Consider the following 120931-nt stretch of genomic DNA (forward strand, 5'->3'; position numbering starts at 1 on the left):
TGAACAAGTTTAAGTTCTTCGGAACTATGTCATCATAGCGATGACATTCTTGGCGAAATTTCCGTGAGTTCCCACATTGTTCCAAAATGTACTTACTTCTTCCTGACTATAAAGAACCGGGTAACGTTTTACTTCGAGCAAAGATTTTGCTTGACAAGCTCGTCGGCGATTTGGCGTTTGGAAGTGATGCATTCCTCACATCTCATAACAGAGCAGCTCACAAAAGTCTTTCGGTGGCCGAATGTTCCAGTTCCACTTTCAACATCCGCTTCGTTAAAAAGTGTTCCATCACTCATGTAATAAACCAGCATTTTGTGAGCCCAGGGACCATTTGCCAATTCAATTGATGCTCGCAACAACATTTTGCGTACAAACCTAACCAACGAATGTAAGCGTTCCTGCTGAAGATGTGGCACTCGTTATGTTGACGTTTTTGGAATGTTTTCACGGTTTATTACAGAACTACCGGCACAAAAACCGTAACTATTTTAATCTTCATTTTATTTGTTAACAAATGGCAACTATGAACAATTCGGATCTTAATTGACGTATAATGCCTGTTTTCATGAAATGATTTCATGATTCAGGGATCCTGCGTCATGATTTCATGACTCAATTTGCCACTTTTCAGCACCAAAATTGAAATCATAAATGACAGGCATCTAAATACATGAAAAGTGCTCATGTTTTCATGAACTGTGTTCATGATATCAGATCCTGCTTCATGATTTCATGACCGGAATTGCCACTTTTCGCATCAAAAATAGGCATCATAAATGACAGATGACTAAATTCATGAATAGTGCTTATGTTTCCATGAATTTTATTCATGGTTCCAGCATACATGCTTCATGATTTGAGGATTTAAATTGACATTTTTCTTCGCTAAAAATTGAAAACGTAACGTACAGTCGGCATTACGGTAAAATGCTTCATGATTTCATGACTTTTGGTCATGGTGTATTTTCATAACATGAAAACAGACCTTCCTCCCGAAATCATGACTCTTTCTCCTGTTTTAGAGTGCCGCATTTTTACCCGTGCAATGAGTTCTAGTGACATTGGCCACCTCCTGGCATATTCTCTCAGGGAAGTGGTCACTCTCAAAATGATTCTGAAACCTCTCCTGCAACACACCAGATTTTACGGTTTTACTGAACAGGCTGAATTATATTTCAATTGATTGCAATTTAACATATTGATAGTTAATAATAACATATTGATTAGTTCTGATGACATTAGCCTTCCTTAGTCTGAATTTTTTGGAGAAAGCTTAAAAAACATAAGATAGCTCTTCTCGATTTACACGGAGAAATTTTGTATACCCTTATTTTGAATTAACTTTACTCAAAATTAAGTGTATTGATTATAGTTTCAACCCAAAACCTTTCGATATTCTCTTTCTTCAATGTTTCAATGTTGTCAAAAATAACGATAGCTGTTCTACCAAATATGGCAAATTTGACTAACTGCAATTTTTCTTAAACTTGGGTTGAAAGAACTCAATTTTACGTTAAATCAACTTAATATTAATTGAGACCTTGAAAATTTAGCCAAAATAGGGTAGTTGGGCTCAACTACGGAATTGCGTTGAAACAACCCAAAATTGAGTTCAATACCGTTTCCGTCTAGAGCCTACATCCATAAATCAACAGATACGCATAGTTGTTTAGTATTTTAGAAGTAAGCTTAGTTAACCCTCTAATACCCAAATTTTTATTTTCGATTTAAGTATTATTTTTCGTTATCTAAAATCGTTCTAAACACGTTTTGGGCATTTATTTATTTTTATTCACAAATTTTTAAATTTTGGTTTTTGATTTTTATAATTTTTATTTTTGAACATCCCTAGCTTTTTTCATTTTTTCTTGAAGCCTTTTCTAGTTGTTGATTTTTGGCAATAATAAAAATTTAAATTGTTACAATATTTTTAAAAATATTAAATTTTTATTTTTTTTTTCGGAGCGTATTTTATTTTCCGTGTAACTAACGGAAAAACAGGTTTGAAATTATTTGAATACCACCAGGCTCTTTGTTTGTGATAGGTTAATCGTAGAAAAATATAAAAGGTACGATTTTTTATATTACATGTTAAATGAAGCCCAGGCATTTGTAGGTTATATAATAATGCAATTTTTCAAACAATTTCTAAAAATACAAAAAAGTTTCAAAAGTCATAAAAAACTTTTCTTATATGCGTGTTATGAGTCAAGGTATAAGCCAAAAATAAAATCATTTTGATTTCCGAGCTACGGAAAAATACACAAAATTTCAAAGTGTACCCCGTCTAAAGGCGGGGTTGGGTATTAAAGGGTTAATTGGTTCTACTCTCTTTTTATAACGAGTTTTGCAGTCAGTTATTTTTATGTTTTATGGAAAAAGTGTTCAATATCAGCAGAAAGAGATACGGTTGCCCAACTAAGTGGAATCGTGGTAACATTATGCTAAAAGATTGCGGTAGCTTAGCTGTAGTATGATTGGTAATGCGTCCGTGTACTGAACAGAAACTGTAGGTTCAAGTCCCGCCGGCTACAGAATCTTTTAGCTTAATGTTACCACAATTTTGACTGCTTTATTTGGTAAACATGTCTCTCCTTTCTCCTAAGAAGTAATAATTGTCAATTAAGTATAGACAAATTCTCTTCACTTGAAAAGGAGTCAATATTTCCAAAATTTGGAATTTCTCGATTTTTTGTTGTAACTGATGCAAACAGTTAAAATACTTTACTTTCTCAAAGACAATAGGGTTCTAAAGAGTATAAGAAGGATACTGTCACGTTGGAGGTTAAAACATGATATTTATGCTACCTATGATCAGTGTTGACCAGACTCATTTCCCCGAAATTCGAATTGTGAAGCCATGAACTGTTATAACTGTGCGTTGTATTCCTGAGATGGAGGGGGAGGTGGTTGGGCTTGAGTGTTGCACATGGGATCCGACAGTTTCGATCTCGGTGGGCCGCAATTCAAGTTTCGGTGAAATGATTCGCACTCACTCACTCACTCATTTCATTTCACCGAAACTTGAATTGTGGCTCTTTAGGATCAAAATTGATCGATTTTGTGTGCAGTACTCAAGCTTAACCATCTGCTTTTCTATCTTAGGAGGATAGAGCATGGTTGTAATAGTTCGTGGCTTCGTAGTTCGGAATATTTTATTTTCGGGGAAATGAGTCTGAGCAACACTGCCTATGATCACAGATAACAAATATTCAAGGCATAACAAACATCTTCTGGACACCTGTCTAAAGATTCAAACTGATTTACGTTCAATTCACTAGCGCCTCCAAGCAACGTGTTGCGACAAGCAAGGGTTAAAAATGGATATCTAGAAAAGTTGATTGTTTGCCACTGTCATCATCATGGCTATCAAGCGATACTAGCGCCGCACAGTGGCCCAGATTCAAAACCTTATAGCAAAAGCTACGCGTTGGGAAAATGGCATGTGAACTTTTCAAATTCGTTTTCCATGCGAATATTTAAAAAATTCCTGTGAATTACAACATGTTAAAATCTTAATGATTTCACAACTTGCTTTTCACTACGATATATTTCCGAGAAAAATATGAGGATAGTGAAAACTAGTTTAATGTTTGTGTTACACGGTGCGAAGACGTATGATAGTGAGACTGATATTTTCATTATGGGACAATTTGATTTGCTGTTTTTTTTCCTACTTTTTTCCGAACAAATCATAATACTTCATAAGTGCAGCTGAAAGACGGGAACGGGATTTTTTTTTTATTTCACTTACGCCATTTTAAAATGTTACGCTTGGAAAAGTGGGTGAAAAAACTACAAAAACGCTTATATCTTTTCATATGAAAATTTTAGAGGTATGACGTCTTGAGAGAAAATGTGTGTTTTGCTCATATCTAAAACTCTTCAGAACATAGTAGGCCTGAAAAATTGATATTTTCGTTAGTATTTAGGAAAACACGATTTTTAACTATACATTTTTTAAAGTGACCTATAAACATTGGCGAAAATCTGAAAACAGAAATAAACGAAAAAAAAAATTGATCACAAATATGTTTCACCTTTTAAAATCTAATTACTAAGCCAAAATGAAGAGTAAAATTTGACATGTCGTCAGCAAACTTGTTCGTTTGAAATTTTTCTAAAAGATTACTCAAACAAAAAAGGATGTTTCAAAATTTAAACCTTTCCATCTTTTTCTAGAAAGATACAGAACTCAATTACAAACATTTCGAAATTATCTTCAAACCTGTTTTGCGACATCAGGTATCAGAAGGCCGGCTCCAAAGGCACGTTCCCCACCAGTTGGGAGATTTGTGCCATCGCCATATTTGAGCCTATTTCATCATCTACCCGATGGGAGAGGAAAGGGAAGGGAAAGATGGGAGGAAATAGGAGTGGGGTCCCTTGAAGAGGGAAGATCGCATAAGCGAAATGAAAGCATGTAGCTCCATATCACAATGGGTTCGAACAGCGCCCTAAAAAGGGCACTGCAAAACGCATGAGCGTAAAGAGAGCCTATAGCTCATTACCACAGCGGGTTAAGAATAACAGGATGTCCTGAAAATTCAGGCTTCTGAATTCAGTTTCACTTAATAAGTGTTTACCAAGTAATTTGAATCGCATTTGCGCAAAAACTGGACAGTTACATATCAGGTGATACGAAGTTCCATAATCGGAGTCACAACTATCACACACAAATGAGTCAGCACGCTGAATATTTGCCATGTGATAGTTGAGTCGGCAGTGCCCTGTCAACGCTCTGACCAAGAGACTGCAATTCTGCTTTGACAGATTTGTTAAATACTTCGCCACCTTTGGAGATGGCTCAGTAATATACAATTTTGTTTGACGACACGACTCCAAACTATTCCAATATTGCTTGTGCTGAGTTGCCGCCCAAGAGTTTATCTGAAGCTTCACCCAGCACTTCGAAATTGGAATAGCCGGCTCAGGGCCAATGAAGTCATGCGATGCTCCATCGCGAGCTAGCTCATCAGCCAATTCATTTCCAGCGATGGAAGAATGGCCAGGTACCCATACAAGGTTTACAGAGTTGACTGAATTCAGTTCCTCAATTTGAGTTCGACATGCGATAACAAGCTTCGACCTTGAGTTGGCCGAAGCGAGAGCTTTTATAGCAGCCTGACTATCTGAACAGAAGTATATGACTTTACCCATTACGCGCTGTTGAAGTGCTGATTGCACTCCACACATAAGAGCAAATATTTCCGCCTGAAAAACGGTGCAGTTTCTACCAAGTGAGTAAAACTGATTCAGCCTTAGCTCACGAGAATATACTCCTGCACCAGCTCTACCTTCAAGAAGGGAGCCATCAGTGTAACATACTATATTGTTTGATATACTTCTTTCCAAATAGCCAGACGTCCACTCTTCCCGTGAAGGGAATTGTGTGGTAAATGTCCTGTAAGGAAAGTTACAAGCAATTGTGAGATCACTTGGAGCAAGGACAATTTTGTCCCAATTCAGCAAAAGTGGAAACAACGAAGTGTGTGTAGATCTACGATTCACTGGATTTTTCTCCAGTAGATCCAGTACCCATAAACGATAAGAGCAAGAAAGTGCTTCTTGTTTAAGATATATGTGTAGTGGCGCAACGTCGAAAAGGGCCTCGAGCGCTGCTGTGGGAGTTGTAGAGAACGCACCAGACATCGCCATCAAGCACATCCTTTGGAGATGGCCCAATTTTGATTGGATTGTTCTCACTTCGCCCTTTTGCCACCACACAAGACATCTTTATGCCAATATTGGTCGAACAACTGTTGTGTAAATCCATTTGATATATTTAGGTTTGAGGCCCCAAGTTTTACCAAAGGTTCGCCGGCATTGACCGAAGGCCATGCAAGCTTTTTTGACTCTGAAATCAATGTGAGGTGTCCATGAAAGTTTGGAATCTAGAATGACTCCGACATACTTTACTTGATCAGTCACATTAATCTCAGTGCCAAAAAGACGTAAAGGTCGAATTCCATCGCGGTTTCGTCTTTCCGTGAAAAGAACAATAGATGTTTTATTCGGGTTAACCGAAAGGCCATATTGGCGACACCAACTCTCGACTACCTGAAGAGCACTTTGCATCAGGTCGAATAGGGTGCTTATGCACATACCAACTATCAGAGCTAGATAGTCGTCGGCAAATCCATAAGTTGGAAAACCGCAATCATTGAGTTGCCTCAATAGCGTATCTGCTACGAGATTCCACAAAAGTGGTGACAAGACTCTCCCTTGGGGGCATCCGCAAACACTCAATTTTCGAATCGCTGCTTGACGCAATGTCGAGAAGAGATGTCGGTTTTTGGGCATTTGATGAATTCAAAGGCTTATCAAAGGCACCCTCAATTTCCAAGAAAACACCCAAGCACGATTGCTTCTGAGCGAATGCTTTCTCGATATCGTATACAACTTTGTGTAAAAGAGTCACAGTGGACTTTCCAGATTGGTAAGCATGTTGATTCACATGAAGAGGCATGTTTGCCAAATAAACATCACGGATGTGATGATCGATAATGCGTTCCAGACATTTCAGAAGAAAAGAGGTCAGACTGATTGGTCTAAAACTCTTCGCTTCCTCATACGACGCACGGCCTCCTTTTGGGATAAACTTTACAGTAATATCACGCCAGGATTTGGGAATGTACCCGGTAGCAAAACTGCTTACAAGTAGCTTTTTCAAAACATGTTTGATAGACTCAAATCCCTTTTGGAGCAGAACAGGATAAATCCCATCCGCTCCTGGAGATTTGAAAGGAGCAAAACTATTAAGTGCCCATTGAATCGATTCAGTAGTTACGATACTGCGAGCCGAGGCCAGAGACTCGTAACTACACACAGCAAAAAAATTTTAAATTTACATGTCACGTAAACTTTCATGATTGTCATGTGAATCGAATTATCATTTGACATTAAACGATACATAATGTAAACTGCCTCATTGCATTCAGGAATGCTTGCAAACTTGAGTGAAACTGAAACATTTCATGATCTTGCATCCAACATTCGCCAATGTTGCATGATTTCTTGCATCTTGAAAGTGAAATTGAGAACAAGATCGCTCAGTTTACATGATTCCACGTTGAATATTCTGCCAAAAATAATGCACATGGATGGATCGACGGCTTGTCATTCCATGTGCATTATTTATGATTGAATTTTCAGCGGGAAAATCATGTAAATCGAGCCGTTTTGCAAGCAACATTCTTTGAGAGAAGGCGTTTCGCGTTCAATATTAGGCAATTTGGTAACAATGTTGTATATAATAGATGTGTTTATAGGTTTTATCATTGAATAATACATGAGAGATGGCTTTACATGATTGAAACTAAAATAACGTTACGTGTAAATCTAAGATTTTTTTGGTGTGCATGAAAAGACATTTGGTTCATCCGTAGATGCTATGTCCACACATCCGGGGAAGTGTGTATTGAATAAACATTCTAAAACTTCTTCATCGGAAGAAGTAAAGTCACCATTAGGTAAGCGAATTTCGTTCACTTGGAAATCCTTACATTTTGCAAGGATTTTGTTCAACCGACTGACTTCACTCAAACTGGAAACATTTGTACAAAGGTTTTTCCAGCCGGATCGTTCAGCAGAACGGAGAGCCTTCTTGTAAGCCTTGCGAGCCGACTTGAACGACTCTGATCCAGCTGAACGGCGTCTGTTCCAACTCCTTCTACATTGTTTCCTGAGTCTAGTCAGATCGGAATTCCACCATGGGGTCCCTCTTGTAGTCTTTACAGACCGCAGAGGACATGCTTCTTCAAAAGCTTCCATAATGTAGGATGTTGTAGTACCAACGGCATCATCCAGATCACTTGGATTTTCAATGGACGGAGAATATCCATGAAATTTGGTCGCAACCAATTTAATATAGAGTTCCCAGTTTGTTGATCGGGGATTTCTAAAACGCAAAGTCTGCGCAACTACATTTGAATGTTCAAAGAAGATGTAGCGATGATCAGATAATGATTCCTCATCTGATACATGCCAATTCGTCAACTCGTGACTGATTCTGTTCGAGCAGAGCGTTATGTCTAACACTTCTTCTCTATTAGAAACCATGAAGGTTGGGCGATTGCCTATGTTAAGTAATCCAAGGTCTGTACTACTTAAGTATTCCATCAGACTGGAGCCTCTCAAATTGATATCTGAGCTGCCCCAGATGATGTGATGAGCATTGGCATCACTGCCCACAATCAGCGGAAGGCCTTTTGTTACGCAGTGTACGACAACTCGTTTGAAGTCATCCGTTGGGGATGGTTCATCATGTGGTAAATATACCGAACAATAGACGTATTTCCTGTTGAGGTCACCAACAGAAACATCGATTGTGACAGCACATACATCTCTGGTAGTTAACTCAGAAATGAGTGTAGCAACGATTGCTTTATTAACGAGCACGCATGCGCAGGGCATGGAGCGTGAGTTTGCCATTTTAAGTTTGCTGAAAGTAGCAAAAACTGGGTCCACAAGGTTACCTAGATAAAAGTTCCCTCTACGAAAGTAGGCTCGAACTAGCGCCACTTGGGCTGCACCATTTTGCATGAGTCTGCAAAGATTGATCCTTGCTGTTCTTTTATGCTGAAGATTGATCTGAGCTAACCTAACCGTAGCCACTACCCAAACTAGGCAGGATTAAGCTTTTTGCAATCTCAGCACGAAAAAGACCAGCAACGAAAAAACCAGATCGGTATCTATTTAAAGTCGCCAAAGGCGAAAGAGCACAGAATACACTGTGTAAAACGCATAATGCGAATCCATATAGGTGATAATTTAAATTATATGTCAACATATTCATAATCCCACCCTTTTTAAGCCTCAGGATAAAGACTGAAGAAGGGCAGCCGATTATCACAAAGAAGAAACACAAGGTCACCTGCACCATTGCTCCGGGTAGCACAGGAAGGACTCAATACCGTGGAGGGCGCCCTAGTACCCCACAGGCTCCGTTAGCGGTTAGGTTTTATTTAGACCCCCTAACCATTCATTCCTAGGCACGGTACGCATCACACCATAAATTAGGGGTCACCTGTGAGGTGTACTTTTACCACCGGAACAGGCAGTCCGTAGTGTTAATTCTTAGCCAGTTGAAACAACCGCTACCGACACTACGCGGCTATCTAGGCTGCTCGGGAAAAGGAGGTTAATATTGATGATTAACTCCTGACGTGCCCAAGCAGCCCCGTCACATCAAAATGTGGTCTTCGGCAAAGTTGTAGCTGGGAAGTTTTCACATGAGATGAGTGTGTTCACTTTTTCATAAAATGTTATGACGAAGAGATAGAGGGCTGAACACAAAAGATTGGCGTTTTCCATAGTAATCTCCATATAAACTTCAAATGGCGTGTGCACAGTCAAATTTCTTCCGAATCACTTCAAACTTTGGGAAGAAGCTATTTACCATAATATAAATCGATTAAGAATAGGGGAGCTAAAATTTCAAAATTTGCATCAGTCTACTGTACATTCAAGAAATTGACCATTTGTAGACCGATTCTGAAACCTGATTTGTTACGCACCTAACTCCATAACTTTGTAAAACAATTTCATTGTGAGACATATAACTGTCCCCTGGCTGCATTAGACAACACGTAGGCGATTCGGAAAATCTGTCTAATGCCAGCAGGATTCATTGATATGTCTTCCAAATATTTGATTTCTCGAATAAAGTAGGGTTCTATCTATTATAAATGTTAAGTTATGGTGACACGGGAGACCGTGTTATTTTCCCTATCTTTTGTCTCACTCTAACAATTATCATCAAAACTTTGCAGAAGCAAATCTCTAGTTCTAGTGAACCGAATAAACTGAAAACTTATCGGGTTGTGCACTACATATATATAATTATAGTGATACATTTTTCGCATCGATATATTGAGTGGTTCTTGAGATTTGCTTCTTCAAATGGAGAGGGTGATTAAAACACCGTCCCGTGCGGCCTTAATAGAGAACATGTTTTGCAAAACTAAGCCTACACCTTTCTATTCATATTCAAGTCTAAAAATTGTTCTTGATGTGGAATCTTAATCTTTATCCACCATTCGGAAGTTGAGTGTTTTCAGGCACGATTACGCTTTTTGAAAAGCTATACTTCACTGGGGTATTAAGTAGCACTATAATGCATAAATTCATAATTTTGCCTCTAGAATCAATCTTAAATAATATGATACTAAATTTAAAACTTTCTGTAAATTAAAAAAAAATATATGTTTCTAGAACAATAGAAAAATCGTTCATCCATTGCAAAGTTTATAAGACTTCCAGAACATATACAATGGCCCCTGGATGACCTAAATATGTTCATTTGTATTCATAAGCACATTTAGTTTCAGAGGGGAAGTACGCATTAGCTTGAAAAACAACTTTTTAGCGGTCTGTCTGTTGTACATTTTCGATACCCTCATGTGAATATAGTTTTGATAGGGGCGTAATATCAATATCCATATAATGGTTCTTATCATAAAGTTTTAAGAGTTTACATGTGACTTGTGCATAAGTTAAGGCTGCCCCAAACTAACGCGTTTTTTTTCAGCGAGAGCGCATTGATTTGAGGGAGCCTTTATATCAACTGCACAAAAACCATACTTTTTTGGGCATCAACTGATTTATGCGTTATAAACCAATGTTAAGATTTTAGATGGAGTTAGCTTTAATTTTTTAAACTTAACTTTTAAACTTTTTTATGAATGCCAATTTTAAGCGCCATTATTGCATTTTACGTTTTTTCTTGAAATGTACATCTCCCTGCATTCGTAGCTTTCACAGATGTTCTGTTGATAAAATTCACAATTTTGAAATTTTTGAAGCCAATTTGTAGTTGTTATGAAAATGAAAATAGTCATCATGAATAAGTAGCATAGTGTCTAACTAATGCAATACATCTTTTTCCGTACATATATTCCTCAACTTCACATTATAAATAACAATAGAAAATCAAACCTATCCAAGTTATGTGCATGTCCAAGTTATATACGATACGCTATGTCACACCTCTATCCGCCTCGCATAGGTAAAGAGGAAAGGTCAAGGGTAGCATCGAAAAGTTTGTAATTTGGTTTCTGAGAACGAGTCATTTGATGAAAAGGCTTTCGATGGGTTAAACGGCTAATCTTGATCATCCATTCGTTTCTCCACAGTTCTTCCTAAAAGTACGAGTCGGACTGTACTTAGCCCTAGGAATAGTGTTCGGCGTAGTTCATTACAACATAGGAAACGACGCCAGTAAAGTGATCGCCAATGTCAGTTGCTACTTCCAAATCTTTGCGATCGTTTACTTTTGCAACGCCATGGCTGTGATAAATTGTAAGAAATGCTGAAATCCTTAACAAATCGTGATTCAAACAGTATACGTTTTTCGCAGATACTGAAGAAGCAAACGTCACCATCAAGGAAATCGCCAACAATTGGTATTCTCGTGAGGCGTACTTCCTGGCCAAACTGCTGAATGATCTCCCGCTCCAAATCATCTGCCCTATTCTTATGCTTCCCTCACTGTACTACCTCTCCGATCAGCCCCTGGAACCGAATCGTTTCGCCATGGTTTGGTTGATGGTTTTCTTCGGTGGAATCATCGGCCAGTACATTGGAGTGTTCGCAGGAGTTTGTTTCAATCAGAAAACGCAAAATTTCGTCGTTGCGAATGCCTGCATTGTTCCATTGCTATTTTCCGGATTTTTCGTCAATTCCAAAGATTTGGTGCCGTATCTGAAGCCGATGAGCGATGTGTCATTTTTCCAGTATCTTTTTCATGGGGCGATGCAGGCCGTGTACGGATACGGCCGGGAGAATCTCAAGTGCCAGCAGATTTATTGCCACTACAAGAAACCGGCCAGTATTTTGGAGCAGTTCGACATCGATCCGTACGGGTTTGGGAGAAATGCTGCGATTCTTGGCGGTATTATAAGTATTTTATTGGTAACTATTTATGTCGCTTTCGTTGTTAGGTTAAGGCGTTTTAAGTGAAATAAGTAATGCTATTATAATATTTCTGACTAGTTTATTTACTTCCCGAATTTCACCTAACTGCTGAAAGGATACCAGTACAACCACATATTTATTTTTCATTGTGTATTTATTGTTCACTAAAACGAATATTTTCTTATATACAAACTCCCAGTGTTTTCTTGTGGAAGAGCAGAGCTTCCATAAAGCAAGTAAACACGTCAGCATTTCAGAGTTTGAAATAAATTTAAAATTTTCAGCATGGATTAGACAGATGTACTACCAAACTTTCATTTGAGACTAATTTTGTTCATATCGGTCTATTCTTGCGAACACACCAACAATTTATGTCGAAAAAGAGCCAAAAAGGTTGAGCAGGCCTGATCTAGAGCAAGTTGATGAAGTGTTCCAGTATAAGCTGATGGAGTACCGCCGTGCGGGGTGTGGCTAGTAATAACTTATTCTTGGAATTTGTTGTATTGTTTTCATTATTCTGGTATAGCTTGGTGTAAAAATGAGTGGTTCAATTTCAACCCTCATGACGGTAGTTTTAGTACAGTTGCGAAGTTCTAGACACCGTGTTTAGCTCATACGAACAAACGTTTTCTTTTGGTGAGTTGAACAAATTATGATGGAATTCAACTAGTAATTCATCAAACAATCCGAACATAAATATCTTATAGAAAATCTTCAAGAAGTCTTCAAGAGATTTCGCCAGAAATTTATTGTTATTTCTAAAGGGATTTTTCTTGGTTTTTCTTTTTCTTGGCTCCTGGAATGTTCAAGGTTTAGAAAAAAAAAATGTGTTGGAATCTTTGAATCTTATAGAATATCTAGAGAATATTTCAAATAAACTGTAAGAAAAGCTGATGAATTACCTATTAATATTTTTAGGGGTCTTGAAAGCTGTCCTTGAAGATATCTTTAGTGAAGATTGAAGAAAATTATTCAAATTATTATATAAGTTGCTAGCTCTCAAGAATTATGAAAAAAAACAAATAAAGAAACCCTGAATGAACTGTAATGGGTGTATTTCAATGTATTTATTAACGAACTTCCAGACTTTGTGTACATAAAATTATGAATCAGATTAAATAATTAATTGATTAATAATTTAATTGATTAATTAATCTAATGGCACATTTTGAAAAGAGTTTGGCGAATTTCAGAAGATATTATTGAAAAGATCCTGCATAAATTCAGAAGTTATAACTTGAAGAACGCTGCAAGAATTTCTCCTAGAAACTTCATTCGTTTGATTTTGGATCGGTAATCCTATTACTGGTTTCGTAACCTTATCAAAGAAACAAAGTTGTCATTTTGTGAAGGATTGCTAAATAATGACCATGACGTCGTTTGCAACCCCTCAGTCGTTCAAGTTCACCGGATTTATGAGCATTGTGAACCTTTCGGTGGACCCAATTTGTTTTATATTTATATATTTTTTGATGGTTTGGAATCATCACCCGGTACACATCTAAAAATATGTTGTAAATTTCAGTTTATTTTCATGCACATATTTGAAGCATCAAAATAAACTGAAATGTCAACGACAAATCGCTTATTTTTCAATCCAAAGCGCTTTAAATTAACACGATCATGTAACATTCAAGCATCTTTAGATGAAAATTCAACGTGATACTGTAACAATAGATGAATTTGGTTTACTTTTACTATATTTTTCTGTTTACACTACATTGAAATTTAAATATTTTTATCTGTGTAAACATCCACTTTTATGCTAAGATACATGGCAAACTCTTAATACCCAAGCTATTACTAACAGATCTGATAAATGTATAATTTTATTTTGTGCAAATTATCTAAGGAGTTTTTGTAGAATCTGACAGTTTTTTTTTTAAATAGCAAACTTTCTTGGAGTGAGACCAAGGACATTGTAGTGATGCAACAAGCGGATGCTTCATGAATGTTTTTAGGTGTATTGGCCGCACCAGACTATCCAACCAAAAGCGCTGTCTACTAGTAGAGGTAATGGTTCTGACAAGGAATTCTGGCAGCAGATTCGAAAAACGAGAATAAATGTTCGTTGCCAATGTTCATGTCGATGCCAGAGTTCTTATTCAAGTTTGGATCGGCGTAGAAGAGGTCTTTAAGGAGATTGCAGTCGTCGGTGGACACCTCGTGGGCAGGGAGCCTAGGAATGACGCTTTTTAGGACCAACAATTCAACATCGAGAGCAAAATCTTCCTTTCGTGAGCGGATCTGGGTTCGGACAGAGTTTCTTGCCTGCTGTAGCTTTTCACCAACACCGTGAATCAAAACATTTGGTCTGTTGCGTTGCAAACGCAGAATCTGGGCCATGTTCTCGGAAATTATGTTTGGCTAGGATGCACAATCCAAAAGAGCTCTTGACCGTAACAGTCGACGACTTTGAGAACCACAGTCAACATAAAAAAGTTTTTTCCACAACCTTGCATCGGGATGCTAAGCTCTTTTCTGGCTCGGACAGTGTAGACGATGATAGCAATGGAACTGGATCAGAGGTGGCCACGTTGATCTGTACGGTGGACTTGGAGGCATTTGAAGGAGACGGGACAAAATTGGCACGGGTGAAGTTCTCTGTATAGGCAGAGTGAATCAACGAATGGTGACGTTTTTAACAAAAATTGCAATAAGGGTAGGTGTACCAGTTATGGACATAATAGTTCCCTACTTCGCCATACGTAAATACTTTCATGTCTTCAAATTTTGCAAATTTGTGTATGCTTCAAATTTAAGATAGATCTTGATGTTGCAACATTCAAAAAGATTTACAATGTGAAAGTTATCAACATTTCACATTATGGTCAAATAGGAAACCACTATGGCCATAACTGGTACACTTTCCCTATACTTCGAATTACAATTTCGAGCCAGATTATCATTACGGAAACAGTTGAGAAAAAGGCGCTTGGAGTTGAGCAGATGAGATCTGCTCTCGGCGATCAGCAACTTCTCGAATTTGTAGCACCTTATCAGAGGAAAACGTTGGACACAAGCGTAGCATTTCGTCTACGTACCTTTAACGGCGTGAGAGGAAACTTTCATAGGGAATGTTTTTTTTGGGGAACGAGGCATGTGGTTACACTGGGGTTGATTGGTGGCATTGATTTTCGGAAATCGATTCGAGGACCCGCATATAATGCTGGAGGAATTCGACGAGGCTTTTGTACGTTACAGCATTCAAAGTAGACGCGTAGTCCTCCCAGGCCTTAAGGATGTCATCGTGCAATCGTGTATACAAGGTATGTTCTAGGATGGTACTCCATGACTCGAAAGACTCCCCCAACTGACCTAGAATATTGACATGTCGCTCGAAATTATGAACTATATGGTATGCAAGGCGGGCGCAGACTCTCTCTTCATCTTCGGACAGTCCAATAATGCTTGTAGATGACGTAACGAACGATGAGAGCATCCCATGCCAATTGGTAATTAGCAGCGCGGATCTCAATCGACTCAATTAATTGAGCAGCTTCGCCCTTCATAGCAGCTCTTAAGGCGAATATGAATCGAAGCCAAACCTCGAATTTTCAAGAGCACAAATCTAGAGAACCGAACACCAGTTTGTACTAAAAATTTAATCGATTGGTCACCACCAGCTAGTAACCAAACGATTAAGTTTTCAGCTTAAACGGATGTTTGGTTCTTTAGATTTGTGCTCTTGAAAATTTGAAGTTTGACTTCGATGCATCTTCACCTTAAATAATGTAATTTTTGGATGTCCGCCACATCCGGGTTCAAGTGTATTTGTGACAGAGTTCTTTATGTACGTTTAAACGTGTCGTGAAAAGCTAACCAGTATTTATAGTTGCCAGAGAATTCAAGAAATGAGATAGTAGGCAGTTTCAAACCCTTTAGAGTGGAAGAATCCCCAGTGGTAGCGGTTTGAGGGAGATTTTCGTGCATAGGAATAGAAGCAGGAAGTTTAGATCGAAGAAAGGCTTTTATTCTCATCTCGTTTATTTGGCAGGTTCGGGCGCCATAGGGCATAGCAGAGCCGAAATCATTTCCTTTGTTTTTTTTTTAACATTTTAGAATTTGGCATTGCCTACCTTAAAACTATGTTAGTTTGGAGAACCGAAGTACTCGCGGTTGATTCCAGATTAGGGACTACATTGATACAATATGAAAGGACAGGAAAAAACAAGAAAGGCTTTTTTTAAGAACAGAGCTTCTAAGCTATAGGATAAATTTCTCACCATGCATTCGCTACTTTCCTCCATTGCCTCCACTTCGGCCCGCACGTGCTCCAACCCCTGCCAGATCACATCTACGTTTTCAGTCGCAGTTCGACCTCGAGCTTGTACCGTTCCTCCTGTTATTGCGTCATAAACTGCTCCGCACGTCCCAGCGAGGCTAGCAGCGCGGGGCGACGGGATGTCAAGATCTGCTTACGACGTTCGTCGTCCATGATTTCGGCAGCTCGGGTCTCTATCGAATGAAAGACCAGGGAGCACTGGCGCAAAAGAAAAAAATAATCTCTTGGAGAGGTTCTCACCTGACCATGGCTGTCAATAAATGCCTTGTATAATTTCAAAAAACAAGAACAAGCGAAGAACGAGCAGATGGGCCGTACTTAGGTACTGCGGCGTTGTCACGGCTGGTCCACAGGTGCAGCAAATGGACGCGTCGGAAATATCTCGTACGGATTTTGCCCCGTAGTGAGTCGTAAGCTTCACTGCTGCATACGCTAATGTGAATTACCACGGCGTGCTTAGGAATAGCAGAAATCCAGCCTATGGACATGCCCTATATCAACTACTGCAGCGATTTGCAGTAGACAGGATGTCCCGGGCCCGATCTATATGACAAGCCAATCGAGCCCTCTGTCACCATAGAAGATGGTGTCTCCATCCATGTCGATATCCTGCAGAAATCGGAAGCGTAATGCACGGGTCTCGTTTGTAGCACGGCGTACGGAATTAACTCGAGAATGGCAGGCTTTCACTTTCACCGATAGGGTAGATCGGCATCAATCGGCATGCACATGTAAAGCAAAAAAGATCTAAAAAGCACCAGTAAACACGGGAAAAAGAGGTTGGACACGCAATTACCTTTTGCCTCAATAGGCCTTGTATTTTTGGGAAAAGCAGGAACACTCCAACGCCAGGTCGGATAGTACCACAATGGTGGTTGGCGTCGCTTCGGGTCACAACAGGTCCCCTTTGTTCCTATTCAGAGTAAGCTTTAATGGCAGAATACTCAATAGTCGGATGGCTAGTATGGCGTCGAGATTGTTCCACAATACAGGTAGAACAATCGGTATTGTCCAGTCCTTGGCGTCAAAGATGGCAAGTGAGCTTCGTTGTCCCGTGGATGGAAGGCGAATACGGTCGGAGATGTATTCGCTGGAAGGAATTGCCACAATCTTGGCACGTCACTGTGGAGTACAGGGCCTGCGTTATGAGATTCACGATAAAATGCTTCTTCCCGTGCATGTCTGCAAAGCAAAAAAGAAATGTTTCAGTGTTGTATAGTGTGAGCGCCCAGCCCTATGCACGATGAGCTTTCCATTTGACGTGTGGAATAGCGTAAGCTTTAGCTTTCGTTTGGAACGGGTCGAATCACGGTGTACTATATTAAGAAGGTGATATATTCCCAAAACTGACAGCTACTTGACGACGTCATCCCTATCCACCTCGAACAAATTTACGAAAAAAATGATCTAGTGGTCCAGAAGGTATATGGTACGATAGGAGTGACGTCACATGTTTACAATCAAACTTGATATTTACATCAGTAAAGAGCCTGCCTTGTTAATTTTTATGCCGTGTGGTCGAATATGATGCGACCACACACAGCCGCCTTTGGTTGTATTGATGAAAACGAGAATGATGTGCGCGTTCAATGGCGACGTTGCGAATGAAAAGAGCGAGAGAAGATGATTTCAGAAATGGGTGTGAAAGAGACGCGTTGACCATTGATGATCGATGAACAGAGGTATGGGTTAAAGCTTGCAAAAACCTAGCGCGGATGGGGCGGATGGAGCTTGATCGTTTTGTAGAGTTTCAGTTTGTTAGCGGATTTTTCGACGAGTGCATACCGTAATTAGTTTTTGAGGAAGTTGATCGGCAAGCGTCAGTTACCACAGTCACCAGTTTTATGTTGGGGCAACGGATGTGGCTTCAAAGGGACCCTACTTCAATGGCAACGACTAACCATACAGCGACAATTGGTCATCACGGCACCAGACAGTCTGCGTAGTTCCTTTTTCGGGTTGTAACCGGTAAACAGGAACGGAGAACACCTTCACTTTAAATTCCTTTACTACTTTTAACCGTGGGCTGCACTACAATTCGGGATGAACTATATTCCAACTTGTTCGGTTGACTTGCTGATAACGACTGACTTTATTTCTACTTTTGACGATTCACTACCTACTAGAGTGTATAGCTGATTTCTATCATTGAATTGGTGAATGGCGTAATTTCGATTTGACATTAGCATTTCATTGAAAGCATTTTCAGTCCCCAACTGACTGACTTGAGCTTGCCTTTCAATTGAAACTCTACTGTTTCGTTCCAATCCGACGAACCTTTCCTTTCATCGCAGCAAGCGTAGTCTCTCATCTCTTTCGTGCTGCTTGTGCGTCGCGCGTCATAGATCGGAGCCGCACCGCAGCGAGCTGGTCTTTCAATAGGTAGTCCCTAACTTTAGGAGCAGATTAAATCAAATGAACGACGTGGTGGCCCGCATAGTTTCTCTATCTTAATTAATTATTCAACAAGTTACATAATTACATTGCAAGAAATAGGTAAAATGCAATTTGAAACATATTGATACATTTCAATAAAATTAAATGAAACGGAATTCTTACTCTTTCATTTCACCTTTCTTGTTCGTTGCTTTCAATTCGGATAACGAAACGAATGAGTGTGGAACGAAGAACGAAGCGACGCAGTTGTTCGTCACCATCGAGACGACACAACCAAGCCTTCGTGTTTCACAAAATGCTTTCGAAAATGCACAGTCCTGGGCATTAGTCGATGTAATGGGAATCTGGATTCTACATAAACGAATTATACCCGGTCCTGAACATCAGCTAATATATGCATATCAGGTCCATTTGAAGGTACTCTATAATAATTCCTAAATGTATTTCCTAGGATTCATAATAAAACTGCAAACAACATTCCTGGCGCAAACCCTTAAACAATATTTGGAGAAGTTGCTGGTAAAATTCCTGTTAGAGTGTTTAAAGGATTTTTCATGGAAGAAGCTTATGGAGATACATATTTTAAGGAAAAGCCAATGAGAATACTGAGAAAACTCTGGAAGGTTTCTTAAAGTTCACTCTGAAAAATAATCTGCTAAAGGAGGAATATTTGGAAAAAACATTGAGTATTTTTTTTGGAATCTTTTTATAATTTTTTTTATTACAATATTGCTGGAATGTATGAAGGTATCCACTCAGCAAAAGTTCCATAAAACCCATAAAAAGTCTAGCGGGAATATATGGAGAAATAATCCAAAGACTTCCTAGAAAGAACTTGTAGAGAAATCATCTGTGGAATCATTAAATCTCTGGACTGTAGAGAATAAGATGAATGAATGATCAGGTTATTTAGAAAGTTTGATACTGTTACATAAAAATATGTTTTGATAGAGCGATCTAAAATTTGGCAAGTAGGCATTGAATTTTGAGGTGAAAAGAAAAATAAAATCAGTTTTGTGACAGAATTTGTAGGAGAAAGATGGAAAGATGAATACATTTGGGAGCAAGAAAACGAAAACTATTTCAATATCGACTTCAATTTCGAGTGAGAAACGTACCGAAAGTGTTCTGGGTCACGACATGGCGCAGGAGCTCCCACGAAAAAGGAAAGAAATATTTGAAAATTTGGATCACTCGAGTTCGGAAAGCTGGTCACCCTCTATGGCAACAGCCATGTAGCAAAATTATTGGAATGGACCGTCATGAAAATTTTCTGGAGTTTTGCAAGGAAATAACTTACTGCAGGTATTTTGGAAGCACTGCGGATTGCCTGGAACACAAAGAGTTTCATAAAATAAATTTCAGTGGTAAGCTATGTATTTTTAAATTCGGAGTTAGCAAAAAAAACATTTTAATTGGATTTGTGTAGACGTGAAAACAAAATTTTGGTTGACCGATTGTTATTATGTGATTCAAATAAACGGACTCAAATCGTACCCAAAAAGAATATATGGCCTCAGAATGGACTAAATGTTTGAAAACATTGAATATCAAACCTCCGAGTGGGTTGATGAGTCCCTGAGGACAAGTAAACGGTCTCAGAACGGTTTCAAAGCGAATAAATGACTTTAAGAATTTGATGTTATGGAACCTCGATACCGAGTTATTTATTCGTTTAGGATTCATAACAAGACCATTGAGTTGATCATAGTTAGAACTCAAGATTGGATTCAGTATAAAACCTTGCGGTTTTGGACTCAATATCGGATCAACCTCTGAGTGGGTTGATTGGCCTCATGTTGGACTCTATAAAGGATTCAATTGTACACCTCTGCGTGGGTGTCTCGTTTAGAATTCAAAAACGGATTAATAAGAAAACCTCTGAGTGGGTTTGGACTCAATATTGGACTCAATTTTAAATTAACCTCTGAGTGGGTTGATTGGCCTCATCAAGCATTCAATGATAGATTATATTTGTATGATAAATTTTATGTAATTATAGTTTTTTCGGGTCTACTACTTTATTGAAGTTTGAAGCAAAGAATGTTGAGCATATGAAACACACACAAATTGAATTCGTACAATATTACATCCACATTGCGACAAGCTAGCAACTAGAGAACAGCAATTCTACATGAATCTTCAATTTTCATATGATGAACAGCTGCTCGACATCGACGGATTCCATCACACGGGCAACGGCCAGTCTGGGACTTCAATGGCAGAACTTCTATATTCAAATAATAAGACTTGGTTTCAGTTCTTTTCTCTCCAAGATGTTTTTTACTAAACTGGACCCACTGTAAATTTATGATGAAAAGTTAGATTATTGTTGTAATATTTCATTGTATGTTATTACATACTTCAACACCAGCATCCTAAATTGAACAATGAGTGGTTGGTGAAATATTTTACAGGAATCACTAAACAAATATTGTGCATTTGCAGCTTTGAGCAGCTGTAGCCACAGTATTCTGAGTACACACTTGTGATTCAGCTCTGAATGGTTTAATCTATCATACCTACTAGTGAATGTGCATAGCAATTTTGCATATGCAGCTATTAGAGGCGGAGGCTATGGCGCTCTGGGAGGTGCATGGCAAGATTTGATAATATGAGAAGTATGATTTTTTTCTGAAAAAAAACTGTCTAGAATTATATGCATTAAGGCATTACAAACCCAACGACTAGATTATAACAGAGTTTTTAAAAGTTTTTTTTTACTCAGCAAGCGCATTTTTTTCTGACAAAATATGTTATAATTTTGGCTGTTAGTAGTTGAATACAAAAAATTTAACACAATTTCTTCTACACAAAATTGAAACAAAATATGTTATAATTTGAACAAAAATGTAATTCATTCTGGTCAAATGTAACAAAAGCAAAACATATTTTGTTTTTTTTTTCATAACTGATTTTTAACAAAATCGCTCTCATTTTTTTTGATAACAAATTGTGTTATAATTATGTTTAAAATTGTTATTAAAACTGATTGTTGTCGTTTTCTCTATGAACTTAAAGTGCTCCTAATAAAAATGAAATAAAAATTTGTTATTTGTAATTGATGTTGATAAAATTGGGATCCACTGATTGGGAAGATAAGAGTGGTGTAAATCGTTGTATACTATATTGTTCTTGGTGTTTGATTAGATATATCGAGTCTGAATAAATTGATCGGTTATGGCATAAATCAGATCTGGCAATGAAATTTATAAGAAAGCGAAAGTACAAAGATTTTTTGATTATAGTCTTTGATTGTTGTGCTCAGATTTCAAGCCTAAAAATTCAATACAAAAGAGCATTATTTATTACAGAAGTTTCATGGTGATGGTTATACTTTGTACAACATTAGTGAGGAAACCTTGCTTATCGTACTAAACAGTAGAAAACTGTGCGGTAGATGAACAGTTGATGTAGTCAAAGTTTCAAAGTCTGCAGAATATAATTATAAGATATAGAATATATCATATCTATATAGAATATATAATATATCATAGCGTGTTTGAAACATAACAAATGAATCAATATTAGAGTAAAGTGAAGCAGTTTGGCCGCCTTAAGGAAAATCGATAAAAGTGCTGAAAATATTATAGCTTGTTCAGGATTTTTGCATTTTTTTTTAACAATTTTTGGATTCATACAATACATTTACATGGTTTTCATTGTCTCATAAAGTTATTCAAAATTTGTAATATTTCGAGTCGATTGTTTTACCGATGAGCACACTATTTTTGGTTGCTAAGGCTAAGTAGTAAAGTAATGTAACACAGTTCGGAGTTCATATTGATCCAAAAAAAGTATCACTATATGCGCTAATATGCAGAAAGTATGCTGATACTTTTTCAAGTGCGTCAGTGCTATACCAACTTATTTTCATTAATTCGAAATTGAGACATGATTTAGCAATAATCATCAACGACACGTATACATTTCAATGACGGCCTATCACGCCTTAAACTATGGCATATAATAGAAAAATTCAATTATCTTTTTCATTACACTTGAATGTTATAAGTAGTTATAAACACTCCGTGCAAATAGATTGAATTAAAAAAAAACATTTGAATAGCCATACAACATCATTCTAAAATGATGAAATGAAGCCATTTAGGCAATATAAGTTTTTTCGAACATTTTTTTTATTCGAGTCTAGAACAGTGATTTTTGAAATTTTTAACATTCCTTCATTTCCTTGTCAGTTTTGGAATTGCATGTTATTTCGGATGAATTTTCAAGAATTTGTGCAATTTTCAAGTAGCCCGACTATTACTAATTGTTAAAATAAGATTTTGGTGTTCTGATGGACCCTTCAAAGCTGGAAAACTTAATAAACAAGATTATCACTCAAATCAGAAAATTTAGATATAGATTTAAAGTTGAAATTCTTTTATTTTTATATTCTATCATGATACTTTGAGTTCGAAAAACTCAACGGGAATAGCTTTACATTGGTGACGAAAGTGGATGGTGTAAATAAGGAATCTCAGTGAAAAATTTAATAAATACTTAGATACATAGAATGAATAGAGTAAAAAAAAATTCATTAGAAAATTTGGATCACTCGAGTTTGATTGTTGATACAGCTTGTAAAAAAATATTAATCTAGAAAGTAGAAGATTTTAACACTCAATTCTGTTACCGAAATCGGGAAAGGTTATATTAGCTTGGAAGCAGATTTTTTTTTACTAAATTTAATGTTTAGCTCATAAATTAAATATAATAAGCAATTATATTTGAATATTGTCGCTTTGTTATGAGCAGAAAATGTGAATTCATATTCATAATGAGCATTCCAAGCTCTGGGTTTTTAAGTGCAATACCATATTCTTTAGCACGAGTATTGTCAAAAGTTTTAATAAAACATCATCCGCTTTGGAGCTCAGTGCAGAGAATAGAGCATAGTGTTTTGTTACACTACTTTTGATGTTTCGTAAATTTTGTTTTAACAGTATTTAAGTAAATAAAAAAAAAAAAAATTTATTATGTTGAAGACATTTTATTGATGATTATTTAGAGATTTATTCAAACAAAAATTATGTCTTTACTTCAGGATTCTAAATAAACTGTAACCCTTCCAACGAAGATTTACAACTCTTCTAGTCAGAAATTGCATGGGAACAAACGAAGAAAGAGAAATGAAGAAGAAAAAGAAAATAAAATGAAAAATAAAATTCCCACGTAATTTGAAAAGTTTGGCAAGTAGAAAATAACAAAAAACACACGAACGATTTGTTTGATATATTATTTGTTCCACGTTAAGTATAAAAGACACATTTGAAATGGAAGCCTACACACCAAAATTTTATTGCTGTAAACCAGCAAATTCCTGCTGATTTTTTTTTTGTGCTGTAAATTCAGCAATCGATCAAGCAATATGAAATTTGCTGGATCATTCAGCAAAGCAAATTCGCATAAAAATGACAGCTGATTTACTGACCATCCAGTACATTTCCACTTGCTGAATAATCAGTAATTGGTTATTTGTTCCTCTAGTGGGATGTTTTGTTGCTTTTCAGCAATTTTAGCTCACCTGGTTGATGAAAAGTTTAGGTAAAAGTCTTGAATTATAAAAATGCTACTCCGTTTCATGACATAAATATTATTTTTCTTAATAAAAAGTCAAGCAATGTTTTTCTGTACTTGGTGGGGAAAGGAAAAGGCTAAGCACTATTTCCCGTTCCGGATTTGTTACCATTCTAGAAATAAACACTTGAATTATTTTTAAATATTAGGTATTCCACTTAATCCAGTACTTACTCAGATATTCCGAGGGATAAAAAAGTATGACTAGCTGGGTTATATTTCCCATTAAGCTCCAAGCAAATAGTAACAGTGGGAGAAAAATTTTCTCAATTCAAGTTTCTCGGTTGACAGATACAACTTTTGCTGGAGTTCAGTAATTATGTTTACTGGTTTACAGCAGAATTTCAAATCGATTGCTGGTTATCTGTCATTTGTCATACAAGTTACTAAAAATCAGTACATCTGATTGTGTTGACAACTATCCAGCAAGTCAGATTGTTGAATTTCAACAAACAATTTCAGAAGTGCTGTACATCAGTGAAATGATTTATTGCTGAATTGGTTTCAGCAAACGAAATTGATGGAAGACAAATTGAAAATTTGGTGTGTACCAAAATTAAACCAATTGAAAACATCCTTGAAGCATAAACGCTTCTGTTGATGTAGATCCTCAAGTCGATTAGGGGATGCTGCTATAAAAACTTGGAGAACCAATTGTTTGCATTGTTAGAGACATAAAATAAAAAAAGCAAGAGTATTTTATAATGATCTTTGTTAACTCTAAAGGGTAGGAGAGAGAGGCAAGGCAAGTTCAAAGCAATTTTGATGGAAAATAAAACCTATTCTAATAAAGCTTATTTTTTTAAATGCATAATATTTGTTGGATTTAACGACTATTAAAGGATTGTGTCATGCAGCCTGGTGCTTTGAAACAAACAAAGGATGATTTTTCGCATAAGCCAAAGAGAGTGTGCTAGAATTAAAAATACCGAGACAAGCTGAAAGCTATACAAGATAATGAATGAATATGAAGATCTGCAAAATAACTGAAAAAATAGGAAACTTAAAACAGATTATGGCAAACCGAAATGGAAAGTTCAAGAATTTATGGAATATTCAAAAATGAAATCTATGCTGGCATAAACTTATTAACGTTTATTCAATATGAAAAATAATTTTACTTCAGTTCTGAATCCATATTTATAATATTTTTTATTATAACAGGAAAGAAGACTTTGAAGTATGAAAACTTATTCAAAACAATCACTTAGACATAAACGGATTCTCAAGATCATTATTGCATTCCAAACAGGTTCCGGACGCGGATGAGAAGAGACATTGCGATGCGACTTGGAAAACTTTAATAACAATATCAAGATCAAGATTAAGCTAGATATATAAGGCATACTGTTAATATTCAACACTTTAGAGTAGACGAGGAAGGCAATGTAGTGAATAAGATGAATGAATGATCAGGTTATTTAGAAAGTTTGATACTGTTACATAAAAATATGTTTTGATAGAGCGATCTAAAATTTGGCAAGTAGGCATTGAATTTTGAGGTGAAAAGAAAAATAAAATCAGTTTTGTGACAGAATTTGTAGGAGAAAGATGGAAAGATGAATACATTTGGGAGCAAGAAAACGAAAACTATTTCAATATCGACTTCAATTTCGAGTGAGAAACGTACCGAAAGTGTTCTGGGTCACGACATGGACATCTAAAGCAATGTGTCGAAATATCCTTGAAAAACCGCATAGGAGAAATAATGGAGGAATTCTTAAAGCTACTCTTGAATGAATCTCCTTAAAAAATCCGGTAGGATTCCTCAAAATGTAACATTAAGATAAAATGGGAGAGACATATCTAGTTTTAAGAAATTAAAAAAAAAGAATATCATGTAATTTATGAACCCTCCTAGCTCAATGTGGTCATCTTTGGGTAATTTTACATATGGTAAGAAGGATTCCATACTTGACATTTCTGATTCATTACGGTAGGGAGTATTTTCGAATCTACTGAGCTCACAATTGGTGTTGCATTGAGGTGCTACTTATTGCATTCAAACAATTTGTTCGCGTGAAGGCTTTATAATTCAAAGTAAATCATGAAGGTGCACATTAGGGCGATTCAAATCATAACATTGTTTTAAAATCCAATGTCCCATATGCTCCTCATAATGATTACCATAAAAATAGTGTTCTGGTGGCCCAATGTAGGTTTGTATGGAAATTACTATGGAGAAATTTTGAGAAACGTTCCAAACACGCTAGTACTGTAAATTAAGCAAAAACTTATCATCTCATATTGAAAACTCATTCTTCAAACCCTAATGAAGGATGTTGCTGAAGAAACAAATCCTTTTTGAGCTAATTTTGTTTGGGATTTTTGTACATGTTTGCAGGGCTATAATCCCATATTATGCTAAATAATAGCAAACAAACTCAAAAATATATCTTCTGCTATCCGTTGGATTGAATTTCTCTCTTGAGCAAATTTCTTTATAATGGTTTGAAGAATGATTTTTTCACTATGGGATAATAAGTTTGTACTTACATTACAGTACTAGCGTGTTTGGAATATATCTCAAAATTTCTCCATAGTAATTTCCATATAAACCTACATTGTCTTTGGGCCACCTTTTAATCACCACCTAGAAAGCTGAAAATTTCACAGAACACTACTTTTATGGTAAGGATGGTAAGGAACATATGGGAGATTGGATTCTCAAACATTTTTAAGTTTTGAACAGCCCTAGTGCACATACAAGTAGCTCTTTACTTCAACTTAAACGATATTTTGCATTTCTAATGCATTTTTTAAGGTATACAGATCTTCGAAGAGTTCTAAGTAAAGTTCTTAAAGAGTTCTTTACTTCATCAAGAATTTATATAATATATTATACTATATAGTAAAAATATTCAACAAAATTTGTTTGGTAGTTTGAAGGAATGCCTGAAGGAATAACCAAAGTAAATCTATGAAATATATCTATGACTATTTACAAAGAAATCACTAGAGCAATCAGATTAAAATTCTGGAACAAATCTCAAATATCTAGACGAGTCACAAGAGGTAGGTATGGTTATCACGGTGCTCTCTTGACCGTTATTATCAGCAAAAAAAAAATCCCCATCAAATCTGTGCTCACCAGTCGTTTTCTGTCTGGGCAAAATTAAAACATTTGAATTAAAGTTGGTTTATATAGTTATATGTAACTTCTGGGAGGTGTTTTGAATGAGAAGATCAAAATAAATGGGGTAACGCCCTTTTGGAAGTGTAACCATTAAGAACACTAATTTTAAATAGAATAATTAGACATTCTTATACCGTTGAGCATGTTCAAATGTTTTCAAAGACACATTGCACTAACAAGCCGCAAAAGTCTTACACAATCCATTGATTTTTCATAAGCTTTAAGGCATTACGGAGCTAATTTCAGCATATAACCAAATTAGTGCTTGTAGCACAATATTCTGGCTAGTTTTATGAACCCATGTACTCACTATTCAGATTATTTTACATGCAACTGATTGATATCTGTTGTACCGTAATCCGGGGTATCATTGATCAGCGAGGTAACATTGATCGGAATGACTCATCTCGTAAAAAGTTCGTATCATCAATTATTGATAAAACATTTCCAAATCATGAATGCTGCTTCTTTTTCTTATATTCATGAGCTAATGAAAGTGAACATTTTTGTGAAAATTGCGTTCACCTTACGCGTAAATTTGTTAACTTTTCGAAACAATGATTTCAATGGGTAAGGATGACACTACCGAAGATTCTTGTCTCACATATGTTTTGCAAACGATATGAGCAAGGAAAATGCGGTTCTTACTAAAAATGGCATCGCTGAAAACGATTCCGTTGTGAAATTTTTCTTAAGTATGCTCAATTAGGCAACATTAACGAATTATTGTCAAGAACATAGAATTCCCTTAGGAAATTGCCTACCTTTAGGCGTATTCCGTGGTTCGAAGTGTTTTTAATTTTAAAATAACTCAAAAAGTAAATGATTTGTAAGCGTTTGGCCTTCATATTCGGCTTCGGGGGCTATGATTTAAGTAAGTAACGACATTTTCAATATTACCGAACGTTGTTTACATAGGTGATCAATGTTACCCCATATCAGCTAAATCAAAAAATCGCTTACAACATTTTTTTAAACACCCTTAAATCTTTCAAAAAACAAAATACAATATATAGTCACGAGCTATGGGTGGCAATACTTGTTTAAAAAATATAAAATTTACAACATTTGCATTTTCAAACGAAATATTCACCAAATATTCAAAAAAAAAAGATCAATGTTACCCCGGATTACGGTATATCAAAGCGGAGAGATCATCAAGGGATACTTTACGAGTTGAGTATTTGGTTATAAGTAGAAGTGTACCCGAATAAAAAAATGCGTGAATCCTGGCAAAACTGTGCAGCAGTCCTACGAGTAGTTCCTCAAAGAATTCACTGTGAAATCCTTCAAAATCCTTGAAATTCTTGAAGTTAAATTTTACAATCAATTCATGAAGAAGTCGCTGGAGGCAATAAAAACATATCAGAGAAATCCTTGAAGAAATTTCTTGGAAAACAAAAAATCCGAGTAATCAATGTTAACATACGCAATATTTAGAGGAATACAAGAAGCCCCCCTTCCTTAAACATAACGGCAATAAGCTTCAAAATGAAAAACAGTAGACAGTGTAGGTGTAAATTTAATTATGTTGTAAAAATAAATCTTTTCTATTTTAGTTTACTCTTGATAAAGACCAAATACAGAGTGCTGAAACGTTGGGCAAAACAAAACTTTTCGTTTTGATTTCCCTAGACTGAGAAAGCCATAAAATCACAGTTAAAATCCTTCCAGTCGAGTATCCTAGATCAACAAAAAATCCAGTACCTATACAAATTCTTGGAGAAATTCCACTTAAGTGTAACCTATGCAAGAATGAACAAAAACCTAATCTAGTTCTTTTAGCAAAAATCTTTGGAAAAATAAATCCTGGACAATGTTTTGATATAATTCACATTAATAAAGGAATTCCTGAAGAACCTTCAAGAGGTGTTTTCTCTGTTTTTCTGATTGTCGATAATTCTCTGGATGGATAATTCCCCAAATATTCGTTGATAGGTATTGGCGCGCTGCCCATACTTCAATCGACGTCGGCGTAACGTTAAATAAATCGAAGGCGGTGTTCTGGCGCGGCGGCGCATTGGTCTACTACGAATGAACCATGCATTTTCTGCATTTTCTTGCGCACATAACTTTCTTTCCCATACTAACAAGCCTACGCACAGTGGCGGCCCTTCATACAAAGGTCGGACAAAACCTCAAATACGTCCCAAATCGCTGTGATGGATAATGATAATGGTAATCTATCAACTATCTTGGATACCTTATATCATCCCGTTGGAACTAACTGTCGAGTTGAAAATTCGACTTTCTAGTGAAGTTTGTCAAAATTAAGTTATTTCATACAATCGAATAAAAAAGCTTTTATTGCAAAAAATTGATTAAAATGCAGAAACTTGTGTGTCAACCAAAACTAGAGATACATATTTCAGTTCCTTGTAGTAATTTCAGTAAAGTTTTCAACGAGTTATGATACATTATACAGATTTGAATGATGAAATAGATAAATTATAATGAAAAATGAAAATGGAATTTTCATCTCTAGCGGCATAGAGGGGCAAGAAAAACTATTGCACGTTAGAAAGTGTGGATGATATTTTGCTGCTTCATAGTGAGTGTCTCATTTTATCGAAACACTTCACATAAAACGGACGAAGTTTTTAAAATTTATCAAAATTTTGAAGATAGATTGCAAACAACATTTTTTGCTACAAATAACAACTTAATATGTTGAAATTTATGTTATTATAGCCAAGTCTAAGGCTTGAGACTATGCTTTCAAATGATGCCTATCGAGCTTAAATCGGTTATGTTTTCGTTGAGATACAGCTCTTTGAAGTTTATTAGGTGAACCATAGTTGATGAATTTTCAGCAGTCCAATTTTGCTGACTTTCACGCATTTACGATGCTGCCAAAAATCGAAAACAAAACAGATCAATCTCAAATTTTGAGAAATCATCACCTAATGATATAGAAGTCTTAAGAAAATATTAACAAGCGATTTTGAGAACATGAATTTTTGAGGTTTTGTCCGGCCATGCGCCACTGTGCTACGGCTAGACGCACACGTTGACGCTAAGCTGCCCATTGCATCTATTTCGCTCAATAGGCCTTTTCATATGACAGATCCGTCTATGCATTTGTTTACATTGGTGGAGGACCGGTGCTAACACGGGCCTGTCATTTTCATAGAAGAACTGTCAAAGAGCTTCCGGATCAGCTGATTTGAAACGTCATGTGAAAAGGCCTATGAACGCATCTGTGCTGTTAACTTTCTCTCCGACCCTTACTTCAATCTCTGCCTAGCTCAAAGCAAACTGGAAAGAAGAGATAACCTCTCTGGAACTGATGTTCTCAATTCTGTATCTGAATACATGTACGAAATAAGACAAATTATATCTTGCGTTTATTGTAACAACGGCGTATCTGCAGTGATCGATTTCCCTTCGTTGATTTATTGTTGGATTGTTACGCCAAATTCAGTCGATTTTCGTAAGATTTTACAATGATGAAAACTCCTACTTAAAATACTAATAACAATCAGAAACAAAAAAAATAACAGTAGCATGAAAAAAATTTACGAAAAGAATTCAGGCACCCCAGATACGCTGTTATTATACTAAACGCGAGATACCATTTAGAACTCTTGGTTTAGCCTTTTTTTTTCGAAGCCATATTACGAACGGTACCGAACATGAAATCTCCTACTGCACTAAACGCACCCCACTTTAGACATGCTAGAAAACGGTACAATCTTTCGCCGCAACAAGCTTAAACTTGTAGCCATTTCTTCTCTCAGTTTAAGTTCAACCCGCGGAGGAATGTGCTGGTGAAGTGCAGTGAATCATTTTCTAAGATTCCTACATATTTCTTTTGTTTAGAAACCCACTAATGAGTATTGGTGACCGACCCATCCATCCTTTGGAATGGTTGAATGGCACTTACTTATATTTTCGAATCCCTATCAGCCAGTGAAGTGTGACTCGCCGCAGTGACCGACCGTAAATTGATTGAATTAATTTGCTCTCATTGAAACTCTCTTGCTCATCGGCTTCGATGATGGTGGGTAAGTTTGACGACGTTTGTCTAGCTGCTTGGTTGACTCAATCAGTCCAAAACGCTTAAGCCAATCGAACGCGACGCAAGTCTTTTTGTTTCAGTTCGAGTTGAGCGACCAATCCTTTAAATTGGAAAGTAAGTTTTCAAAGTGACATATTCTACGGGAAAACAGAAAGAGGGATTGAGTGTGTGCTTATCAAGTGATTGAACCACCTGCAAAAGGATCGTGTAATCTGTACGATTGATACTTATCTTTGAATTCGAACCGAGTGAGTTGCATCGATGAAGAGTGGTGATTGCGTCTCGGGCAAATGTCAATTGTTTGCGATATTAGAACGACAATAGACGCTGATCAGTGAGTTGAAGGTGTGGTGTTTTCAAACTGATATCCTTCCGATCGTGAGTGAGGAAGCAGGAATGATATCAATAAGTTTGCGGTTCTGAATCGACCTGTATCAGTTTTGGATGATGGATGTGTGCAAAACAAACGATATTGCCTTGAAAATAATTGTTGTATTGAAACTGATCATGCAAAGTGTATTTAGCACGAAATGATCTATTAACATGCAAATTAAAGTACAACGTGCATATGACAAATTCTGTGGTCTTATCAAAGGGATCGATGTCCAGTACGATTCACGATAGATGATTGCAAACATGAAAGCAGTGAAACTGCTTTTAGAACACAGCTTCGAATGAGGATCTGTCCCAATTGGATTGTAAGGTCAAGAAGGATCATTATATGGAAGTGAATTATGTTGGGGCAGGAGTTTTGTTATCTGATCAATGCAATTTAGTTTTCCTTCCAGTTGTCGGGTTTCCTCCGTCAGAACCATTGTGTACGAAAAGCGAAATTTTTCCAGCAGTGATGTTCAAAAAAACAAAAGCGCGACTACTGAAGTATTAATATGATTGAATTCGCCTTTGGATTCAATAAGCTGTTTCTAATTCATCAAACAGAAAAGTAATCTAATCGCTATTTACAAAGGGAAGTCACATGCAGCTTTCATGAATGATTATCAACTGATAAGGATGTATGGAGCAATAGAAACATATTTCAAGAGTATTTCATAAGTTGTAAAAACGTTCATAATTTACTATACTTCTTCTTCTTGGCATTACGTCCTCACTGGGACAGAGCCTGATTCTTAGCTTAGTGTTCTTATGAGCACTTCCACTGTTATTAACTTTAGAGCTTTCTTTGCTCAAAGTTGCCATTACCGCATTCGTATATCGTGTGGCAGGTACGATGATACTCTATGCCCAGGGAAGTCAAGGAAATTTCCATTACGAAAAGATCCTGGACCGACCGGGAATCGAACCCAGACACCTTCAGCATGGTTTTGCCTTGTTGTCGCGGACTCTAACCATTCTGCTATATACGACTGTATTGATGTATTTTATTCATACTGGCGTCACGGCCCAAATGAGGCAGAGTCTGTTTATAAGTGTTGCAATAAACTAAAAAGCGTTTTACTAATTTTATGCATTTCCTAAAAAAAAAGATTTCACGAAATATTTGTACATATTTCCATTAACGTTCCTCGCACAAGATCGAAATTGTATAATATTAGTACAGTGGGGGACAAGCACAAAATCCGTACATTTCATATAATAGTAGGCGTTTTGTATGAAGTGGTTGGATTTCAATTCATTTCTTAGGTGAACGGATTTCAGTCCCACACGGTATAGAAGAAATTGATCATTTGCGCATAATGGTTTCGTAGAAAACAGTGGGGTCCAAACATTGCTGCATGGATGCTAAATGCATGATTTGTGGAGGTTATTTTCACGCTGAGGACGTCTGTCCTGTAAATGAGATTCCAAAATCTTTGTACGAGCAAATTGTGGGGGCGAACATAAGGCTTACTTATGGTTTTGTCCTTTACTCAAACGAAATGAAGAGTCCAGTGCCAGGCAGATGAGCAGGAGCGTTCATCATACCTGCGATTCTGTAGATAGAATCTGAAAAAGTATTTATTCTTCAATTGATTGCTAGATTAACAATCACTTCCTCTATCGTGCAAATTAAGATCATGTTCAAGTTTAACCTATTTTTTCTAAAGTTTTCTTTTTTAGTATCATTCTAAACATTACATTCATTTCATATATCTAGATGTTTTGTGCTGTTAACACTGTTATCTTTATTCAATAAAAAATAATTTAGCTACTAATTGCATTTTGATAACAATGTATAACATTTCATTTGCCGTTCAGAAATTTTAGTGATGAATTAAATTGACCTGCAACAATTTTTGTATAAAATAATTGATAATTTCAATTAAAACTAGTGGTCCCAACAAATGACGTCCTGTCATAGAGTAGGCTGTTGAAAAATGGCATGCTATTTCCCATACAAAATAACAGATTAGTTTTTTTCCCAACAAATGACGTCCTGTCATAGAGTAGGATGTTGAAAAATGGCATGCTATTTCCCATACAAAATAACAGATTAGTTTTTTGACTATTCTGGAGGCTATTCTAAACTTTTTCTCACGCACTAACACTGTGAATTATGTGAATCTGTTGACTAGTTTCAAGCCATTTCGTGACATACAAACAGCCTTTCATTTTTATTGAGATAGATTTTCTCTTTATTTGAACATAAGATATTTTATGCAGACTCATCTTTTATCGTTTGATTTTTCAACATTTAACATTAAAAATAAAACAAATTCGGATTTTCATCATCAAATTTGGATTATTTGTATTTGTATTTAAGTGACAAATAGATTCTAATAATAAGAAGCTAAGGATGCTGTTGAGCATGAGCATGATTGACCGCCCGCAGATGCTACTCCGTTATTGCAAGAACAGCTGTACTTACACAGGGAACCAACAGACGCTACTCGAGATCAGTAGCATCCTCAATGTGCAAGTACTGGTGCTCTCATTATTATAACAAACAATAACGGCTGCGTCCGAATGCAGGTCAATTTGGGGATGGGAGGGAAATGTTGACGTGTTACTTGCTTTATGGAAGCCGAGGAGTCCTCTGCACTTCCACATGTAAACACTGGGATTTTGGATATGGGGGAGGGATTCGTTTTGGTAAACGATAAATATATAATTTGAAATGAATGCGCCTAACCGGATTCGCGATATTTCTCGATAAACGCATTGAACGTCGAACAAGTGTTCGTCACTCGCTCCCATAGGAGCAAGCGACAAGATCAAAGGATCAAACACTACTAACGCTTTCCGCGACACTATTCCACCATGCTACGCGAACGGCGTGCAACACGGTTGATCCTACCCTCATCACCCGCCCCCGTAGGAGCAAGCGTCAAGGTCAAAGGGTCAAACAAAACTTAATAAGCTAAGGATGCTGTTCCGCTCAAGAAGTGTAAAAATTTCTGCGGAAGGAATGGTCAAGAAATTTTTCACAGTGAGCTCCAATGGAAATGACATTTCTTTTCAACTGCGTACTGCGGTAAAAATACGCATCGAGATAGACGATAACTTATCTGTTGAACTCTGCTCTGTTACACTCATTTGAGTCACTACTTACTAATTTAATGCTCGGTTTTATCACGGTTTTTATTACTATTACATAACACTCTTTGTTAATGTTGTAATTCAAGTGTAAATTTGTCTCAGAGTGTTAAAAATTCATTTTATTTGATTTTTTAACACATCCTGCATTTGTAAAAGGAAATCAATTTAGTTTATTGGCTTTACAGAAAACAGTTTTGCAGAGTTCTGTGGTCATTTGCTTTAACACTCGTCCGCTTATGACATTCTCCACTTACACGGACGACTAAGGTTCATAATCAGTTGGAACGCTAAATTCAACCCACAATATTTCGGCTATCCTAAGCCCGATTTACAATATTATGGCACCTATAGAAGTGTATGGGCTTCTAGATTCATGTTAAATGTTTTATATTATTTCAGGATCTATTGTTTGATTTGTTGTACTTAAAATACCGTCCTAAGAAATATCGAAATTTTGCGATTTTACGCATACAACTTGAAGTTTATCGCGATAACCTTTAGATTTTTTACAAGCATGATGATCGTATGGATAAAATCAAACAATTAGCATTTAGTTATTGATTGTAAGCCATTTAAGGAACTACAGTGTATTCACAAAACTACATAGAATACAGAGAATATACATTTTTAACTATTAGGGTGTCGGTACCAATGGTTGTAATATACCAGTAGATTGGACTATGGAATAAAACGTACATTTTTCGATAAAAACATGTGATATTTTTTGTGGATAGATCGCTTCTAGCTTAGTCGATTTGCTAAATTTTGAGCTTTTTATTTTATCAAAAAATCATATAAATAATTAAGTTGACCCAAAAAAAATTTGCTCCCATGCACCAATAGTTGCCGTCGTGTTCCAGTAGTGGATCAACAGATGGAAGCCGTTTTTAAAATGGATGTATAAAAATGAAGAAAAGTTCCAGAGATGATCTTTATGATGGAAGATATTATTTGCTTTTCCAAGGGAAATATGTTAAACATATATAAAAATATACCATTTCTTTTAAAACTCCTTGTATCATTCCCGAACGTCTGCTACTGAAGCACTAGCGCAACTACTGGAACACGTGTACCAATAGTGGCTCAAGCGATTATATGTTAAAAAAAAACAAATAGTTCTATCACTCTTTTTACATTTTTTCCATAGTAGAGGTTGAAATCTTTCTGTTGACTTCAAAAGATCTCTGTTAAGGCTTTTTGTAATTTTGTTATGATTTTTTATAGCTTGGGTAGTCCACTAATGGCACCGGAACTCTACTTGAAATTTATCGCGATGGAAATTACTGTGAACGTCATTCATAGTATGACTGAATGACACATGATGTAAATGATAAAACGACACAAAAATATCCTTGAAGAAGTATTGAACAAAAATGTAATTTTGCACGTTAATGGACACGAAAACGATGGCACTTTAATCGGCATTTCCCGAATCAGACGCTATGGTATTTGAAAAGTGACATAAATTCACGTCATTCGACTCGCTTCTTTTATGTGTATCCAAACATGATTTTTTCGGAGTGTGTACAATATTTTCACAAAATTGTAAATAATACAAAAAATATGCACTTTTTCTAATGTACTTTTGATGATAAATTTCAAGCAAGAGTAGAAAATTTGTTTCATGTATTCTACGCAGTTTAATTAATATATTGTAGTTCATTAAATGTCTAACAATCAAAACCTCAGTGCTGAATCCATACAATCGAATCATCATTCCACCAAAAAATTTAGTGCTAAAAATCAAACAATAAATTCTAAAATATTTTCAAAAATTTCGCATGAATCTAAAAGCCCATACATTTGTATGCCAAAATTGTGTACCGTTTTGACTCATATTCCGAACACTTAAGGCCAACAGTGACTTTAAATGACTCTTGAGCCACTATTGGTACACGTGTTCCAGTAGTAGATGTTAAAAAATAAGACAATTTAAAAAAAAAAGACAATATACACCGTCTTCAGCCAAAGGCTGCACAGACTGAACAATCACTAACATTAGGCAACGGACAACACATAACACCCAGTAGCCCAGTGATGAATTTTTCGTTTGACGAAAAGTTTCCACCGACTGGAGTGGGAATCGAACCCACACCCCGTGACACAATACGCCTAAACGACTGACGCCGCTAATCGCACGGCCACGAAGCCCACGTTCGGTAATGATACAAGGAATTTTAAACAAAATGGTAAATTTTTACACAGGTTTAACATTTTTCCCTCGAAACAGCAACTAATATCTTTCGAATGAAGCATAAAGATCATCTCTGGGACTTTTCTTAATTTTTATAAATCCATTTTAAAAACTGGTTCCATCTGTTGATCCACTACTGGAACACGACGGCAACTATTGGTGCAAGGGAGCAATTTTTTTGCGTTAATTTAATTATTTATATGACTTTTTGATAAAATAAAAAGCTGAAATTTGGCAAATCGACTAAACTAGAGGCGATCTATCCACCAAAAATAACACATGTCGTTTTTATCGAAAAATGTACGTTTTATTCCATAGTCCAATCTACTGGTGCATTACAACCATTGGTACCGGCACCCTAGCTGTGTGGTGTGCTGATAAAAATATTTGTTCAAACTTGTTTAGTATTGTTTTTACGTAAAAGTATGGAACAACATTTTGATTCAAATGCCAAACACAGCACAGTGGACTTTTCTGCAAAATAATGTCTTTAAATTCAATATCTCTAGATGCCGCTGGAATAAAATCGATCTTTTTACCGCAAAAGAAAGGTTTTTTCATAGGCTAAACGATAAAGAGGTGAGAATTCACTGCACGTTATTTTTCGTACGGTTTTGACCTATCAGAGGTCATTTTACCCTATTTTAATTGAAAATGATATATTCATAATTCAATATCTCTGGATTCCGCTGGAATAAAATCGTTCTTTTTATCGCAAAAGAAAGATTCTTTCATAGGCTAAACGATAGTGACGTGAAAATTCACTGCACGTTATTTTTTCGTACGGTTTTGATCTATTAAAGGCCATTTTACCCTATTTTTATTGGAAATGATATATTCATAATTCAATATCTCTGGATTCCGCTGGAATAAAATTGATCTTATTATCGCAAAAGAAAGATTTTCTCACAGGCTAGACGATAGTGAGGTGAGAATGCACTGCACGTTATTTTTCGTACGGTTTTGACCTATCAGAGGTCATTTTACCCTATTTTCATTGGAAATGATATATTCATAATTCAATATCTCTGGATTCCGCTGGAATAAAATCGATCTTTTTATCGCAAAAGAAAGATTTTTTCATAGGCTAAACGATAAAGAGGTGAGAATTCACTGCACGTGTTTTCTTCGTACGGTTTTGACCTATTAAAGGTCATTTTACCCTATTTTCAATGGAAATGATATATTCATAATTCAATATCTCCCCAACTAACAATTCAGAGCCACAAACAAGCATGCATGTTTAATTATTGTTCAATAATGGTAATGGCAGCTGAATAAAAAATTTGCTTTATAAAGAGCTGAGAAGGTGCTTTTTTAACACAAACTTAGATCAATGTTCAACGTTATGCATTAGAATGAACAAAAGTTGAATCGCCACTTATTAAACGTTTCCAAAGATTCTCATTCGACTAGTCAAGATTGTTCTACAAATGAGCTGAACAAAACATGTTTCCCCCAATTAAAAAGCCAATATTCCACTAAACAAATGTATATGTATAAAAGGATATTCAGAAGACGAACTAACGTTTTACTTGCGTCGCACTTCAGCTATTCCCACATGATTAACATAAGCATGAATAAGAGCTGAATAAGTATCTTATTAAATCCTAATTCAGCTTCAGTATATTATAAGAACAGTTGATCCAATAGAGGCCAAAATGACGATTAATAAACACATTGTTCAGCAATAAATAAGCCTTGTAAAAGCGATCACACTATAGCTAAATTTCATAAAATGGACAAAATATCCGAAATTCGTGTTGAATTCCGAATGCATTTCAAAGCTCATAAATTATGCTTCCTTAAAACTTTTGAAATAGCTGTTCAGAAAATAAACATGGTCAGTCTCCAGAAATGCAGAATTATTGTGAAAAACAAAAATAAACATTTAAGCTCAGTATTCCGAGTAGGAGCAAAGTACTGACAAACAAAGCATGATATTGACTTGATTAACATAAGAGATAAAATATCTGAAGACAATATCAAAATTTTGTTCCTGGAACTTCTGAACCTATGAAAAATTTGATGTACGCAGATCTAATGAATAGCTCGCAGCTATTGGTAAAATCTTGCAGAATCTAAATATGACATGCCAATTTTGTTCTAGTAGTTTATTTTAGACATCATTTCCAGATATTTTATATCATATATCTATCAAGTTAATATCACTTTTAGCTATCCATATTATATTTTCTATTGCTTAGCTTTTTTCACCTGCTCGGGATGTTTTTCCGTACAAGAAAAATGAAAATTTCTTTGACAGAATTGATTAAATAAATTTCTATAGCCAGCTACATTTGAAATGACATTTCTTCACATAATAAATCACTACTGCGCTCTAAGAAAAATGATTTACTTGGCCATTTCCGAAAATAAAAATCGCATCAAGATATTCGAATATTTTTCTATTCAGGTGGGTTCTGAGGACCTACCCTTCAAATGATTCAAATATATTCATACAGAGAACTTTTACTTCAATACATATGTAATAGGTTTATGAAAAATACAAATAAAAAAATAATCAAACTATAATTTATAAAATTATTTAAGTTAATTAATCAGTTTTGAACAAACTAAAACTTATTATGAAATTATATTAATCATTTCAGACTGTTTTTACTTTGTGTAAATAAACATTATTTTGACCAACATCGACAAAAATTTTCTCACTGTGCGCTAAAAATAGCCGACTGAACTCAGCTTGGATCAGCATCAAACAGCAGCTGAATAATATGCTTGTTCAGTTATAGATTAGCGTACCATGTGTTGATTAGACGTTGTCGAATAGAAGCTCGAACATGGTCAATATTCAGCTATGAGAAGTTTATATTTTGCACTGGACGGTATAATCATCAATTCTAGGATGGCGCAGATGGCAAGGCATACCGCTGACGATTGGAAGGTCTCGAGTTCGAATCCAGTATACAGGCGATTTTTAAATAAGATTGTTTTACTATCATAATAATAGTGCACATTACATTTATAAAGTGCCTAGAAAAAATATTTTTTTGTTTTTATTAGTCTTTAATTATTTTTAGACCAGCCGTATAAAAGCAGAACTAAATGCTTGTAAAACGTTTTTAAAGCTGAAAAATATAGTTGGTATTCAACGACATGCTTTAAAGTTTCTCCAAATTTGTGTGAACAATGCTTTAACAAAGGTTGGCCATTATTAAAATGTTATAAAACATGATGCTGGATAAAACTGCCATAATGGTGTTTGTTAAATGAGTGAATGTTAGTTGGGTCTGGATTCCGCTGGAATAAAATCGAATAACGTGCAGTGCATTCTCACCTCACTATCGTTTAGCTTATGAAAAAATCTTTCTTTTTGCGGTAAAAAGATCGATTTTATTCCAGCGGAATCCAGAGATATTGGATTATGAATATATCATTTCCAATTAAAATAGGGTAAAACGACCTTTAATAGGTCAAAACCGTATGAAGAAATCACGTGCAGTGAATTCTCACCTCTTTATCGTTTAGCCTATGAAAAAATATTTCTTTTGCGGTAAAAAGACCGATTTTATTCCAGTGGAAACTAGAGATATTGAATTATGAATATTTCATTTCCATTGAAAATAGGGTAAAATGACCTTTAATAGGTCAAAACCGTACGAAAAATAATGTGCAGTGCATTCTCACCACACTATCGTTTTGCCCATGAAAAAATCTTTCTTTTGCGGTAAAAAGATCGATTTTATTCCAGCGGAATCCAGAGATATTGAATTATGAATATATCATTTCCATTGAAAATAGGGTAAAATGACTTTTAATAGGCCGAAACCGGACGAAGAAATAACGTGCAGTGAATTATCACGTCACTATCGTTAAGCTTATGAAACAATCTTTCCATTGCGATAAAGAGATCGATTTTATTCCAGCGGAATCCAGAGATATTGAATTATGAATATTTCATTTCCATTGAAAATAGGGTAAAATGACCTTTAATAGGACAAAACCGTACGAAAAAATTTCGTGCAGTAAATTTTCACGTCATTATCGTTTAGCCCATGAAAAAATCTTTCTTTTGCGGTAAAAAGATCGATTTTATTCCAGCGGCATCCAGAGATATTGATTTTCAAGACATTTTTTTGCAGAAAAGTCCACTGTGCACTGTGTTCATTCTGTCTCATATTCCAAACACCTCGATTTAAATTCCGAACAGCACGAATAAGTGGCATTCAAATGAAAAAAATCGCAATTAAATTTATCTGAGCTAGTTTAACTGGTCTCGCACTAAAGAATCATTACTACTCCCGAGGTATAAAATACATTGAAAGACTTCAAAATTGAATTTCAATTGACTGCCATTTCCTTGCAATTTGATGACATATTTCAATGAAACATTTCAACCAAATCGCCATACAAAAACCGAGTGTTCGGAATATGAGTCTGTTCAGAATTTGAGACAAAACGGTAAATAGGGCTTAGAATAGCAAAGATACTGTGGGTTGAATTTAGCGTTCCAAATGATTTTGGGGCTTAGTCCTCGGTGTGTTAATCTGTGCTATCGAACCAATCTTAAAAGAACAGTGACATCACCTTACTGGTAAAATTGAATGTGCATAAAAATATATATTCCAAATTAACATCAATTTTTCGATGATTCCTCCTTGCGTAATCTATGTCAATATGTTAAAAATGTGAAATAATAGATACATTCTTATCATGAGTACGAACTTTACCCAGACAACCAAGCCTGCAGGGTCAGCATATTACAACAGTCAATGAACTTTATGTATGGACTAGTTCCAAGAAAAATTCAAGAATGCACTATGAGTGCATTTTTAAAATGACATCTTGTTTTAAAATGAATTTTAAAACAAGATGTCATTAGAATCGTAATCTTATATTCTTTGAAGAGCACTCTCGAATTTTTTGCGGAAAAATCTGCAAACAATTCAAAATCAAAGAAACAGTCATTCAAGTCATCTTGCAAAAGTTTAGGTTCACCCCTCAGTATGATGCAAATCGTGCAAAATTTGGGTTCACCTGAGCCGCACGCACATCATTTTTGTCAATATCTCTGCCATTTTTTAACTGATTTCAATAGTGTATAGCTTTTTCAAACGCAAGTAATGGCGCGACATGATTGGTTTAAGATTTCACAGAATTTTCATGTTTTAAGTAAGTTCAGGTGAACCCAAACTTTTGCACGATGACTTGAATGACTGTTTCATTGATTTTGAATAGTTTTCAAATTTTTCCGCAAAATTTCGAGAGTGCTCTTTAAAGAATATAAGATAACGATTCTAATGACATCTTGTTTTAAAATTAATTTTAAAACAAGATGTCATTTTAAAAAATGGACTCATAGTGCATTTTTTAATCTTTCTTGGAACTAGCCCATATATAAAGTTAATTGGCTGTTGTAATATGCTGACCCTGCAGGTTCGCTTTTGTATCATTTCGTTTTAAAATTCCACTCCGCAGTAACACCAAAACCTTTTTGCATATGACATAAATTATAGGCTGTCATTTTATTTTTATATTGACTAGATACCTGATCCATCTGAGAAAAATAAAATGAATTTTTGCAAGCCAGGAATCTTATTTTTTATAAATTGCACGCAGCTCGATATGAATAAACGAACTGCAACGTGATTATGTTTAGCAAATTCTGCAATGGCCATGAAACTTGTAAATTCTAATCCAGAAGATTTATCTTTGTAATAAATAGAGGGATGGATTGTGCACTGTGCATTTGCCCAGTGAAAAACCTGAATGGCATCTTGTACAACGAAAGAAAAAAAATCTGAACAATCACTTATTATTATGCACTTATTTATTTTAAGTTGTTTTCCAAATATTTCAAATAGCTTTCTTGCTGTTCAGCAATAAAATTATGCGGCGATAGCTCGTATAGTTTATCTACTAAAGTGTCAACAAAATCCTGTGTATCTAATTAAACCAGTTCCATAACACAACGATCTGCTTGGCGCCATTGTTCGAATTGCAAGGATTCAATATGATTGTTACTAAGAAGTGTAATTAGTTCCAAAATCAATGTTTCTTTACCCGGGCAGTGATCGCAATTGTGTAACCAACAGTTTTCTTCGGGGTTCTGACAAAGAATTTTTAAAAATAGATCTTGATAAGAATGAATACTACTTTGAAGCATTTTTTTACATTTAAGAGTTTGGAAAATCAGTTTGACATTTTTATGATAAACACAAACACGAACAGTATGCGTACCTTTTGTACCGGCTAAGATACCGTGTTGATTCATATTACGGACAGCTTCAAATTCCGGACACTCTACTTTGTATGGGAAACATTTCACGCGAAATGTTTCAATTTTTGCTGTTCAAAAGTTCTCAATTTCAAGGCTCGTTTTAGTAAACTTTTTCCATAAATATCTTTGATAATTTATAATGCCCAACTACCTTAGATGTCTCTTTGGTAGTTTAACGATTTCGATTGATGATTTGACTGTTCCATTAATGATTATCATGAGCTGTCCGGAATTCGATTCAAAGTGTCCGGAATATGAGGCAAAAGTGAGGAAGCGTCCGGAATAAGAATCATGAAAAGGCCACACATTTTTATTTATTTAAATTTATTGAAGTTGCGGAAGCGTATTCTTCGCCCTCAGTTCGAAAGTAAAGGGCTTCCGACGCTCGATAGAGCTAGGGAATTATACAGAATGATTTATTTTGTATGCTCTATGCTGGGTTATATTTCCCTGAGTCCTTAAGTGTCCGTAATATGAATCAAAACGGTACTATGTTTGGGCCGATTGCTAGCAAACATCGAGAACTCAATTTTAATTGAAGGAAATTGGTTTTTGAATATCGCGTATGCTTCTTGTAAATTACAAAGAACTAGTTTACGTTGTACGTAAACTTTACCATATAACATGCACGGCTTATCTCATCGCTTTTGTAGAACTGTCTGACCAGCGTAAGTGTTTCTTCAGCCAGAGATGCCCTAGTCAATTTTTTGACGGGTATTGACATAATAACCCCTTCCTTTTTATGGATTTCTTTTGCTTTTTCAGCAAAATGTGGAGAAACATCGAATTCCTTCCTAATCCTATATGTTGTCTAGTCTCTTGGAAATGTAGCAAGAATTTTAATTATTTTAAAATCACACAGCGGGCACAGCAAATTTAAAAAATGTTAATTTTAGCAATTTCGAAATCTTTCAATATTTAAAAAAGCATAAAATGCTTTACGCTTCCCAATTCTTTGGAACTGAAGAGACACTTGCTCTTTTGTAACTTACTTTCTCAGGCGACTTTATATTTTCGTAGCTTACCCTCTCAGGGGACACACTTTCTGTTAGCTACCCTCTCAGGGGACTTGATATTTTCTTAACTTACCCTCTCAGGGGACTCGCTTTTTTGTTACTCCTGTAAGGGGACTCGTTTTTTTTGTCGTTTACCCTCTCAGGGGACTCTTTTCCTATTGGCTACCCTCTCATGGGACTGAATTTTCTAGCTCACATGCTTTTTTGTATATTACCCTCTCAGGGAACTTGATATTTTCGTAGCTTACCTTCTCTGGAGACTTTTTTTCTATTAGCTACCCTCTCAGGGAACTCGCTTTTCTGGCTCACTTGCTCTTTTGCAACTTACCCTCTCAGGGGACTTGATATTTTCATTACTTACCCTATCAGGGGACTTTTTTGTCGTTTCCTCAGTCTCACGCGAATAGTACTTCGCACAAACGTTTAACCTTGACTTGACATGTACCGATCTCTCAACCATCACTGGCCTTCTCAATAGCTGGACAGTTGGAAAATCTTTCGTTCAGGACCGGGCTGTTAAATGTCATGAATTTCACGCGACTTTGACAATTGAATATTGCTAATATCATCGATCCCCGCGCAAAAGTCATCGGAAAAGCATTTTTCCCGTGACCTTTTCCAAACTACTAGGGAAGGTGTACCGGTATTCGCCATGTACCAGTTATTCGCCACCCCAAATTATATACCGTTTTACGACATATATGGTTGCCAATTGTTAAGTGTTCGCTAAATTGCTCTAAGATGATACGGAAACATTCTTGGAAACCGCAAAAATTTCTCAGAAAATATTAGAAAAAAAAAAATCATTTCCCTTAAAATTTTAGCTCCTTTGCACCTTTTTTTCGCCACCTATTCCTGTTTCGCCACCCTCCATAAGAAATCAACGTAAGTGGCGAATTCAGGAACCGAAATTAAAATCGTGGCGAATACTGGTACAAGTGGTCCAGTATTCGCCACCACCATTTTCAATACAAAAACAAAGTTTCTGATTAGTTCTTATATTTTCCCCACTGAGCATGGATTGAAAGCTTTCGTTTGATGTATTGACAGTAACCAAAGGTCGTTTGAGTTATGTATAAACAATATTTTTCCTTAGGGTGGCCAAACTGGTACACCTACCCTATCAGTTGGCATTATTAGTTGATGTGATATTTCGCATAGGAGGGTTCTATGAGCATTTAACGGCACTGGTTCAGGGTACTACAGCAAGTGGGCGAGTATTTGCCATTCAATGGAAAAAGTGGAAATCACAAAGCGACTGGTCATAAAATTGTCCCTAACACATATAACATTAAAAATCTCAAACTCCGGATATAGAAAACTTCCATTCAGCACAACGAAGTAACCCCACTACAGAATATACTTTATTCAGTAATACTATGACAACTGTACTAGCCTGGATACCATTAAGCTGAATATAATCTACGACTTGACTTTGATTTGAATCCACGTTCCTGTTATCAGAGATTAATCCTTCTTTTAATCACATGCTATTCTTTAAGGACCAAGCGAGACCCAAAATCTCACTCGTAGAATAATGTTTTCGACTAAAAGCAACAAAATGTCATAGTTTTTCCAAATCACAATCGATTTTCGTAATATTTGGAGTGAAAGTCCCTTACTTGAAAAGTATTCGGACTATAATATTTATAACATTTGTTTTGAATTGAGCCAGCATTGGTTGCATAGTTAGCATTGTTCGAATTTTTCAAATTGAGTTCACCATAGTCCTTATCACGGATCTTATCAATTAGATACATAAACACATTTATTTTTCGGTGAGTCAAATCCCCGGTTTGATCATAAATATTCACGACAAAAAAAATCTACGTGATAAAATCTAAACATTACCATCTTATTCTATCTACTGCTTTATGACGTGAACGTAACCCTAGAAAGAAGAATATTTAGGACCTATGGCTATTTGAAACCCCACAAGCACTAGTCAGTTTGAAAACGTGCAAAAACTCTACCGAAACATTTCAAAGTATTGGATTTGGATTGAATTCAAACGATCAAACCAATCGTCCTTGATTATAATCAGATAACTGATCATTTCTTCTCTCATCTTCCAGAACAGTGAGAATATCAGCGGCTTGCCTTTGACCTTTGTTCACTAAACATCAACATAAATAACCGTATCACCTTCCACAAGGCAGACGCTTTAACGTAGATTACGCGTCCACTAGAGCAGGATGCTGCTCGCACATGCTTACAACGTTTTAGTAGGTTAAGCCCACCAGCAGCTATCGTGAGTACACACGATGGAGAACAACACGTCGATCGAAATCGACGCTTCAAAGGACGATTTTAAGCCGATTAGCAACTTAAGTTTCCGGAAAATCTCCTACGTCGTCAAAGGAAACGATGGAAAGGACAAACAGCTACTGCATGGGATAAACGGTTGCTTCCAATCTGGTCGTTTGACAGGAATTCTCGGTCCTTCCGGAGCAGGGAAGTCTACGCTGCTGAACATTCTAAGCGGATTCAAGTAAGTGACGAATTGAAACATTCCTTAGGATTCAATCTAAACATTTTACGTTTTTTTTTTCAGAATAAACAATGTCTCCGGAGAAATTCTCGTCAACGGAATCCTCATCAACAATAGCAAATACCGCAGGGAAGTAACGTACACTTCCCAGGACGTCAGCATGCTCGGCAACTTAACGGTACGGGAAAGCCTAGATTTTGCTGCAGAACTCAAGCTTCCGAAATCGGTCTCCTCTGCATCCAAATCGAAAACCGTCATCGATACCATCAAACTTCTGGGGCTGCAAAAGTGTGCCAACAACTCGGTGCATTCCATATCCGGTGGCGAGAAGAAGCGGCTCTCCATCGGACTGGAGCTGATCTCAAATCCGAAGATAATGTTCTTCGACGAGCCGACCAGTGGGTTGGACATTATCGCTGCCATGCAGGTGATTTCGCACCTAAAGGATCTGGCCCTGAGTGGCCGCTGTGTAGTCTGCGTGATCCACCAGCCAAGTTCCAGTATTCTGCAGATGTTCGACGATCTGATGGTGCTCTCGGAGGGAAGTTGCATTTTCAAGGGTCCTCTTGGTGAGTTGGTGTCTACGTTTAAGGCGAGCGGTTTCGAGTGTCCAAACTATTATAATCGAGCGGATTTTGCATTGGAAGTGGCGAGTTTGAAGCACGAAGGGAATTTGGTGGAGTTGATCGAAAAATGTAAGGAAGATTACGTGGTGGTTGGGAAAAACGTTAACGATAGTGTGAATAGTTGTGAAAAAGATTCGATGCTAGTTGGAAGTGATTGTGGGAGTTCGGATAGTTCGGAAAGTGCGGATAGGCAATATCCGGTGTCACAGTGGGATCAGTTTCTGATACTTACCAAACGGACAACTTTGTGCACGTTTAGGGATTTGCAGCTGATGAGGATGCGGATCTTGGCGCATCTTCTGGTGGGGCTGTTGATTGGCGTTGTGTTCTGGAAGGTGGGAAACGATGGCTCTAAAGTGCTGAGCAATGCATCCTGTTTGTTCTTCTTCCTGATATTCCTGTTCTTCGCCAACTCGATGCCACTGGTAATGACTTGTAGGTATTGTGCAATTTATTTTAGTTGAATACACATTTTAACCAACTTCGTTTATTTTAGTTCCTCTAGAGACTGCTGTGTTTATAAGAGAACGAATGAACAATTGGTATTCGTTGACTGCTTATTTCTTTTCAAAGCTGGTTGCTGACTTTCCATTTCTGGTACGTAATTACGTAATGTTTTTTTTTTTACATTCATTGCATAAATTGTGACAGTTACGCTTGTGAATCTAAAGTACTATATTCCAAGGATTATATGGTTAACTTTAGATAGACATTGAACTCAAATCAAGCTAGATCACAGATGTTTGATGTCTAAAAGACTTCTTGTAAGAACTGCTGTTCCTCAAGGCAGCATTTTGGGGCAAATAATATACAATATTTTCATATCTGACTTACTTCTGAGTTACCTCAGGGATGTGAAAAATCTTTGCTTGCGGATGCTACAGACCTCTCCGCCAAAGGACGAAGCCTGCGTGTCAGCTGTAGTAGATTGCATAAAAGTTCGGATATTATTTCTTCATACTTGCAAAAATGGAATATTTCTCCTAATGCTTCTCAACTAATAATATTCCCACATAAACCAACAGCTCTTTATTTGGAACCCTTCAAGTTGACATGTTGTCACGATATGAGGGTTCCAAAAAAATGGTCAGATGAAGTTTAGTATCTAGGGCTCATGCTAGATAAAAATTAACTTTCAAAAATCACATTGAGGGCATTCAAGCCAAATGTAACAAATATAAAAAAATGTCTGTATTCTCTTATTAAGAGAGTATACACTTTCAAACTGAAATTCAATGATAACCGAATTTTTTATTTCCATTTCAAGATTCTGGGTCCAACGCTGTTCCTAGTGAGCGCTTACTACATGACATCCCAACCGGTAGAACTAGAACGCTTGGTAATGCTCTGGGGCATCTGTATTCTTCTGTCATGGATAGCGCAGCTCACAGGACTACTCGCTGGAAGTTCACTGCCATTAGAGGTAAACCTACCTATTTATTCAAATCACCAGTTTACTATACTCAAGACACGTTTAACACTTCTAGCTCAGCGTATTCTGCGTGCCCTGCTCGGTCATCCCGATGCTCATCTTCTGTGGCTTCTTCGTGCGGTTCCGGGAGATGTTCAGCTTCCTGGTGCCGTTTACCTACGTGGGCTACTTTCGGTACGCCTTCGAGGGCTCCATGCAGGCCATCTACGGGTTTGGGCGCGAAAACATTCCGTGCGAGAAGTTTTGCTACTTTAGCAAGGTGAGCAAGTTTCTGGAGAGCTTCGACATGGAGGAAAACCGCTTCACGGTGGACGTGTGCGGACTGCTGGCGTGGATTGTGCTGCTGCATGGGGCGCTGTTTGTCAGTTTGGCATTCAGGTTGAAACGTAATCGGTAGATTGTTAAGGGGAGTTAAGGATTAGGTTAAGGTTTTTACGACACTTTTTTATTCAAAGGAAACTTTAGTATTTTTGAAATTGTTTGACCTCTATTGAATGTTGATGACGTCCAAATAGTATCATATTGCTGCTGAATACCATTATATATTTATTTATTTGGTTTTACATCAATTAGCTCGATAAAACCTCGCCAACAATATTTTGCCAATTCTCGGTTCATGGCCGCTTCTCTCCATCCTCGACTGCGACCCTCGCTCTCCAGATCCTGGTGTACCTGGTCAATCCACCCATCTCGCTGCGCCCCACACATTCTTGTTCTGCCCGGATTCGTAGCGAACACCTTCTTTACAGGGCTGTTGTCCGGCATTCTTGCAACATGCCCTGCCCAGCGTATGCTTCCAGCTTTTGCCACCTTCAGGATACTGGGTTCGCCGTAGAGTTGAGCGCCGAGCTCGTGGTTCATCCTATGTCGCCACACGCCGTTCTCCTGCACGCCGTCGACGATCGCACTTAGCACTTGACGTTCGCAGAGCCCAAGAGCTTGTAAGTCCTCCTCAAGCATAGTCCTGAATCTTTCTTGACCGCAATTTCTTCTAGAGCCCATATTAGGCATGACTGCCACTAATGATGTGCCGTCGTATTTCCCGACTAGCATTGTTGTCAGCCGTCAGCAAGGATCCGAAGTAGACGAACTCGTCCACCATTTCTAAGGTACCCCCGTCTATCATCGTGACACTGTTTCCTAAGCGATTCACCACCAGTCCGACCTTTGTTGCTTCGCATTTTAGACGGGTGAACAAATCTTCCACCGTTTCAATTTTTCTCCCAATAATATCCATGTCGCCCGCGAAGCAAATAAATTGTCCGAATCTCGTCCGAAAGTCCGGCTCTCCACATTTGTCGCCCTTCTTGTAGATAGGGCATAAAACGCCTTGCTTCCACTTCTCCGGTAGCTGTTCCGTTTCCCAGATTCTGACTATCAGCCGATGCAGACAAGCGACCAACCTGTCCGGGCCCATCTTGATGCATTCGGCTCCGATACCATCCTTGCCAGCGGCCTTGTTGTTCTTGAGCTGTTGAATGGCATCCTTAACTTCCCCCATCGTGGGAGCTGATTGGTTTCCACTGTTCGCTGTGCTGACGTAGCTATCGCCTCCGCTGTCCTGACCTTCTGTGCCTATGTTCTCTGCGCCATTCAGGTGTTCATCGTAGTGCTACTTCCACCTTTAGATCACCTCGCGTCCGTCCGTTAACGATCAACGCTCCGTCATCGTAATCATCGTCATAATCGAAACTTGAAAAGCAGTTTTTCTGTTCAAAACTAAAAATTATTCGATGAAAATGTGTTCACTGTGTTACGGTAGGGGAACAGAATACAGTGAACACATTTTCTTGTAAATTTTCTTGATTTTGTACGAAAAAACTGCTTTTGAAAATTACGCGTTTCTTGAGAACGGTACAGCAAGTCCATCTCTTGGCATTCCACTTCTTCCAGGCGGCGCTTTTTGTCCCGGAATAGGCGCGTTTGCTGTTTCCGCTTCAGTCTGTATCGTTCCACGTTTTGCCGCGTACCATGCTGCAACATTACAGCCCGCGCTGCTTTCTTCTTCTCGTCGAACCAATCGTTTCTTGCAGTGCTGGGAATGGTAATAATAGTAGGCTTGAATTTCGCGAAAATCACGTGGTTCTCTCACTACAGTAGTTTAAAATCGTGAATCTCATCAAGTAGCCTATATTGGGTACATGAATTTCTCTAAATCAGTAGTGTCATTGAAGGCTCTAAATGCGGGAAATGCAGCGGGAAATAGAACATTTTTCTACAGTAATTTTGGGTTGCCCTTAGCAACGGGAGTTTTGCAATTTTCAAGGCTTTTTGCCTACAGCAGCGATGGGAGTGAGTTTCACTGGCTTCGCTGACTGTGATTGGCTTTGTTTGACTACTGTAAAGTGAGTTTCAGATTTTTTCCCAACCCTGGTTTCTTGATCTCCGTTCCACACATCCGACAATGCTTTCGGCAGCATCGTTAATGGCTGCTTTGGCTGTCCTCCAGCAGTCTTCAAGAGGGGCTGCTGAATACCAAACTAAGGTACATCCTACAAGAAATTTTCAATACTAACCACCTGAATGAAATATTAAAAAGCCTTAAATCAATCGTGGGCGAATGCGAAAAGATATTCTAGGATGGACTACCAACTGGTGAGCTTGTTCCATGCCAATAATAACACAGTAGTGGCAAGGTTAAGTTTTTGTAATTTTAATACAAACTATGGATGGTTCGTCACAAAAGAGTCGGCATAAACTATTATTGCTAATTAATATAATTTTAGAACATTTTCTTATCCATGGATCACATGGTGATTATGGAGCGCAGGGGTTTTCTCGGTCTCTAGAAGCAACAATCATTTCACACTAACATTTCTTCCCCATGCCAATTGACTGTAAATAACATCGTAGCTGTAAAAATGTGCACTTCGAGAATAAGCGGAGTCCCATTCCTCATACATTTGGATCGAAGGGCAATTCTCACCAGTTCCGATCAATCATGGAGCACCAATTATTGACATGTTCAGTCAGTCTATCTGCTCCATCTCTTTACACTTTGTGCATGTTGCATGAGGAATTTAAAATTTCAAAATCGATGAAAACCATCGATTAACATCATTTCTATTTATAACGGGAATAGCAAAAAAGTGAACTATAATATTACGAAATTGAATCAATGCTATCTAAAACCGTGAGACTAGGACACATAACAGAATGTTTCACATTGAGTAATGAGAACTATGTTAAACTTCTGTATTCTGAAATTGTATTCGTTAGGTTTTCTAGATCTCCTTTCTTCCACAAAAGAGTGAAGTAAAATTTGGATGTTCCATTAAAGATGGTACCTTTCGTGAAATTATGGCACAAACTCTTCTGGAAATATTTCCATGGAAAAGATCGAAAATTTCTTAGAAATTACTCTACGATACTTACTAAAATTCCTCCGGTTATTACTATGTACACATAAAAGCCGTGGTATGTCGTCATGTATGTCTATCTGTCTGATACTCTGTCTGTGAAGCTTCGCAAACTAGGTAGCAAACAACCTTGCATACAAGTTAAAGATGGGTGGTATACCTGTAGGCGAAAGTTAATACATATGGATAGATGACAAAAGAAGAGGAAAGTAATAAAAAAAATCAAAAGTATAGCACACATTACAACAATATTGTCTTTGGGCGCCATGGCTTGAACATACCAATTAATTCCTTATATTTATTATATTCTTGTAAGGGTTTCTTCGATTGTTTCCCTTTAGAGAAGGTTCCAGAGATTTTCGATGATTCGTCGGAGTCACCTATAAGAAAACTATGAATTTCTCTAGGTATTGGTCGAAGTTTTTTTATGTTGTTGACGAGCGACTAATGTAAGAAGGACGGAGGACGATTGTCGTGACAGTGGTAAATTTGACGAAAGAAAACTATTTTGCATACTTTATGTCTGAAGGCTCACAAAGAAACACTTTTATATGTAATTCTTTACTCTTTTCAACAAGAATTTCAGAAAACCTTATGTAAGAATAAGCATTTTTGTTGAATACAATTGGTTCAACCAACTATAACACAACTCGGAATACGTGTTAACCTCAAGCATCAAAATACCGCTATTTAGTTAACTAAGGGTTGCTGAGTCCATTGCCGTTCTCAAAAATACCACATCATGTCTAGTTTTTGATATATTGGCTGTTGAATATGCAAAATTAGACTATTTCAGCCAACTTGCATGCCAGTTTACCATCTTGTATGGCAATTGATTTGCTTAATTTACCACAGAATTCGAACTTCATATGTGAAACAATATTTTTCAACAAAGTTCTAAATACTTTTGATGCTCAAAAGTTATTTTTGATGGATTAGGAAAGTATTGTACTTAAATATAATAAAAATACGAAGAATTTTGTATGGAGACTGCAAGCGTGTTGAAAAAGTTGATTTGATATAAATTTAGTCGTGCAATTTAAACCACATTACAACTAATATGAAAGTTAAACGCCTATTTTGCATGCAAGGTGCATTAGAGCACCTAAAAGTTTGATAAATAATACTTTAAATTTCAGGTAAACATCAATAAAACCGATGTTTCATACAACTTTGTTGACCTGTATCTAAAAATTGTGACGTGCTGCAACATTTCTGATAACGACATCACATACAGCAACCCCAGATCTTCTCTAAATACATAATTTGATCCTTGAGATACGCATGAATGTCATTTTTGTTACGCTGTGTATCTTTTTTCAGTTTTAACAAGCTACTGCATGATTTTTTTTTATTCAAAGAAACAATTAAAGGAATGATTATTAAAAGAATATTAAGATCAAACACTACTCATAAAGCTTACCTGAAATTGATGCAATAATGAGATTGTTATGAGCTGTGCAGAAATATTTGGTGCTTTAAATAATGTCTGAGATACTTTTTGGGGTGTTATTCTTCATATATAGCAGTAAACTAGCAGCTATTAAGCAAGACCAAGCTGAGGGTCGTGGAATTGAGGCCCGCCAGTTAAGGAACTTTTCTGTAGAAATGATCTATTGCCAAATAAAGCTCTCAGTTAAAGCTGTAGAAGTGCTCATAAGAACAAGCTCTGTCAATTGGGACATAAAGCCAGAAAGAAGAAGAAGATTGATTACCTAATAGTAAAATGCATGAAAGGTCTCAAAAAAGTTCTGTATTGTGAAAACTGTAGATCCAGTTTAAATCTGGAACTATGTTGAAGACAGCACACCGATTATTTCAAAGTTTTGTGAGTTACAGACAATATGAGTTTTTAAGGGTAGTTTTAAGCAAATGTTCCCAAGTTGAAAATGACGCTTTTGCAGTTTTTTCAAAAAACGTTAAATGCCGTTTAATAAAAAAAAATGAACTAATTCCATAGGCTTTTGGAATTTTGAGACTTAATAGTTTTTTACTTGAATGTGCTTATAACTTTTGAATACCTAACTAGGATTATAAACTAGTAGTTACAGTCTGCGGCTACAAAGCAAAGCCATGCCGAAGATGTCTGGGTTCGATTCCCGGTTGGTCCAGGATCTTTTCGTAATGGAAATTTCCTTGACTTCTCTGGGCATAAAGTATCATCGTAGCTGCCACACGATATACGAATGCGAAAATGGCAACTTTGGCTAAAAAAAATCTCTCTCTGTAGAAGTGCTCATTTAACACCAAGCTGAGAAACAGGCTCAGTGAGAACGTTAATGCCAAGAAGAAGAAGAAGAATGAATTTATTTGTTGAGTTGATCAAAAGTGTCTTCGATAAAGTTGTTCATAATAACATTTTCGTAAAGATTGCTAAAGAACGCAACTGAAAATTACATAAAAAAAGTTTGGTTCAACTTTTCAATCTATATAAGGTAGTCCATCCCCACCCAAATTTCTTTTCATTGAAGATCTCAATTACAAACAACTTATCTGAAGACATCATACTTTCAATTTCAACCAGAACAGAGAAAAAGCTATTTTCTTGCTAAATTTTCAATTCGCACCATCGTGCAATGTGTCTTTATCAGTGCAAAGCGCAACCAAGTGGCTTGCACCGATGGAAGCAAGATAGCGTCTTGCACGAACGACAAGTTCCAGTTCCTGATGGCACTTTGTTGCCATAGGGTGGCAATATGGTGAATACGGATCGACTGTGAGGTGTGAAGATTTGCAATACATATCTGGTGAATCGTAGGTGAGTGCATAGCTAATAGATTATTCGCATTGCCTAGTAAGATACAGAAGTGATATTCAAACATCGAGTATGTCAGTCGTGGTGTTTGACAAGTGGTTTGTTTTATCGTTATCTCATTCTACTTCAATAAACAGTGATATAATAATGTGCAGTTTTAGATCTGGCTGATGGGTAATAAAGAGCATTATTTGATAACTTAATAATAACCTTACCTACTTTTGTTTGGTTTTTAAGTCATTCTGGCATTACATCTCAAATGGGACATTATCTGCTTCTCAGCTAATGTGTGGCAAACACGAAAATACTCTAAACCCTGAAAAATCAAGGTAATTTAGAACCTGAAGAGATTTTCGAATGACGAGGTTTGAACCCGCCACCAAGGTTGTGCTAAACAGCTATACTTAAGTTGTTAACACTTTTTAAGATTTAAAAATTGAACAAAAATGACAAGACAAAAGGAACTATACAAATCTCCGCAATTAAAACAACTAACATAAATCACGTATCCATACTCCATCAATCATCAATAATTAACTTGAGTAAGCAGTGCAACAACTAACACAATTGGATGTGAACAACATAAATCAATTACCACGGTGGTGCCTAGCGTGGGATACGATTATACGTTATTATTATTCACTTAATTGAACAGATTTTCAGCCGTCGGCTGGTTTGTCTATCACAGTTACATTAATTATATGAATTCTCAATCCAGTCCACTGTCAAAGGGCCCTTTAGGCTCTAAAACAACTCAACTTTCAACTCGACATGAAATTCACTATGGGAAAACTTACTTTCATAAACAAAAGTCGGACTTTTGACTTCTAAAAAATTGAAGTTCAAACAGTTTCTCTCGATTGATAGTTGCCATTCGCATTCGTTTATCGTGTGGCATTTACCATAACATTCTATGCCCAGATAAGTCAAGGAAATTTCTATTACGAAAAGATCCTGGACCCTGGTCGGTCCCAGACACCATCAGTATGGCTTTGATTTGTAGCCGCGTACTCTAACCACACGGCTAAGGAAGGCCCCTAATTTGGTAGGGTATACGTATAATTTAAGAACAATACATATTATTCGAAGAATTCTCAAAGAAAAAGAGTTATTTTAAAGTAGTTTTTAGAAAAAATCCTTCAGAGTTTGCTGCAACATCCGTAGAAAGTTTTGGAAAAATCATCCTTATAATTATTATCTGAGAGAGACTCACGAAGAGGAAAAATATCAACGTCATATGCAGCCCAGATTCCGCTGTCACGAAACGTCAAATGCAGCCCGTCGTTTTTGAGGCTGGGAAAGTGAAAGGTATTGTATTCAAAATAAATTGTTATTCAAATCCTCAGTCAGCGGAGCAGTTTTTCCAAAGATGCTGATAAATGTAACCACTTGGCTTGTTTTTTCTAATGTCTGCCACGTTTGCTGGCATGGAATTTCCCTCCAAAAAATGTTTATGCCTCGGTGTGATGCAAACGCAATAATTTGTTGCTGTGATGTTCATGTGAAAGTTTTAACGGCTTGCGCATGATTGACGAAAACACAGAGTGGAATAAGAAAAAAACTCAGCAACCACAGAAAAAGAAGACCGCCTTCGCGAGTCTCGTCTCAGATTACAGTCATCCCTCCATGAGTCGATGTTCCATGACTCGATATCGTCTCATGGAACCATACTAAAAACATTAAATCATGGTTACTATGATGGTCCCTTCAAACAGCTTTCCAAAGAATAGCTGTTCCATGACTCGATATTTCCATGAGTCGATGGTCCCTTCAATATCGACTCATGGAGGTTTGACTGTATTATCAATCCTGAAAGAACATTTTCAAAAGAAATTCTAGAAACACTTCTGAAATGATCCCCGCAGATATTCAACGGAATTCACGAAGCAGCATCTGGAAAAAGTTGTGGAATCTAGATAAATTACTGTTTTTTTTCATATTCTGTTCAAGTTTTTGACATTAATAGGGTATATGAAGTACTAGAAAGCTTACCATTGCAAAGAAAATGACTTTTTTTCACTAATATTTTCAATGAAACCCTTTTGTTCCCTTGACTACTTAGGATGGAATTTCTCTCCATTTCTCCAGGGATACATGTGCGAAATATTTCTGTGATGAATTCCTTGTGGAAGAGTTTCACGAAATTATGCAGTATTTCTTGAAGAGAATTCCTTCCGGGATGCATTAAGAGGCTCCTCAATTAATACATGAAGTAATTCCTCTAAGAAGTTCTTCTGCAGTCTAACGCTTATACCTTCAGTTATTCCAAAACAAGTTATTATTATTTATCTTTATTTGAGTGGCTAGCCTAGACAAATTACATTGAAAAGAACTCACTCCAATAATTGAGGTATTGATGCTGCTTTTTTCACTACAGATCTATCAAAATTCTAAACCAACAAAGGTTTGTTTATTTGTTTTAGAGGAAATTCTTTTCAATATTTTTCTAGGAAATTCTACAAAAGACTCCAACATGATTTCTAAAATTCTCTCTATGATCCAGAAATTTCTTGAAAGATCCTAGCAGGATTTATCAGGTTTGTCTTAAGAAGTTTCAACAGAGATGACTTTAATATTTCCAACAAGAAATGTCTCACGATTTTTTTAATATCGTTCAATAATTTCTGAAAAATATCCTTCCTGAAATTCCTGAGAAAACTTCGGGAGAATGCACCGTCTTGGAGAGTTTATAGCACAACTTCTCAAAAAATTCTTCAAGAAAAGTCTAGAGAAATTCTAAAATGATTCTGAGAGGTATCCTTAGATAAATTTTTGATAAAAATATTAAAAAAATATTAAAAGATACTTTAAGAATCGCTTTTGTTATTTCTGGAGACACTGCAAAATAAAATAGTGATTGTCTTCAACAAGTATACTTCTTCTAGCAATCATTTCCTTTCCTATTCCTGACTTATCAAATAACAGGCATTTCATCTTTAAAAGATAATGGTTGAAATCTTGAAGAAGGTCGTCCTTATAAGAAAATATTTGAGCAAATCCTAGGAAATTGCGAGAAAGAATCACAGAAAACTTCAGAGCAATCTGAAGAAAATTTGAGACTAGTGCCTGAGTCAATTGTTTTTGTTAATCGGGAAAACCGAACGTTGTACAGTCGACTCTCCACATCTCGATATCTCTCTCTATGTCGATGATTGCTTTGGTCCCTTTGTTCTGCGTACGATTTCTCGCTCCATATCTCGATGTGTTCCTGTTGATTTTTTGTTCCCTATTTTCTCTCCATATATCGATATGAACTTTATCAAAGAGTAGATTCAAGTGAATCAGAACAATTTGGAAACTCGAAATGAAGTTAACTTGTTTTTTTTTTATTTTCCTAGTAACGGAGTGATTTTCAATCTATAGATTCCTTAAATGTCGAGCACTCGACACTGAAGAAGTCTGTAAGTCGCAGACGAAATAGGCCTATCTGTCAAGATAAGCAACACATATTAGAGTTTAAAGGTATTTGCTCACCTTAGTGATTTTAGTATTTTATTTTTTTTTTGTAGTTCATTTGTAGTTATTAAAACCTTTAGTAATTTCTTCAGTTTTAGAATTTAAGAACAAATTTCCCAAGATTTCTTTAAAAAATAAATAAGAGAATTCTGAAACAAAAAATCACAAGAAACTCCTTTAAAATCGAGAATTATCTTTGGAGATTTTCCATGGAAAAGTTTCTGAACGAATACATGGTGAGATTATCGGAAGTATTCTGGAGAATGTGGGGAGCTTGATCAGTTTTTGGAAGACTCCCAAAATATATTTAATGAAAAAAATCCGTAGAAAAATCTCTAGACAAATACTTTAAGAATGATTTGGAGAACTAGCTGAAAAAAATCACGGAGAACTTCCTCAAGAAATTCCTGACGGAATCAATGAAGGATTCCGTTCGACATAGAAACCTTGAAGACACTTTAGTAGAACATATAATAGTTCTTTCATAAGTATTTGGAGAAAGTTCTGCAGAAATTTATAATGAAGTTGCTGGAGATATTCCGAGATGATTGTTTTCAGGTTTTTAGACGAATAAATTATAAATTCTAGAGCACTTAAATAATTATAACTGGATTGCAATTTGAAAGGGAAAAATTCATGAAAAATTGCTGGAATAATTTAAGAATCTCTGGATTTAAGTTAAAAATAAAAAGATATCGTAGTCGAATAATTTTATGAACTGATGGTTGAATCCATTTTATATCCTGGTGAAATTCTTGATCAAAGGCACAGTAGAATTCACAGATATATTTAAAAAAAAAACTACAGAGGGGATTCGCTGATTTGAACACGATTGCCTTCCATCTAACGAATCCGACCCTTTAGTTGGAACGACTGACAGCTGGTGAAAATGCTCCAGACTAACGCATCTAGACCGCAAATCGTCACAAAACGCACATATGCATACACATTTCTATATATGGAGACTTCAATGCGACGGTATTCAGACGTCAAAGTCAGTTTGACATCTTCTCCCGACATTCGAATGCTTTTCAGTTAGCATTTTTTTTTTTCAACCAGCGAACATCCAACCATCGAGTCATTCCATGTAGCAGACCCTCAACGAGTTTGTATTGGAGAAATTCAAAATCCTTGAATTAAAAATTAATAAAATTCAGAATTCATTGGAAACAGTTCTTGGACATATTCTAAAAAAAAAATCCTGGAGGAATATTTGAATAAGTTCTTGGTGGAATTCAATGAGAGTTTGCTGATAAAATTCCACTATGAGTCAATATTGATCAAATGTTCCTAGAAACTCATGGAAAAACCTCCGAAATCGCCTTGAAAAAAAAAAAAAAATCTGCTGGAATCCCTGGAATCGTTTGTGAAGAAAATCCCAGATATGTTCATACATCAATATCAAGAGGATTAACTAGTGATACTTGTTGGAATTATTAAAGAACATGTATTGAGTTTTAAACATACATATCAGGAGGGTTTGATAAAAATTGGAGAAATAAATGGGAGCCTAAAAAAGTTACGTTTTATCAAGGTAAAAATTACGTAACATCGAGGTTACGTTATATCAAGGTATTACTGTAATACCGTGCTCAATCAACGGAAGAAGGCGGAATCTGAAGATGATAGAATTATTCAGGGGAATCCGCTATTGAAAGGAGATCCAAATGTTTATTATTATTGCTTTTGAGTATAACTGCTATCAGAAATCAAAAGACTTAATTTCATGGGATCTTTGAACGATCTCAAATACAAATACTAAATTGACTTAATCAGGGCCGCAAACCTTGACAAACATATTTGTAGAGAAACTTTTACGAATAATTAGAATCAATGCAATATTATTTGAAAGATTCAATTCAGTTTAAGAAATCCGGGATAATGGGAGAAATTAATGCAAATTTTATGAGTTTCAATTAAATTACTGAAATTATATATATGAACATTCAGGATGAAATTTTCTTGACTTCATGGGAAACAGGAAGATTCGAAAACGATTGGTTTTGGAGCGTCTTGCTGGGTAGTGCTTCGTGAAGCCCCCTGGGTAGTTTTTACATTCAGAAATGGAATAGTGAAAAGTGAAAAATGAAAAAGTGATTTGTTGGATTTGTGTCCTCAGTACTGTTGGTTTTTGGCTGCCCTAAGTTCACCGAACCATCCGGAAGTGACAGGCAGCACATAAATTTAGAGAATCAATCCGGTGAGTTTGTTCCAGTATGATACTTTTTCTTTTGTGAGCCTTCCGGATCGTTTTTGTCCGCGTCGTGGAACTTCTGATCGTTTCTTTAACGGAAAATGTTATTTTCGGAGTTTGATAATTATGTTCAGATTGCGCATTCTGTCCGGGCGTGTGTTACGCAACTAACAATCGGTTGTGGATGCTTTTTAACCGTTCGATGACCCTGGAGGGATCGATTCTGCTTTTCGTATAATTTTGAGCAGAAAAACCGACTGTGTTATCCTAGGGTGTTTAGTTCGAACGCGCTTCCTTTCGTTTTTCGATTATCTAAAAATACAGTACAGTGGAGGGATCGGTTTTGCTTTTTACTGGTTATTGAGCAAAAATATTACTGCACAATCGACAAGCATTTCGCGAAATACTATTTATACTATAAATAAGCTATTGTTTCCTCTTTTGATTGCCGGCATTCAAAAGATTAATTTGAAAACGCTTAAACAACAAATATTTATGGTCTATCGCCAGCTTTCTAGGCGAATCCTGACAATATACCTTCCCCAACCTCCAACTCCGTAGCACTTATGAGGGTGTCGCTGAGTCGGTGGCCTCTCATTAAGTAAGTGCTACAACAACATTTCCTTCCCCTATCCCAAGTTACGGTAAAGATGGGCGTGGCCGGGAATAGCGATATTTATGCTTTAAGTATTCTTGTTTATGATTTGAACAAGGTATACTCCCCTGCCTTGTTCTTGAAAGTAGTCAGGATGAGATTATTAAAAAGAAACATGAATGTTGCTAGTATCCAATCTACGAAGTATACCGTAACTACGCTAACGCTAACGCTAACAGGAAGATTCAAAAACGGTTTGGATGAACAAGTAGATTGCAAACCTTTCGCTTAAATTCTTAACAAGTTTCTAAAGCTTCGGGAAATGATCATTGAACAAACTGCATAACTGGTAGTGTTTAAGTGACTTGAATATAGGAATTTTAGAAACATCTAGCTTAGAGAAAAAGACCAATAAGAGACTAGACAGGAATCATAGAATCAGGTCAAGCATTTCTCCTTTTTTGTAATTCCGCGTGACATTACCAATTATTATTTTTCATTATTTTCCCTGGAAATTTCATAAAAATTTAGGTATTTTCGCCAAGGCTCAGAGATTATTCCGAAGATTTCTCCAAAAAAGCATTAAGTGATTATTCCCCGTGGAATTTCTCCAAAAATTTTGCTAAGGAATTCTCCCAAGCATTTTGTTTCGGATGTTTGAAGAATATATCCTGTATTTTTCTAAGGATAATCATGAAAAATTACCTTAGAGGTTCCATCAGGAATTTCTCCAAAGATTCACAGATATTTTTCAAGGAAGTCCTTAATCCCAAAGAATTTTCTGGTGATCGATATTCCATCGATTTCCTTAGTATATCCTTCAAGATTTACGTTTGTAACATCTTTAAAAAATCTCTAGAAGTAACAACTGGAGAATTCGGTTGAAGGATTAGTGAAAATATATCTAAAGGAACTCCTAGTATCTTCTTCTTCTTTCTGGCGTTTCGTCCCCACTGGGACAGAGCCTGCTTCTCAGCTTAGTGTTCTAATGAGCACTTCCACAGTTATTAACTGAGAGCTTACTATGCAAATGACCATTTTTGCATGCGTATATCGTGTGGCAGGTACGAAGATACTTGATGCCCTGGGAAGTCGAGAAAATTTTCAACCCGAAAAGATCCTCGACCGGTGGGATTCAAACCCACGACCCTCAGCTTGGTCTTGCTGAATAGCTGCGCGTTTACCGCTACGGCTATCTAGGCCCCTCAGTATGCTCAGTAGACTCCTAGTATGCTTCCCTGAAAAAAATACCGGAGGTAATATCTTTGGAGTGCTCAAGGATTTCCTGGAGAAAATTGTGAAGAAAATCCTTTAAGCATCCTTTGAAAAACCATTGGAAGCATATCTGGGAGAATTGGTGAAGGAATCTCTAAAAAATTTTTTAAAGAGATACATGTCGGGGTCCCTGAAAGTATATTGAAGTTTTTCTTTGAGATATGTGTGACGAAATTCTTAAAAACCCGCTGATTAGCCACGTCAAATTCTTCTATTTTTTTTCTAGAGTCTGTAGAATTTTGCATCAGGATTCACTGTAACCAGAATAAGGAAAGAAAGAGACTTCAGATACCGTTTTGATTAAACTAGAGACCTTAAAGACCTTCCATTAAAAGTAGAGACTTTTTAGAGACTTGCACAAAAAAGGAAACCAAGTTTCTAGAAAAGGACCTGCTACTAGCCCTAAGTCAATTTCTTCAACTCAAAAGTGTTAAATAAATCTGTTCAACAACTTCAAAATTCAAGTTCATTTTCAACAAGAATAGTATTAGCATTACTTGAATTAAGGTACCAATAATAAAGGAATTATCAAATGAATTTTATTGTTGTCGAATGAAGCACCAAAAATATTGAATTCAATCTGTAAGCATATAAACATGGCTTCTGGCAATGAAAACTTTACAAAAACATTAAAAATATCTAATCTATTCTAATGTATCAAAAAGTTTTTCTATTAGACGACTTCTCTTGGTTTGAAACAAAATCTAAAAACCGGAGGTCATTTTTTGTAGTTCGAATAGCTGTTTTTTATTCTTTTAGATCTAATCCGTTCATTCTGTTGCATAACTCTGTGGGACGAGTGACGGAATAAGAATCGTCTTTCGTTCACGTAGTGGGCTCCCTTCCATCCCCAAATTGACCTGCATTAGGACGCAGCCGGCGCACAGTGCGATGAATGTATGGAGATGCGGGGCAAAAATCAAACCTGGAAGATCAACCCATTTGAACACCATGGTATGGCAGGGAAAGTTGACATAAACTAGATGCGTAATCGCAAAACTCTCCCAAGCGCCAAATTAATTATTTTCAAAAAAAAAAAAAACAAGAAATGTGTCGAAAAGCTAAACATTACATATAATTTGCAATCGGATTAGATGGACAAATTGATGTGAAAATTTGCGAAAAAGTTACACGTCTTCTCAGTGAGAATCGAACTCACGACTCCCCGATCTCTAGTTGGGGCGCGTTACCACTACGCCATGAGAGGACTCATGAACGCAGAAGTTAACCTGAATTCGATTTCAGCTCAATAATCACGTGATCCTTTTTCGCAAAGTGCACATCTTTCGGAAGAATTAGATGCCCATCCAAACACAACGCTTCCAATGGGTCGCGACGCCCGGGTCAGATCTCTTGACGGGGGCCCTTAATACAAATTGAGCGGAAAACGCTGACTGAATCGTTTTTATTCAAGCCCAAAATTTAAAATGTTCCAGTGGAAATCGAGACTATTTGATTCATTGACACTTGGGTAACAGTAGCAAAGATTGTATCAATATTTTTCCAATTTTGCTTCAGATACAGTACTGACCCGATTTTGTCAGCTTTTTGACCCGATTATGTCAGCCTATTTTAAATTTGTCAAAAAATTGTTTTCGTCGTGTTTTGCCACGTTTACATTAAAATTGATAATGATGTTTGTGTCGTGCACGCATTGGCGTAGCCAGAGGGGGCAAAGGTAATGTATTTTATTAAGTGTTAAAAATCGTTATTACCAATATAAGGAGAAGGCAGCCCCTGAAAAAAAAACCTGGCTACGCCCATGTCCATAGCCCTCTTAAAAGTCCATATAACCACGTAACACGTCAAAACTTGAAAAACAGGAACAAAATAAAATGACCCGATTTTGTAAGGTTCCCCATTTTGTCTGCCTAAAATTCATCGAGGGGCTGACAAAATCGGGTCCTTTCTGTATTTCCGATTAAGGACTTGAATAGCAGTCGTCATTGAAGCAATAAGCGAAGTGATTAACGTTTATTTTATTGTGTAGATATTTTTAGTTTTCATATTTGTTAGAAGAAAATTGATTGAACAATATATATTTTTAATACTCAAATGGATTATCGTAACGGGGAAGGAATAAACGATTGTCTAGAGTGGCTGTGATCACATATTCAACTATGCTTGTCAGGAGCAATTGCTTTCAGAAAAACATGAGCTTCACTCTCGATCAACCAACAACTTACAGAATTAGCTATATGAGTCTTCCCCAAGGCTCATGTCTTAGTTCAACCAATTGGAAGAACTATGCATGCTACAGTGCTATACTGAAATTACCTTGATAATCTATTCATTTCACTAATATTTTATGGATCGTAAATATAATTGTATTTGAATTATGTAGATTTGAGTCAAAAGTATGGTAAATTCTGAGCTCTTAGTAAAAAATACAGTATTTAAACAAATTTGAGTTAACTTAACTTAAACAAAACAATAAAAGTGTTAATACAAAACTAAAAAAATCTGGTATCAATGGAAAAGAGTACAGTAGAATATTGAAATATCGAATTTCAGATGTTTTGATACCTTGATACCTTGACACCTTGATGGCTACAGCGTAGCATCACGCCATTGCCGGGCGTATTGTAGAGCTCCATCTTCGTCGGTCTTGGGCGAAACTTCTCCAGTTGCCCCGAACGTTTAGGGTCGCCAGGTCCTCTTTCACTGCGTACAGCCAGCATATTCGTGGTCTTCCCCGAAGCCGCCGACCTCTACCTGGTTCCCTGCTGAATATTATTTTCGCAATTCTTTCTTCCGACATTCGCACTAAGTGACCAGCCCACTGAAGTCTGCCGTATTTTACACGATTGATAATATTCGCATCTTTGTACACTTGATACAACTCGTGATTCATGCGTCTGCGCCACACATCATTTTCGAGTTTCCCACCGAGTATTGTCCGCAACACTTTACGCTCGAAAACACCGAGAGCTTTCCGGTCTGACTCTTTCAACGTCCACGCTTCGTGCCCGTAGAGAGCCACCGGAAGAATCAATGTTTTATACAGGGCGAATTTTGTTTCGGTTTGCAAGCTGCGGGACCTAAGCTGGTTACGTAGTCCGTAAAAGGCCCTATTCGCAGCCGCAACACGTCTTTTCACTTCGCGGGAAACGTCGTTGTCACATGTCACAAGTGTTCCAAGGTAAACAAATTCTTCAACAACTTCAAACACATCCCCATCAAACACTACCTCAGCACTTACACCACCATGCCTGACTCTATCTCTACCTGCAACCATGTACTTTGTCTTGGTAGAATTGATGGTCAGGCCTATCCTCGCTGTCCTCTCCCTCTTCAGAGGCACGAAGGCCTCTTCCACTGACCTGCGATCGATTCCAATCAGGTCTATATCGTCCGCAAAGCCAAGGAGCATGTGCGACCTTGTGATAATAGTGCCATTTTTTTGCACGCCAGATCTCCTAATAGCACCCTCAAGTGCAATGTTGAACAGTAAATTTGAAAGTGCGTCTCCCTGCTTCAATCCGTCTAACGTCACGAACGAGGTTGACACCTCGTCTGCGATCCGAACACTTGATTTCGCACCATCCAGCGTAGCACGTATCAGCCTAATTAGTTTCGCCGGAAAACCATTTTCAGACATTATCTGCCAAAGCTCATTTCTTTTCACTGAGTCGTACGCCGCCTTGAAATCAATAAACAGATGGTGAGTCTGCAAGTTATACTCCCGGAATTTGTCTAGGATCATTCGCAAGCTAAACATCTGGTCCGTTGTCGAACGGCCCTCACGAAAACCAGCTTGTTATTCGCCGACGAAGGACTCCTCGAGCGGTCTCAGTCTGTTAAACAGGATGCGCGACAGAATTTTGTACGCCGAATTCACCAGGGTAATTCCTCTGTAATTGGCACACTCCAGTCTGTGCCCTTTCTTGTAGATAGGGCGGATGAGGCCATCCAACCAGCCGGTGGGCAATTCTTCGTCCTCCCATACCTTCAGAAGTACTCGGAGGATCGACTGGTAAAGCTGCTCGCTTCCGTGCTTGAGAAGCTCGACCGGGATCTCGTCCTTCCCAGCAGCCTTACAGTTCTTCAGCTCGCTAATAGCCTTTTTAACCTCTCCTATGGTCGGTGGGTCCACAGCTTGATCGTCATCATCTATGTTCATCCTGTTCCTCGCTACATTTCCATTCTCACCGTTCAACAATTGCTGAAAGTGCTCCTTCCACCTGGCAGCCACCGCCGTTTTATCGGTCAGCAAATTCCCTTCTCGGTCATTGCACATGGCGGGCACTGGTACGGTATTGTGCCGCGCACCATTGACCGTTGCATAGAATCTCCGCATATCATTCCGGTTCATGCTTTCTTGTGCGTCAGCTACCACACTTTCTTGGTGCTGCCTTTTCTTTCTGCGGTGGATTCGCTTTTCTTCGGCTCTCGCTGCCCTGTACCGCTCTCTGTTCTGTCGGGTACCGGCCACAAGCATACGGCTTCTGGCGACATTCTTCATGTCTGTCACCCTCTGGCACTCTTCATCGAACCAGTCGTTCCGTCTTCGTCGTTGACCAGTGCCGATCACTTCCCGCGCCGTTGTTGTCACAGCTTCGTGGATAGAGTCCCACAGGCTGTCGACGTCTCCAGCAACGTTGACTCTTCCCAACTTCTCGTCTAGTTGCTGACGGTACTGCGCAGCTACCCCATCAGTCGACAAGCGTTGTATATTGAAGCGTAGCGTTCTGTGTGTTGCGGAACTCGTGACGCTGGATAACCGCGCCCGAATTTTTGCTACAACGAGATAATTATCCGAGTCGATATTAGGGCCTCGGAAGGTTCTGACATCTATGACATCTGAGAAATGTCGCCCATCAACCAGCACGTGGTCTATTTGGGAGCAGGCATCGCCACTCGGGTGTCGCCAGGTGTGTTTGCGGATATTCTTTCGCGCGAAGTACTGCTGATTGCCATCCCTCTAGCAGCAGCGAAGGTTACTAGCCGCAGGCCATTATCATTGGTAACGGAATGGAGGCTTTCCGTTCCAATGACGGGTCGGAAGAAATCTTCTTTCCCGATCTGCGCATTTCCGTCCCCGATGACTATCTTGACGTCTTGTTTTGGGTACTCTCCGTAGGCCTTATCCAGGCTCTCATAGAACTCATCCTTCATGTCATCGGGCTTATCGTTCGTTGGCGCTTATATGTTGATCAGGCTGTAGTTGAAGAGCTTGCCCTTCATTCTCAACACACAGATTCGGTCGCTTACCGGTTTCCACCGAATAATTCGCTTCATCTGCTTCCCAATCACTATGAAGCCAACTCCACGTTCTGCTCTGTCGCCACCGCTGTAGTAGATGTGGTACTTGAATGAAGTATTGGCGATGGGGTCCACCGCTCGGAATTCGCGTTCTCCGGTTCTCGGCCAGCGTATTTCCTGGATAGCTGCCACGTTCACACCGACATTCCGCAGTTCACGAGCCAGGAGCCCAACACGCGCGGGTTCATTCAAAGTTCAGATGTTTTGATGGAATATTAATTTCAGTGCCCTGATAGTAAACTCAAGAAAATGTATAACCGTATCTTCGTATTCTGAAAATCATTCCAGGACATAGAACACAGATTTTGATGATATATTTCTAGAAAGCTGTGTCAGTCTGCTGTGTAGTAACCCCAAAAATAGTTTTAAAAATTGTTGATATTACCTTGATGGTTTTCATTAGCAAATAGAAGGAATTTCATTGAAACTGAAAAATTCGAAAAAAAATAGTATTGAATGTACTACTCACTATAAAGTAACAACATCTCATATCATAATATCTCTGTTAGAAATCGTATCGTATCGTATCTTAAATTTGAAATCATTAATATAAATAACAGTTTATAAATTGTTTTTCACTTTTGTTTTACTTCTCGGGGGCCCCTTTGATCGGGGGTCCGGAGCGATTGCTCCCTCGGAATAGGTTGATTTCAACCTGAGAATTTCAACACGCTCCGTACTAGTTGAAAGGAATGCTGAAAACATGCAACATAATTAAGTTTTTCTGCTAATCCGACAACTGTAACTTTCGACGCTTGATGTGGTAATTTTAGTGCATTGCATAGAGGAGATGAGCCAGCCTCGGGCTGCAAATCTCTTAAATAAAGATATCTCTCTGCATTGCATAGCTTACCAATAATTGTTTCAATAGTGGAAGTTATCTATAAACACTTGTGGATGCTTATTATCGCCGAATAGAATAACATGAAATTTGATTTGTGTTCCATAGACGCATTGTGCGGCGCCGTTATTGTTTGTTATCATAATGAGGGTACCAGTAATTAGATATTGGGGGTGCTAAATACTGATCCTGATTTGCGTCTACACTGAGGCAAAAATACTTAGGTTTTCCATAAATCATGACTTACGAATCAGCCAAATTATGGTTTCATTGAACGCTTAACCATTTCGATATTGGGATCATAAGTTTCATAAGTGAGAGCTTTGAATAATTTAAGAACCACTACTTGAAATAATTTTCATAACAGCCGCTAAAAGAACTGCTCCGCTTTCGATGTTGGGTATAAGTTAATCTTTAGCATATCACATGTTATCAAAACATGTCAATTTTTGAGCACGCCTGAATGAGAGGCAAACATTATTAACAGTTGATAATTCTACTTCACCAATTTTCAGTGTATTTGTTATAGATTTTTATTGATTGACTTATGAAATTTAGTTATGACATTCTTTACCTAAATCATAAGTAAAACTTAAAAATTTCTACAATAATCGTTGTGGCGCCAAATCATAATTATTCCTTAATAAATTATTAAGTTTTTTTTTGTCTCAGTGTATCGATTCCCTTGTAATCTATTACAACTGTTCTTGCAATAACGGAATAGCATCTTTGGGCGCTCAATCATGCTCAAGTTCATGCTCATTTTGTGAAATTACTTTGTTATAGGTGTACGCTCGATCCAGTTTACTGTGCATCACAATATCCATGCAGATGTCACACTGTTCTAATTATGTAACAATCTAGTCAAGTTTCTACCTTTAACGATTCGCGCCAATTGATATGAGAACATGTGTATCGATGCCGTCGTTTACGCTCTATTCAATTCATGCAATGAACTCAGTATCCGATTGTATGAACCGTGTTCATCGACGAGTACAAGTGCTCTCCAAAGCAAACCGGTATCATCATTGTACAATTCTGCAAAGTCACCCCTGCTGGTAACTCTACATTTTTCACAAACTACTATCCACCGCAACGGGAAAAACTGAGTGGCAGTGCAAAACTTTAGTTGTCTTCGGATCGCGATCTGGCGCGGTCGGCTCGGTGGTGCTGCTCTTTTATAATAGTTGCAGCGTGAAGTGAATTGAAGAGAAAAACGACTGCTCGGCATAGAATTGATACCTACCCGGTAAAGATGAGTTTGCATTACAGATCCAACAGCTCAGAACAAAACGGGATCTTGAAATAAAACGGATTGTGATATATGGAAGTTTTTTTGCGACTGGGATTGGGGTGGATTGAAAAAATTGTGTGACAGTACGTTTCGATAGAGTGCACACTGGTACATAATGCAACGCCAATATATCTAACCGTTTGCAAGTGAAAGTGTTCGATTCACTCACCAACGAACGCATGCGCCAATATGAGCACGAATGTGTTCGGGATTAATACTTATGCAATGGAAGAAAAGCGGTGTGCAACGAAATGAATGATAGTTTTTGCAAACAGAATACCAATCCGTATGCAGTTGTGGAGGACGCTACCACGGAGCTTCCCAGACCGTTATTATCAGAAAAAAATCTCCATCAAATCTGTGCTCACCAGTCGTTTTCGGCCTTACGGCCTTTCTGAGACGTAACCACCAGGAGCACCAATTTTAAATAGATTAAAAAGGCACAATAATATTGTTGTTCAAGTGTTGTCAACAACAAACTGCATCTGACTTACCTGAGTTATTTCAGGTATGATAGAAAACTTTGTATGCAGACGACACAGCCCTCTCCGCAAAAGGACGAAGTCTGCGTGTCATCTGTAGTAGATTGTAAAAAAGTCTGGATGTTTTTTCTTCATACTTGCAAAAATGGAAGGTTTCTCCTGATGCTTCCAAAACTAAACTTATAATATTCCTTTAACTTTATTACGGGCTCTACGCTTTTTTTATTATTTTGCCCAGACATGCAGCTTAGCCATAGACTGGGGACAATTGTGGAGCACAGATGTGATGGAAATTTTTAGGTCCAGTAATAACAGTCTCAGGAGCACCGTGGCTACCGTACTTAGTCTGTATACCACTACGGGGATTCCAACGCACCATCGCCGTATAGACGGAATGGTGACCTAATGGTAGTGCCAGTACAAAGATGCACCTCTCAAAGGAGACAAAAGTGAATAATTGAACGACTGACTATTAATTGGAAGCCGTGTGAATCTTCGTCCGGTGCGAATATTGTTGCAATCATTTTCCGCGTGATGACATCTACAACTGCAGTGCATTACAGCCTGAGAACGCTAACGAGTGGCCTTGAGTGGCACTAGCTTGAGTTCAAAGGCGAAATTACACGTTACGACCATTCGAACGCTAGGAATCTAGCTTGAAAACTCGCCTAAGTAGGAAGATTGCTTAGACTGCTATAGGCGGTTCAGAGTTCGGATCGGTGAATAAGGTAGGACGTATTTATTGGAAGGAAAATCTGTTACACAGTACAGAAAAGTGACATTAAGTGAAACACGAATCAATTGGAATAGTGAACGAGAAGAGCTGTCTGCGATCTGCACCGGAAGCATTAATGGACTGTGCGTTTGATAGTTGTGATAAATTTAGCATGAAGTGAACATTGTCTCGCCTGCGGACATGATTTGAGAACATCAGGCCTTTAATAACACTTTGTGTATGTACCTCAAAATAATTATACGTTTCTTCATTATCCACAACATCAGCCGGTTCTCCCTGTTTCGCATAATACAATGCGTAACGGATTAAAAAAGTGCAATGTTTAAAGGCTTTTAATCTGAGGAAAAATAATCATCAGATGAATGAACGATCAAACAGTTAATTCTAGAACCCCATTTTGCTGCACTAGCGGACGTTCTTAAAGTGCCTGGGGAGTGATTATTGTTATTACCGACATTTCTCACAAAATGCAAACTCCATCACTGAAACGGTAATTGACTTAATAACCTTTTAAGTGAAAAGCGGAAAAATACTAACAAATAGATGGGTTAAGGGTTCTAAATTATTTGTACAAATCTAGAGATCGGAGGCATGCCATTTGAAAACGAATGAATGTCATCTGAGCAATTCTCGCGGAAAGCAGGCCGCCATCGGCACCCATCGTTGGAATTCCAATTTTATGTCACTGATCGCTAGTGTATGCTAAAACTTAAGGGCGGTCCTTTCGGGTTTCTCAAATTTGTGGACCCCTCGGACGCCAGCTAGCAAAACAGTTTGCGAAAAAGCCCATTTTAGGATAAATTTTAGGTGTTTCTTCACGTGATATGTCTCACATTTTCTTTGGAACACATAGCAAATTTAGTTGGCATCGTACAGAGAAAGGATATAGCTTTCATCTGAGACTAAAAACAATATAGCGGCCATTTTGAATTTTGGTAGAAAAACAGTTTTTTTCACCATTAGCGCACCGCTCGTTGAGAATTCTGAGGAAAAGCTGAGTAAGATAGGCCATTGAAAATAGGTGATCTTAATCATGTTCTGCGATTTTGACATATATGGCGAGTGCAATCAATGAAAACATAATTTTTTGTACATCAAAAAAAGAAGTTTTCAATCGTTGGTGTTTTCTTCGAGTCGGGTGAAGAATAAGAGCATAAATTTAAGTGAAAAAAATCTGGCATTCATCTTGGATTTTGATGCCATCTTGATTTTAAGTAGTACAATGATTTTTTCATCTTGTTAGTACTCAACTTGTTTAATTTCGAGGCTACAAAAATTTGACGAAAAACAAACAACTAATCAAGCGCGCTCACAACCATTTATCGCTATTTTTGCGGATTGGGATACAATCAAAAAAAAATCTCATGACAATCACATGAGGCAACATTGATGCAACCTTTTCAATTCGTGAATAATCGATTATTCTAGACACAAAGTCTAGTACACGATACTGAAGACGGCCTTGAGGTCGAAATACGCCAGGGTGTCAACTTGTTTACCGCAAAGAAATTCTCTGGTATTTGAAGGTTTTATAAAATAATTCCAAGTACAAGAAATAATCTAAAACAAATCAGTGTAATATTTAAAAGTGTTTGGTATTTCATTTTTTAAATCAAGCTAAAGTTTATTGAATATACAATATTCCATGATGGAGGAGCTAACAATTTAAAAGCTTAAGTTTTATTCAAATGAATTGTATATGCCAGTGATGGTGTCTTTCACTCAGTTCGTAAGAGCTCTGTTCAATTACCGTTAACTGATCGAAACTTTCGAGTGCATCAGTATGCTTCTTCTTGACAGTAATTATAGTAGTACTGCATTCTCGTGGTGCATAATCAACCATTCATTCCCATTGGTCATTTGAATATCTAAGACAACTTCATGGGCGCATAAGTGAAACTTTATTTGGATTTGTGATTTTTAATTATTTAAATGTAAATATTTTAAAATAAAAACTAATTTTACCGATGGTTTCGCAAGTAATCATACAATTCTGACCTGCCAAAAACAAGCCAAATTCTTCAGAATATCTATTCTATCAGAAATTGGTTGAATTGTGTTAATGATTGTTACACAATTCATCTACCACATATTTGATCAGGTACCATGACCCCACAATTATGCATCAATTAGTGTCAAATCCAACCTATTAAATTCAATAAAAAAAAAACATAAGACACAAAATTTTAATCGATCTTTGTTTAGTAAACTATTTTGTGTGTAATATTTAATTAGAATTGGATAAGAATTTAAAAAAAAAATAAAATCTGAAAATACAATTATGGATCAATTTTCATATTATGAATCACGTTGTGACTTAGGGTAACCAATATATTTTGGACCTATATATATTTTGAATCCCGTGGGCCACTTTTTAACAACTTTTAACAAATCCTTCGGAATTCAATTTTTCTCAAATGAATTTCGATAAAATCAGTACTCCATTCGATTGTGCTACTTTTCCCCGAATGTCGTTTCCCCGAATGTTGGTTCCCCGAATGCCAGTTCCCCGAATGACCCGTTTCCCCGAATGCCATTTCCCCGAATGACCCGCTTCCCCGAAAAGAGTAGCAGTTCAAATAGGTGCTATAATAGTTTTCAGTGGTAGGATGGTGAATTAGAAAGAACGATAAGCAATCAAAAGAAGGAGGTATTTAATCATTCTCGACTAAAAATTTATTGCCAAAAATGCCGAGGACGATAAAACTCGTAAGAACCGCCAATCAAATAAAGAAGGGTGCATGTTAGATGACCAGTACGTTCATCTTCCTGAAATGTATAAAGTTATGCCAAATATGAGTGCCAAAAACTTTTCGGGGAAGTGGGCTATTCGGGGAAACGGGATGTTCGGGGAACTGGCATTCGGAGAACTGGCGCTCGGGGAAACGACATTCGGGGAACCGACATTCGGGGAAAAGTAGCACAACCCTCCATTGATCTATATCAGTTTATGTAAATGACTTTTCAGGAAATTATATTTAACAAATCATAAAAAAAGTTTTCATATCAAAAAATTAAAATAGCAGATTGGGGCGGAATTCTCACAACTCGAGTGTTTGATGATTTGCAAAATTAAACCTTGAAAATCATCAATTAGACATCTGTAAACTGGAAAACATGGCATGTCTGTGGTGCCAACGAAACCTTCAGCCTCCTTGGGAGGAAATATTTTTTGGTATCAATCTAATCAAATTCGCCCCAGTGATCAATTTGCCCTCCGAATTACGGTACCGTGAACATTGTCGTCAATCAAATATAATTTCGTTAAAAAATTAAGTTTTTCTTGTTCAATAACTTGGTCAAACGATTTTTTTTTGTGAAATGTGTTGTATACACAGTTTGAAAACTATTAAGTTAGCTTCAAAATCGGTTAGGAGGACAAATGTATAGAAAACTACTTTTGTTTAAAAGTAATTTTGATTTTAGACAAATTTAGTGTTTTACAAAACTTTCATAAATTTAATTTTGAAGGGAATGATGTTTAATGTACTTCACTGAAGGATATATTTTGTGACTTAAAAATTCACCTTCAAGTCGCTACCCGAGCAGAAGAAAATAACTACTGAATACCAAATTGAGGTATTCCATACCAGATAATTTCCAATACCGTAAAACGGGGTAACTTTGATAATGCGGGTAACTTTGATAGTGCGAGACCCACAACACACTAAACGAAATAACAAAGTTTATGTTAATCAGTTAAGCAAAACGAATGCAAAAGTAAAGAGTTTTAATATGACACTTCGTGTCAAAGCTATTTTCGTTGGAATCAAGTACATTTGAGAATTTATAGGCAAATATTAAAAATTTATTAGATTTTAGCATTTTTGAAACGCTTACAAACAATCTGTTCTACAACTACTATTTGATGTAGTTTTGAATAGTTGGTGACTTATCTTTGACAGCCTAGTTATCATAGAACTTGAATATGGTCTCAAATCTCTTAGCGAGAAGCATTTTCACAAACTGGGACCATTTTTGTAATCTAAGTCAAAAATTTCCATACAGCGTTGAACGCCTAGAGGTATGCAACGCCCTATAAATGTTCCGAAATGCATTCAATTTTGTTCGATTTATACTCCATTATCAAAGTTACCCCAAAACAGAAAACCGACTTTCGATTATTTGAAAAATTATATATCCATTCAGAATAAATATTTTGGCAATCTGTCAACTAAAGTCGACAGTTAGGATACCAGTACTTGTTTTAAAAATATGAATTATAATTCTTTGAAACAGCGTGCATAAATATTCAAGTTTTCTTCAAAAAAACTATCAAAGTTACCCCGTTTCACGGTACTTACAACCTGAATGAGGTACGAATGAGCCCTACATAAGAGGTAAAATACCTCAAATAATACCTTCTGCATATTCTACAAATACCAAGCTGATAATTAGATCAGGTATTGCAATACCTAAATAATACTTGATGGATTTTCATATAAAAGTGACATTTTTCAATAATAGTTCAATACCTCCAGCAGTCCTCAATAGCTATCGAATACCAAAATGAAGTATTTTTAATTGTTTTAAACATTTTTTCCAAATACCATTATAATACAAAAATGAGGTATTGATAACTGAACAATACCTAATTGGGGTATGATACCAAAATATGGTATGCATAAGTTAATGCCGAGTTATTCTATCCTCCTCGGGTAGCATCACCTCTAAATGTTGATATTTTTAGCTCAAATTTTGAAGTATCTCTTTTTAAGTGATCCGAATTCATAAGAGGACACACATTTTTGGTTCTAAGAACTATTGAAAATATTTCCGCACCCTAATGGATAGAAAACCTTATTTGAGAGATTTCGCCAGGTGCTCATTTAGTGTTTATTTTCCATGAAAACTCTCCAAGATTTTCCTAAGGAATTCCTCCAAAAAATTTGTATTTGATATCTCAAATTGAACCCTGGTTTAAAAAAAATGACACAAAATACCTCAAATTCTCCAAGCGGTTCTTCTAGGACAACCTCCAAGACTCCCGTTTAATACATGTTGCAATATTAATTCAAAAACTTCCTCAGGATTTTCGACGAAATTATCCTTCAGAATTTCTTTGAGATTTTGACTAGAATTATCTCTAAGGATATCTTCAGGAATTCCTCCAGCGATTTCTTTGGGAATTCTTCCAATAATTTTAAGAGATTTCTCAAGGAAGCTTTCAATTTTTTTTTCAAGCATTCTTCCAGGAGTTTTTCATGCGTTTTTCCAAGGAAATGTGAATGAAATTTTCCAGAATACTAAAGAAAAGTAAAAAAAATCGTGACGTATTCCTAAAGCAAATCTATTAAAACTTGTGTATGTTCTTATGTTACCCGTGATGAATAAGGATTTCTAGAAGGACTCACTGTTGATGAACTTTTACAAGATTTTCAAGATTATTGCTAAGAAAATTGAAAAAAAAAATCAATTGAATTTCTGAATAATATCTCGCAGGATTTTGTGAAGGAACTCCAGGAAAATATAGTATGAAATCCCTGAAAAATTTGTATGAAAAACAAAATCTGTGATGTTAACTGGCGTGGAACCTGAGACATTTATTGAAAAATGTTTGGAAGAACTCCAGTATTCCTTGGATGAAATGCTTGAGATATTCCTAGAAAAAAAAACTGTAGTAACTCAATGATGAAACCCTGGTGAATTTTAAGGAATCATTTAAAATGTTCTCAATAGATTTCCTCAAATAACGCCTCAAGGAATTTTTGGAGAATTCTTTGACCGTAGATGTAATGGCGTAAACATTTTTGTCGGATTTCATGAGAAAAAAAATCCTCGAACGAATTTTACCAAAAACTCTCGAATTAACCGTTGCGGGTTTTCGTGAAAGAAATTCTGTGGAAATCTTTGAACGAACTCTTAGGGTCACAACCGGAGAGTTTGGTTGAAAACTAAGTGAAAATATATATATGGAGCAAGTCTTTGGATAGTCTTTACAAAATTGCTCAAAGTAATCTCTGATAAAATTTCAAGAATTTCCTGAAGCATGTTCTGGAGAAATACCTGTAAGCATGCATTAAAAAAATATAAAGGAATTGGTGGATAAATTTCTTGAAGAATTTCTGGAGAGAACACTTTATTAGTTTTTGATGGTACTCCAGATGGAACCTCTGGAGAGACCACTAGGATAATTCCTGAAGCTGTTCTCGAGAAATGTGAGAAGTCATTTTGCACCATAATTATCGACAAGGAAAAAATAGACTTTAGAGACCATTTCGGTTATAATGGAGACTTCAGAGACCTTTTATCCAAAATAGAGACTTTTTAATGACCTGAATAATGTTTGATTCTTCGACCGGGGACGGTGGTGGGCGATGAGGACAGGATCAAACATATCGTTAGTAGAGTTTGATCTATTGATCGCTTCGCTTGCTCTTGCGGGGGCGAGTGATGAACACTTGTTCGGCGTACATGCGAGTATCGAATAATATCTTGAATCCGGTTAGGCGTGATTATATCATGGATCGCATCACCAACCATTGGTGACTCCCAGATCTGTACCATATCCCACTAACCCAATATCCTTTACATGACATCTGTGGTGATGCAGAGGTGTTCTCGGTCTCTAGTAACAACAGTTGTCTAACTAACATTTCTTCCCTTCCCCGACGTAAGGACGTAGCCCGCGTCGTTATTGACTTTTAAAATTTGAGCCCTCGATTTATGCACAATGAGTATGGTAAACTAATCCCAAGCCCCATTCATTAAATCTCTGTGCAACTTTGATTGTTCATGTCAATCACGAAGTGGCTACTACAAATTGCACGATCATCTATGCTATGATTGTTTGTGCTGCTATGCTTAGATTTTTTTGGAGGAGTTTAAGAATGATTTACAAAATCTTTGGACATCTGTTGAAAAATGTCTTTAAAAATATCCTCAGAAGAATCGCTAGTGCTATTTAAAGAAAAAAACTGGAAAATACTTGGATGCTTTGGTGAATTTATCGAAAGAATCGTAGGAAGAAATCCTACAAAAAAAATAAATAAATAAACAATATTATAATAATAAATCTTCGAGCTGTTTAAGTAGATGAAAAAAACGAATTTAGTACTATACCATTTAATTCCACTAGAGTTTGTATCCTTTGACAGATACGCGTATTTCGACCTCAACTGTAAGGCCGTCTTCAGTGTCATGTACTAGACTCGACTCGTCGATTTAATGAAGGATCTAAATACATGCAGAATTTTAAACGAAAAAAAGCAGTTAGATCTGTGGATAATGTTAGTATTAAGAATACGGATAACGTTCTCAACATTATTCCAAATGAATCCTTTTTAATTGTTGATTGAAAATCAAGTGCAATAAAACCCATCTTTAAAATGTCTCTAACCAAACTGGAATTATCATTTGAAGATTTTTTTGAGGAGTTTCTGGATATTTTTTGCTGATTGTTTCTGAGAGAGTGGTTTGCATAGGCCCAAGCTGTCTGATTCGTTTTTCACGTGATCGGAGTGTTTTTTTTTTGGTTGACTTTTGTTGCGATTGGAATTCATCCCGTCGCGATGGTTCTTCGAACGTTGGAGTAGAAACCAGTTCTCCAGTGTTGTGTTCGAAGGACACTCGATACTAAGATATATTTACATTAAAAGTTATCTAAAAACACTTACTTGTTTTTAATTATGAATCGTGGTTCACGGCTAACCAGCCGAGTGGAAGTTTAACAACAACCGAAATGCTAAACAATACATATAATTTGCAATTGGATTAGATGGACAAATTGATGTGAAGATTTGCGAAAAAGTTACACGTCTTCTCAGTGAGAATCGAACTCACGACTCCCCGATCTCTACACGGATAAAAATCTGATCCCCACACCATGATTTACAAATCATGAAATTCATAAATTGGTTAGGTCATAATATCAGGATCACAAATCATGGTTCCTGGAGTCATAATCATGATTCCTGATAAGCGTAACATCCAGTGTGAAAACACTAAGCGGCGCACTTTGCTTCATCTCATTCGTATCGATCACTCTTAATTCAAAATGACGAAGTGGTTGTGTGGTAGAGTACATGGCTCACAATCGGAAGGTTCTTGGCTCGAATCTTAATGTATGCTATTTTTAACTTTTTTTTATTTTGTCGATCATAAACGGATGCGCGACTCAGAATTTTTGGCATTTGAATCATGATTCCGAGCAGTCAGCTACAAAAACCCAACGCGTGTGTTGCGTTACGGCAATCTGACTCATGATATCATGAGTCCAAATCATGGTGTATTTTCATGAGACGAAAACACGCTGGAATCATGATATCATGAGTCATAATCTTGTTTTTGGATTCTGATTTCTACCCGTGTAGTTGGGACGCGTTAACCACTACGCCATGAGAGGACTCATGAACGCAGAAGTTAACCTGAATTCGATTTCAGCTCAATAATCACGTGGTCCTTTTTCGCAAAGTGCACCTCTTTCGGAAGAATTAGATGCCCATCCAAACACAACGCTTTCTATATATATCCAATGCCTAGCCCGAGAGCGCATTGTTTTTTAGGTATAGGAATAGCACACTACACTTTACAAAATAACTTACACTTTTAATTTTGTCCAGACGCCAAAAAGTACGGATACAAAACAATTATCAAAACACGACAACATACATTTGACGTTTCATCGTAACATACAACATAAAACTTGCACAATATAACTTGCGTACAAGTTTGAATCACATAATTTGCATGCAACAAATTTACAGTACCATTCGTTACTAGCGGAGCAACTTTGTTTGTTTGGGTCGTGCTTTGCAAAGGCCCAAGCTGTTCGATTCGTTTTTCACGCGTTCGGAGTTTTTTTTTTTCAGTTAGCGCTTCATTTGCGTGCCATCGGAGTGATTTTATAGTCCCAGCTTATGCGTGTTTCTGCCGAGGTTGTGATTGCTAGTCGAGGATGGATTACTAACTGGTGAGCTCGTTTCATGCTTCATACACTCCAAAAAAAACTTATATTCACGCGTCACGTAATGTTAGCTTCAATCATGTAAAGCCATTAGTAATGTATTATTCATTGATAAATCCTAGAAACACAGCTATTATATCCAACATTGCTAACAAAATCCTAAAAATTGTGCGCTAAATGTCTTCTCTCAAAGCATGTTGCAAGCGGAACTACTCGGTTTTCATGACTTTACACTGAAAATTCAATTATAAATAATGCACTTGGAATGACTGAGCCGTAATCCATCCATGTGTATTATTTTTGACAGATTGTTCAGCGTAGAATCGAGTTAACCGAACATTCTTTCGCAATTTCGCTTTCAAGATGCAAGAAAGCATGCAATATTGACAATCATTAAAGTTTACGTGCCATTTAAATTTAAGATTTTTTTTTTGCTGTGTATCATAGCACATATGTTTTTCATGAATATGTTTGACGAACTATGGATCAGTGAATCAAATTGTCATCAAAACAGACGAAAAACGAACAACAAATCAAGCGCGTTCACAACCGTTTATTACTACTTTTGCGGATTGGAATACAATCAAAAGAAAAACGATGACATAATTGTCATCACATAAGGCAACATTGTTGCAATCTTTTCAACTCGTGATTAATCAGTTATTTTAAACACATAGTCTAATTTGTTTTATGGATGCTGCTCTCGAAAGTTGCAATGCTAAGCCTATAGAATCGCTACGCACGCAGTGAGTGATCGTTGTCATATTATGTTCAAGTGGTAATCAACTGTAGTTGTGGAACAGAATTGTTGCAACAAGAATAGGAGAGAACAATGTCTTTGTTGCTGCGTGTTGGTAAACAATAGGGCGATATTCAAAACTGAAAAGGCAATAGATGGCTCTTTTTCAATGGTAGTAAAAACGAAATCCTGAAGCAAAGAAAGCACCACGGAAGATTAACTAAACACAAAAACTTATGTATTCACTTTACACTTGATTTCTAATCACTATTGTTTTGATCCAGTTTCCTAATTGCAAGTAATTTACGATTTTCATTATTTTTCATACGTTTTGACAGTTCTCCGACTACCATTCTTCCATGCGTTTGTGTTGAAAGTTTGAGAAATTTGAGAATCCAGCGTAGCGCGATCAGTGGGTGACATACAAACAACAGTGTCGTCGCTCGGCGGCCGGTAAGAGAAACTGAATGTTCGAAAGGTTGTTGTCTGTAATTTTTGCTGCTGGCGCCAACTGTTAGCGTTTGAGAACAAAATAAACAGTCATTACCCTATTGATTCACTACTATGGATGGTTTGTCACTTTAAGTATCGGCATAAGCGCTTATTCATGTTTTATAAAATTTCGGGATTCAAACCTTTGAATAGTTTGACGTTTAACCTTAGTAAGGACCTTGGGTCTTTTTCGACCCATTTCAAAATTCAAATCGATGTAACTTTTGATTGAAATAACCTAGCAATTTGAAACTTTCTGACAATTTTTTTTTGTGGGAAATTTTGTTTTTGCGGAAACAAAAGTTTTGAATGACCCCTAGGGGAGCTTCCATAAAAAAAAGTTACAAATTGTGACTTAGGGTCCATTTCGACCCGAAAATTCAAACAGTTCGCAAAAATTAGTGTGTTTTCCGAATTTAGTTCTGTTGGGCTAAAATGAAGGGCACACATGTCTAGTTTCAAAAACCCTCCCGGAGATCCGGATTTGGTCACTGTGGCCACTGGGAACCTGCTACATCTGAAAAAAGTCCCTTTAGAGACCCTTACTTTGACGACCTGTAGTTTCGTAACTAAACAAGCAATCTGAACCGTTCTCATATTGTTGAATAGGTATTCACGTGGACTGGGAATAGAGATTCGCAAATCACTTAGTTAACCATACCCGGTTCCGGAAACCCGGAACATCCGAAAAGTAAGTTCCCATCGCAGTTCTGTATATGTAATTCACATCGGTACTATTCGGCTGATGGATATTTTGGCATAATTTTTTTCTGTAATAAGGAACCAATTACCGGCGCACATTCCCTGAAAAAATTGGTCCAGTATGGTCCATTCGGAACCGGTTCCTGGAGTCCCGGGAGGTGGCCAATCTGGACAATTCGATTAAATTACTATGATTTGAACCCCAAAACCAAATGAATTGTGTCCAATTCTTTACGATTATTTATGTTTGGATGTATTTTGCAAAAAGAATGAATGGATGGTTATTCTGGTCCTCTTGGAGCACCGGAATGGCCACTGGGAAACCCGTAATATGGGACCACTAGGTTTTAGCACCAAAAGTAGGCATGCGACGGCTCATTCTTCATGATTTTGAATCCCTGTGACTCTGCTAGTTCAATTTTAGATGAATGATCACTTTGGTTCTACTGGCCCACCGAAATAACCAAGGAATGGCCACCGGAGATACTCGTGTTGTGGAACATTTCAGTTTTTGTACCAAACTAGGCAGGCGACGACTCAATCTTTATGATTTTGAATACCTGTGACTATTCTAATTCAACTATTGATGAATGATTGCTCATTGTTACCACGAAATAACCCAGGAATGGCCACCGGAGATGTCCGTATTGTGGGTCATTTCAGTTTTTGTACCAAAACTAGGCATGCGACGGCTCATTCTTCATGATTTTGAATACCTGTGACCCTGCTAGTTCAATTATTGATGAATGACCACTTTGATTCTTCTGGCCCACCGATATAACCAAGGAATGGCCACCGGAGATACCCGTATAGTGTAACATTTTAGTTTTTGTACCAAAACTAGGCATGCGACGACTCATTCTTCATGATTTTGAGCACCTGTGACTTTTCTAGTTCAATTATTGATGAATGACCACGTTGGTTCTTCTGGCCCACCGAAATAACCAAGGAATGGCCACCGGAGATAACCGTATTGTGGAACATTTTAGTTTTTGTACCAAAACTAGGCATGCGACGGCTTATTATTTATGATTCTGAATACCTGTGACTCTTCTAATTCAATTACAGTAAGAACGATTTTTTCAGCCCCTCGATGAATTTTTGGCTGACAAAATGGGAAACCTGACAAAATCGGGTCAAATACAGTTAAACATCCATGAGTCGATGTTCCATTGCTCGATATCGACTCATGGAACCCTACTAAAAATCTAATTTCATGGTTACTATGATGGGCCCCTCAAACGGCTTCCATAGCATTGCTGTTCTATGACTCGATATTTCCATGAGTCGATGGTCCCTTCAATATCGACTCATGGAGGGTTGAGTATTGACGTGTTTATGTTTGCTTATGAACCGCGTTAAGAACTTATTTGGGCTCTTAAGGGGGCGGTGGACATGGGTGTAGCCAGGTTTTTTTTTTATCAGGAAAAAGGAGGGGGGCGAAAATCGGTTCTTGAAATTTCATTCACGATTTTCACTCCTAATCGACCATTATACACTACCTCTGCACCCTATTTGCATGAAACATAAAACGTGATAAAACTATGTAAGATATCCATCCATTTTTTTCGCCTAAGTAAAGTGAAGTTCAAAATTCGTCTTGTTTTAGTGTTGAGTAATGGGACCATTTTAATTCGTGGAGAAATAATTATTGGAAGGAAATCTGAAGGTCCGATTCGTTGTGGTCCATTTGATCCGCAATTTTGTTATGGCTAGTAAGACAAAAGGGACCAACCTGAATTCCTGATAATACATGACCATTAAATTATTTAAGAATTTATCCCAAAACACCGAAATTTTTAGATACTTCTTCAAAATTGCAGCAATAATTGCCTCGAAGCTTTTCTTGAAATTCCTCTAAGTATAATTCAAACAATGTTCCATTTGGAGTTTTCCATATAAGTTTTCCTAAAATGTAGTTTAAAATTCATACAGATTGTCATTACCCCCTATGACTACGACCATGTGTGCATGACATCAAACATCATCATCAGTTTCAATGTACAACCACGTTTACGTTTACATGACGAAAACAATGTTTTGACGAATTTAAAATAGGTTGAAAAAATCGGGGGTAGACAAAATCGGGGGCTGAAAAAATCACATCAGTGCTGTATAGCTGAATAAGCACTGGCTCTTCGGGACCACCGAGATAATTCAGGAATAGCCAATGGAGATACCCGTATTGTGGGTCATTTACGTTTTTGTACAAAAACTACTCAATCTTCATGATTTCGAATACCTGTGACTTTTCTAGTTCAATTATAGATAAATTACGACTTTGGTTCTTCTTTACTACCACAATAACCCAAGAATTACATATTAGATACCCATACTGTGCAATATTTAAGTTGTTGTACCGAAACAAAGCACGCGATGGCATATTCTTCATGATTTATAATACTTGTGAGCTTGTGACTCTTCTAGTTCAATTATAAGTGAATGACCACTCTGGATAATTGTTATCACCGAAAACCCCCAGGAATGATCACCGGTGTTTTCTCTATCTCTATGGGGCCTTCCTTAGCCGAGTGGTTAGAGTCCGCGGCTACAAAGCAAAGGCATGCTGAAGGTGTCTGGGTTCTATTCCCGGTCGGCCCTATGGCAGTATCATCGTACCTACCACACGATATACGAATGCGAAAATGGCAACTTAGGCAAAGAAAGCTCTCAGTTAATAACTGTAAAAGTGCTCATATAAACACTAGCTGAGAAGCAGGCTCTGTCCGTCCAGTGAGGACGTTAATGCCAAGAAGAAGAAGTTACAGTGATACCTCCATGAGTCGATGTGCCATGACCCGATATCGACTCATGGAACCATAGTAGAAACAAAATTTCATGTTTACCATGATAGTCCCTTGAAACAGCTTTGCAAAGGATTGCGGTTCCATGACTCGATATTTCCATGAGTCGATGGACCCTTCAATATCGACTCATGGAGGTTTCACTGTATCTCTATTGTGGTACATTTTAGATTTTGTCCCAAAACTAGACATGTGACAGCTCAATTTTCCTAGTTTTCTGAGCACATGATCTATCTCACATAAAAAATAATGGATAGTTAGTCTAGTCCTTTGCTGTCGCTGAACGAACCCAGGAATGTCCACAGAAGAAACTTGTATCGTGGGGTACAATAGTTTTTGTACCATAACAAGATATTCGACGGCTCAATCTTCCTGATTTTTCGGGCATGTCACTTGTCACACACAATAATAAGTAAATGACCACTCAGGTCCTCAGGTTTCAGGTTGGCCGACGACGCTGTTGAATCGTTACCCGTTCTGTGGCGTAGTTGATTAACACGCCAAGTCTACCGTATTTGGGGTCGTCGCTCACCAGAACGATTCCATTATTTTTCACAAATGTTACATATCAATATGTCCAAATTGACTTTTGTGTCTACGAAATTCAGGTTTTATTCTCGGTCACAATCGACTAGAGTGATCATTCATCTATAATTGAACCAGAAGAGTCACAGGTATTAAAAATAATGAAGATTGAGCCGTTGCATGCCTGGTTCTGGTACACAAACTGAAATGTCCCACAATACGGGTATCTCCGATGGTCATTCCTAGGTTATTTCGTGGTAGCAATGAGCCAGAGTGGTCATTCATCTAAAATTGAACTAGTAGAGTTACAGGTATCCAAAATCATGACGAATGAACCGTCGCATGCCTAGTTTTGGTACAAAAACTGAAATGTCTCACAAAACGGGTATCTCCGGTGGCCATTCCTGGGTTAGTTCGTGGAAACAATGAGCCAGAGTGGTCATTCATCTAAAATTGAACTAGAAAAGTCACAGGTATCCAGAATCATGAAGAATGAGCCGTCGCATGCTTTGTTTTGGCACAAAAACTGAAATGTCTCACAAAACGGGTATCTCCGGTGGGCATTTCTTGGTTATTTCGGTAGGCCAGAAGAACCATAGTGGTCATTCATCAAAAATTGAACTAGTAGAGTCACAGGTATTTAAAATCATGAAGAATGAGCTGTCGCATGCCTAGTTTTGGTACAAAAACTAAAATGACCCACAACACGGGCATCTCCGGTGGCCATTCCTGGGTTATTTCGGTGGGCCAGAAGAACTAAAGTGGGCATTCATCTAAAATTGAACTAGCAGAGACACAGGTATTTAAAATCATGAAGATCGAGTCGTCGCATGCCTAGTTTTTGTACAAAAACTAAAATGTTCCACAACACGGGTATCTCCGGTGGCCATTCCTTGGTTATTTCGGTGGGCCAGTAGAACCAAAGTGATCATTCATCAATAATTGAACTAGCAGAGTCACAAGGATTCAAAATCATGAAGAATGAGCCGTCGCATGCCTACTTTTGGTGCTAAAACCTAGTGGTCCTATATTACGGGTTTCCCGGTGGCCATTCCGGTGCTCCAAGAGGACCAGAATAACCATCCATTCATTCTTTTGGCAAAATACATCCAAACATAAAAAAATCGTAAAGAATTGGACACAATTCATTTGGTTTTTGGGGTTCAAATCATAGTAATTTAATCGAATTGACCAGATTGGCCACCTCCCGGGACTCCAGGAACCGGTTCCGAATGGACCATACTGGACCAATTTTTTCAGAAAATGTGCGCCGGTAATTGGTTCCTTATTACAGAAAAAAAATTATGCCAAAATATCCATCAGCCGAATAGTACCGATGTGAATTACATATACAGAACTGCGATGGGAACTTACTTTTCGGATGTTCCGGGTTTCCGGAACCGGGTATGGTTAACTAAGTGATTTGCGAATCTCTATTCCCAGTCCACGTGAATACCTATTCAACAATATGAGAACGGTTCAGATTGCTTGTTTAGTTACGAAACTACAGGTCGTCAAAGTAAGGGTCTCTAAAGGGACTTTTTTCAGATGTAGCAGGTTCCCAGTGGCCACAGTGACCAAATCCGGATCTCCGGGAGGGTTTTTGAAACTAGACATGTGTGCCCTTCATTTAAGCCCAACAGAACTAAATTCGGTCAACACACTGATTTTTGCGAGCTGTTTGAATTTTCGGGTCGAAAACGACCCTAAGTCACAATTTGTAACATTATGTTAGGGACTAAGGAAGGTTAAGATGTCGACACATTGTTAGATCACTTCTTAAACAGAGCTGCACAGGATGCACCACTTTTTAACCCTCCCACTAACAATGCAGAGGTATACTCGGTCTTTAGTAACAATGTATGTCACATTTACATTCCTTTCCTTCCCCGATGACCATAAGGGCGTGGCCGGTGCCGTTTTTGACATTACTAAGTTAAGAGTCCTCGAAAATGTACATTGAAGATGGTTCGCTATAATCACGGAACGGATTTCAATTTCACTTCACATTTTGGTATTGCAATGCCCCTTGCTTCATCAATGAAATTGGTCATAGTTTCAAGGAGCATTGTCAATACCAAATTTTGTTAAAAAATGTTAACATCAAGATTACTATCGATGTATGTTTCATATATGTATTCCAGTCGGCTCGTGAATAATTGAAAGTTGAGCTGATAGGATTGAAAATCGTTTCATGGGTTATTTGAAATGTAACAGGGCCATGATGAGATTCAAAATCAGAATGAGTAACCAGTTGACTACAATGGCGATTAGAGCCGGTTAATACCAAATCAATCGTAGAAGGGTTTTTCGAAGAGGAAAAACAAGAAGTGTGTTGAATTGAGAAATATCCTGAAGAGCACTCGTCAAATAAAACTCTGCCGTTGGATGTTCTTTGTGAATTATTTCATGAGCGATGTTTGTCACCAAGACAATTTTATTTTGAATCAATGCGAGAAAATTTCCGCAAGTCAGTGTAAAGAAAATTTACTGGCCGCTCAATGCATTGAAAAGGTAAAAAGGCAGCTTTGAAAGTATAACAGACTTAACCTTAATCATCAGCAAAACACACCCATGTTGCGAACGATCTTCAGCCCAATCTTTAACACTAATACTCTTTAACTTTTTACAGGCCATCAGCCGCCGCCATTCGTCGCAATGGGTTCAGACGACAAACCCGCCGAAGTGACTATCCCCCTGATGGACGTCTCATCCACGGTGTTGACATTCGAAAATCTCGAATATTCCGTCGAACAGGGAACCAAATGCATTCTTCAGGACGTTTCCGGTTCGTTCAGTTCCGGTCGTTTGGCGGCCATCATCGGACCTTCAGGTGCGGGGAAATCATCGCTGATGAACGTGCTCAGCGGGTTCAAGTGAGTGACGATCGTTAAGTTATCCTTCATGAACATATCATAATCAAAATAACCTGCGTTTCAGAGTGAAAGGACTGGAGGGCACAATCCTGGTCAACAACGAAAGCGTTGATCGACAGCGATACCGGCAGATGGTTGCCTACAACCCGCAGGATGTGATGCTGCTGCCGTCCATCACCGTTTCGGAGACCTTGCTCTACGCAGCCGATCTTCGAATGCCGTCCAGTGTATCGAAGTTCCAGAAACTGAAAACAGTCAACGACATCATCGCGTTGCTTGGTTTGGAAAAGTGTGCCAACACTCAGGCTCGTCTGCTGTCCGGAGGTGAGAAGAAGCGATTGTCTATCGGGCAGGAGCTGGTGTCCAATCCAAGGATAATGTTCTTCGACGAACCGACCAGTGGATTAGATAGCGAAACATCCTACCAGATCGTATCGTATTTGAAGGATTTGGCTCGACAAGGACGCTGTGTTGTCAGTGTAATTCATCAACCAAGTTCGGATCTACTGGAGCTGTTCGATGACATCTACGTGGTGGCTGATGGTCAATGCATGTACAAAGGGCCATTGGACGAACTGACTACGACGTATGCTGATGTGGGGTTGATATGCCCGCAGTACTACAATCGTGCTGATTTTGGTAATGATTAAATTGATCAGAGTCCACATGCGGTATTTAATTTTATATACATGTCTCAGTCATCAAAATGGCATCAAAAGCCTGCACTGAACCGGACAAAATACAAGCGTTGAAGCATCGCATGAAAACAGCTGCTATTCCAAACGGTAAATAAAACTACTAGTCATTCCATCGTCACATGCTTATAGATACTAATATTCGCTACTTCAACAGGTTACAACAACCATTCAAATGGCAACCCAAAACCAAATATACTGGAGGAATCCGATAGCAAATCGCAGTATCCCACATCGTTGTTGCGTCAGTTTGCGATACTAACTCACAGGACATTCCTGGGAACCATACGTAACTTCACTCTGACCGTGTTGCGATTTATTGGACACATCCTTTTCGGAATCATCGTCAGCACAGTATACTATCAAATTGGAGATGACGGCGCCAAAGTCATTACGAACATTTCGTTCATCATGCTGGCAATGCTGTTTATTGTGTTCGCTAACTCGATGACTGTCGTTCTCACATGTAAGATCATAGTTCGTTTACCTCCTCATAAGTATGTTACATTCTTCCGATTTTCAGTCCCCCTAGAGATGGCCGTTTTCGTGCGAGAGTACAAATCGAACTGCTACTCGGTAGGAGCGTACTTCTTTTCCAAGATCGTCGCCGACTTTCCGCTGATGATCGGTGGAGTAACCTTGTTCCATCTCATAGCGTACTACATGACCGGTCAGATCAACGAATTCGATCGGATGATGATTTTTTGGTGTATGTGCGTAATGATGGGATGGTACGCGCAGGTTTACGGATTACTCGGAGGCAGCCTGTTCCCGATTGAAGTGAGCCCCTTCATTGTGCCGATCACGTTGATTCCGGCCGTGCTGTTCAGTGGATTCTTCATCCGATACGACGAGCTGGCCGATGTCTTCAAACCGTTGACATACATTTCTGTGTTTCGGTTCGCATTCGAGGGTGCTTCGCTGTCGGCCTATGGATTTGCACGGAGGGATTTGGACTGCAGTGAGATATTTTGCTACTACCGGAAACCGAAGAAGATTCTTGAAATGCTGGACATGGAAGATAGCTGTATTTGGGTGGACATCGGTGGGATGGCAATTGTAGTTGTGGGGTTGCATATTTTGCTATACTTGAGCTTACGATTCAAGGTGCGTTGAGGCTTTGCATTATGAAACGTAAGAGTATGCTTGTTATAGTACTTATAGGGTTTATAGTATTGAATGATTTCACTGATCCTCGGTAGATGTGCTACTTCAAAGTCTACATATATGGCTGTTTGTATCCACCAATTGCCTTTAATATTATTGTGATTATTTAACAATATCGATGTTATACGTACAACGTGAAATAAACGGATACCTTTTTAAACGTTTGTTGTTTTTCTTCCTAATATTAAAATTATTTACAAATAAAGATAACAGTTGGTCATTATTTATTTGCCTAATCATCCTTTCCCAACCCCACCTGCCGCGAGACCGAAGCCAGGGTAGCCCTCGACTGTTAAAAGAATATACGTCAATATTTTCGAAGTGCCGGAGATTAGTCCCAAATATGTGTGCCAGATTCAAGTCTTGAATTCCTATAAAAATATGGCCTGGACTCTGTTAAAATCTATTATTTTGTGGAAAGTCATTCTAAAAATTTATGTAAGAAAGCCACAAAATATCTTTTCTATTTGAAAGTCCTCTTCAAGGTTTTTCTTTCAGATAAATGTTCAAGATCTTAAGCTGAATTCTGTGATCATTTTCCTAAGAATCCGTCAAAATCTTCCCAAAGATTATCATTTACATTCTGTAGTAAAATCTGGTAAATTTATAGAAACTCCGAATTGTGCTAGAAAATCAGCTAGACTCATATGAAGTGCATATCCAGATTTTTGTGAGAATTATTTCCCAGTTTCAGTCGAATTCCTAGTTAGGAGCTTTTGAAATCCTGTTAAAGGGGTCGTCCACAAATGACGTAGCATTTTTTCACTGATTTTTTACACCCCCTTCCCCCTCGTAGTATTTCGTCACAAATGCTGATACACCCCCCTTGGAAAATACGTAGCATATCAAGCATTTTTTAATTCGGTCTCCTCAACGGTTGGGCTGAAACGAAACATGAAAATTCAGAAATTCAAAGTTTGATATTAATTACTGGCTGAAACGTCAGGATAATCTGACGAATGATTGTTTTATATACCGTTGCGCTCAAAAATCATTTGGAAAACAGTTTAAACTAACTAATTTCCTGTTTAAGTACATAATTTCGAATCGCAGTTTAATTTTAATTTGGTAAAATTTAGGTTGAATTTGATCTGTAGTACTTTTGCTATTGTTAAAACCTGAAACAAGTTCGGGTTGATAAATCCTACTGCAATGCGTAAGGGTTCAAAATATTTTAAAATATTTTAAACAGAAATTTTTTATATTAGAGTTTTTTTTATTTTTTGTGGTTAAGAATCAGATTTGAGTGAATAGACAGGGTTGGTGGTCTAATGGCTACCGCTTCTGCTCCATAAGCAGAAGGTCATGGGTTCAAACCCAGGCCCGTCCAGTTCCTCGTTCTTTGTAGTTGTATTTCTCTCACTTGCTTCTATTCATTCTTAATCTATCACACTCAAACTATTCGTTCATAGCAAACGCTAGAACCAGAGACGGACGTGAAACCGTTTCCCTAACACTTCCATTCTTCCACGCGCATGTCTTTCCTTACGCCTGATACATAGGCAGTCTGCTAACCACAAAAGCAAACCGCTCTGCAATACCTTTCCCCCAATCCATACACTTCCGCATGAACTGGCGTAGATGCACGGGTTTATCCGGTCTACTGTGGGAGCCTGTTCAATGCATCATCAATTCCTCCCCCTTCCTCTCATTGGTCTGCATTCTGACGTGGCAGGTGCCATTGTTGCCTAAAAATAGAAGGATCACCAGCACTTATACACTGAGGATGTCTGTTAATCCCAAACAGTCATTCAGTTGGTTCCTTGTGTAAGTGCTACTGATCTGGTGATACTGGAGTAGCATCCACGGGCGGCCAATCAAGCTCAAGATAAGAAACAGATTTCAGTGAATATGATCAATGATAATATAGTCATGGGAAGATTATCCAGTTTATTATTGTCCAGGCTGTTCCATCAAGATCATTGATATATCAAAACAAATTGTTGAGTTGACTGAATGGAGCTGTCCTGTTACATTGAACGCACTTAAATGTCTTGTTTTACTATAATAACGTTAATATTTACCTGAATGAGCATATTATATTCTTTTCATGAAATAAAGCTCCGACAAAAAATGTTAATTAAAGTAAAACAGTTGATTCTATGTCTTGTTAATAATTGGTAAAACAATATTTTCCAAATCAATAAAGCATTGATTTTTATTTAACATATTAAACTTTCAATTTGCTGATTTATAAATAAAATAGTTTAGGAACAAATACATTATTAAATTCACATAACTATTTAAAGCATCAAAAAATCTGTTTGATTGTCATTAATATTATAAATTTCTTAGATTACACAGCGCAACAAAAATGACATTTTTGCGTGTCTCAAGGATCAAATTATGTGTCTCTAGAAGATTTGGGGTTGCTAAATCTGATGCCGTTCTCAGAAATTTCCTAGCACGTCACAATTTTTAGCTACAGGTCGCCAAAGTTGTATAAAACTTTGATTTTATTGATGTTTACTTAAAAATTGAAGTATATTTTATCAAACGATTTTGTGATCTTATCGTCCTAACATGTAAAAGAGGACTTAAACTTTCATTTTAGATGTATTTTGATTGAAATTTTACGATTAAATTTAGATTAAACCGATTTTTTCAACATGTTTGCAGTCTCCATACAAAATTCTTCGTTTTTCTTATATGGCAAAATACAATACTTTTCCAAACCATCAAAAAATAACTTTTCCGCGTCGAAAGTATTACAAACTTTGATGATAAGTATTGTTATACACATAAACTTTGAATTCAGTGGCAAATTAAGCAAATAAATTGCCTTACAAGCTGGCAAACTTGCATGCAAGTTGGCTGAAATAGTCAATTTTCGCATTTTCAACAGCCAATATCTCAAAAACTAGACGTGCTATGATATTTCTGTTAACAGAAATGAATTCAGCAACCCTTAATTAAGTAAATAGAGGTATTTTGATGCTGGAGACAAAAACGTGTTCCGCAGTGTTATTTTTAATTTATCATCATCATTTTTAACTTAAGTTTAAAAATTCAGACAAAGAAGTTTTATAAAAAACTGTTTGTAAAATTTTTCTGCTCTTTTTAACAAAATTATTCAAAATGCTACGTCCACAAGTCAGGACCCTTCCCTCCCCCTCGTCACACATCGTCACAAATTCCGGAAGCCCCCCTCCCCCCTAAAATGCTACGTCATTTATGGACGACCCCTTAAGGCGAAGTAGGCTGTCATTGAAATTTGTACGCATCGTTGATGATTGTTGCTTATTGGTCTCACGATTTCAAATCAAAAAATAATTACTCAATAATATGTATAAGCTCAAAACAAGAAAACACAACTGAGATTCAAATAAAAGCTTCTCTGTGGATTTTTTAAGAAACTCTTTACAGTTATTTTCTCCAATGGTGCTTTGCTGCATTTTTTGAATGTAATTTAAAAAATTCTTCCTCTCAAAGACAACCCTATGTCCTTGTTAGAGATGTGTTGTGCATCCATGATCTCATTATTATTACACGATACTCGAGCTACCACTCAAACCAATCCTTACCATGTTCTTCCATTCAAAAATAGTGAGCATTAACCCCGAGTTGCAACGAGCACCCTGCTTCATCCAGGACTAACTTCAAAATTAAGAAAGTCAATAAATTGTAAATAACACAAAAAATGAATTTCGGCTCCGTAAAGCATTAAACGCGATTGAGCTTCAAATTAACAAACTAGTTTAAACAAAAAAAAACCATCCAGAATTTTACTTGTTTTTAATTATGAATCGTGGTTTACGGCTAAGGGGTCGTCCATAAATGACGTAGCTTTTTAGGGGGGAGGGGGGTCTTCACAAATTTGTGACGATGTGTGACGAGGGGGAGGGAGGGGTCCTAGCTAGTGGACGTAGCATTTTAAATCACTTCGGCAAAAAAAGAGTCGCTGGAAAATGACATACAATTATTTTTTATCAAACTTGTTTTTTTTACCTATAAAGTTGGGTTATAAAATGATGATTCAGCTTCATAACATTCATATGACAAGATTGGAAAAAATCTAAGAAATTTTATATTTTCTTGATAAATGCGATCAAACAGGTTACTTTGAAGCTTTAAATAATCATGTTAACATTGTATTGTATTTATGTCTTAATAAATTAATATATAAATTAACAAATTAAAAGTTAAATAAATTAAATAAAAATCAATGCTTTAACGACTTGGATAACTTTGTTAAAGTTTCAGTAATATTTTCTGTTAAAGCTTTATTTCTTTAAAAAACATGTTCGTTCTTGCTAATATAACATTAAAACAAGATATTTATTCCGTGATTTATGCTTCAAATGTTGCAGGAGATCTTCACCCTAGCAACTTATAAATTTGTTTTTATATATCAATGATCTTGATGGAATAGCCTGAATACAACTTAATAAAATAGCCTGGACAACAGATTCAAGTGTTATCGAAATTGTTCTATCATTCAGTTTTCTTAAAAACTCTGTAATTTAAAGAAAGATTAGTTTCATTATATTATTGTTTTATATAGGTTATGCAAGATTATTTCAGTAAGGGGAACGATAATGAAGTTTAGCTGACATATTAATAAACATGAAAAATTTGTATAATAATCGCTAAGATTCAGATTGCCAAATCGAATAGCATTTGGATAATAATGACGAATATCCATTCCAAATTATGATGTTTCAATAATGTTGATCATTTTCATTGCAATCTATTTCCTAACAACGAATAATTTAAAAAACACTCTATTGTATTGCTTCATCAACCCAATTGAAGACTCTTCCTTTTTTTTCTGAATTTACAGTTGTAAACTAGTTTTTTGTGGTAGCAAAACAGCAAAATTAGTACAATTTAGCCAACATCTTTAGTTTATTCAAAACTATTTTGCGAATTACTCTTGAGCGCTACTGTATATCAAACAATTATTCTTTAGATTATCCTTACGTTTCAGTCAGTAATTAATATCAAACTTTGTATTGAACTTCTGAATTCCAATTTTTAGTTCGGACCCAATTGCTAAGGAAAACTAATAAAAAATGATATGGGGGGGGGGGGTTTACATGATATGCTACGTATTTTCCAAGGGGGGGTATCAGCATTTGTGACGAAATGCTACGAGGGGGGAGGGGGGTGTAAAAAATCAGTGAAAAAATGCTACGTCATTTATGGACGGCCCCTAACCAGCCGAGTGGAAGTTTAACAACTACCGAAAAGCTAAACATTACATATAATTTGCAATTGGATTAGATGGACAAATTGATGTGAAGATTTGCGAAAAAGTTACACGTCTTCTCAGTGAGAATCGAACTCACGACTACCCGATCTCTAGTTGGGGCGCGTTAACCACTACGCCATGAGAGGACTCATGAACGCAGAAGTTAACCTGAATTCGATTTCAGCTCAATAATCACGTGGTCCTTTTTCGCAAAGTGCACCTCTTTCGGAAGAATTAGATGCCCATCCAAACACAACGCTTTCTATATATATCCAATGCCTAGCCCGAGAGCGCATTGTTTTTTAGGTATAGGAATAGCACACTACACTAGCCAGCAACTGCGCTGGCTGAGGTATCTATTGTGTGGGCTTCCAATGGGTCGCGACGTTCTCAAACGACCGGTTACGGAACATGAGTCCGTTGCTCGATAAATACTTGTTTTTTAATTATGAATCGTGGTTTACGGCTAACCAGCCGAGTGGAAGTTTAACAACTACCGAAAAGCTAAACATTACATATAATTTGCAATTGGATTAGATGGACAAATTGATGTGAAGACTAGAGATCGGGGAGTCGTGAGTTCGATTCTCACTGAGAAGACGTGTAACTTTTTCGCAAATCTTCACATCAATTTGTCCATCTAATCCAATTGCAAATTATATGTAATGTTTAGCTTTTCGGTAGTTGTTATCCAGAATTTTGTTCTACACAGGTTTTCTAAGAGTTTGTAACAAATCTATCCAAGAGTTTGTTCTAAAAAAAACTTCATACAATTTTTAAGGATATCCTCTAAAGATTTATCCAGGATTTTCCCAAGAACATCCCTTGCAGAAATTTATTTAATTCAAGAGGTTATATCTTGAAACAAATTTTTTTGATGCTGCAGATTGATTCATGGTAGTGATCTTATAGATATTAATAGATAAAATATAGTCAAACCTGTAGAAATCATAAGAAATCTGTAAGCTATGTTCATACACTGCAAACATTCTACAAGCTCGATCAATGTGTTTCACACGTGAATTTTCACTAATTGTAAAACACATCAATCGATGATGTAAAACCAGTCACTATCAGCAATCGAAATTCAAATGTAAAACACGCTAATTTACAAATTTTCGAGATGTTGGCTATAGAATTTATTAGCGATTGCTTGGTTTTCTGAGTCCAGGCACCCATTTCGGGCGCCCGGTTTCTCCAAAAATAACATGGCAAATGTAAGTCCTTGTCATGTTAGGCAAACAAGTTCTACTAGTGATTGATATCACAATTGTAAAACACGTTGAAATTGTATGTAAAAGCCTTTGCTATCGAATCAAAGTAAAACCTTAACAGAATTACAAGTTTTACACGTTATTTCACCTTGCCATTTGACACGACAGATCCACGTTGAAAAGAATATGGATCGAACGTGTGGATTATTTTCAGTGTACATATTACATATTGGAGGAATGTACGTTTCGGTTTTAGATAAACCTGAAGGAAATCAAAACATAACACTTAACGCACTTTTGGTTACATTCTTGGTAGGCATGATGATATTCCTCAACATTACCAGAGTTTGGTAGCATGCTGTAGAGCAGCGTACAGTCTTTGCCTCTTTATGAGGGAGCGAAAAAACACTAAGCAGATAGGCAACGAAAAATGAGCCAGAAAATTGCAACTCAAAACACAACGAAGAAAAAATTCCATCAAGATAGAGTGCCATCACAACTCCGCGAGGCCTGTTTTGTTCGGACGGGTCACTCAAGAGTTCTTCTATAGTGTGAGTAAGGGTGAGCATAGAAGCAAGAGCGAAAGAGTGCCAGAGAAAATCCTCGCATTTCGATGCACTCTCAGTCGAATCGTTTGAGAATTCGTGTTGTGAATATTGAGTTCAATTTTTACTCCTCAGAAAAACTTCAAACTTGCTTCATTTTTGCATCGCAATCACAGATGAGTTTCTGTCAAGCCTGATCCTTGGAATTCTTGGAAGTTCCAACTTTCGGAAATCTCTATTAAAATTCAAAGGACCTATTCGGAAACCTGGATGTATCTCTAGCGAATATTCCTAGTTGAAATTCTTTGATAAATCACTGATGAAATTCCAGAGAAATGCTTGCAAGATTCATAGGATAATATTTTTAAACTACACACTCAATCAGACTCTCTGAGTTCGGTAACTTTTTTTACAGATTTGATTCGGTGATCAAGTAAAATACAGATGCTTCGGTGATCAACAGCTTATTTACCGAAGACTGTGAATAAAATTGCCGACTGTCAGTGGTTCTATTAAGATTTGACGAATACGGTAAATATTTTCACTGACATATCAGTAAATGAGTCGAAACACTGATGTCGGTAAAATATAAAGCTGTTTTTTCGGCGCTAAAAGCGCCTGCTGATAAAGCGCTGATTACCGAATTCGATAACGTAGCAGCACGAAATGTCAAATCCGCCATATTCGTTGTTTTTACTGGCAGTGTGAATCCTGTAGTGAGGAAGTTTCTACCGAAAATTGAAGAAAGTGTAGTTTAAATGGAGCAAGTGCTGGAACATTTACGCGAGATGAATGGGCACATTTCGTGAGAAAGAAATGTCCCCCTCCCCTATGCGGAAATTTTTGTGTCTGATAGATGTGTGGTATGCTGAGGTTCGAAAGCTATTCCTGCTGAAGGTGACCTAAAACTGCATTTGGCATCGCTGGAATAATTACAAGCACCAACAGATTGACTGTTGAGCGAATACTATTTGTGATATGGTGTTTTTCATGAGTGCGAAGTGAATTTGATAAAAACAAATCCATAGGTTGAAAATAAAAAATCGACCATCTCAACATTCAACAGAATACCTATCATGTCTTTTTTATATCGAACTAGTGGTCCCGGCAAACTTCGTCTTGCCCTCAAGTAGGCTGTTGGAAAACGTCAAGAAATCTCTCATACAAAATGACCCCTTAGTCTTCTCCCATTCTCCCGATTATTCCGGAGACTTTTTCGAACTTTTTCCTCACACGAATACGTCGCATCCCTTGTGGAGTGCAACAGTGAAAAACTTGCGTGAATCCGTTGACCCGTTCTCAAGCCATTTCGTGACATACAAACACCACTCCATTTTTATTTATATTGATTTACCATCATATAATATCACAAATTCTTGTGGCTTGTAGAAATGACATTTTATTTTGTATTTCCACACTGAGGCTAAAAACTTAATAATTTCTTAAGGAATAATTATCATTGGCGTAGGAACAGGGGGGGCCAGGGGGGCCTGGCCCCCTCCAGAATCATCCAGGCCCCCCCCAGAATTTTTGATGACAATAAAAATAAAAATAAAAAAACTATTTACCAAGAATCAAAATCTACATGATTACTGTTATTATTAACAGAAAATCGCTTAAGAAGTTAATTTATTTTATGTTGCACAGCTATAGTGAGAAAACCTCGCCTGTCTTACACAGCATTAGCGTGGCTGTTCTGACTTAGGTGAATCGCGCGACAACCGAATGCTTAACCGTCCGGCTGTCGATCGATTGATTACTGTTAGATCTAGTTTCTTGTTATATGCGATAAGCGCAATTTTTCGACATCTCCGTTGCCCAAAATTGGTCTTTTTTCCGAATAATCCAAATAATGCTGCTTCAGCATAAAGCAGCATATTCACTGCATTCTAATTTCTCATGTGTTTTGAGGATACCCTGATCGAGGTGAGCCTTATGAGAATTCACTAAAGAAATCCATACATTAACTTCAAGTGGTATAATATCCGAAAAATAAATGGAAAAATAGACAAACTTAATAAAGGAATTTCTCAGGAAATACCGGAAATATATAGCTGGAATTTATGTCTAAAAATAAGGTTTAACTTTCAAGGAATTTTGGCATGGGCAAGTTTTCTTCAGATGAATGGTTAAAAAATTGCAATAAAATCGACTATAGTGTTTTATTTTAGTAACAAATTCTCTCTTTGATTTTGATTCAATGTTTTAAGTATTTTCGCATGGATAAATTTATGCCTAAACAATTTTTTTCAAGAAAACTTATTATTTCATAAATTATTTGATTAACTTCCAACATATATGTAGCAAAATTTCTCAAATAACTTTTCGATATTCTTTATAGAATTTTAATATAACCAAATTCCTCAAAGAATATTGAAGGGTGGCTCATGAAAATTAGTCAAATAATATTGTGGGACTTGTTCAAACTTCCAAAGCGAATTCCTCCTGTTGAATATCCACTCCTTCTATGTCCGTAAAATGCTACTTAATCTTTCAAACATTCAGTTTTCCCTCGACATTCCTCCAAAAAATCATTTATTATGACAAATCTTATACTGACATATTTCACTGAAGGCTCTTTTAGAAATTCTTATGTGAATATCTATCTATATAAATAAAAATGGAATGGTGTTTGTATGTCACGAAATGACTTACGAACGGGTCAACGGATTTGAATGATTTATTCTCCGTTTTGTTCGTCAAGGGTTCCGACGTGTTTGTGTGTATCGAAAGCCCCGGATATTCACCGGGAAAGTAGGAAAAAACGAGAGTGAACGGAACTGTCATTTTGTATGGGACGATCCTTAGCGATTTCAACAGCCTACTTGATGGCAAGACGAAGTTTGCCGGGACCACTAGTATTTAAATATTTTTCCCTAACATTTTATGACAAATTCTTCCGTGAAGTTCAACTAAAGTCCTTAAGAATTTTTTCCAAAATACATCACAAATTGACGGTTTATTCATGGATTGGAAAGACATTTGTTTTTGGAATGTCTCTATCCATCGAGTCGTCAGAGGAAATTTGTAATCATATTTTCAACGTAATGCACAATACATCTTCGGTCATATTGACATCCTAAAAAAAAACCGGCAATATTTCCGCGTTATACTTCTACTGTTCTACAAAACAATCGATAATAAAACCTTCAAAAAAATTGTTTGAAATTTCTAAAGATAGGAAAAAAATGATTCTTTCTACAACACATGCTAAACATGTGGTAGCACGAAACTTCGAAGTTCATACAGAACATTATCTAAGATTTTAGTTACAACTACATTCAATAGAACTTCCATTCGTTTTAATACCGATTATTTTCTGTTACAATAGGCAAACTATGAATTTGACGACAGGAATTTAGTATTTATTCCGAAAATATGCTGAAATTATTTAAAAAACACCAAAAAAGTTGTTTCAAACCTCTTTGTATGTGTTTCTCTAGAAATCTGATATGGAAAGATTCATGAAGAAATTTTTAAATCAATCCTTATAAATAATGAGATATTCATGGAGTAGTTTTTGAACAAAAAAATGGAAAGTGGATAAATTTTCAAATTTTATTTATGAAAGAATCCTAAGAATTGAAAAAAAAATGTTTTTGAGAAGTTCAAGAATGAATTGCAAAATCTTAGTAAATCTGATGAAAAATTTCTTCAAAAAAATTGTTATGGGTATTTTTAGTGTATTTTCTTTTGAAAATTTCGTCGGTGCGGTTTAAAGAAAAAAATCTGTAAAATACTTAGATGAATCACTGGCATTTTTTTTTGAGAATCTTATATATAATTCTCTAGGAAATCCCTGAACAACTTATTCGGGAGATCTTTGAGTGCTTTCGTGGATGACTTCTTGAAAGAACAGTTGAACGTATTCGCTAGGAAATTTAGAAGAGAGTATGAATTTTTCAAACATTTCTAAGTTAGGCATTTTTGAAAAAAAAAATCTCGTGAGAGTTTCTATGGGATGGAGGATGATTTTAGGTAAAAAATAATTATCTGATAAAAGCAGATAGTTCTGCGGAGAACTTCTTTGAGAAATAATGAATAACATTTTCGCAACTGAATTTTTGTTAACAGCTCATGATTTATTTGCATGGAATTTCATGAAGAACACCTAGAAGAATAATTTATTTTTTTGCGGGCAGTCTGGATAATTTTTGCTAAGATTTTTTTTCAAACAATCCTGTGGATAAACTTTAAGAATAACTTCAAAAGCAAACTGTTCTGAAGAATTGGTGGAAGAATCCTTGCTTGGTAATCTTGAAGACTTTTTTGGTGAGACTCCTAGATTTTTCTGAACTATTTTTTGAAGAAATCCTCAATAATTTCTGAAAAACCTGAATAAATTTTTAATGTACAACTGGAGGATACTTTAAACTAACAATTGGAATTTTTAGGTAATAAGTACGTAGAGGACCTTCCAGCAAAAATGATTTTTAGTATTCCTAATGCATTCCATGGCGGAATTATTAAAGGGATTTTTGAAGCAATTCGATAGAGATTCTTCGAGAAATTTTCTGATGTAAGATCAGAGAGTCTGGGAATGATTTTCTGTTGAAATCCCAAGATGAACTACGTGGAAACTGATTCTTGAAGAAAGCACTGAAAAGTACGAAAATAGTTCATAAATAAATTCTTGTTGGAATTCTAAGAGGAATCTCTTAAAAGCACATGTTGAATACCTGAAAAAATCGTGGAAGAATCACAAAACATCCTTGTGATGTTTTTGCTATAATTCTTGAAGGATTCTTGACTGAATTACAAAATGGAAGAATTTGTAAATTTCTGTAAATTCTGTAAATGTAAATTTAAATTTACAAATATTACTGATGTGCCGCGAAATGATACAAAATAACAAACAATTCAAATCAATACAAATCTGTTAGAACTACGAAATTAGTTAAAATCGTGATTATTGCGACCGACATAACGTCTGTAAACAAGTATAAGCTAGGCCCCCCCTAGGCCCCCTCCAGAAAAAAATCCTAGCTACGCCAATGATAATTATGATTTGGCGCCACAACGATTATTGTTGAAATTTTTAAGTTTTACTTATGATTTTGGTGAAGAATTTCATTACTAAATATCATAAGTCAATCAATGAAAATCGATAAAAAAACGCAATGATAATTGATTAAGTAAATAGGATCATCTGTTAATAATGCTTACCTTTCATTTCAGGCGTGCTCAAAAATTGACATGTTTTGTTAACATGTGACCTGCTTTCGATTAACTTGTACCCAACATCGAAAAAGGAGTAGTTCTTTTGGCGATTGTTATGAAAATTATTTCAAGTAGTGGTTCTTAAATTATTCAAAGCTCTCACCAGTGTTGATAGACTCACACTCAAAATCTCAATCGATACGCTCTCCCGTGAGAGCAAACTCATTAGAGATCTGCTTTGCAAATCTCACGCTTGAGATTTTGATGCAAAATCAACTCAATCAACTCAAACCGTAAAATATGATTCAGTCGCAAAACCCGGCAAAAACTCGTGAAACTCGAATATTGTTGTTTACGTTAGAAAGGATTAACATAATTTTACCAGACTAACAAGAAATTATTGCCGTGTGGGAGTTAACTGTGGAAATACGAGACAATGAGTTAAAAAGGTGAGCCAACTCATCCATGATTTTTTGACTGCTGAGTTGTATGATTGACAACTCACGCATGAAAAATCTCAAGCGTGAGTTGTGATAAATTGAGTTTTTCACAACACTGGCTCTCACTTATGAAACTTATGATCCCAATATCGAAATGGTTAAGCGTTCAATGAAACCATAATTTGGCTGGTTTATAAGTCATGATTTATGGAAAACCTAAGTATTTTTGCCTCAGTGCAGGGATCAGTAATGATTTGATAATTACAGATTTACAAGAAATTAAATTACAGTGCAGGCTCAATTGCTTCGGTAAAATTTACCGATCAATCAGTAATTTTGACAGTTTGTCCTTCTGATCCTCATTACTGATTGATCGGTAACTTTTTTTTTTTACCGAACTCATTACCGACCGATCAGCTGTTGAGATTTCGGTAAATGAATTACCGAAGTCGGTAGTTTTTTCCAAGTGTGTAAAATGTGCTTAACTTTTTTGTATCTCGGTGGGTTTTGCAGATATTTTCAGAACTTCCCGAAGAACTCTTCTACTGTATGGTTCGGGAAACTTGATCTGCTGAACAACTTTGCCTAGGATACCAACCTTCTAGCTCATCAGGATACTAAGATATGAAAGTAATTGTTACTAGCGCCATCTAGCGGATGAATTCTCAATAAGTTTATTATTGCCAGATAGCCCTTGATCTGGTTAACAACTTCTAGTCAACATTTCAGTTCATCAGGATCTTGAGATATAGAAAATTTGTCACTAGTTCCAACTAGTGGATAAATTCTCAATTAGCTTTCTTCTAGCTCATCAGAGTTTTGAGATATTCGTTGGAAGAAGAATTTCAGTACCATAAGACAATTCGGAATAACATCGGAACCACTTGGACCATATTCCCAAGTTTTTCGAACCATTAACTAGAAGTTTTCCGGGAAGTTCAGTAAATTTCAACTTAATCTATCAATAAACAAAAAAAGTTATGCACATTTTAGTTGTTTTTCATCTTGTGAATAGTATTTTGGCTGGATGGCTGGATGAAACTGACTTTTGTCAGATTTCATGAGGATGCTCATAAAAAATATTTTTAATATTTGGCTCGCGCTTCAAAAAGGTAGGGCAGGCCTGTTCTTAACGATTATCAATTTTCCAACTGCAATCTAAACTGGCATATTATTTAAATATTAAAATTGATGCAGAAATGTATAGTTTTTTTATCTGAAAAACTATCCAAGTTATTCGTTTTATGGTATTGAAAATAATAGAATTTGTGGCCTATTGCAAACCAAAAAGTTGATGTTACTAAGATGCAGTTACTCCATTCATCCTCAATAATTAAGAATGAATGGATCAATTATTGTTTCTCCACCGTCTGTGAAATGAATGAAACCGCGACCGCGAGGGCTCCCCCTAAAACAACAACAGAGAGCATGATTGAAGTTTTGATCATATTATCACGAGGAGAGAAAGCGCGAGAATGAGTCTGCATCCGAATGAACCGAGTTGAGATTGTTGATATGGACACTAGAAGCCGGTATCGTGAACTTGGGCAACGGCAGCGTGGTTTGGTGGAGTTCAGTCTACTCTCGCGTTTTGGCAGAACCGGTTGATTGGTTGGTTGGAGCGGCTCGTTCGGATTGGAACTCTACGTTGTGGGGGACCTCTACTGAAAGGGGAGTAGAGAGCAGAGGGGAGACCACTTTAAATTGTCATTTGTTTTCAATTTACGAGCATTTCGAGCAGTTTTGGAGGAAGTTGCATTCGGGACTTGGTTCTGGATTAGTTTGGACAACTTTCCTTGTTGAGAAGAACGACGGTAAGTGTAGTGTTTGAGTCGCAATAGGGGAGCGTAGTTTGGGTGGGAGACAGCAGGAGAAAATATGTGAATGAGTCAATAAAACAGGTTGAACACGATGGATAGAACATTAAGAACAACGGAGTCCCCTCCGAAATGGTGATTGAAAGTCAAACCGGAAAAGATTACAAATTCTCCCTGCTGACGATGGCGATATTAGTTTTCTACCTTTGAGGAGTGTGCCGAAGAGTGTCGTGCAGTGAATATAAATAAACTCAGCATAAGTTGGATACAGGTTCTTTGGCAGGTTGTGGTGTGTTTTTTATTCGAAACTCTTCTGCGAGTGAGGGCCTTCGATCACCCATTCAATTATTCGACTCTTCTCGGCGAAGCGTTTTCCAGCTGGTGAGTGAATAAAATAAATATCGATCGACATTTGCACAGGTGACGTCATAGAATGATCTCGTGGATAGCTGGAAGAAGATAACAAACAAACATAACAATAAGGCGGTGGTGGTATTCGGTCAGTGATGTGCGTAGTAAACAGATCTAGATGATCTTGTTGTGGGGGCCTGCCTCACTAAGCAACACGTTTATCAGTGGAATCTTGAGGCGTTCTTTGGCTTCCATAATTGGCGGGGAAATTACTGTAACGTTTAGCTCTAGCTGCTTTAATTGACCTTCATTAATCGATCAAGATCGTTTTATAGGAGTGGCCGACTTGAACCCGGGGGGAACGCCAAAAGAGAAAATGAGCCTGGATGAGACGGTGGAAGTGGTTATACCACTGGTGAAAACCATCACCAGCTTATCGTTTCGGAATCTCAACTACACTGTCAATCAGAAGGGAAGCAAGAAACAGCTGCTGAAGAACATCTCCGGAACGTTTCGTTCCGGACGATTGACTGCAATTATGGGCCCTTCCGGGGCTGGGAAGTCTTCGCTGTTGAACGCGCTGAGTGGATTCAAGTAAGTTCAATAACCGTCTATGAATGTCATAATTCGTATGTATTTTTTTTATTTTAGAACACAAGGCATTACCGGGCGCATCCTGATCAACAACGAAGTCGTAGATAGGCTAAAATATCGGCAACTGGTAGCGTACAACACTCAGGACGTGCCTCTCCTACAGAATATCACCGTGCAAGAAACGCTTCACTACGCAGCAGACCTGAAACTCTCGTCCAATGTCACTCGAATACACAAGACCAAAATTGTAAACGACATTGTCGCCTTGCTAGGATTGGAGAAATGTGCCCATAATCAGGCACGGGTACTTTCCGGAGGTGAACGGAAGCGACTCTCCATAGGATTGGAGCTGGTATCCAATCCGAAGTTGTTGTTCTTCGATGAACCCACCAGTGGTCTGGATAGTGAGTCTTCCTACCAGGTGATTTCCTACTTGAAAGATCTGGCCAAGCAGGGTCGATGTGTGGTTAGTGTGATTCACCAGCCTAGTTCGGAACTGTTGGAGTTGTTTGACGATATCTACGTGGTGGCAGATGGACGGTGCATGTATCAGGGAGCGCTGGAGGATATGATCGGAACGTTGGCGAGTGCTGGCTTTGAATGTCCGCAGTACTACAATCGAGCAGATTTCGGTAAGTGAAATGAATGAGGAGGGAGTCTTACTAATCAAATCAAATAGTGTTACATCGTGTCGAGTCACTTAGCACATTGTTAGAGCGTAGTGTAGCAGTTTCTTTAGCTTTGTGAGCAAGCTCACAGCTAGCTCATTCATTCATGTAGTTATTCTAAAAGAATTCTTTGTTTATAAAATTTTCGAAAGAGTTTCTGCATTATAAATTAGAAGGTATTTGGTATTGGTTGGTAGCTTAAGAAATTTCTCACGGCATTTTCTCAAAGTATTTCCTTCTCATTCTTCAACATACGTAGAAATCAGGATTTCTGAGCCTAACATATACGTATGTCTTCTAAGACATGATTTTACGTGTCAAAAGAAGTGATTTTCTGTCTCTTCAATTCCACATCTCAAGTTTCCAAAACCTCACATCCAATGAAAAAAACAGCCGTTCTAACAGAAAATTTGATCAATTAGTCATCACCATCGACAGATGAATTGATCATATATACATTTTGAACGACTGTCTGATCATCCAATGTTCTTCTTCCTTTTGATCTGACGGTGATTTCTTACTACTCTACTAAGGGTTCCTCCTGATTTTCTACCGGGATACTTTTGTTCATCCAGGCATTACTTCAGATTTTTTTCAATGAAGTAATAAAATAATCGTATCATTTTATTCCCACTTAAATTCGTTGCCTTTGACAGATACGCGTATTTCAATCTCAACCATAAGGCTGTCTGCAATGTCGTGATATAGATTTGTTGGTCAATCAACGAACTTTTCATATATTATTTTGATTTCATAATATCTTAACAAGAATCTATTCATTACTCCTCCATGATTATTTTTGCTATATTTTATATTATTTTTGATCTTTTATCTCTCACCTTCCGTCTGTGCGAAAAAAATAATCACGTTGTCTGTGCTGTGGTGCATCATAGAGAAAGTAATCGTGTGTTCGTCAATATTTCTTGATTCATGAATAATATTTGAAAAGTAGTTAGGGGTCCGCGGAAAGTATGTACAAATTTGAAGGCGGTCGCAGCTTCAAAAAGGTTGAGCACCACTGATCTTCTTCTTCTTTCTGGCGTTACGTCCCCACTGGGACAGAGCCTGCTTCTCAGCTTAGTGTTCTTATGAGCACTTCCACAGTTATTAACTGAGAGCTTACTATGCCAATGACCATTTTTTTTGCATGTGTATATCGTGTGGCAGGTACGAAGATACTCTATGCCCTGGGAAGTCGAGAAAATTTCCAACCCGAAAAGATCCTCGACCGGTGGGATTCGAACCCACGACCCTCAGCTTGGTCTTGCTGAATAGCTGCGCGTTTACCGCTACGGCTATCTGGGCCCCCTAGAGCACCACTGATGTAGAACATGTAGAAAGTCGGCGTTTCGTTGTTCGTTAGGTTTGGGACTATGTGCTGCATGCTTGGTTAGTTCGGAATTCTATAACTAGAAGGCGTTTGTGAGCATAAAACTTAAAATTTAAATATTGGTCAATGTAGTTTCGATGGAAGGCTGTTGTTTTCGGTAAAGTTGTACGTAAGATCAACGGCTCTGTACTGCATACCTAACATGTTAAACATTATACATACCGCTAGGAGATGCTAGTGAGCACATATATTTTCAACTCGTATCTCACGATGCAAAACAGCTATTACCCAATGTTTTCAGCAAAATTGTTTGTTAAGGTCAGGACTAGGCATTGTAGAATTCGTTCTCAATTGATTTTGAAGCACGATCAAACCAACCGAAGAGAAATATCCCATTTGTTGCGGTCCATGGTCGGCAATGTATCTCAAGTTCTAACAAGTTTAAGCTTGTTTAGATGGGTTTTGTCATGCCCTGCTATCCCTCCCAACTATCCCGATCTAATGGATAATGCAGGAACCACATATGAACATGATTGGATTCAATAATGGCGAACCAAAGTACAATTTTTCCGAAAGAATTTTCAAGATGGAGTCAAGAATCTTGAGGCGCATAGGTTTAAAATATTTAATGCTCACAAATGCCGACTAGTGATACTATTCCATACTAATCAGGTAGGGTAACGGTCGTATTTTGGACCCCCTAAGGAAGTTATTTTAGTTTTCTGCTCCAATTAGTTAATTACACAGCGTAACCAAGTCAGAGACTGGCACTGTCTTTCATTATTTTGGACACACCACTACATTTTGGACCCTCAAGGTATATATTTTGGACCCCCAGCGTTTTTTATCACTTGGCGACAAAGTCTACGACACTGGTTGTATAATATGCTTGCCCATAGTCTTATCAATCGATTGACAATGGAAAACCAAAGAAATTCTACGCTTTTAGTTAAAAAATTTGAAAAAAGTTTTTTTTTACATTTGAAAAATTTCTGACAACTTCAATTTCTATGTGTAACGTGTGGTAACGGTTACATGGTTGAACCAAGTAAATTTAATTAATTCCAGATAAAATAAACACATTTTCTAAGTGCAAACGGTTGATGCAAGTGCGGAATAGTCATATCTTTCCAAATGCCATGCGAAATGAGTTGGTCTTTCGATTTAAACTTGGAAATTTGCAGAAAAATGGCCCAGGGGGTCCAAAATATATTGGTTACCTTATGCTAATCATTGCTCTTGGCTTAACTAGCAAGTTTACTGAAAACATAGCCTGGTATTTGATCTTTATCCTGAAACACATGAGTTTTTAATTTTAATGCTGACTAGCTCCTTCCACTGGCAGTATATGCAACCAACTGAACATTTTGTAGCCGTCGAGCAAATGAACAACATTGCCAAAGACACTAGTCTTCTAATATAACCCAAACTCGAGATATATGTATAAGTTTGAAATAATTGATGCTCATTAGTTTCTCCTAGTGGCAGTTTTTTGAGTTAAGCCGACATGCAGTTTATAGCACCTTGATTCAATAATCAACTTTGCTGAAGTAATCATTCTTCCAAACACACAAGATCTTGAGATATAGAAGTTCATAAAAAATATATGAGCTAAGCTTGCACCATCATGCGGTGAATTTTCTTGCTAACCGTTGTGTACAATGCTGACCCAATCTTCACCAAAGAAAGTATAATTTTATGTAGAACTCCTTCTGAGATATAAGCGTTCAAACTTTCAAAAATTCGATTGTTTGACATTTTTTCAAAACAATCCTACTTTACGACGTACCGACCCCTTTTTCAATTACAGTGGCCCAATTTCATATTCGTACAGGATACTGTTTCCACATAAAGTTAGTAAAAAACTATTGAATGAAGTATTGAGCTACAAATACTTTATCCACATTGAAGGTAACAGCCCGAGCAAAGTTGGGTAACAAAATGATAACAAGTTGTGTTATCCGATAACAAGCATTTGATAACATAGTTTGTTATCATTTTGGTTGAATAAGCAGGCAACATAACAAACGTTATAACAAAAGTTTATACTAAAGATATCATAAAGATATCTCATTGTGTTATCATTTGAAACACATTGATAACAAGTTTTGTTATCCAGCGATTTTCCCTCATTGATAACTCATTATGTTATCATTTAGTTATAAAGATCGAATTATGATAACAAACATTTGACGTCATTCACCCGTCGGTTGCAACCTCGATCTGACAGCTCAAAATTCGTTGATAACAAGAGTATTCGTATTGATAACAAAAAAAAAAACAAAATGAAATCATGCTGTACATCTTGTTATCACTATGTTATGCGGTTGTTATTCGACTTTGCTCGGGAGGTGTCATCTATTGTTTGCCAATCACAAAATGTTTCCATTTACATTCATCTTTGGATTAATAGAAAAGTATTAAATTGATGTCTTAAATTCACCCAATTCCATATTCGCACACCTACCGGATTTCATACGCACAACGTTTAAAACTAAATTTAGAAGCTCTATTTGATAACTGAAATGCTTTATTATGATGTTCAGATGTAATGAAATACATTTGGACAATTTATTAGTGGACATATATGAAATTTAGGTAAAGTTATGAGAAATGCCAGTTTTCCAATGATTTTTGCTATTAAATCCTATAATTCGAACAATAACGTTTATATTTGTCATTGCATCCAATCTATAGATTACACTCGTAAGCTCTGATAGAAATTTAGTTGAAATATATATAGTTTACAGAAATCATAAACAGTTTTTATCCCTTTTGAGCTCAGAAAATTGTTGTGCCATAAGTTCAAAACTCTTCTAAAATGATATTTTTAATCAATGTAAACCAAATTTTCATTCTAAATAACAGGTGAATGTTAATTTTGAATTTGTCTGTAAAAATAATTTAAACTACGAACTTCGTTTTACAATAAAGTACCCTAAACTACGCTGTACATACCTCCACATAATTGATGTCATCGTAATATTCAATTATCTTTGAAATAATATTCAAATTATATTCAAAATAGCACCCTATTTTGCAATTTATTGATTTAATAAGAAAAATACAAAATAACTTGAATGAGCAGAGAGCATTGATATACTATTTAATAGAATATATCCTCTTGTTTTCATCATTTTAAAAAACGTTTGTGTTGCGGTTATGGCAATAATATTTATTCTTTAAATCTCTATAATCATGTTTGGTAGTAAAATGTAAATTAAAAATGATAATTACGCAATGTTTTGATAGGAACATTAACTATGGATTATGTATATAAATTTAGGAGCCAAACATCAAGAAATTGACTAAAATTTTTGGTTTTGGATTTGTTATAAATGTTATACTACCTAAGATTCAAAAGTATAAGTTGTCGATATCCACTCCTAGCTACTCTAAAAGTGATTATAATTTTTTGAAACTTGTGCAATATTCGCAGTTATCATTCTTAAGGAAGTGATGTTGAAAAAAATGCAATTTATTGTTCGACTTACCGAATATTTTAGCAAAAAACATGGGAAAACTGGTATTTTTCTTAAATTTACTTAAGTTTCATATATGTCCGCTTTTAAATTTTCCAAATGTATTCTACTGCATTTGAACAACACAACGAAGAGCTTAAGTAATCATCTAGTCCATTAAAATTTAGTTTTGAATGTTGTATATTTCTTTTTTGTTAGGTGTACGAATATGGAATTGGGTCAATTATAGACACAATCTCAATACTTTCCCATTATTCCAAAGATTTAAGCAAATGAATACAGTTTGTCATTGCCAAACAATAGATGACACCTACAACCTTCATTATTGATAAAGTATATCGAAGTCCTTGCACCATTTAATAGATTTATACCAACTTGATATGAAAACAGTGCCCCGTACGAAAATGAGATTGAGTCACTGTATCTTATTTTTTAGTATAACGCAATTTGATTCGCTTTCCAAAACTGTGAAAAAAATCTTAAATCCTTTAGTATTTGACGAAGTTATATGCGTTGTTTTCAAGCACTTCTTATTGTCACGTTTCAGAAAATTTAGACAAGAAAAAATCCCCCGTCAAAATGGATCTTCATTCAGAACCGTACACAGTTCGAACGAAACGTGTAAATTTCTGAGACATATAATGCACATAACTGGAGCGTGAAATATCATGGATATCTACATGGTAGGTCATGTAAACTTCAATTATATGTCATGTAATCCAGCAGGATCCTGAGTGATTACATGACATATAACACATTTTTACATTATTTCGGACCTAAATTTACATGATTTCGTGTTTACATGGCATAAATGAAGTTTACATGACGTGTAATCTTCATTATTTTTAACTGTGTACATAAATGTGGCTTATTGTTGTGTTTCAGACAATTAGATGGCGAAATACCCCAAGTAGTTTGTGATGCTTGCCCTGCATGTGTTGTTGAATTTTGTCAAGATCCTTTATGGAAGTTTCTTGTCACGACACTAGTACGAGTACTATAGTAATCTACCTAGTAATTTTACACTATAGTGTAAAATTACTAGGTAGATTCCTGACTCAATTCTTAGCTGATTCCTTCAAAGGATCACAGCAGGATTCTTGTATTGGCGATTCCTCCTTAAACATCTGTTATGAGTTACAGATATGATTTGTAGCAGTGCCTGCCGAGTTCACCAGATAACACACATTGTGTATTTGTACAACACACTTGAGAAAACTTCGCTTTTCGTCCACTAAAACTGCGTCGTGCTTCTGGCGCTGGTCAACGACTTGGTAAATCATTTTGTGCGATTCGGTATTTCCATTAACATTGATTTCAAGAACATCCTGCTCCTCTATCTGCCTATCTTCATTTGCCTAAAAACAACGAGCTACACACTTGGTTACCAATGGCTTTTAGAACAGGATCATAAGTTATGCGAGATTTGTCAAAACAGCAGATTTCTTGCGACTTTTCAACAAATCAACAAAACGAACGTTCTTCTCGTGTATCATAATTGACTAAATAAGGAAACGGACGAATTCTTTTTATTTGGAATTTTAGTTCGTTCGGGAGAAAACTGCTGTATCAATTTGGGCAAACAACCGATTCTTAAATGACCCTTAAAGCGGGTCGCTTCTTTTCAAAAGTTGAAAACTTATGCCTCAGAGATTGTTTCATGTATATTTAGAAAATCCTTGAAAGACCCCGTCAGAGATCAAGAAATACTCAAAATAACTTTCAGAATTTAATTCAGTGACTCATTCACTAAGCAGTCCAACGCCAATATCTCCAGAAAATTCTACAGGAATTGCTCCAAAATTTATTTAGAAACAAAGATTAATTTCTGCCATTTGAAGAAAATCGTCTAGTGTTTTTTGTTCTGGAAATCGTACAAGGATCCCTTCAGTAGTTCAACACCATTTTACCAAGTAAATTTGCCAGCCTTTTACACATGCTCTTTCAAAAATTCTCCCACCGATTTTCTTGCCAGTTGCTTTAGAAGCTTCTCAAAAAATTGTTCCTGAAAATCTCGTAGGATATTTAATCATTTTTCCACAAATTGCTTAAGTAATTACCGTAAAATGGGGTATCATTGATCCTTAGGGTAACATGGCATGGAGTGCTGCATAAAAAGTTCCTTTCATTTCTGTCGGGTGTGAGATCACTGCGTCCATATTTTAGAACTAGGTATTGTATACCCTTTTGCTTTTACAAAGACCCTCAGTGGCGAGAACGCCACCCGAATACTTTGCGCGGTGACTAAACTTTTAGCCATCTGCCATTGATGGGCAGATGTCCTAAGTTGCAGCATTGGGGAATGCGTTCCAAATATCGGCCGGCTCCAAAAAGGGCTTGTCAAATATTTTGAACCTTCCCCAGTAAACACAAACTCGTATACGATAGCGCATAAGAGTACAAATGTGGAGGCGATTTACGTACATGCGCCATTAGGCTGCGTGTAAGTTGTACGTATATCGCCTCCACATTTGTACTCTTATATCGCATCATAAACGATGGTGTATTTACTGGGTCGTTGTATATGTGCACTGCAGGAGCAGAGAAGGTGTTGAGAGGTTTCGCACGTTTCACTACAGAAACGGCAATTTTAGTTTTGGATGGCTCCGATCTTTTGTAAATGATATCTGCTGGGGCAGTATCCAGTTATTAGACCGGTGTAGGTGCTGAGGTCCCTTTTGTTGAGACCAATGAGTTTTTGTGTTTGTTTCGAATTAATTGTGACGAATCTTTTGGACTGATTCGCATTGGAAACTGTTTTCCAATTGGATATAATTTGACTGGACAACCAGCTATTCAGTTCAATATTTAGTGAGCAGTTTGATATGCCAAAGAATGGCTCAGAACCAATGAATAAAAAGTTAGATTCAACATGTTTAGTTGAAACATTTCAGTTTATAAATAATGCTTTATATCTTATGTTCGTAAGTTTATAAAAAGTAATTTAAGTGGTATCCTAAATTTAAGTGACATCCAAGTTTTTTTTCAATGATTTTCATGATTTTTGCCGATTAATGCCTGATATAAATTCTTGAAAAGATGTACACGAGGATAACAAGGCAACATTTGCTATTTCAGATAAATGTTTTTAGAAGCATCTGAAAACTAATAATGTTACCCCAGATTACGATACTTAAGTAAATTCTCTGAGAGATTTGTTCAAGGTTCCTACAGAAATTCTCAACCAAAGGACATTCTCGAGGATCCAGGAGTTCCTTCAGATATCCTTGCAGGTGTTTTCTCCAGCATGAGTTCATCAGGTACTTCATCAGTTTCATTAGAGATTGTTTTACTGATGTTTGGAAATGTCCTTAAAGAAATTGCAAGTTTTGCTGGAAGAAATCCTCAACGAAGATCATAGTGGTGTTCCTAGAACCGTCGTATTATGGGAAGTAATTTTGAAGTTTTGTCTAAATTTGTTATTTACGCTGCTCAATTAAGTCAATGAATATGCCAACATGTAGAGAAAAACATCTTCTATAAGATACAAATGCCCACATGTATAGACCGCATTACGTCAAAAATATTTCAATTGTGTTTTTCATTATTTTGGACATCCCAATACATTTTGGACCCTCAAAGTATACATCTGTGACCCTCGGCATTTCCATTCGATTGAAGAGAATATCTTAGATACTGCTTGCGCATAGTCCAATCAAGTCCAATCAGCAGCGAAAACCGATGGAATTTTACGCTTTTGGCCGAGAAATTTAAAAAACAATTCGTTAACTTTCGACGACCTCCACTTCCGTGAAACAGTCCTATCTATCCGTTCACGCCCAATTACAGTCAGAAACGATAAAATCGGATTAGATGACCTGTACTGTAATGTAACTGTAACGCATTCACACTCAAGTGGTATGCACTCATGCACTCTCAACACTTCTAGTAGTTTTACCACCAAATTCAACTACTATGCACAATTATCTAACAATGATGGGCTGACCACATCAGAATTGCCTTTAGAAACAGTTTAGAACAATTAGTTAATGTGCATTAGAATCCTATATAAGACCATATCGTATTTGAAGCCAATTAGAAACTGATCAAAAGTTAGACAATATACAGAGCAGCAATCAGTGTCAAGTGTCCAGTAATCAATAAGAATGTGCAATGTCCATAGCTTAGCTTAGCTTAGCTTAGACTGACTACAAATATCAATGCCCAACTTACAATTTTAGCGCTATAAGCCAAGATTATTTGCTTTGTGCTGTATAACAGTTGAATTGAAGCAGCGAACGCAACAAAAAATGAAAGCTGTCAATGATAGAACGATTAGCGTTAATACAGCTGTAACGCAAACGTTTTGCAGCTACAAATCTTAGCTGAATAATTTTCGTCAGTTATCGCTTTTGCAGCTTTCACTAAGCTGTAACTCAACACCTTAAAGGATAGCAAACTAATGATGTGGAATAAAACTCGCCGTCATCAATCCGGCTGCTTCTATACAATATGATTTGTTATGCTGCTCAATATATATTTAAGAAGCGCTTTGTCGTTAGTTATACAGCGAGCATACAGCAACATGCTGTAAAACAACAACTTGTGGCGCATCTACTCAGCTTGTTGGATGTAAACATTGCGTTTGACGTTTCGCACCCATTTACAGCCTGATGAAGTGGTGTAAGCGTGGCTATGGCATCTTATACGATCATTATAAAATATTGTGTGAACCGTTTTCGATATAGAACAAAACGGTGTGTTTTCTTTGCCTTTCGATATGGACTGTGGTGGCAACAAGGACAGCGTCGAGACTTGTGGATGCAGAGATCGTGAGTTTGATTCCAAGCGGTGGCAGGTAACGTTGGGAACATTAAATTCAGATACTTATGATATGAATTCCGGATGCTGTGAAACAGCTTGAAAATAATATTTAATCGATAATACAGCGAAGCTGTATAATAATTATTCAACAGTTGCGAAATGGTTGAAAAAGCGCCTTCCGAAGATGTTACACAGCTACTTGTCGTGTAACTGTCGAGATAGAGCAATGATCGATATGAATAAAAGCTGCCAACACAGCTTAAAAGTAGCTGAGTAGATTCGCCAGATTTGTTGGTAAAAGGATCGCATAGAAGCTTTCGTTCGTATGTACAGCGCCTTTACTCAGCATAAAGCCGTATAAAGAAGGCCTAGAAAATGTTTACATTTGCACTAAATGTTAGTTGGGTGGTTGCTATTCCGTGATTGACCGAAGTCAGTGAAAATGCACAAATAATCAACTAGAAGTTCGGCTGGGATTGGCCATAATCTTCTTCAGTGTGCATAATTCAGTGTCTCTATTTATACATGGTCATTAACGGCGCCGGCCACGTCCTTGCAGTCAGGTGGGATTGGGGGAATTAATGTTAGTTTGTAACCTTTGCTACTTGGAGACCGTTTTTGCCTCTGCATCTCCACAAAGGTTTGTTTGTTAATGGGATGTTTGTTAATGGGGAGGATCGTTGGGTCACAGGATTCACTTTGATAAGCGATTAGACCATGATAAATAATTATTTGTGAGGAATCTATGACAAAAGGTCGAAAGACAAAAGGTCGAAAGGACAGAAGGTCGAAAGACAAAAGGTCGAAAGGACAAAAGGTCGAAGAACAAAAAAGAAGGGACAAAAGGTCGAAAATCTTTTTTCAAAGAAGGAAAAATTTCCCACTATGCAAATCATTTTCGACCTTTTGTCCCTTCGACCTTTTGTCTTTCGACCTTCTGTCCTTTCGACCTTTTGTCTTTCGACCTTTTGTCCATAAACCATTTGTGAGATATAAACATGCTTATATGTAAATATAATATTTTCATTTGATATGAACAATATCTATGTAGAGAAAAATTATGCCGACACTTGAGGTGACGAACCTTTCAAAGTATGTTGAACAAAGTGAACCTTTTGCAAGTCTACACTTGAAGTGCCGAACCATTCAAAGTTTTTTTTTTAGTTACAAAAATAAAGGTTAAAAGAAAAAGGAGTTTTTTAAAAAAATAGACATACATAATTTATGAACCAGAGTTTATGTCGACACTCACAGTGACGAACCTTTCAAAGTTTGTTGAAAAATCATATTTACGTCTCACCGTTGTAGCGATTAAAGGTGCAGTCATACATATTTTATAGATTAGAAATAGTAGCATGAAACGAGCTCACCAATTGATCCGTCATTCTTGAGCAGCAACAATCCACTTCCAGCTTCACTCGTTTGCTCAGCTATATAAAAGCACTCAGAGAAAATAGGCGCGCGACCCGAGAGGGTAAACAACTGACGACTTCTCGGGCTTTCTCGACGCACTGCCCAGAAGCAAGCGTCAACGTCGAAAGATCAAAAAGAACTAATCGAACACGGTACTTTTTCACTATACTCGACCGACGCGCGACATGTTTGATCCTGCCCTCATCACCTACCTCCGCAGGAGAATGTGCAATAGCGTTAGCGTTAGCGTTAGCGTTAGCGTTAGCGTAGTTACGGTATACTTCGTAGATTGGATACTAGCAACATGCATGTTTCTTTTTAATAATCTCATCCTGACTACTTTCAAGAACAAGGCAGGAGAGTATACCTTGTTCAAATCATGAACAAGAATACTAAAAGCATGAATATCGCTATTCCCGGCCACGCCCATCTTTACCGTAACTTGGGATAGGGGAAGGAAATGTTGATGTAGCACTTACTTAATGAGAGGCCACCGACTCAGCGACACCCTCATAAGTGCTACGGAGTTGGAGGTTGGGGAAGGTATATTGTCAGGATTCGCCTAGAAAGCTGGCGATAGACCATACATATTTGTTGTTTAAGCGTTTTCAAATTAATCTTTTGAATGCCGACAATCAAAAGAGAAAACAATAGCTTATTTATAGTATAAATAGTGTTTCGCGAAATGCTTGTCGATTGTGCAGTAATATTTTTGCTCAATAACCAGTAAAAAGCAAAACCGATCCCTCCAGAGTCATCGGATTGTATAAAATAACGATACGCGTAAAATAAAAATCACGCCTATTGAAAAACTGTACTGTGCCTATTGAAAAACTGTACTGGGTGGTACTGTATTTTTAGATAATCGAAAAACGAAAGGAAGCGCGTTCGAACTAAACACCCTAGGATAACACAGTCGGTTTTTCTGCTCAAAATTATACGAAAAGCAGAATCGATCCCTCCAGGGTCATCGAACGGTTAAAAAGCATCCACAACCGATTGTTAGTTGCGTAACACTCGCCCGGACAGAATGCGCAATCTGAACATAATTATCAAACTCCGAAAATAACATTTTCCGTTCAAGAAACGATCAGAAGTTCCACGACGTGGACAAAAACGATCCGGAAGGCTCACAAAAGAAAAAGTATTATACTGGAACAAACTCACCGGATTGATTCTCTAAATTTATGTGCTGCCTGTCACTTCCGGATGGTTCGGTGAACTTAGGGCAGCCAAAAACCAACAGTACTGAGGACACAAATCAAAAAAATCACTTTTTCATTTTTCACTTTTCACTATTCCATTTCTGAATGTAAAAACTGTCCTGCTTGGGCTTCACGAAGCACTCACCTTCGCAGGAGAATGTGCAATGTCCATAAACCAGAAAGTCAAGAAATACAGAATACAGTGAAGCTAAGTGTCCAATAAATTTAGCATCAGTTCAGAAGAATATGTGTATCAGTTAACCGTTTAATAAATGTTACGTTCGTATAGTTCTTTTGCGTAGTTCTCGTCTTCTGAGTGCTAATTATCACCGCGATCATGATTGTTATGTTTCTGACCGATACCGACTACCACAGACGCTATTATATGCAAAAAAAAAATATCCAAATGACATGCTAACTGAGTTGGTATTTTGATTTAAACTCCGAAGTTTGTTGATCAATGGCCCAGAGAGTCCAAAATATATTGGTACTCTAGGCAACATGTTGTTACAAACCACTAGGAGGAATTCCTATGATGTATTGCGAGTTGTTGATTTGAACAATATGATTATTGGGTTGGTAGGAGGTCCTCTATCCCTGAAGTAGATTACGCATAGGTCCAGGTGTTTATGAGTTCACACTCCATTTTGGTCCTTAATACAACCGTTTTGAGAGTATTTTATATCCAGCTTCTTGATCTTGCTATTTAACAGGAGCCGTACGACATGGAAAGTCCAGCCCTGGTTATAACGTCATAACGACTATTCGTTATAACGAAGTTACGTTACGTCAAGATAATGTTACATTTATCAATCCTTTCCTACAAAATTACCAATAATTATTGTTAGACACCAATGCTTATATATTATCTTGTTTTCAGCAATCAAAGTGGCTTCCACCGTCAACACCGACCCGGAGAAAATCAATCCTCTCATGAAACAGATGGAATCCATAAGCAACGACCAGCTGAACGGTAAGTACCGGAGAAGCAACATTGAAATCTCTCTCGCGCGCGCCTAAAAGCATACTTCCCCCGTTTACCCACCATACTCGCAATCGTCGTGAACTGATTTCTTCATTGCAGGCTTCCACGATGAACTGAACGACAGCGAAAAGCTACTGAACGAATCTAGTCGACGGGGTTCGAGTCCCCAGTATCCGATATCCCAGCTTCGCCAGTTTCTAATTCTGACCCGACGGACGGCCCTGGGAACGATCCGAAATCTCACGCTGACCCGGCTTAGGTTACTGGGTCACATAATGTTCGGCTTAATTGTTGGATCGGTGTTCTACGACGTTGGGGATAATGGCGCCAAGGTGCTGGCGAATATTAGCTGCTTGATAATGATACTGATGTTCATAGTGTTTTCTAATTCTATGACGGTGGTGCTCACCTGTAAGTTCTAACGTCCTCGATGTTTATTGTGCTCGTTGAAAACTAATTTAGGTTCTTCGTTTCAGTCCCATTGGAGATGGGAGTATTCGTGCGGGAGCACAAGAACAATTGCTACTCGGTGGCTGCGTACTTCTTTTCGAAAATTGTCGCCGATTTTCCGTTGATGCTGTTCGGTGTGACCTGCTGTCAACTGATAGCCTATTACTTGACTGGGCAGCCAAACGAAACCGAGCGGATAGCGATGTTCTGGGGAATCTGCGGTCTGATGGCATGGACGGCACAGATGTACGGAATGGTGGCCGGATGTCTATGTCCGGTGGAGGTTAGCCCTTTTGTGGTGCCGAGTTCGATTGTTCCGATGGTGTTGTTCTCCGGGTTCTTCATCCGCTATGGCGAGCTGTTGGATGCCTACAAACCGTTGACTTATGTGTCCTACTTTCGATACGGATTCGAAGGATTGGCGTTGGCCACGTATGGTTTCAATCGGACGGAGATCGGATGTGAAGAAATGTTTTGCTACTATCGGAAGAGCAAGAAAGTGTTGGAACTGTTGGAGATTCAAAACTCAAACTACTGGTTCGACGTTGCAGGGCTTGGGGTGTGGATCACAGTTTTGCATGTGTTACTGTACGTTAGTTTGAGGTTGAGACTTAAGTGGACCCAGTAGAGAAGCGAATGGATAGTCAACGGTGCTTTAAGTTCTAGGTTAATGTTAGGAAAAGTCACATGAAAATCTGTCTCGAAAGCATGAATCTGTTACTAATGTTACCTCGAAGTTTATGTAGATTACACGCTCTAGTTGTAATTTAGCACAAACTGCCACAGACTTTACCTGTACTAACAATTTAAGATAAGGAACAAAAAATGAGATGAATATAAATATACGTTGATAAATCGATGATTCAACATCTCTGTGTCCGAACTTTACCCCGTTTATATTCGTAAGCCATTTAATCTTTCTGCCTGATTACTCACACTTAGCTCAGGTGAATTACCTTATGCATTTAGAATGGATGACCGTTGAGTACACAATTTGCCACATCAATGTGCGATAAGTGCACGCAGAACAATCCAATTTGCACAAGTGTGTTCATGTTCTTTCTGGATGTGATTCTAGAACAATGCCCGGCGCGAATGAGTAACTAATGGTGTAACAAACCTATCGATGCAAGATGTGTTGAAACATATTTATTTACTATCGTTCTTGCATGTAGCTCTGATCTGTTTTCATTAAAAGTTAGTCTTGATAACCAAGCTTGCAGTATATTAAAACATCTTTCATTTTATTTGTTTAATGTTGTTATTAATATCATTTCAAACGTTACATTACCTTCTTACATCTAGGTGTTCACAAGAAAATCAGGACCGACTTCGAGGAGTTGTACT

At 37.1% G+C, this 120931-nt stretch overlaps 4 protein-coding genes across 13 annotated transcripts in view; all 4 read left to right on the forward strand.

Moving 5' to 3' along the window:
* Positions 1-11983, forward strand: part of LOC5570850 (ATP-binding cassette sub-family G member 4) — a 14798-nt gene extending 2815 nt beyond the window's left edge. For both annotated transcript variants that reach the window (XM_021848103.1, XM_021848104.1), the window contains exons 5-6: positions 11136-11301; positions 11360-11983. In XM_021848103.1, coding sequence (XP_021703795.1) covers positions 11136-11301; positions 11360-11961 — 768 coding nt within the window. In that variant the 3' untranslated portion in view covers positions 11962-11983. The remainder of the gene's footprint in view (positions 1-11135; positions 11302-11359) is intronic.
* A 19065-nt stretch (positions 11984-31048) lies between these two features.
* LOC5570852 (ATP-binding cassette sub-family G member 1) lies at positions 31049-49291 on the forward strand. Of its 3 annotated transcripts, none has more exons than XM_001653307.2 (6): positions 31049-31324; positions 46342-46757; positions 46821-47818; positions 47880-47980; positions 48651-48806; positions 48871-49291. In XM_001653307.2, exons 2-6 carry the CDS (start codon positions 46531-46533, stop codon positions 49210-49212), a joined length of 1824 nt encoding a protein of 607 aa, XP_001653357.2. In that variant the 5' UTR covers positions 31049-31324; positions 46342-46530; the 3' UTR covers positions 49213-49291. The 3 variants fall into 3 exon arrangements, with proteins under 3 accessions (XP_001653357.2, XP_021703799.1, XP_021703797.1); XM_021848107.1 differs by having other exon boundaries at positions 31049-31320; XM_021848105.1 differs by lacking the exon at positions 31049-31324 and adding an exon at positions 31360-31452.
* Positions 49292-54824: 5533 nt separating this feature from the next.
* Positions 54825-90132, forward strand: LOC5570848 (ATP-binding cassette sub-family G member 1). Of its 5 annotated transcripts, none has more exons than XM_001653306.2 (6): positions 54825-54932; positions 87867-88110; positions 88175-88749; positions 88809-88895; positions 88963-89271; positions 89329-90132. In XM_001653306.2, the coding sequence occupies exons 2-6, from the start codon at positions 87893-87895 to the stop codon at positions 89919-89921; spliced, it is 1782 nt and encodes a 593-aa protein (XP_001653356.2). In that variant the 5' UTR covers positions 54825-54932; positions 87867-87892; the 3' UTR covers positions 89922-90132. The 5 variants fall into 5 exon arrangements, with proteins under 5 accessions (XP_001653356.2, XP_001653355.2, XP_021703801.1 ...); XM_001653305.2 differs by lacking the exon at positions 54825-54932 and adding an exon at positions 69675-69804; XM_021848109.1 differs by lacking the exon at positions 54825-54932 and adding an exon at positions 70745-71059.
* A 13414-nt stretch (positions 90133-103546) lies between these two features.
* On the forward strand, positions 103547-120439 carry LOC5570849 (ATP-binding cassette sub-family G member 4). Of its 3 annotated transcripts, XM_021848112.1 has the most exons (7): positions 103547-104339; positions 104763-104967; positions 105029-105287; positions 105345-105919; positions 119030-119122; positions 119234-119545; positions 119611-120439. In XM_021848112.1, the coding sequence occupies exons 3-7, from the start codon at positions 105070-105072 to the stop codon at positions 120210-120212; spliced, it is 1800 nt and encodes a 599-aa protein (XP_021703804.1). In that variant the 5' UTR covers positions 103547-104339; positions 104763-104967; positions 105029-105069; the 3' UTR covers positions 120213-120439. The 3 variants fall into 3 exon arrangements, with proteins under 3 accessions (XP_021703804.1, XP_021703803.1, XP_021703805.1); XM_021848111.1 differs by lacking the exon at positions 104763-104967 and having other exon boundaries at positions 103548-104339; XM_021848113.1 differs by lacking the exons at positions 103547-104339; positions 104763-104967 and adding an exon at positions 104346-104723.
* The last annotated feature ends 492 nt before the right edge of the window (positions 120440-120931 follow it).

This window comes from Aedes aegypti, chromosome 2 (genome assembly GCF_002204515.2).
Source record: "Aedes aegypti strain LVP_AGWG chromosome 2, AaegL5.0 Primary Assembly, whole genome shotgun sequence".
NCBI lineage: Eukaryota > Metazoa > Arthropoda > Insecta > Diptera > Culicidae > Aedes > Aedes aegypti.

What these genes read in the sequence shown, in the direction of transcription:
- LOC5570852 (XM_001653307.2), top strand. Translation starts at nt 46,531, where the DNA reads ATGGAGAACAACACGTCGATCGAAATCGACGCTTCAAAGGACGATTTT. An exon ending in AACATTCTAAGCGGATTCAA is followed by an intron (nt 46,758 to 46,820) that starts GTAAGTGACGAA and finishes TTTTTTTTTCAG; the next exon opens with AATAAACAATGTCTCCGGAG. An exon ending in GATGCCACTGGTAATGACTT is followed by an intron (nt 47,819 to 47,879) that starts GTAGGTATTGTG and finishes CGTTTATTTTAG; the next exon opens with TTCCTCTAGAGACTGCTGTG.
- LOC5570848 (XM_001653306.2), top strand. Translation starts at nt 87,893, where the DNA reads ATGGGTTCAGACGACAAACCCGCCGAAGTGACTATCCCCCTGATGGAC. An exon ending in CTACAATCGTGCTGATTTTG is followed by an intron (nt 88,750 to 88,808) that starts GTAATGATTAAA and finishes TACATGTCTCAG; the next exon opens with TCATCAAAATGGCATCAAAA. An exon ending in AACAGCTGCTATTCCAAACG is followed by an intron (nt 88,896 to 88,962) that starts GTAAATAAAACT and finishes CTACTTCAACAG; the next exon opens with GTTACAACAACCATTCAAAT.
- LOC5570849 (XM_021848112.1), top strand. Translation starts at nt 105,070, where the DNA reads ATGAGCCTGGATGAGACGGTGGAAGTGGTTATACCACTGGTGAAAACC. An exon ending in AACGCGCTGAGTGGATTCAA is followed by an intron (nt 105,288 to 105,344) that starts GTAAGTTCAATA and finishes TTTTTATTTTAG; the next exon opens with AACACAAGGCATTACCGGGC. An exon ending in AAGCAACGACCAGCTGAACG is followed by an intron (nt 119,123 to 119,233) that starts GTAAGTACCGGA and finishes TCTTCATTGCAG; the next exon opens with GCTTCCACGATGAACTGAAC.